Below are 144,179 nucleotides of genomic sequence, written 5' to 3'. Positions count from 1 at the left end.
AGTTTCGTTGCTGCTTTCTTCTTTGATGTGTTCCGAAGCCTAACATGGAAAAAAAGCAAAGAGAAAATTGTCATACGCTGTAAGAGCAGGAGGGATTTTGGCCTGTATAGTCTCCTCCTCTGAGTAATATACGTTTCCTCCAGATTTTGTTTCAAGTCTGGAGTCTGGACCGATACATCCAAGCACAGGGCACCCGCACACCAGGTATCAAGAACAGGGGATTCCTGGTGTCCACTGAGCCCTATGGCCGGGGACCGATCGGCTGAGCGGCTCCCTGCGGGAAGGCCACGCTCTCCAGCTGCTACTGCCGATCGAGTCACTCCTCTGCACCCGAATCCCAGATCTTGTGACCAGCATGAACCTGAGCTTGCGAGACAGACCGATATTCTCAGGCACTGGCTGAGCTTCTCCAACTCCCACGGCAGCACCCGCCATTCCTGAGCCATACATCTGTCGTCTTGGAACAAGTCTTTGTATATGTGGCAAACGGTCACAATGCTGTAATTTCCTTTCTGGGCCCGTGTAGTTATTGTTGTGCATGTCCTGTTTTTCATAATTATGTGGTAGCTGGGTCAGTGGGAACCCCAGTCATCAACAGCAAAGCGGAATATAGCAGGCTGGACACAAAAGGAATCCAGTAATGACATTTGTGCATTCAAGGTTTAATTGTTTAACATTCTTTGTCCAGTGCTCGTGTTATTTTCTTCTGTTACACAATGGTTATCTTCATAAAATAGATTAGATTTCTATCAGACAAAAATGACTTAGTCTATAATTAACCACTAAAATGTATATATTATCTCCATATACACATGTACACAGACACAACAAAGAGCTTGGAAAAAGGGACATGAAGTGCACTGTGTTTTCCATTACATGTGCCACTGAAAATACTACAGGAAAGTGTATTCCCATGGTACTGTGAGTGAAACGAAAGACAATGGCATAGAAAAGAAAAATGAACAAAAAAGGATTGCTGAGCTATGCTAAACCACAAAAAGTAAGGGACTGATACTGGCCAAAACAAAAATCTGAAAGTAAAAACTTACAGAAAAATTTAGACAAATTTTACCCCACTGGTATATTTGTAGCATGAAAACCTGAAAAAAATGCACCATGAAAAAAAAAGATTTTTTGTTGTGTAGCAAGGCTGACTAGGACCCCTGTTGCTATCGTAATTGCAGAGTAGTTATGTACAAAATGAAATAGAGAGGACACCCCTGTAATCCCATATGCTCCTATATTCAAACTATTTGCCTGCTTATAATTACAGTGCTTGGGAAAAAACCTCAAAAAATCTTGCAGAAGGAAAGAGGAAAAAAATCTGCTTGGATATTTTTCTCCTATTGTGCATGGCTCATTTGAATGATGGTGCATTGTGGTGCATAGCAGAGGATTTTGTGCCTGGAATAATGAATTGTCTCCTAGCTTAAAATACCTATGCTCACCTTCAGCATCCATTGAGAAAAAGATGTTAAGCACTGTAGTGATGATCTGCAGCAGCAGAGAATTTCATATTAATCATACCACGTGATGCCAAAGGCCCTGCTGGCATCATCTGTGATATTGCTGTAGAGCTACCAAGTTTTTCATTGTCAGTGTTGATAACTTTTTACTGGATTCAAATGTAAATACTATAAATAAATTCCAGATTAAAATATTCCAGGAAATCCTCTCTCCTTTAGAAAAAAAAAGCTGATATTTAAGTCTTAAACAAGCTGTTTTCTTCCTAAGATCTTTGCATACCGTACACAAACAGCTTACCACAGGCTAAGCTGAGATGTGAACAAACAGGATGCTGCTGGCTGCTTGGGGAGCCACCCATGGGGATGCTGTTACTCCAGGGCAGATGTACACCAGTGTCTCTCTCCCCCCTCAAGGAAAGAGTGGCTCCACATGCACCATGAGCAAGAGCATACTTACAGTCTGTAATCAAGAAACAGCTGACGTGGTCTATCTGCATGCCCAAAATTACTTCACGAGAACTTCATACTGGAACCATATTCCAGGCAGAGATTTACCCTGGCGCCACGGGGATTTAATTTCTCCTTTTGTTCCCAGTCTACTACCCCATTTTCCCTCCTCCCGCATCAGTGTTTCCAGTATGAGACTCTATCTTCCTTCTAATTCCCCAGTTTCAGACATGTGTGGAAGGTGAGTGCAGTACTGGCGGTACATGAGTCCTGTGCAGTTGCAGCGGAGGAAGAGATGGACAGTGAAGGTACTAACACTTCTTCCTGGCTGAAGATGTGTGCCACCAGCCTTTCCTGCACCTCAATCCATCATGCAAGGGCACCCCTAGTATATTGTTCAAAACAAGATGTGCCCGCACCAACCCGCGTGCCTTCACAATCCATTCATGTACATAGTTACATTAACCCCAGTGTATCAATAGGTATCTAATATACGCAATATAGATTTTTAAAAGCAGAGTTGAAGATAAGTCCCTTAGAGCAGTCACATCCTTCCCTGACATTGCAAAGCTGTTCCTTACAGTCTGGAGCTGAAAAGCACCAAATTATGGGCTTCACACACGTTCTTGGCATATTGTTCTACTTTCACAGGCAGGAAATATTTTTCTAATCTTCATCTAAATTTACTCAAGCTGCTGTTCCCACACTGCTGATAACAAATCTTTGGAGACGAGTACACTGCAATAACTGCTTCGCAGATTACCCCCTCCAAACTGCAGGCCTGGATTGTGGTGATGGAGAGATCCTGCCTTGGAAGCGTGCTGGCACCGCGGGTACGTTACTGTCGCAATCAGTGCTGAGACCGCCTGCTTGTGCAGACGTATGTGGGCAAGGCAGTTTGACAGTAGTTTGACCTGAGCATAGGCAGCAGGATGCTACAGCAACATGAAGCTCAACACAGGCAGAAAGCTTGACCAAGAGCGTGGGTAAAGGGTTCGCATGGTGAGGCTCACGGCTAACCTGGTTAGAGCTCCCAGTTGCTGCCATCACTCTACTTTTTTCATCCAATCTAATTTAAATTGGTCAAAGCCAGCACAGATCTATTCAAAGCTAGAGATGCAGTGAAGAAATGCCCTTAAGAATGAGGAGAGCCTGTTCCAAATTTGACAGTGATATTTTTCTGGTGAGAAGAAGGATGGTGCTGAGAAAAATAGAGAAAAAAGGTTTTGATTGCTTCAGTTTTAAAACAACAGTGAAACATTGTATTGTTTTGAAGTTTCATTCTTGTTTTCCCTCCTTTCCAATATATCACAGCTGATTTGAACTAGAAGGTAGAATACAGTTACAAATGGGAGAAAAAGTTTCGTTGTAACTTTTGCCTTTTTAAAAAAAAGATATTATCTGGTTTTGTTTTACAAGACACACCTTTTTATACACCTTGTTTTGACGTGTATTTGTTTAAAAAAATGCTTTTGAAAATGAAAGTAGACTTTTGGAGGATTGATATTAAGGATTCCCTGCCTAGTCTAACATTTCCATGGTTGCTGACCCTGACAGAATGACCTTCAAATTTTCATTAATGGCTGTCTTTCAGCAAGCTAAAATGCAGGTAAGATTCTGCTTAGCTTGAACTCTGCCAGTCTCTATCCATGTTGAAGGTACAAAGAAAGGATAGACCATATCTTCGTAGTTTTCCTTAAATAAGCTGGAATAACTTTAAAATTACTTTTTTTTCCCTCATGTTGAAGGTACAAAGAAAGGTTAGACCATATCTTCGTAGTTTTCCTTAAATAAGCTGGAATAACTTTAAAATTACTTTTTTTTCCCTCAAGCTTAAGATTATTCATCACCTGCAAAAAGGAACCCAATGTTGGGATGTTGTGAAACAACACTTTTGATTAGGAAACAAACTTTGGGGGTAGAGGGGTGAGATATTTTTCTGCACCTTTCTAGAGGACTTATGGGTCCTTTCTGGTTTTCTGTGGCTTTCTTGAAGGGTGCTGCTGTAGCTCTGTTCAGTCCCAGGCTGAGCTGCTCCAAGCCAGGACAACTGCCAGAGCCACTGAGGATACCACATTTTCCAAAAGGACCTGTTGTCTGCAGCTTTAGTGACAGAGCAGCTGGGAGCTCTCCAGAACTGGTCATGGGAGCTCTGGCCCAAATTCCTGGGACAACAATAGCCTTAGAGCCCTATGTTTAAAGGCAGAAGTATATGTTTTTCCAAAATCCCAAGCTGCTCCCTTCAGACCCCCTTCTCCCTCCATAATTTTCCAAACCCCCTTCCCACAGTTACAGCTCCTCAAACGAGATAATACTGCCCAGAACTCTTTCACTCCCAAACCCCAAAGGTGGAGGTCATACCTACTCTATAATGCCAAATCAGAATACAGTTTACAGACACAGCTTCTTCACCAAGCCACTTTGTGGCCAGTTCTTCATTTTGATGTGCCTCTTACAGGCATGGATGTAAAAGAAGGCATGATGGCTCTGCAGCCTGTGACAACATACAGATAACAGCCATGCTCTCTCGCAGTGGTAAGAAGTCAAAGGTTTGAGGAGGAGAGGCAAAATCATCCAGCCGTTCCCATCCAACTTTGTGGTTCTAGTAAAAACACAACCTGATCCAGATTTCTGAAGTGTTTTGAATAAAAAATATGTTGCTAATGGCTATACAGCCACAGTACTTTGGCTGTCTGTAAAGACTAAAGTAAAATTTTGTGGTTCATGTTCCATCACAACATCCCAAAACTCTGGGGGTTTGCACAAGGAGAACCTAGATACTCCAAAACACTTGAGACTTCAGATCACCAGAACCTGAGAAAAAACAGAACTTCATCAACCTGCCTCTTGTAGTTTTCCAATAAAAATAAAAGCGTGTATTGATTCTGCATGCCAGCAGATTGTGCAGGCTGAATATCTGAAAGGAAAGCCTTTCTTACAGACCTGGACTTCAGAGCTTTTTTGGAACTCAGTAGGGTAGTCAATAAGACTTGTAAATTCATTTACTGCATCTTTTAGATCAATTTCTTTCCAACTTCTTGTACAACATTTAAAACCTGCTGAAGCCCCAAGACATTCTTCTCCTGTGGTGCCTTTAGAATAAACCACTCAATCATCAGAAAACATTGCATATTTTCCTTCACAGCCACAAACTGTGACTGGTATTTTAAGCACTATTAAAGCTAAGGAGTTGAATGTTGGAAATACAGCAGTAAGCAGATCTTTCACAAGTTACTTCCTTTCTCTCCATACTGTTGGTTTTGGCTTACCTTCAAACAAATGACTGATTCAGTTTCTTGTTACTGTTCTTTCTCCCACTGTCAGGTCTTAATTGCAAGCCAGCAACACATTGCCTGTGTGGACAAAATTAAAAACGCAATCAAAAATCAATGAAAGCATGTGCAACTTGTTACTACAATTTATTCACCTGTGTTTGGCTTTACGACAAGTTATGGCTTGGCAAAACATCTTACCATGATCTAGTTTTTTTTAATTATAAATCCACTGTTATTCCCTATTGCCCTTCAGTAACTTTCCTAAGGTTTTGCCTTGCATCAAGTAGGAACGTTTCAAAAAAACCAGGGAAATTTGCTACAACAGCTATGAGCTTTAGCCCCTCTCCTCTAGATCATAACATGGGAAATAAAATTCCAGGAAGGTGTTGGCCATGAGCTATTTTTACCTCAGTGATTCAGGATTTTTTACCCATACGATTACTTTGATGGTACTGTAAGGGAAGAAAGAGTTATTGTTCTGCTCTATTTGAATATGTGCTACAGCTCAGAATAAAACAACCAAATGCATGCAAAGCTGTTACATCCCCAAGTTGATATAAATAAGTACCTATCTTGCCTGCAAGAATGGATTCAGATTATAACCTGTGCGTTGCCATTAATGCAAGGCTAAGCTACACACAAAGGTCTCAATGCATACGTAATGTTAAGTGGGGGAATAGGCTAGAGTCTGAGTACCCACAGCTCATCAGCCATGGCTGGGATCACCATGTGCTGCAAATCCCAAAGCAGTGCCACATGGGTGGTGCCCAGCACCACAGCTGGTTCTCAGCCGACCGTGGTCAGCTCTGGCGGAGTCAACATGGAAAATGAAAATTACTCAGAAGGTGACTTTGCAGTGAAGGTGTAGCCTCTGGGTGAAGCTTATGTACTCTGGCAACTGCTTCATCACTTTGAATGATACCTGCCAGCCACTACAGATTGCTGGACTTGGATTACTATTGCTAGCACACAGTAAATTCATGTTACATAGACCCACAGGTTTTCTGAACAGCTCCTGCTGTTCTTCACTAGAGCTGGGTCAGCTTCTCCTATTGAACAATGCATTTAATTTGGTCCCTCGTATTACATCTACGCACAGATTTCAGTGTTTTCATTATTTAGAATTATTCACTGAATAATGCATGGGAACATCTTGCAGACTGTGTGCTTACTTGTGAATGCTGTGCCATAGTTATTGCTTGCTCACTAGTTGGTCACTGAAGCCAAACAGTATTTTTTCTGCTCTCCCTGTAGCACCGCGCCCCCCCCCCCCCGCCCCCCAAGATCAAGAAGCATTTTCAAGTTGCATGTTTTAAAAATGAGAATAATCTGTCATACGCACTTTTTCACTAATACCTATACCATTTCCAATTCCTTTGCACGTTCCTAAGAGAATAAGTTTTGTGTGTTCACGCGTGCAGTCAATAAAATGTGAAACAAAGCTGCAAATGTAAATGAATAAATAAAGTCAGCTCTTAGCCTGGTGGGCAGAATACTTACCTAGGAAACGGGAAGTCTGTGTTCAGCTTCCTTCTCAGCCTGAAGGCATGCAGTCAGGTCCCCGCAGCTCCTGCAGGGCCATCCTTCCCCAGCTGAGTCCTCCAGGCAGGGACATCGCTCACCCTTCATTTTGAAATTTTCTCTTTCACCAGTTAAAATGATGAGTGTCCTGAAGCCAGAGGAGGAGGGAAAAAAAAAGGAAAAAAAAAAAAGAAAAAACAAAACCACATTCAAGAAAGTCTGATTTTGTAACCTCGTAGCCTGGCAGCCAGTGGGAGAAGGTAGCCCTGACCCGAGGCCCTTTTCTGGAGAAACCCTCTGAACCCTCTGCAGCATAGGCAATGGCAGAGAGTAGCACTGACATGGTGACAAACATCTTCCAAGCAGCAAAGCCTGCTCGCCCAGCACCAAGGCAGTCGCTACACTCTGGGTCCTGAGGGGATGAAGATCACCCAGGGTACAGCCCTGATTCAGGCACCGGGGAGGAGCAGGAACAGAGGAGGACATCTGGCTTCATGTCTCCTTCAGACTGGCTCCAGGTTTCTGCCTACGTGGTATGAGGAATTTGGGGGTTACCCTTTGGAGCGGTGTTACGCTTCCTATCGATTGCACAGGTCCTGTTTTGAGCTCTGAACCACCCTGCTCTTGTTGGACACCTGAATTTTTAGGCAGTGCAAGGTCTACAAGGGAAGCCCCGAGCAGATGCTCTGAATCTGGTCCCTATTTTCAGTTATTTCTCTCCTGCTAACCCTGGAAATTATTCTCACCAGCAGAGAGGAGGTGCAGTACATTGCAGGGCCTCCAGAAGAGCTGACAGAAACTTCGCTTCCCTCCAGCTCTCTGTGTGCCATGGCCCTGAGCGCGCCGAAGGCACGGGGACAGGGGAGGACCTCCGGGGCCAGGCCCAAGGGAAAGCATGAGATGGTCTTTCGCACTTCCAATTAAAAAGTTAACTTTTCAACAGGTATGTTTTCAAAGGAGGGGGAAGGTCTTCCAGAGCTGTCTTAGAAACAAAAATGCCAGAGGTGAGGAAAGGCCAGGGGGAAGCTGTGAAGGTAGAAATTTCATAGGGAGGAAGGAGTATAAACAATATTTGATAGGTACATTTTTAATATAAAAGCAATAAACCAGTGAAATGGGTCAAAAAACAAGCCCTGTGCAAGACTGTGTTTCTAATAAATGTTACTGATTTCGCAGGTGCCAGACCTTTAGCCTGAGAAAATGATGGTGGTTTCTGTACTATATCCGGTGATTTGTTACCCAAAACACCTAACTGTAAGAGACAGTAACAGAGAGAGATAGAGACTAAAAAACCAGTTTGCATATTTTCACCTGGTATGCTTGGCTCATTTGAAATAAGGTCTAACATGGTGTAACATTTTTCTGTCTTTAATAACTGAACTCACACCCACTTGCCATTACCTGCCTTCACATGGAGTGTCCATTGAACAAGAAATACTGACTATGAAGACAACACTGTGCAGCAGGAGATGGTGTCAGAGGAGTGGAGCTACACAGTGAACCACCCTTGCAGCAAATCCATCTCCCCAGAGATGCCTCGGTGTATTTCCCGCTGTCATTTGGTGGGTTTGTTTTCACAGTCGTGCCTTTGCTTTGCGGCAGTTAGTCCTTCTTTCTGCCACTGTGTCTTACTCCATCCTTTTCTCCTGCTTCCTCTTGGTTTACATGGTTCCCTCTGCACTTTAGGTTTCTCTTCTTTTATTGTCCTTCAGATGAAAGGGAAGTCTCAGGTAGAGAAAGGTTAATTTCCTCCTCAGAGGCAATGGGATGAGTAACTCATTGACCATGCTGCCCTCCAGCACTGAATCCTCCCTTATCTCCCAAGAGCCAGGGGAATAAGTTGGGGGTTTTTGGTTAAATACACACTTCACATCATTCAGATGCTGCAAGGGTTCACAGAATCACAGAATCACAGAATCACTATGGTTGGAAAAGACCTGTAAGATCATCAAGTCCAACCTTCAAGGGGAAAAAAAAAAAACAAAAACAAACCACACAAAAAAAAAAAAAAAAAAAAACCAAAAAAAACAACCAACCCACGCAAGCCAACCACCACACAACAACAACAAGGCACAACACACCAAAGATGAGCATAGTAATAACTGATCCTCTTCTCCATGCGTGCTGCTGAGCAGGGAGCCACAGGAGCAGCTGGCATGGATGAGGCCCCAGCCAAGGCAAGCACCCCAGCAAAACTGGGGAGAAAAGGGCAAAAGATGCATCCCCAAATGCTCCTCATCCTGCCACAGGGACAGTGGAAGGAGAGAAGGGCAAAAGATGCATCCCCAAATGCTCCTCATCCTGCCACAGAGACAGTGGAAGAAAACCCCTCTCCAGGGACTGAGAACAGTAGGACGGTCACAACTTCTGCTGGTGAAGCTACAGTGACTTTGCAACGCATTTCAAGCCCTTTTTTCACAGCACACAGCCTGGGTCCCCTTTTAGCTGGAGGAGTCCCTCCCAGCCACCTCCCACCCTCCTAGGATGCTCAAATGCATTAACTTGAGCACGATCCTCCTGCTTTGCTGGCAGCGAAACGTCTCGTGCGTCAGCCCATCAAGGCAATTAGACGGCCTAGATGCTCTCCTGCTCAGTGGGGGACGTCAGTGCTGAGGAGCTGCTCGAGCAGTGCGGTTTCCTGCCATGTCTACTTTGTTTCACATCACTTAGGAAAGTCCTTGAAGACAGCCCCTGTAAACAGAGGTACAGATGCTTTTGAACTGCCGCCTGCACTTGGTGGCACACCACAAGTGCACAATAATGTTCTCAAGTTCAGGCCCCTCAGGGCTTGCATTTGAAGACAGCTCCTTGTATGTGCCTATTTTCCATCTGTAGCACAAAACCCACCAGCTATTGAGAAACACAGCCAACAGCAATACACACTGAAAGTAATAAAACTTGGAAAGAAAAGCAGCAGGCTCGAGCCTAATCACTGAACGCGACGCACTGTTGAATGGCAGGCTTGGTTCAGATGAGCTACCTCAGGCCATTTGCTCCAAGAATTAGTGGGGTTGAGAGCACCACCAAGGTAATGATCATCACCTCCGGGGAAGAGCACTGTGCTCACGGTTCCCCTGCACCCAGGCAGAAAAAATGGAGGGTGCTGTGCTGGGCCATTTGGGGAGCCATGTAAAAAGGCACTCCGGTACTGTCATCCGCACCAGGGCTGTGCCTAAGGCCATCTCGTCACACTTCATGTCCCTACCACGCGAGGCTGGGTGCTTGAGGACGTCACCAACCTGTAGCTGACTCAAGTGTCCTCCCTTTCTGAGGACTGGCAAAGTCAAATGCAACATCTAGTTCATTTTCTAGACCTTGACTCAAAGCAGACCCTTCCCTTGAGCTGTGTGAATAATGGATTCATTCGGCTTGTTGGTGACACCAAGAACATGTGTTTTGTTAAGAGTCAACCTAAAGGAGTTTACCTGCTTTTTGGCAGGGGAGGATTAATTGTGGATTAAAATTCTTAATTTGACCTCAAAACAAGATATTTCATTTCATTCTTTGGATGGGGGAGGAGAACTGTGTCTTTTTCTCAAAATTAAGAAGAAATGTAGAGGGGGAGTTGAGAAAGCTTAGAATGGATGTCTTAACAAGAAACAAAGTTGCTTTACAAATCATTTTGTTTCCCAATTTTAATGCAGTTCCCTATTCAGCATGAGAAGGAAATGACTCTTTCTGTGATTCATTCTCATATGAAATTCATAGGGTTTAAAAATGTGCCTGATTTTGGAAAGTTTCCTATGTTGCTACCTATCTTCGTAGCTCAGGTAAGGTGTTCAATAAGAAAGCTCAGTTCTAGCAAAGACTTCTGACCATTGGCAAGGAGAGAAATCCCGGCACAGCACCGTTTGCAACCTCAGAATAGCACATGCAATGCTGGACAGGGGTGAGGAGGTGGAAGGAGAAGGAAAGAGAATGGGGAAGTCTGAAGAAACGCAGGATGTGCAAGAGGCATCAGCAGTGTGAATCAGTGTGATTTTCCGTTAACATGAAGTTATGGGGGGGCCAAGGGGAAACACCCACACACAACATCCAAACTCCTGAGACCTTCAGGCAGGGAAGGGGTAGTGGGATTAGGGTCACAGATTTGGTGTTGAGTTGTTCAATGGCAGGGTGGCCATTTGAAGAATCCATGAACTCTTTCCCTGCTTTGCTGTCACAAGCATCCTTATTTCTCCCCTTTAAGGAGACATGCTCAACCATATGTGTTTCTACACCTAATAAAAAGATGCGATTAGGCTAAAAAAAATCTAAACCTATTACAGCAAATGATTCACAATAATAAACCCACTACATTATTGCATTACTTTTAATGACATACATACAAGCAAGGAATGAGTATAGGATGCACCCTTGCTTGCCCCACTCCTGCTAAGAGCAGAAGCAGGGTTCACAGGCTTAGCCAAAACAACCAAGGTGCCCGAGACAGGCCTGAGGCTGGATGGTCACTGAGGAAGGTGCACCATGGCTGTCTAGACCATAAATGACACCACAAACACAAGAATTACATCATTGGCGTGTTAGAAATGTGAGCACTTGGACAAAATTTCAGCATGAGGTTAAATAGCTGTATGCATCTAAAGAGTGTTTCTATCTTCCAGTCCCTCAAAAGCTGCCTTAGCAGCATAACACAGTGGGAAAAGGACACCTGCTGACTAGGCAAGAAATTCCCTTTGAGCCTTGGGTAAGGATCTGGCCTCGTGTAGGACCTCAAGCAAATTACAGGCCAGAAACGGAGGATGGAGCTGCAACTGGGGCTACAAATGAATTGCAACACACTGCTGCTAGTCAGAGGTGTCTGGGGCTGGGAGACTGCAATTCAGGCTCGGGAAGACTCTTTCCCTGCTAGCACAAACCAGGAGGAGTACAGCAGGTAGGTGGCTGAAACGTGTTAACTCCTGTCCCTGGGCCTGCAGCAATATGAGCTATTCCTCCAAAAAGTGTTCCTAAATTCTGTCCTACCTCCTTGACCAAAGTAAAAGCTGGTTTCCCTAAGTCCTGTTTGCATAACCCTCGTTAAGAGATTCTGTGCATGTCATCATGTTCTTACCATGATACAGATCTATGGACTCAAGCGAAGACTAGAGCAGCTGCAGAATATTTGATCTTGCAGAGGAAGTATAAATTTTAGGTAATAAGAAATTACCTTTATGCTAGATGTTGACAATATTTCAGTAAAGTAAATAAGAAAACAGCCTGCAAACTAAAGATTAAAAGAAAACATGTCAAAAGCAAGTTCTCAAAAAATTGCCGTGTTAGTAAATTATCTTTCTTTCACAGCAATAACGGGAAAACAACATCATCCCTCTGCCATTGAGTACAAAGAGTCCCTGTTCGGGATCAATGAATAGGACTGTGCAGCCAACCTTCTTGCAATTGCCTGCAGGTTATGAATTTGGAAGTTGGTAGAAAATTTCAGATTGAGCCTGAACATTCACTCGCATCTGGACTTTAATGTAACAGCCTAAAGGAAGTGTTGCTCTAAATTTTAAATCATACTGAACTTGATGAAGGGCTTGACATGATCTACAGGAAAAGGTCAGAAAAGCTGTAAACGTTTATTTCAATGAGATTAAACCAGTGCTTTCCATCCTGTTTTTACACTTCCATCTATGTATTCACTTACAGCCTCTGCAGAACCCTTCTAGTGCTTTTCTGTCCTAGGAAGCCTTCAGCATATTTGCACTGAAAGGCAATGTATGTGGCATATAGCCCTGTAAGGCACTGTGGTAGTGGAATCTGTGGGCAACTGCATCGCAATTGCTAACTCTATCAGCTCATGGGTAGAAAAGCCAGCTGGGCAAGTAAGAGGAAGCTTTGGCTGATTTGGGAACATTAACTCCTTTCACAGGAAGGCTAAGGTCTGGCCTAGCTGACAGCAACGCATAATGAAAGGTGCCTTCATTGTTGAGAGACGATGGAGAATATAATAGATAACATAGCTTCACGTAGATCGTGTAAGAGACTGTCCAAAGGGGATGCGCAGCTGGGAAGTCATCACACTGCACTACAAGTACCTATCATTTGGGAAGGGGAAAAAAAAATCAAAGAAGAAAATGAGACTAGACAAGACAGGCCAAATCATTATACTATTCTTGAAGAAAAGAGCTGTCAGTACGTGCTGAGGTACTTGTGAAGGGTGCCGGAGACTTCAATGGCAACAGACAAAAGAGGAACATTTTATCAACTGTTTGGGCTAGTCAGCTGCACATATTGCAAAGCACAGATGTGCCTGCCCTGCAGCACACTTAGGAAAAACTCACTAGGCATTCCTCATCTTCAGCTGTGTCTACTCTGGGCTATAAGCAACATTGCCAAGCTGTGTTTGAACTCTGCTTAAATGGCTGACAACTTCTATGGCCAAACTACCAGAGCGTGAACACAGCACCATGCACTACGTAGGAATTTGGAACCATTATGTCTTAAGTCAGTTGAAGTTTGCACTTCCAGTCTTGAAGCTGGCTGCTAAAATTACCTGGTATAAGGGAAAAAACAGAAATAATGACAGGGGTGTGATGGTAAGGTCTAATATTATTAATGATACGTTCTAGCACATGCAAAAATGAGAAAATTAAAAAAAAAAGGAAAGGAACATGGTGTTTAAACTGCAAGTGTATTGTATGCCACTTCCACACACAAAAGCTGAGTTTAACCCTGGTCTGTTTGACACAACCATTTTATAACTGCATGGAGCTACTTGACACTGACATGTGGTTCCCATTCTCCTGCCTTAGGGTATCACTTACAGCACTATTCCATATTATTTGCTGTGTGCATTTTCTTGACGTTTGAATCACTGAACTTGCTCTTGCACTGGTAACTTACCAGCTTCGGATTTTTCCCCTGCTTACGGTGCAAAAAGTCTGATCCGCTGCCTTTTGTGTGTGCATTGCTGCTTATTTCCAAGACAAATTCACATTTGTGATCATTTAGAGGACAAGTACTGTCCAAGGACAAACCACAAGAATTTAGATGAAATCTGGAGTTGTTACATAACACACAGCTACAGACTACCTCTCCAGCACCACTTATTTTTGTTTGAGCCCAACTATTTACAGTGGCTTGAGTGCTATTTAAAAGACCATAGCAAGCATACTTAGAGAGCATGTGCTTTCTGGTGTTTGGACCCATGACAGGTGAATTCTTGATTTAGTTTTCTCTATATCCTCTTCCTCTAGTTTCCATCCATGCTCTAATGCATGGAATTCCTGGTCTACAAAGCAAAGCAAGTAACCTGCAATGCAGCAGCAGGAAGAAACCAGTGAGTGTTCATGCCACAAATGTCAGGTTGTGTAGGATCAAGTCTAGGCACGAATGCTGCATACATATCATTTCTTGAAGCAATGCTGCTTCTCAGGGGTATTTGCTGATTTCCAGTTTAGGAAGTTGCACTGCTACTCATTTAGGTTTGCATGCAGAAATGAAGTTTATAGGTAATATCTGGAAAACAGTTACTCAAATTGGCTCACTGCATTTCCATAATGACTACTGCATATATGTAATAACTATTTTTTAAGCCATGGAGAATTTTGTTCCATCTGGCCACTTTCTATGAAATGGTTCTCTTTGTACTGGCTACTGAAAGTAAATGAAGGCAATATTCTCCCAGGTCAAAAGCAAACTTCATACAATGCCCACTATGATCACTGTGAATTAAGAGGGCTCTCCTGCAGCAACAACAGGTCCACAAAGCTGAGGTGCTGTAGCTAATGCCATTCATCATCTGGGGCATCTCCAGTAAAAAAAGGATGGGTGTAGGGTGAAAGAGAGTAGAAGTCTCATCACAATGTCTTTTGTGTAAGTTTGAATGACTTTTAAATAAAGGTAGCAGTTCTTAGTATTATGATGCTGGACAAGACTAAAACCTCTTGACTTCAAAGAATGAATAGTTTCATATCTCAAGCATTTAATGCCAAATGTTTGCCAGGATTTTTATCTTAGTCCAACTATTTACAGTGCCTCCAATGCTATGTAAAAGACTGTAGCGAGACACCCCCAGGGGTTTATATTACTATTTGGCTTTATACTTCTTTCACGACTTCCAATAAATCATGAACTTCTTCAGATGTGTCAAAGGGCATTCCATTTCCTCAACTGCAAATGACAAATGATGAATAATACACATTGCTGACTTTTTTCCCCACCCCAAATTCCTATCTAGCTCTCCAGTGACTCCAACTGTTGCATTTCGTCTGTTTTTGCAAATGTGTCCTGCACAATGTCTGAGAATGTCTCAGATTTCATGTATGAAGATTATTCTCTTTCAGTGCTATACATATGTATGCATTGTATTCAGCTCATTTACTCTAACTGTGAATTTAGCAACTTTTACTTCCCACTTGAACATACAGAAATATGTGGAAATAATGGAAATATTATGTGGAAATAATTATTCTTTGTTTTTTTGAACTTAGGCACCAAAGTAATCATCCAAGCAAGCATGCAGCAAGCCTACTTTGTGTAGACTGTGCTGAAGAGTATGACTTCACTCTTGCTATCCAAGCTAACTAAAGTTAGTGCAAATACGCCTTTAAAAGCTGCAATCACACATCCCAAAAAGTTACAACCTATGTTTGGTTGGTAGCTATAAATGAAATATTTTTGCTCACTCTCCGTATTAAAAGAACATCAGTGGAGGAAGTGCTTGTATTTTGGGGAGGACTGGCTGGAATAACAGGAGACACATACGTCAATAGAGTCAAGGAGAGGAATTATTCATTCTCTTGCACTCAACAGTGGCTATGATGCAAAAAAGAGTTATGAAGCCAGTTAGGCTGTGCCAGTCCTAACACAAGTTTCAGCGTCCTGTGCTGGCTTTGGTCTTTCTGGGCACGGTTTCCATCATTTGTGAATTAGTTCAACAAAGCACACCTACATGTTCTTCCAGCCATGCAGCCCTGGGTGCCTTGGGAGCTGGCTTTGTCAACTTCCTGCTGTGGGAGAAATCTCTTGGGTGAAATCAGTCTCCTTTCCCTGCAAGGCCCTTGGCTGTTGCATCATGTATGGAGTGGGCATAACACCTCTGAGTGACAGAGACACCCCTCTATCCCATCCTGGAAACTCTCATGAGCTGAATGTCATGCTGATGGTTCTCTATTTTAAAATAGGTGCCCCTAAAATATCACCTAAGAACTGAACACACTTCAGCAAAAAAGGCATGAAATAACCCACAGGCATCCTCCAATCTGTCATGGCCTTGTTCAGTAGGTATCACTAAAGCCCACCTCTGCTTGCTGAGGAGACCCTTGTAGCACTACCCTCACAGTGCTCTCTGGAGAGGTGTAGAGGTGAGGATATCTGTTGGGAACAGTTTGTTCTGCACATGACTTTAACCAGAAAACTTTTGATAGGGAATGACGATATGTGTTTCAGGACAATAGACTTCAAAACATTTTTAACCAACAGACAAGGTTCCTCAGCTCCCCTTAGGTTTCTTGCTTACAATGTCATATTTAGTACTGAATATAACCAGCTTTACCTGTAAGAAATCTGCCAATAGAGCCTACGATGAAGGAAAATTTCCTTTCCAGCCATTCTCTTTAGGACCCATGTCATGGTTCTTGTCACAAATCTCTTGCCAACTGGAAGGCATGGCTGGGAAATTCCCAAAGCTGAAACCCAGACAGGTCACTGCCCTGCCTGGCTGCCTTCTGCCATGTCCTGTAGATTACAGAGGGATACTCTGGAAAAACAAAACAAAACACCTGATTACTTTTTGCTAATTAAAAAGTCCCTGCCAAGAAAACCATAGCATTTGATTACCATCATTTTCAGAAGAGGCTGCTCAATAGCAGTTAATTCCCACAGTCAGTTCTGGTAAGAGCTAACAGGAGCACGCAATTTGCCATAGTTTAGGAAGAAGAGATTAAACTTGGTCTTTCTGGAAAGGTACGTAGAAGAGGAAAGACTGGTTCAAGATCAAATGCAGAAATTGCCTCCACTAAGTAAGCCATATTTGAGGCAATTGATTTTAAAGTGATCCCATCAGGAACTGTTTAGAAGACCAGCTAGTCACACTATATGGCTTCATGTAAAGCATCACTTAGTTTTGTCAAGCCCAGACTGTGTTTAAACCGAATTCCCAAACTGTATTTTAACAACAGACCTCAGAGGGGCACAGTCTGGGAATGTGGTTACAGCACAGGTGGTTCCTATCTATATTACCCAAAGCCATGCTGTAAACATGATGGGATACCAATGTTTTGTAACAATATCCATCATTACAGCAGTTTCTACAGAGCAATTAAGATCAAAACAAAAGCTCGCTGACCCTCTGGCATTTAAGGATTCCATTATCTTTATTATAGAAATCCCTGAATGCAGCTTACTTCCCATTGCATATTTAAGTCCATGTTGTCTCTGACACTCTTCAATTCTCTCAAGATCTGCAAGCAGTCTTTCTCTATGCTTATTAATTTTACATGGTACTTTGAGACAAGTTAATAATAGGATGCAACTCATCCACTGTCCCACTATTGGGGAACCAAAAAGCATGGATGAGAAACCTAGTGCTAATGGCAGTGCTATTCAGATAAAGCTGGTTTTATCCAGCTGTGTCAGAAATCTAAACAGCCTGCTGCTTCTGATCCCTCCAATTTTGTTCTGCTCTGTGGAAGATAGTAAGCAATCCCACAAGCATTACCAACTTACAACTTAATTTTCCTTCCAATTACTACATAAATTATGTTATTGCAATTTATATCTGAGGTTGATACGCTACCACACTGATACTACCTGAGCAGTGGAGATGTAGATTGATTAGTCAGAATATACTGCACAGCAGCAGCCATTCTCCTTTCTCAGAAAGGTTCCAGGCTTGAGGAGGAAAGGAGTTGCCAGGGAAATGACGTATAGTTTTGAACGTAAGGATTCTGTCTGTGCTGATTTCTATGCCTACGCTGGAGGCACAGGCAAAGCAATGAGACACGGGCCCACGCTGGCGTCTTCAGATACTAGCACAATATAAACATTTAGCCTTGTCCGACAACTTCAATTCAGGAATTACTAATTATCATAGGAAACCATAAAGCAGCTTGCAATGAGTGATTTATTCAGGTAACATAGCCGCTGCTGTATTTGTGATTAATCTAATACAAACAGTAGGTTTCTCATCATTATTTGCAGTCTGAAGTTTACTGAAGTAAACTCCCACCATTCACAGAATTACAGACTTGTTTGAAGACTGTATTTGTTGCACAGGTTTTGCTTTTTGTTGCCACCTGAGTCACGTGCTGTGGGTCCCCCTTAGGCTAACATTTAACTTAAGAATAAGACCCTAACCTGAGAAAGCCATCTCTTTCTGGGACTGATGCAGAGGGAAAGCAGGTTAGAGGGAAAACTGAATCTTTGGAAGGAAAAACTGATAAATAAGCTCATGGAGCTTCAGGATATTGAATTAAATGTTCTGGTGTTCTTCTGCAGAAGAAACCACATTAGATGCCCGTGCATGAACCACAGAATTTCAGGAAGCTGGTGTCTTTGCGGCAGCTGGGTAGGTCACTTCACAGACTGCGTGCTGTCACCTAATGTACACACCAAAGAATTCCTCATGCACATACATGTGAAATCGTAACTGGAAATATTGCAGCTGAGCCCCTGCCTGGCTTGTTGAAAGGACAGAGCTGCCACCGTCATGAGCTGAGGGCACCTGTGTTTGTCCCACCTTGTGCTGTACAGTACTAGCCTGCAGCTCACCTCTCTGGCCTAAGGTCTTGAAAGCTGCTTTGCTCCGCACTCTGCTTGCTGACCGACATGGCACCTGCCTCCCCTAAGCCTTCTGGTGCACGCTGGAAATTAGGAAGCTTCTAGGAGGTTTGCAAGAGGAATTTGCTCAAGATACAAAAGGAATTGCACACCTCCAGCACAAGGGGAAAAGCAGTCAATCGCCTACTTGTATCACACTGCCTGTTTTCTGCTGCCCCCAGTTGTACTAACCACTGGCCACACCACAGCTCAGAAGACAGCAAGGACATCACCCCCATGAACAGTGCAAGCCACCTCATTTTCCCTATCATGGGGATTTTTCAGCATCTTCCCTGTCAGCACCCAGTTGAACGTTTCACCCCAAAGCAACCTGGCCGTCTTTGCACTTCCCTGTGAAAGTGTAGCCCCGGAGTCTGACCATGCAACACTCCCTGCCTTGTCTTTGAGCCTCCTCAGACATACTGCACAATTTTTCACCCTACGGTCAACATAGTTTCATCCCACATGGTTCACTCGGGGCAGCAGGCTTTTCTCCAGCTGCAGTGGGCTGCTGGCGTGCACCGGGAGACCCTGCGCCAGGGGACGTTTTGTTCTGTGGGGAACAACAAGGAAATGCAACAAGAAAACACAAACGCAGAAAAAATGTGCTGTCACTAAACCTCATGCAAGAGAAAGGGAAGACTGTGGTAGTGAGCCCCAGGAAAGGCTCCAGCAATGTCCAACAGAATAGCAGCACTCCCACATTTAACATCCCCATTCCCTGCTTGTGCTGTTTTCCACAGAGAGGATGTTGTCCCTGGGATCACAGCTCAAGTCCAAACCGTGTCACCACACTCAGGCTCACCAATCCACTTTGCTGTGTCAAGCATGGCAGGCAAGCTTCGCGCCCCTGAGCTACCGCATGATGCTGCACAGCTGTGCTGCACATCTGCCCTGCCCTGGCCCCGAGCTAGCTGTCTTTTGCTAGCGACAGGGAAGGATCCCCTCCAAAAGCACTCGCAAGAGCTTGGGTGAAAGGTTTCAGCTACAGCTAATGCTAAATGCTGCAGCGTGCTTCTGTCTACTGTTGTCTATAGGAAAGTCAGAAGCCAATTAAAATCTGTAAGAAAATAATTAAGAATAAAGTTAACCACAAGAAAGTAGGTTTCTCCTGGGTGGAATTTTAACAAAAGCAGGAGTTTGGTGATTGTAGCCAGTATATAAAAAACTAGAACAGTTGCTCCATATTGGGATTTATTTCAGGAAATAAAATATAGGGAAGAAGCTGGAACGCCTTTACGCATTATCACAGTGTGATAGGTAAAATTATGTGCTCTGAAACGGGCTGTGATTCCCAATATTGCAATTGGAAAATCTTTTCGATATCAAACACATTATTTTACTACATACTGGGACCATCTGAAGTGTTAGCTATAATCCAGGGCTTCTTAGATGCCACTGAAGATTCAAATGGTTTGAAGAACAGAAATGACAAGCTTCATTTCAGGCAGAAGCCAGTATATCCTCTTCCAGAACAACAGATAATATCTTTTAAAACCTCTATGGGATTTATTATGGTGGTGCCTATTAGCATCAACATATTTAAGGACATGTCAGTGTTTCCACTATAAACCCCGATTTTAAAGTGTTTTATAACTCAGCTGTAAACATATGGCACTTGACAGAGCCAGGCATAATTCATCTGTTGCTATACGAGGACTTTAAAAAGTGTGCATGCACACACGCACATATACAAGCAATTGCGGGATCTTAGTCTTTAATGCAGTTCTGTAGCCCAAAATGATCTAAATCAAAAGAATGATTTGCCTTCAGCCTCTGACATAGCTCTTTACTTTCACTTCTCTGCTGTTGTAGCCAGTTATAATTTGTTTTTCAAACCTTAAAAGCACCTGTTCTTATACCATACCCACTTCTCCTGAGGGTTATAATGTTACTGCCATGGGAATTTCACGTAGGGAGGGAGCCTTCCTCAACCTCCCCTTGCACATTTCTGCAGCAGACCTATAATGAGCTATTTGGTAAACAAGCAGCAGTCTGAAAACTTCCTTTAGCAGGTACTTACAAAGGCTACCTTTAAATATGAGAATTTTTTTAAACGCTAGGCTGCAGAGAGCTTTGATACACTTGGAAAACATGGGTAAGTGAAAGAGAGCTGCCAAGAAGCAATTTGTTTAAGTTTTAATTTTCACTCCTGTTCAGCTTTTTGTTTTAAGCTGTTAAAAAGCAGACAAAGGAAATTAAATGAAAAGCTTCTCCATTTAATAAAGTCTGGCTGTTCCCTCCCCAGCCTCCCTAGTGTACTCCCTCAGGTCCATTTCCGAATCTCTGAGGAGCGCTGTGTCTCCCTCACATGTCTCCAGGCAGAGCACGACAGGTTCCTCCCAGGACCCGTCGGTGGAGCTTTGCAGCGAGGGGTGCCAGTGGGGAGTCACCCCCAGCAGCTCTGGGCAGGTGCCCCCAAGGACGGTGGACTTTGCAGAGACGGTGCGGCTCCCACCAGCTGCTAGAAGAGCAGGCTGTGCTGCCCAGTGTGCTTCTAAGTCCTCTTTTTAGCAGAGTACTTTAAGGAAGTGAGAAGAACCATTGACCTCACAGGGACTATTCAAGCACAGAAGCTTAGTCGTCTGCTCCTGTATCTTGCTAATCCAGAGACGTAAATCAATAAGACTGTTCCAGACTTACATTTGGTCTTCATGTCAGGGATCCCTGAGGTCTGCCATGGGAACTGCTACTCGCCCAGTATATAGCATAAGAATTTGTGGAAAAAAAGAGAAGCCAGATGTATTTAGTCTTGTGGAATTACAGCTTCCAGAAACCTGTGTCTTGTATGTGCTTTCTGTAGCGTCAAGAGGGCTCTGCGGTTCTGCTGCCAACCGTGAAATAAACGCAGCAAGCTGAAAACCACCGCTGTATGGAAAAACCAGACACCAAGGACCCACTGAACAAGCCAAGGAATATTCTTTATAGCAGAATTCCAAAACTCTATCATTTCTGAATTTAAAGACAAATCCACAGTGCGGCAGTTCAATAAGCAGTTTAATCCTTCACAATTCTTACGTACAGAAAATCACCAGAATTGCTGGCAAGTTGAAACAGCTGCAGAAAGCCAAGAGCTTCACAAAAGAGTGTTCACTTCAAACAAAGGCACAGAGGCAGCAGTCACTCAGGCTCACAGATGGGATGGGATGACCCAACACAGGGAGGCTCTGAGGCAGATCTGTGATCTCTCTCAGTCACGTGCCCTGCACAGGGCTCACCCTGCTGCCTTAAGCCTCACCATCATTTGTCCAGTAGAGAAGCATTTAGTGCTAGGGAAAGAGGAAACAAGCAGTTTCTCCAGGGCTACCTATGCCCATGGTTTATCAAGCCATGTAGTTGTGGCCAGAAACAAACTGCCTGGTTGTTTTGCCCCCCTTGCTGTCCTTTGGCCCAGCCATAGCGTGTCTTTGCGGGATGTACATGCTGCTTGGAAAGACCGAAGCTATAGATGTCAGCTAGCGAGCCAGCCTGCTCCATGCATCAGTCCACAAATGTTTCACCCAACTGCAGCACCTGAAGAAAAGCTTGGGCCCTTGGATAATAGCCATGTTTAGGCTTGGACACCCGCCTTGTCCCCACACCACGAGGTCAGCCTTGTTGCCCCCAGTGAACACACTCACCTGTAAGCACACTCTTGAATAGCAGCAAAGACAAAACCCATGTGAAATTACTGGCAAATTCAGGCCCTGAACTCAGCAGTTGCTAAAGCTCAGGCTTCAGCTCAGAGCTATCAATGCAGCTGCACTTCTCAAGCACCAGTCCAAATGCTAGAAAAGTCTTTCATTTTATTTCCCGTCAGTAGAAAACGGAGACTTGGGATTGCTGCTGGTAACAGATAACCTATATGTATTGTAAGCAAAGTGGAGCGAGCAACAAGATAGCACAGGGAGGTTGCCAATGTGGCAAGTGTGCCAGAACTACATGTAATTCTCCAGTTCAGCAGGACAAACAGGTGCATAAACTAGCATTTTCACACTGGGCTAAATAGAGTCAGTACCATTTTAGTGCATCCAATTAGATCTCCCACACACCCCCCCAAACTAAACAGACCATCTGGGTACTAAACAACAGGCAACTAAAGGACCAAATCATCCTGTCTGGTTTGTCTAGACCTTTCTAGGAGTGGAGAACTTGTGCCTTGGCAGTGTATATGCTTAGTGATGCGCTCCAAATTCTTGTCAGTAATTACTGTTTTCCTGATTTGATTCTTTCCAGTGAAAGACCAAATGTTGGAAAATCTTCGGCTTTTACAAAAAAAATTCTTGTTAGCTTCTGGCTTTTATGGCCTGCATTTCCTGTGTAAGGAAGTCAATATGCTCACAAAATGAATGACATCAAACTCTGAATAGCATCATATCGTTTCCTCATGAGGAAACGATTTTCATACCTCATATCATTCTCATATTGTTTCCTCAACTGAGAACAGCATATAGAGTCCCTAATTATCTCTGAGAGGCAGGAACTGACCAGTGTAATGCTCAAGGTTTCCAGACAAAACCAAACCAAACCTGGCCAAACTCTATTTGCTACATTTGGTAATGGAGTCCAGCATGGGGAACATACTGTATACACCTTGTGAGTGGTGAAATGCAAAGCCAGAATTGCCGAGGTATGGAAAAAGTCCTGGATCATTCCAGATGGAGAATACACTGACAGTGGGGAAAAATGCAGGCTGTGAAACCAAAGCCGCTGTGCTAGTGCAATATTTAGTCTTTCTCATATGGAATAACCTTCCCTTAGTATACTGAGAGGTTCAGAGCAGGTTGAAAACTCTGCGAGTACAGTCTCCCTCTACAATCACCTCTCCATAAGGCAATGATGAAGTTTCTTTTTCAGTATTTAGGTATTATCTCACACTAAAATTTCCCAACATGCCTATCGGGCTTCTCAGTTACCCATCATTTAGACATAGTAGATGAAAGACCTCCTAAATGACTATGTAGCAACCAAGCAATACTGCTTACAACAGACTAGCAAAAGTCTTGTAGCGCTTAGTGTTTTTAGTTTAGACCCTGGATTCTTAAGAACGGTTGGAGAAGCTCAGCTTTCAAAACCGAAAGTCCTCAGACCTCACAGCAGACAGGAGCAGACAGCCTCCTCAAGGATGAAAAAAATCACAGTGCACTAGAGAACAAAGTATGCTTTGGGTCAGACATTTGTATTGACACAAAGGGGTGGTGGAGCAAAGACATCCCAAGTAACCGGACAGTCTTCCCATGGTTACCACTGCATCCACACCATACCTGGATACCAGCCATCAGATGGCTAGAGAAAAAAGGCTTTTAAACTCAGGAAATAAACAACTTCCAAAAACAACTCCTTACCCTCTCCCCCACCAAAACCAGCCATAGAGGGTGATGATTGTCACAGCGCTGTCAATAAGAACTGCCTTTCACTGTTCTGTCCTCAGGGTGAGGCAGGCAGACCACGACTGTGAAGAAATTCCTCTTCAAGTACATTTGTTCCTTTCACCAACAAGTTAGCAGGACAATCAAGTCTTCCACTTCGGTGGTTGTTTGGGATATTTTTAGCTGCCATACTGATCTACCAAACATGTTTAAAGTGCCAATTAGAGGCACAAAAGAAATAATGTTTTCTTCAGAAACTGTGATTTCCACTCAATTAAGTGAACAACTGCTGTTAAGCATTATATAAATAGGATCTTGCTGGGAAACCTTTTCATGCTATTTTCCCTGTTGTAACTTTAGCCTTCTGAATTGGTTTGGTTGTGCTGCTAAGGGTTCCTTAACATGTAGGCAAGATGGCCCAAGCAAGGCCAACCTTTGTCCCAGACCCCTCATTTTCAGAGGGGTTAGAGGGCTTCAGTGATACCATTTGTAATGCACCTGATAAGAGATAAGTTGCAGTCTGCCTGACTCATTCCCCCACGCATTGGAAAAGCTAGGTGATAAAAGAAAGCATTACAAATAGTCCTTTAATGAGATTCAGGTCATCTGAGATTGGAGGCCACAAACCCCAAATTATTTTTCCTGCCCACTGACCAGGCAGAATTTGGCACTACTTTTCTCACCACTGTTGTTCTTACAACTAACAGGCTTCCCAAAAGTGTCTGCCAAGATTAGCCTTGATGTAATTCCAGCAACTTCACCAGAGGAATATTTAGCTCTGTCCTTAATCACCCTCATCCATTTTTTGACTTTCCAGATTTCTTCTGTGAGCAGTGATTTGCCTTTGATTCCTGGGACACCAAACCAAGACTTGGTCAGGACAAGAGAGACTCAGTGTCTGTGGTCAGACAAGCAATTCCAAGGTCAGAGTGGTGGGAAGGCAGATGGTATTGTTTCTGCAGGCCAGCTGTGGCTGCTGCATTAGGTCTCAGCTCACCAGTCCTTACAGTAAGTGTGACTGAACAGCTCACTCTTTGCATTCACTGCTCCACAGATACTTCCAACATCACGGACCACGGTTACCAAGCAATAGTTCCATTGCTCATTTTACATCATCAGCCCACAAGCACATCATCTTCCAGGTAAGCATTTTTCCAAATACAAGGCTGTTGAAATTACATATACAAGACGACAAAGGCTAAAGAGGAAGAAAAGGGAAGTTATAACAATGAAATGCAGTTGGTACAAAACTCGGTAAAAGACTCACTGGCTGGCAGTTCATGATTGTGGTACTTTCTAGTCATAATCACTTTCTACAACAAGAGCTACAGAAATTTGTCAAGGCTGATTTTAGAAATAACTTGTGCTTTGTAGCCAATACATGTTAATCAAAATCTTTGATCCTATGATCTTGCAGATGTCTGCAAATGTAGCAGCTGATGTAATTTTCTTTTTAAGATAGGTTGTTTTTCTCAGATCATACAATGCCTCTATTTTACTAACTTTAGGGATACTGATACTACCTGAAAGGATGACATGTCAGCTGACAGCTAGGTGCTACTTGAATGCTGACAGCCCAGGCTGTTAGTGGAGGTAAGACTCTTGTCTTCCCGTGTGGAGTGTACACTTCTCCAGGGAAGGCAAATCCTAGCAACCTCTTCTCTCAAGTAAAGATATCCCTGACACTTTGTTGTGTCTCCAAGTAAGAATCTTACAAAGCTTTTCATCTCATATTCAGTGTAGTTTGTAACATGCTGTAATACCCCTAAATCTCTACTACCCATTGCATTGTCATGAGGCAAGGGTTGGACATAAAACTCTTTGTGGTTTGCGCTCCTTGCTTCCCCAATTATCCTTGCAAAAAGTATACTTTCAAGGGGACGAGCACTTAAAACAGTGAAAAATGTTTGTCTATGAACAGAGCAAGAATATCATACTTGCACGTATCATACTTTCCAATTCTGTAAAGGTATCAGCTGCATTGCTATTTTTCCAAATTATATCCTCCATTAATAGTAGATGAATTACCTGGACTTTTTCTAAAAGCAGAAATGGAAGGCTGGATGATTTGTCAGTAAAAATCTGTATTTTAATCAATTTGAAAGCATCTCAGTGAAATAAATTTACTTCTAGCACAAATCCACCCTATGGAACTACAGATCTAAATTGGCACAACTCAGAAAGCAAAATTTCCCCTCCATGTAAGCAGCACCCCAGTTTTGATGCACTTACATTACTTATACCCACTTATATGAACTTAATTGCTGCTAGACAAACCTGAAAGAAAATTGTAGCTCAAACTAATATGACAGAACACGAAAGCATTATTGAAAAGTTACTTTCAGAGATTTTAGAAAGCTTGAAGGAGGAAACTTTGTATGGATATACAAAGAAAATGATGGAATATGGGTTTTCCATAGAAGACAAATTTACTAATGCAAAGCACTCAGTATCTTCTACCCTTAAAACTACCAGATATCCAATATTACTTTTTGATAGTAAAAGAGCCCTCTGAAATGTCACCTGTACTGCAAGAATTATTGATTGGCCATGGAAAGCACTGATTGCACCTATTAGCAGATGCATTGTCTTGAAAGAGCTCCATCTGTTCTACTAGACAACCACAGTGAAATACAGTGCCAGTCTTCTCACTGCAGCTCAAAATATTACCTGCAATTTCTCTCAAACAATATAATAAATTCCTTGTCATGTATGTGCAGTCCAGGTTTAGCTCCACTACCATAGCATTAAAAACAAAAGATTTTGAGAATAAGACATGAACTACTCTAAGGGAAGCGGTCTTGGATTTCGGTTGCACCTTAAAGTCTGAGTGCCTTCCTTTCTCTTTTTTCACGCTGAAGAGTTGTGCGGTTTTCTCTGATGGGAAAACTGTATGTGGAAATGAAGTAAGTGTTGAAACACTAAAAAGCTAAATGAAGGTAGTATAATTTGAGTAAGGAAAATCTCTCTGGCTGCTGTTCTGACAGAATCAATAAAGGAAATTTGAAAACAAACTTACAGGCAAAAGTTTCTTGGGCTGCAAGACAGTCTCTTAATACAGAAATAATATCACATCTTTCAGGATTTCACTCAATTCACCAAAACAATGAAGACTCAAGGGTAGCTTATGATATGGAAGAATCATGCTCAGTTCCCTTCACTACTGAACAGCAACCCTGGATTTAAAAAAAGTTCTCATTTAAAGGAGTGTTGAAAAGCACTCAAACACTTGGAGACAATGATAGCAGTGGTGTTCAGTTCTCTCTGAAGTGGCTCTGAAGAGAAGATAAGGAATTTGAGACATCGTATTTTGACTAGGCTTCCTTATGCTTCAGAATCAATTGCAATATGTAGTTTTAGAAATTACAGAAATATTTGATCTGTTTTCACCAGAACAGGCCTCAGGCCTTTTTTTGTGGAATCCCATTCCTTGGTTCTTCCTACCTCCAAAAACCAAGAGCAGTACATATCCAGACATGTTTGCTAGAGAGAGGCCAACCCTCTGTTGGTCCTTGAGGGCTTTTAACATGGTGTGAACTGCACTGCGCAGCACCACTGCAGACAGAAGAGGTTTTACTCAGTCATGAAAACAAGCCAAGTAAACGTCTATCAGTTCTGAAAGAAGAATAAGCCATTGTGCTCGTCAAAAGCAGGTGGAAACCATCACAACTGCATTTAATTCTAAAGCCTGGTCTTCAAATAGGCTTCACAATTTTGCAATCTACATTACCCACAATATCCTTGATACTGAATTATTTGTACAAGGCAAAAAAACCAACAAATCCATGCAAACCCTATTACAGAATGGAGTATCCCTCTTGTTCCTTACTGCCTGTAGCAGAAAATTAATCTAGAACATAACAAAGCAAAAATATAATGAGGATTCCACACTCGGAACGGACAGAAGTCGCAGACACTACAGGTTAGTACTATTATGTCAGGTCAACTCAGCTGTTAGCAAGGCTTGGTAAAGACTCGTATTTTACATGACAAGTTGTACAAAGATTCAGACCTTTTCATCCTTAATCTTCCAGTGACACAAGCCTTATTGTCAGAACTCATGGATGCACTGGCATCTCTGATAGTCGCTTGCTGCATTCTAGTTCTCTTTTCAGCTGAAGACACTTAAAAAAAAAAAGTGAAGGTATTCAGATGATGTAGTCAAATACGACATCATGTAACATTCCTAAGATGAAGATGTTGGTAAAGCAGAAAGCTCCTCTTCAATTTTCAACACCACCGTATCCCATTCTTCACTGAGGGATGGAAAACTCACACAACTCCTACAGAGCAAGGGCTCCAAAAAAGCCAAAGCGTTGGCTGTCAGCTGGTGAGCAAGAACTCCATGATGGGTGGAGTGAGCAGCATGGCTCAAAATACAAAAAGTACTTCAGAAAAAGCCAATCTAAGAACAGCAAGAACTGTCCTTGTCTATAGTTGTAGCACCTCTCAACTCTCACGGTCACCCAAATAATCCACTGAGTGGGAACATATGCCCACGCACTCTACCATCCTACTAAGGCAATTATGTCAAGGATTACTGTTTGTTGTATAGCGCACCTATCTTCAATCACAGGCAGCATTTGGTCTCTCCTCTGATGCACCAGGTCTTCTTCCACCAGCAACTGTGAAAACTGCTGTTCCTCAGCAGTGTTTTGAGGAACAAAACATTTCTTTCCTGGGCTTGGTGGTCGTATTGCTTACCACCATAATGCACCGAAGTTGCAAGCTGGGCATTTAAGATCTATGAACTATCCGTACACAATTCAACTCCAGTAACAGACACCATAAAGGAGGCAGAATCAACTTTCAAAAAACTAATTTTAATCAAAACAAAAAAATTGTTGATCATTAACAAGTTTATAAAACAGTGATTTAGTTACATAAATAAATTGATATCAGTGTATCAAATTTTAATTACTTTCAACTTCATGAGCATGTTTACATGGGTGATGAAGTACAACCTTTTTACCTATTATAATAAATAAAATGGAGAGCATGAAATAGTTTTTCTAAACAAAAATACCTACAAACATACCTCTAGCATGTTCGCTAATGAAGGGAACAAGAGACACTGGACAACTTTTGCACCAAAACATAAAAATTGCTTTAAAAAGCACAAGGATACAGAACCATCAGCTAAAGTAAAGACACTATACTGTAACCAAAGTTGGTATTTAATAATATAATGAACAGTTTGGTAGTTAGATCTCCAGTTTGGTTATTTTAAAGCATTAAGACAAGGCAAGATAGAAGGCTGCTTTTGTTTGAGTAATTCTAGAGAAAATAAAATATATTAAAAAAACAAACTGAAAAGTAGAACAGTCATACCTACACAACTTTCTGTCCTGCACAAAGTCAAAATACCTATGCAGAATATATATATATAATATATATATGTTATTTGTGCACAAAGGTTAGCTTATTATTAGCTCACTGCAAAGGCGTAATGTATCATGTCAATCATTTTGGAAAACATTTTGCGTTTTGTGTCAAAAAGGATATTTCTTTAAGTCTTCTAGGCTAGGAGGCACAAACCCCAATTCTGGCATACTGTATTCTTAATGCTAAGGCTTGCTGCTCTGGCTGTGTATTTTTTGTTGTCCCTCTTTACTATAGTGCCTGTTACAAGCATGTGTGTATGTGTGTATACATGTATATGTATACACAGGTTGTATAAATATATATATATAAAATTTTCCCCAATAGGTATCAGTCCAACCATGCAATCCAAAAGGTGGCTCTGCATAGATGCCCAGCATATAGTTCACCACCTGAGCCAACCCTGAAGCAAGGCGCACTTTAGTCCTTCTGATAGGTTTTCTTTTTTGTTTAAAACCAAGCTACTGCAGCTTCAAGTATTTTGCATTACATAGATTTTTTTTTATAAATTAGTTAATGTTATATTTTTCAATATTCAGACATATACTATAATATATATACAGTACAATAAATGCTCTCATTCTTTTTTTTAATTTTTTTGATAAATCCCTGAGAATGTATGTTGACAGTCGCTAAGTTTCCACATGCACAAGCATTGTGTGCCATGCTTCTGGATGAACAGCACTGCAAAGCCACGTGGTCAGCCTTTTAACTATTAGTATTTCATTTGTTGGTTTGTTTAAATATGCTGAAATGTAAGGATGAGTTACAAAGGAGTAAAGCTGAATCCATTCGAGGTACTTATCACAGGATGGAGGTGTTTTGTTTGGTTTTTAAAGCCATTGCAATATATGTTCATTTTTGAGGCTGTGAACGTATACAGAAAGAACAGGAGAGCGATGTGGGCTTTTGCCACTTGACAACATATACTCAGTGTAAACCAAACCTTTTTTAACCTCTCTTATACAAAACAGAAAAAAGGAAAAAATTAAACACACAAACTTTCACAACATGACAGTTTAGTTTGCAAACTCAATATAACTATACACATATAATACCGGTGTGGCTCTGTTTCTTTAAGTTAAAAAGGATACAAAGGCAGGCTCAAGTAAAAACAAACCACCCCTCCCACCCCCCGACCCCCCATTCACACATTTTCATCAACCAAACCGCTCACGAACCAGCATCATCAGTTTCTTCTTGCCTTTGTAGATTTGTTTTAGGTTGTCAATAAACTGTGTAAACTGGATGTGACCATCATGAGCCATTAAGAAGGTCTCTCGGGCCTTGCTGAGGAACTCTATAAACTCACTATAGTGTCGCGGGCTGATGTGAGTGAGACGTGAATGCGTTGTATTAATGTAGGCTCCAATCGTGGCATCCAAGAGTTGCCGTAAAGGGGCTTTGTCCAGTGACATGAGCTTACCAGAGTTCCTCCTTCCATGAAGTCCCACCATGCCAGGAGTGGTCAAAGTACACCTACGCAAAATGTCTGACAGTACTGTTGCACATTTGACACTTTTGACCACCAGAGGTATTATAGCTGCTAGCTCATTTTTCCCAAGGGAGTGGCTGAGCGCACATGCCCACAGAACGTCATTAATGGCAGGGTGTGTGTCCTGATTGTAACTCAGGTTGAGATGCGTCATGGCCAAAGTGGCCAGCTTGTAGGCCCGCATGGGGTAACCACGGTGCTCCATGTATCGTGCTATAGTAAAAAGCTGCGAGTAGCTCATGCCAGTTGTAGCAGCATCTAGAACGATTTGGTAAGCGGTCTCAAAAGCTATGTGATCCTTTTCACATAAGGTCAGTGCAGAGAGGGCACAGTTTTGAGGATCCTTCATGGCACACTGTAGAGCAAGCGTCCTAGCACTGCCGGCCAACTTCTCCTGCTGATGGCAGTCCAGATGCAGACGGACGATGGTGCTGTTGGACATCACTGTTGTAGCAACAATACTAGTGGCTTCTGTTGGAGTGAAAAGTGTAAACCAGTTTTGCATGATACTATCCAGTGCATAAACACCTGGGGAGAGAAAGAAAGAATTAGCCACAACTGATAAAACCTAGCAGATGCAGATGTTCAGCAAGAGATTACATTTGCAGTAAAGTTTAAGAGGTTTGCAGTACATCCAAGGGTATGCACTTCAGCAAGAAGGGCTAAACCAGATAGTGTGGTTGGAAAAGGACATTAAAACAAAGGCTACTATGCAAACTCTGTAGCAATCACCAAAATGCAGAGAATAACAAAAAAGCCTCCAAGATAAGCTTTAATCTCCTGGTGTGACAACTGAGCTGTTTTACTTTTTATTTAAGACAATTTGGATAACAAGTTCTGGCTCATTTGGTCTTATCACACCACTCAAAAGCAGCCTTCACACTGAACACTTTTTAGAAGGCAATTTTAACTTTTCTCACTATGCATCTCAAGGCACAGCACAAGCACAAAAGAATATGAAAGTACACTAAGTGGCTTTCTTAATAAAACCCCATGGCACACCTTAACAGAACACACTAAGCACACCTTAAAAAAAAAAAGAAAAATCCTAACTGCCACCTCCTCCCAGCAGGCTTTTCAGATACATCTTGTATCAAATTCGTATGTGCCTGAACATCAAGATCCTTATTAGGGAGATACTCTGAGCAATATGAACTACTGTATATTATCTGAAATAGGTATTTTTGTTAGTATGACTTTATTCCTGGCATGTGTGTGTTTGGCAGGGGGAGGAAGAGGTAAACAGTGACTAATGGATTTAATAAATTGAACCTTATAGCCAACTAGAGTGCCTTATTATTGCTAGAGGGAGTTTACACACATCTGTGAGCCCACCTAAACCACACCCAGAGGTCCTCATTTTCTCTGTAGGACTCTGATGCTTTCTGTGCACCCTTTCATTCATGTGCAACAATTCAGCATAACCAGAGAATACCAGATCTTCATTTAAATAAACAGATTCCTTGCTTTACCAGCTTGATTAAGTCTCAAGAGTACTCTGCATGACATTATAGGTTCTTTATGGGATACTTCGATTAGAATATGTAAACTAATTTGAAGCAGTATTAAAACCAGCATTTTATTTGCCGATATGCAACTGCACAAAATAATACCCAAGCACTAATATCTGTAAGATAGCCTCAGCAATAATTATCTTAACAAAGATTTAAAAGCAATAAAACAAGAGCACTGCGTGAAAATCTGCAGACACAACCCACTTTCTGGCTGAGGGCATACAAAGACAAGCTGTATTTTCCCATGCTACTGACCGTATTAATTTCCCAGTTAAGCATAAAGCAGAGAATAAACTAATTCAGAGAATAAGCAGCAGCAATCCTCAAAGTTTTGAAACTCAAGAATCATCTATGCGATACAATCCAACTCAGATGTATGAAAAAAGAACTAAATACAATAGGGAAACATGCTTCCCGGAAACACCTTTAGTTAAAACTGCTCCCTTATCATAAGTACTTATATTGTCCCCACTACCACAGCTGCTGCTTTTTTTTTTTTTACAGCTACACAGTTTTTAATGCACTCATCTTCACTTTCAGATTCTGTATCCTCATCTTGCAGATGGTAAACTGGAATACAGAAGCTAAGGGACACCTCATCAAGACACAAAGGAAACCTACGGTAAAGCCCAGAAATGAACAGAATGTCCTGCGGAGTGCACTATTCTCCCACTGCTGTCCTGTAAGTATAAGGCTGGTTCTGCTCCCACCTTATTTTCACCTTATGTGGTTAACAATGGATGCATTGGTATTTGGTTTGCTTTCTAGTGCAGACAAGAGGCCTGCACAACATCATAGCCACATAACAAAGATGCATTGCACTCTAAGCTTGGATTTACCCAGGAGTTTAAAAAACCCTAACAATGAGAATCCCTTTATGCAATCCTGTCTGCCACATAGTAGGAGGTATCCTCAGCATTTCATTCACTGTTTTTTGGTTCCTCTTGCTACAGCTGACCAGATAGCTCTCTCACCTGCCTTTCAGAGCCTCACCTGGCCTTTCAGAGCAAGCAAAGTTGTAGCACAGTGCAATAGCCCATAACCACGAGCCTTTTCTCTACTACAGCCTCAAATCCAAACCCATCATGGAGGGAACAAGGGGAAATCTGGGGTATTTCCCATAGGTTATACACATCCCCACCTTGCCAGAGAAAGAAGTCACACTGCATTACTTAACTACTGTCTCATTTAGTCTGTGTCCTTAAAACACCACTTATCATTGCCATAATGTCTTCTCACCAAAGATATTTTATAGATGAACAGAAAGTAGAAGACATTTGCAGAATTGGGGTGTTGACAAGCAAGATCAAGCCCTCTAAGATTAGCTGACAAGGGAAGCATCTCAGAACATACCTACTTCTGTTGCACATGTTACCAACCACCTCACCATTTCCCGCCGTCGCCAATTCAGTGTTGACAGCGTCATCCGCATCACCTGTTAAAACAACAGAAACAAAATACAAATTAATCCTATTGCAAACCAAGGCAATATACAAAAAACTGGGTATTTTAAGTTACTTCACTAAGGTTCAAAATGGCAGCCTTTTGCCCACGCCACTGTTACCTCTTTTTTTTAGCTGGTATGTCAAAAGATTTGAAAAATACTGCTCAGCTATCTTAGAATAGCATGCAGAGAGTAATTCCAAGTACAGCTCCTTCAAGACTAGAGGAGAGAGACTGTTTTATCCGTGGGGGAACCCCCCCCCCACAACAACAAAAAATACCCAATCAATGACCGATTATTTATATTAAATTATATCATGTCTCCTCCTTCCATGCACAGTAGTCTTTAAAATGAAAGTGTGTCAACTCTTGGTGGGCAATTTGTCCCTCATGTGCATTTCTTCAAATTGACTTCAACAATACAGACAGGAGTTAGTGTACTGTGGTTTGACTGGCTGCTTATTCTGCAAAGATATATATACAATTCCAGATATATCCAGGTATATCCAGGTGAGAAGTCAACAGCAATGATTTCCCTCTCTAAACAAGGAGTTCCTGCAAAGAAGTTCCATCGTAAAACCATCAGAATCTTAGAAAAAGAACTTTAAGCTTTGATTGTAGTGCCCATATTTTACATCACTTGCAGTTACTGCCTATGTTGTTTCTCAAAACATGGGCAAGTATGTTTGTTCATTAAAACAAACACTGCATGGAAATTGCATGTAAGGAGGAAGCTCCTCCTTCCTTCAGGAGGAAGCAGTTAATGACCTGCTATGCCACCTGGACACTCACAAGTCTATGGGGCCTGATGGCATCCACCCAAGGGTGCTGAGGGAGCTGGCAGAGGAGCTTGCCAAGCCACTCTCCGTCATTTATCAACAGTCCTGGATGACTGGAGGCTTGCCAACGTGACGCCCATCTACAAGAAGGGCCGGAAGGAGGATCCGGGGAACTGCAGGCCTGTCAGCCTGACCTCGGTGCCAGGGAAGATTATGGAGAGGTTCATCCTGAGGGCGCTCACAGGGCACGTGCAGGACAACCAAGGGATCAGGCCCAGCCAGCACGGGTTCATGAAAGGCAGGTCCTGCTTGACCAACCTGATCTCCTTCTATGACCAGGTGACCCGCCAGGTGGATGAGGGAAAGGCTGTGGATGTTGTCTGTCTGGACTTCAGTAAAGCCTTCCACACTGTCCCCCACAGTATTCTCCTGGAGAAGCTGTCAGCTCATGGCTTAGACAGGTGCACTCTTTGCTGGGTAAAAAACTGGCTGGACAGCCGAGCCCAGAGAGTCGTGGTGAATGGAGTGAAATCCGGTTGGCGGCCGGTCACAAGCGGAGTCCCCCAGGGCTCAGTTTTGGGCCCGGTCTTGTTTCATATCTTTACTGATGATCTGGATGAGGGGATTGAGTGCTCCCTCAGCAAGTTTGCAGATGACACCAAGTTGGGAGGGAGTGTTGAACTCCTTGAGGGTCGGAAGGCTCTGCAGAGGGATCTGGACAGGCTGGATCGATGGGCTGAGGCCAATTGCATGAGGTTCAACAAGGCCAAGTGCCGGGTCCTACACTTGGGTCACAACAACGCCATGCAATGCTACAGGCTTGGGGAAGAGTTGCTGGAAAGCTCCCCCGCAGAAAAGGACCTGGGGGTGCTGGTTGACAGCCGGCTGAAGATGAGCCAGCGGTATGTGAAGGTGGCCAACAGCATCCTGGCCTGTATCAGAAATAGTGTGGCCAGCAGGACTAGGGAGGTGATTATACCCTTGTACTCAGCACTGGTGAGGCTGCACCTCAAATACTGTGTTCAGTTTTGGGCCCCTCACTACAAGAAGGACATTGAGGTGCTGGAGCGTGTCCAGAGAAAGGTGAAGAAGCTGGTGAGGGGTCTGGAGCACAAGCCTTATGAGCACAAGCTTTCAGCTACCTGGACAGACCCCACAGGTATCTAGATGAAGAATGCAAGTAGTTTTCCCCTTACAATATCAGTGATCATAGTATGGTATTGCTCTTCCAATATCCGTAATGAATTTTCAGCTTCCCCCAAGTAGAGTGAATCCAAGAGAAAATACAGGGTTTTGGACTGAATTCTGCTACTGGTGAGGGAGGGAAGGAGGTAAAAAAAAACCAGAACGGTGAGAATGACAACTTCTCTGAAAGTCTTCTCTTGATGACTTCCCTCACTGTGGTGGTCTGTAAAAGGATCAGCAGTCACAAGAGCCTTCAGCACATGCAGTGGGCATAATAGTTCCAGTGTAGACACTATTAAACACTCGAAAGCAAAGAACAATCTAGTTTCTTGACATGAAAAAATTCCTGATGAACTGTTCTGGAATTAGGTTCCTTTCACTTGATTGAACTGACAAGCTGAGAACAGCACAAGAGGGGCCCTTTACTGTTGATAAAAAACCCCAAGGATTTAAAATAAAGCATGTATTGATGTCCCGACCAAGGAAGAGCTGAAATTAATTTATACTGTAGCACATGGAGCCAAAGAACTATTTCACTTCTGCTCAACGCATTCTTGAGCTACCTCTTCCTAAAAGGGAGTTCAACATCTGTCCAAGATCTATCCAAGATCTGTGCTACCAATTGAAGAGAGCTTCTCAATGAGTCAGGAAGTCTGAAAATTACAAGAGGCCCCAGCGAATTACATAGCTTTTCTGAAAGCCAAGCTCTCTTCCACACAGAATAACCTTGACTTTGTCTTGATAGATCTTTATAAGAATTTCTTACAAAGGAACAGAGTATCTCACCACCCATAAGAAATACAAGAAACAGCCAACCAACCATTAGCTCCTGCATCAATGCAAAACCTCTTCATTACACATATTAGAGGGAGGTTTATTTATTTATTCATTCATTCACAGGTCTGGAAGGAAAGGACACCTCTTGCCAAATACACATCAAGTGATCACCTGCACTAACTTGCTCAGCAGTTCTGCCAACAGTACCTGTTTGCATGTGTGTGGTAATACTTCCTTGCACTGATGTAGCATACAACAGGCAAGCAGAGGAACACAAGCTCCTCCTGTACCTGCGGATCTCGTGGCATCTGTGCCAGTAAGGTTCTGAAGGACAGAATACACCTGAGGTGCTCCATGCCCATTTGGCCATGCTGATGACTTCTTTCCATAGCCAGTTTAAAAGCCTTCCCCCTGCTGAGTCACATAACATATGCTGCCATTGGAAATAAGGAGAAAGAACCCAGGAGTCTATATATTACTCCCAAATCTAGGACAATGTAAAAGGCTTTTCTGTCAAAGAAAAACCAGTGACAGAGTTGTGAAATGGTTGGTATCATCTCCTCAGCCCAATCAGGCCAACAACAGGAGTTTTCTAGGGCACATAAATGTCACAAGTAGTCAGATACTAGATAGTGAATACAAACAATCTAATTGCCATTAAATCAGGGGGAGCAGGGAAGGGGGAAGCATCTATAGGCCACTAGAGACACCAAGGTTTTTGCAGGAAAAGCAATACTGTAGAAATCTACACAGCTGGGAGTTACTACCAGAAAACTGCAATGCACCTTCCTTCTGTAAAGCAAACAACTTTTAAGATTCTTAAAACACCTTCATAAGCTTGGGACAGAACAGTGGACAAGTTCTACACCAGTTTGTTCCAAAACCTGGGACTGAGGAGAAAGTATGGGTTCATGATATTTCTTTCACTAGATCTCACTAAAGACATTCAGATGACACCATCAACCACAAAGGGGTAGCCATGAATACAGTGATATACAAAGTGTGCTGCTACCACTGAATGATACTTGGTTAATGCTTGTGGTGACACACTGGTCAATCATAAGGATCTTTCAAGTAAACAAACATATAAGGCAGAAACATACCAAGATGTGGAAAAAAGCAGATTTCCACAGCAACCTTGGAAATATGAAAGGCTAACAAAGCATACAGAATCTCAGCTTTCTGATTAAAGACTGGAGCTTCTAAACATCTAGAATAGGCAAATAGTACCTTTCTTTGGCACGAGAAGCAACTAGGATAATATCCTTTCCTCGAAAGTCTTTGGAGCTTTGTTTACTGAAGCAAAGTAATAAATGGTTTTCTGATCTTTGCATGGTTTGTTGTTTTGTTGTTTTTTTTTTTTAAGAACTCCCTGAAGAGGGATGAAGAGATTTATTTCTGTTGAAATGAACTATGTAAACTTTGAGATTCATTGTCAGGCAATATTACTTCAGATACCTAAAACTTAGCCGTTTCCTTTTAGCTTGCAAAGTCTCTCCCTTGGTCTGTGTTTACCAGTCCATTGAGCTTTCTATCAGAAAACAGAATCTAAAAACTCCAGACCAAATTACCCAAAAAGCCTATGACCCTCAAAGCTTAAAAGCTATACCCACCAGCACTGGGTCAAATTCCTTTCTTCTACTGTAATAATAATAATGAACAAGGTAAATACCTGAAGGCCCAACTCCAGAGAAACTTTCAGAAGAGTGATGTCTGGCAAGCTGTCCATGAGTGTTGCTATTTTAAATGCATCCTGGGCAAGTTTGAAGATGTGTGATGAGGAGTGGATATTTTTCTGGATGGATTCTAACACTGTCTCCAGCCTCCGAACATCACCTGCAAGGTGTAAACAGAACCACCAAAATGGAACAAACTACCAAAACATTCCAGAGATGCATTATAATTGAACTTGACATTCCTATGCAATAGTATCATGTTTCAGTTATACACACTTTGTTTTTAAAAACCTTCTGTAATTAAATCACATATGAATGAAAGATCCAAGACAGCATAACTCCTCTAGTGCCTGATGGCATTAGTGCAGTACATGGCCAAATGTCACCCTGATTTGTGAATTTTAGAAGTGATTTGTCCACTCCTGGGTCTCACAGTCTACATCATGTGTCAGAAGAACAAAAAGCTGTCTCATCAGCCTCAAATCAAGCTCATCTGGCTACCATCTAGCTAACTTAACTACTTTGCTAGAAAATTAAGTGACAGGCTTAAGCCACTTCAGTTTGTTGTACCCATTTCAAGCTCCTGTCAGACTGCAATTTGGATTCCTAAACACAAGTTTTATAATCTGTTTACTCCATGCAATATTAAAAGCATACATTTAGTTGAGTACATAACTGACAGCAATGTACCTTTGGCTGCTGTTAGCATGGTCGATGCCAGCTCACACTGCTGGGATTCAATGTGACTTAGGGTGAACCAGCGGGGATACCGGTTCGGAACAACTGATGCAATGTGGTGCGGGCGGGACATGTCTCCTGAAGGAGCTGTAGATTCCAATACTAGCAACCTGAAATAAGGAAGAAATCCTCTAACATTAGGTTACTCATGAGCAAAACTAAAGCTGCAAGAACACTTGACCTTGTTTATGATATATGACTTCTTGGCTATAAAAAAAAGATTGGAAAACCAGTTCTCTTGGGGAATCTTAGAAGTCCATTTGCCAAACTTGCCTACATCAGTGGGCATCTGCAGGAATTCACAGGACAATTAAGCTACCCATTAGCCAAGGCAGCAGAGACTTTCTGGATCATGCATAGAGCTGAAGCTTTTCTCCCTGCCTTGTTTCAGTCTTTGAACAACAGCCCTCAGGAAGGAAAGTGGAGTAGTTCTCCACTGTACTGAGAACATGTAAGTATTTTTCAATATTTGGAACATACTTTCTTTGCTTACAAATGCTCAAAATAAGGAAGAGGGATATTCAACAAGCCATTCGGATTTTGACCTTGCAATAACTTCAGACATGAATTTATGTCCAATAAGGACATTCTACTGTTCAACTATGACTACTTTTTAAAGTCCTTAAACTTTAGCCTACCAACATTTTATAATGTACCATAAGCTGATATTAGGGTCCCAAAGAGCAGTGACAGGGGACGTTTCCTTTACAATTACTTTTCAGATTCCATTTTCCAATCCTGAAGCAAAAATTTCTTTGAGTATGCATCAATCTACAACAGTCTTATTCACCAAGGAGAATTCATGCTTAGAAAATTAATGTGTTTGTTATTGACTGCTATGACAGCCCACAACAGAGACTCAACTGATGGCCCTGATAATACACTAGATATAACCAGTACACTAGAAACTATAATAAATGCTAATGCAAAAAGTAGGAGTGAACAAAAATAGGCATTTTTATTCAATACAATTAAGCATAGTTTCAGGACATGAATGGTTAATGAAACATCAAATGATAGTAATAAGGTAATGTCCAGAACAAAACTCTTTCTTGATCAGGGTTAACATCTGAGTCCTGTTTCTAGCAGCTTTCATATGCAAGTGATTTTCTAGCAGGAAGTCATCTGGGAGCACAAAGGAAATTGGATCTCTTTTGTCAATAAAATTGCGACGACTGAATATTGAAAATCCAATGCATTGTGATTTTCTGTGATAAAATATTTCTTATGGAATAAGCTCATTTAAACATAAGTTACAATTTCTTGCACTTAAATAAATACCTAAGTTCTTTAAGTAACTGGAGTGCATGTCTTTTTTTCGCAGTAAGATAGTTTTAAGTTTCATCAGTTTTCTGTAGGTTCCTGAAGCATATGAGAGTATCTTTAAGAATTCCCTGAGAAAGGTAATTTTGAATATATGGGAGGGTATCTAGCAGACACATAAATACAACACACCATGTAAGTAACTATCAGCAAGGTTATATTAACATTTTCAGACACACGTATATGCATGCTAATACGAAAAAAGAAACACTTCCCTTTTGATTGATATCAAGTCAAATCTCTTCCCTAGTAGTACTGAGACACCTCTTTATATAGCTTTATATACATAAAAATAAAATACATGTAAACTCTTCAGCTCATTTTTTTAAGCATAGAGAGAGGGCAAGGGGAGAGATGCATTATTAGATGGTTTCAATAAACAGTAAAAATCCCAACTACCTAATGCAAAAAGGGATTATTAGGTTACGAATAACAGTAAATAGACAAAGAGCATGAAAGAAAGAGGCTGTTTGGGGGAAATCTTTTGTCACTTTGAATTTCATTGCCAGCTTCTATGTTCTTTTGCTGTGAAAAGAAATGCTGTTGTGAATTGGTGGCTTTCATGCCATTTTGGCAAGATGAGGGAACATCAGAACAAGCACAAGCAGATTTAGCATTCTTCACTTTTTCCCCCCGCTTTCAAACATCAATTATTTAGCTAGGTTTTAGCACAGCTACCTTGTGATTAAACATCACCATTAAAGTCTGGCTCCCAAAGCCTGGGTGAAATTCAGGCTTAACAAGGGATCAGCCAAACTAAGCCAAACATTCAAGTTCATATTCCAAGTGAGCAGTCAACTAGGTCACTGCAGATCCACATTCTCAAAGGGTCTGCTCCATACATTTCAGTGCTGCAAGCAGAGAACTGCAGACAGAAGTGACCATCAAGGATAGAGTAACACTGCCCTTGCAGACCTGAGGTGTATGCTTGAAAGGCTTTATGGTCTCAGCTTCCATTGAATTCATAATGAGTGTTCCACACACTGAAACAGGACTCAAAAAATGAAACAGCAACAGATGATTTTGAATATAGAGACGTAAAATACTCCAGAGCTGCCATCATGGGTCACTGACCCATGTAGACTTGTGTGTAGACTGACACTAAACACTTATGTCTGGAGAGTAACCAGCTGGGGTCTTGGGAAGTTAATTTCTTTAATAAATGTTGAAGTGAAGAAATATGCTCCACTTCTAAAAGCATGAGCAACCACAGACTTCTATGCAGCACCTTTACTAATTTCTACATGAGATTTTTGTCCTTGTTACAGCCATTTCCTCCCTGCCATGGAAGAAAAGATGCTCAAGTTTTCCTCTTCTGATCCGTTCAACCTCACAACCATGAGACAGACATTCAATTATCATGTTTGCTTTCTTCCCCCCCTCAAGGCAGTATGAAGTTACTTTTTCATTTGGTTTGTATTGGGAGTCCTTTATACACTGAACTATCACTTTGGTGTGAATGGAAAGAGTAACCGGCCTTCTTCAGGAGAATTTTAGAAGTGCTGAGGAATGCAGACAGACATGGAATAGAAAGTGTCTAAATCTGCCATCACCACAGTTCAAGACAGCAGTCCACATTTCTGAAGAGTGACAAATATCAAAATACAGACAGACTGATTATTGTTTAGGGCTGAACTCTCATCTGCCTTATAAAGTGATGACAAAAGGGCTATGGAGAACAGCCCCGATTACACTGACGACTCCTGTGATTTTACCACATGGAAACGAACAGACAACTTTTTCTCATACTGGTCTGTTCCAAAAGTAACTTCTTTGGCTGAGATGACAGCTTCATACCAAAAAGATAGCTGGAGCTACCCATGACTAACTGGAGATTTCATCATTTGGATCTTTCAGTGTCTTGCTTGTTTTTCCAGTTGAGAAAGGAAATTTCCAGAAAAGAAGTTTTCAGTTATGACTGGTTTCTGGGGAAAGCCTTGTTCAAAAGGAATGGCATGCTGCCATCATGTTCACTGAAGTGTTCAGTGCACTGTGCAAAGCTGCTGATGGATGTCTATTCTAGTCTTTCAGCACAGTTTCAGTAGTTTAGTTTAAGGAGGAAAACTCCACACAAACAACCTATGAGAAACACTTTAAGGTAGTAACCGAAAATAAATACAGGGACACAAGTCTACTTTATAAAATCGACCTTTTTTTCCTAAAAAAAACCCAAACAACGAAACCAACAAAAAACCCACACCCCCAACCAAAAAACCAACCAACCAAAAAAACCCACCTGATAGGACCAGGGTTATTGATTCACTTGTGATAAAAGAAGAGGGGTGTACTATGATGGCACAGACAGCTCTCTGATCATATGTTTGAATTTTCTCAGTATTTCACCAGTAATGCAATTTTGTCTTCTCAATCTATCTCCTAAAATGCTAATCATAAGCAGCAAGTGTGCAAGGTCACTCTTCATATTTCTTAGACTCTTTCCTTAGCATCCATTACTAGGCACTCTTGGAGACAAAGAATACCCAGGCTAAGCAGACCTTTGGCCTGACCTGGTAGTAGCTATGTCTTGTTCTTGTGCATGCCCTCCCATTTAGTCCTTTGAACACAGAATTATTTTCTCCCCTTTTAGCTTTTTGGAGAAACTACCTCCAGAATACACACCTCCAAACCACTAGGATACAACCTGTCTGATGAAGCTAAATGCTATGTATGTGGATAGTGTGATTTTCAATCACTGTGCAATCATTCTTGATAATAATGACCAGGAAAACCCAACACTTTTTTTTTTTAAATCTGGGACTTGACTGCTGTTAGTATTAATTTGTGGCTATTCTTTGTCAACCATCAACTACAAGGTTCTTGACAGAAACCATACAATCCAGATGGGACCAGTTTCTTCCCTGCATTCTATGTGGACACCAGATTTACTGCTGATCATTTAGGCTCCTGAAACTTCTTTCAGAAGGCTTTTCTTAGCCACCACTACCAATCTGGCCTGCCTTGAGATAAAGCCAGCATGCACTGAGCATTCCCTGAGAAACATCTTTTTCCTGATTATTGAAGACAAATGGGATGCTAGTCAGACATTTTGTTGTCATATGACATACTCCATTTAAATCCCAACATTCACCCAGAAGTGGGCAAGACTGCTTCGTTAGGAAACACAAGGAAAAAGTACTGGCTCAGACCACACCATATGGTTTCAAATCTATCGAAAGTTAATGTATAAAAGCGGCCAGTAGAACAAATACTCCTACCATACATGCTAAGCAGCAGACTGAGACTGCTGGTAAGATGCCTCTGTCTTCATTTCCTTGCCAATACCATCACACCACACCCCCACCCCCACCCCCGACATGGGTGAGAGAACACACATGCTAAAGCTGTCATAGTTTAACACAAAACCACGTGCCCCAAGAGTGGGATTCTAGAAGGATATGTAACAGAGAATGCTGTTTTACAGTTGTAGATAAACACTTAATTGTACATTTATAAATTATTATACTGTAGTTACTACAGACACCAATTGCTTTTACAGATAGTTACTACAGACACCAATTGCTTTTACAGATGACAGAACCAAAATAATTTCTCCTTAAGGGGAAGATGCTTCTTTTAGGTCTTGATTACTAAGCTTTTTCCCCTTTTCCCAACCACTACTTGTGCTCTTTCTAGACAACTCATGAATACGTACCGCATGGCTCTCAGTGCAGTTTTGTATGCCAATTCAGCATCATGAGGTAGGAGAGAGGTGAAGAGATACTTGGCAAATGTGTGCATTGGAACGCTCTCTCGATGGATGACTTCACCTAAACCACTATATGGTCCAGCTGTGGGGAAGAGAAAAAGAATGTCAGTCTTTACATACTGCTAAAACCCAAGTTCTGGACCTTTAAAAACATTCACTCTACCTTCAGTTAGAATTGGTATTCAGAGACAGAGTTTGCTGTACAAAAGGTATATTGCTATTTTCTGTGAAAAATATTACACATATCACATATATACAACGTATTACAAGTATATTAAACACCACATATTCTTCAAGACAGGAAGACAGACAGCATATTGTATAGTACCAAGCACACTATCAGTGCGCATACAAATGACAGAATGGTTCTAGCACTCCATGGGGCTCGTTCAGGAAGCCTATGGTATGCAGAAGTAGAAAGTGATAATCCTAGCTTTGCCTCCATGTAGTTAAATTGTGCACATGAATCCCTATGCACCCTGTTGGTGTGTGACTGCTTTATCACAAATCCACCAGAAAAAAAAAAGAGTGGTTACAGTGGAAAACTGCGTAAGTTACATGACCAATCACCACAGCAGCACCTGATCCCTATTAATGTCTCACCTGACATTAGGCATTTAAATAACACTTTGGTCTGGACTTGGTCTCCAGAGAAGACTAGGTCAGATCTTGCACCAAAGCTGGTTTTGTTAGTCCATTATAGCACACGATCTTAAATTGTGTTTGTTGTGGGAAAACCATCCACACTGTTGGGCCAATGGATTTTTGCTCACACTCAGTGCAGACAGTATAGTATTTCAACTTTGTTACAGCAGTGTCAGGATTGACAATAACAAATCCCCTTGCTGAGTTCTGATCATTCACAGTGCATATAAATCCCGTTTTTACATTTTTTCCTGCAACCTTAAGACTGTTTTTTTGGTTAATAGGAAAACTGTGTGAAACAGTTTTTCACTTCAGCGACTAGAGGTTCAGGCATTAAATACTGCAAGACAGAGAATAAGAATCTTACATGAAGTATTATTGGACTATTATTGTACAGATAGTAGCCAGCAGTCCTAGAAGTTATTACTACTACTTCTACCAGAAACGCCAACCCACCACACTTGGATGGATGGACGAATGACCATGCGAGCACACTTCACTGCAGTCACATGTGTCATTTAAACTGCTTCCAGCAGCAGTTCAAACTAACATGGCCGACTCTACACTGAAGCAGACAAGGAGAAACAGCCAAGCTGTTTCAGCAATGTATTCCTGACTGCTGTCTTAGCACAACATGCAAAGATAAAAATCACTAGGAATGAAAAAACTCTGAGGTTCATAGATGGGTGTTTCTGAAAACTAGGGCTGATCACAAAGGAAATGTCAATGAAGATTTAGTAGGTGACAGTGTGTCTCAATCATTTAAAATGAAACTGAAAGCCATTCAAAACTAGTTGGCATTGCTTCAATGAAAGAAGCCATTTCATGTATGTTTGCCAGTTGGTGGTCCAGCCAGAAACTCAGTTAGGACAAGAATACATGACAAAGAATTTATGTGAAAATATATTCTGCCATTAAGTTAGCAGTCAAGCAAAAAATTAGAACAGTTCTTGCAAAACAGTCTTACGTTCGTTCTGCTTTCCCACACACTCAAATGGTAGCTACATACAGCATGCATTAATCTGCATTAACAGCACAGAAATCAGCTTAATATTGGATTAAGCTTTCTATATTATATCTACAGGACTAACTATAAAAACATAATTGATATGATTAGCATCTTAAATCACTGCACGGTTTTTCCTCCATGTGAGCTGGCAGTTTCTGCCTAACCTACAGTAAACTGAACCTATTGCAGGAAAGCCAGATTTCTCAGCACACAGTAATGCAAGACCATTGTCACACACTGCTCATCACAGCAATTTTGTAGGTAGTTATATTAGCAGATTTCCTGCTATGATCACTTGTTTACTACTCTAAGAAAACATTAAAAGAATTTCAGTGGTCAAAGTAGTAAACTAGAATTATCAGAGAACACTTTAGAGAAATCCTGCCTTTTCCTCATAAAGCGTCCTTATGAGTAAATACATGCAGCAGATTGATTTTATAATCCATCGGATCCCTGTATGGTGGTTAATAGCTGGATCCAACGAGCAGCTGTTCTTGTCCAAAAGCCATAAAGCAGCAGTACAGCCACACCATAATGGACTCTCCCCATGGTGCAGCTTCTCTGCAGTTTCAGATGGCACCATCAGTAGGTACCAAAGCCTTTATGGATCTGCGCAAAAATAGTAACTCAAAGATGCTAACCCTGAACAACATACTGTACCTCCTCCATTAAAAAGGAAGTTTTAAAAGACAAAGGTCTTCGAAACAAAGCAAAACCTGACTGCTGTGTAACAGTCTTCAAAACTTACCTAGAGCAGTACCACACTCCGCCCACCATCCCTTGAGCAAGCATTCAAAACTTGGACCATGCCTTTGGCTAATTGGTTCCTCTAAATTTTTTTTTCCATTTAAAAAAAACAGAAACCAGAAAGACAAACTCAGGACCCATGAGACTACCCTCTGAACATGAGGCTTAAGTGCTACATATTAAGCCTTTTTAAAAGCTAAGGCAGAAGTATGCACTTTTTTGTAAAGATTTTATTGCAACACAACAGTTAATTCCCAAACACAAATTGTTTGTCTTGGTCAAAATTTAGTCACAAGACCAGGCCTTAAGCCTCAATATTTTACCACATATTTCAATTTTCATGTATGATACAAACTTTAGAAGCAAGTAATTTTCTTGATTGCTACAAATAAAATGTTGCATCTCTTTCCCAGCAATTCTGAGTGAAATTTCTGAGCTTGGGAACAGTGAAGTATGAACAATCTTCATACATTTACAAAGCTGCCAGTTTCTTTTTCAAGAAACAAGGAACACTAGAATTTTGCTACCTGAGAACTTTTGATAACTGATGTCTATATTATTTAATTGTGAGCCTGGGTTGTATAATCAGGATACTGAGATTATGACAAGCAACACATCTAAAAAACCCAAAATATAATCAAAATTAAAACATATCTGATGTTTGATTTTTGTAAGAGATTGGAAACAAAATTTTGCTGGTGTTCTAAGTCAAAAAAACAATTGAAGTATGAAGGCAGTTTCTACAGGAATACTAGTTCTGTGTGCTTGTGTAAGTGAAGACAGGTTGAAGAAGCAGTTAGCATCATTGAGCTACCTTCTAATAGGAAGACTGCTTGTTTTCGAAAAATCTTCACCAGAGTATCATCCAATTCAATTTCCTGTAGCTTAGAAATGAGCTGCTCCTCATTTCGACAAACCTTCTCTTGTGCATACAAGCCATCTGGCATTATTCGTTGCTGTCCCAGCCCTATCAATGCTACTTCCACAGCCAGCGTTAAGTAAGACTCCCCTTCTTCTAAGAACTTGTGTGCAGGCAGGTGCTGGTACTCCAGAGATTTGCATTGCCCCATGTTCTCTGTAAGGGGTTACACAGAAAGAAAAATACATCAGCAAACCATTCTAAACCATAATCTCCCTATAATGCCACATATACAAATGCTTCCTCTGTTAGTATATTTTTTTAAAATTATTTATATTACTAGTGCAATCTCAAAATCCAATGATCCAATCTAAAATATCCCATCCAATTCCTCACAGCAGAAATATACAAAACAATTAGTTTTTAAATAACCCACTCAAGTAAAAATAAGTTTTCATTTTTAAACTGCATGACTTAAAGTGAGTTTCTCCAGCTTTGTGTTAATAAGGGCAAAATGGGAAGATCCATTTCAATTTTTTTTCTCCACCCACTTCTGTATCTCCTTAAAGCCTTGATGTGTAAGAGGAAGGGAAAGGTGCTTATACACTCGCATAGATTTCAGTTGAAGCTATTGGGATTGTGTAAATACAATAGGCCTGGGAACTCCACAACTTTAAAGCATCCTTTTTGCTAGCACTCTTTTCAGGCTTTTTTACTTGTTACAGTTTTATTTATGATAAAAACGTGTATTATTAATGCTAGGAGTCCTACTTTTAGTAAAGATTACATATAAATTCCACACAGACCAAGCCATACATTGCTTTAAAGAGTAGCACCAATTCATTTGGCACTTCACTGACACACCATAAACCAAAATGCTATTCTAACCTATAGCAGTTTACAGTCTAACCTGGGAACAAAAAGTTAGAATGGACAGATATAAGGAGATGGACAACTGCAGCAAATGGGAAGGCTGAATCCATTTGGTAGATTGCATATGCTATATAGGAGGAAGCTACTTTTCAACACACATTGTTTTTATTTCATGGGGTTGTTTTGGTTTTTTTATAATTGCAAAGAATCTGACTCCTGATGTCTTTTAAGAAGTTCTGCCAGAATTGGTGGATATGGGATTAGAAATTTATTGAAGAAAATCTAATTGAATAAACGGACTTTTGAGGCAAAGCCCCAAGATGATTGCGGATGTGCATATAAAAGAGCTGCTGGTACAGGAATGAATACAGTTTCTGTCCACACAGGTGGTGATAAGAAGCTACCGCAGAGGTGGAAAGAGACAAAGAATAAGGAATTAATCAGTTAAGCTCCTGGGAAGCAAATACTAAAATTAAAATGGTCGTACACATCCTATCCTAAATCATGTATCGATACTGCAACACTACTTTCCAATTTGTATAATTTATAGACCATGTATGTTATCAAGTTAAGTGTTTTGTCATCAATTTGAAGTATTACATACACTTGTAGCTAAGAAGTCCAATAACATCCTGGGCTGCATTAGGAGCGTTGCCAGCAGGTCAAGGGAGGTGATCCTTTCCCTCTGGCTCAGCACTGGTGACCCCACACCTGGAGTGCCATGTCTAGTTGTGGGCTCCCCAGTCATGGACATACTGGAACAGATCCAGTGCGGGGCCACAAAGGTGATTAAAGGACTGCAGCACCTCTCATATGAGAGTGAGACAGGTGGAATTATTTAGCCTGGAAAAGAGAAGGCTCAGGAGGATCTTGCCAAAATGTATTAATATGATGGGATAATGTAAAGAAGACAGTGCCAGACTCTTCTCAGTGGTATCCTGTAACAGGACAAGAGGCAATGGGCACAAACTGAAATATAGGAAATTCCATGTGAGCATAAGAAAACACTTTTTTACTGTGAACATGGTTAAACACTGCAAGAGGTTGCTCAGCAAGTTGTACAGTGTTCATTCTCTGAGTTATTCAAAACCCAACTGGACACAGTCCTGGGCAACCTGCTCTAGGTGACCCTCCTCTGAGCAGAGCAGGTGGACTAGATGATCCCCAGAGATGCCTTCCAACCTCAGCAATTCTGCAATCCTGTGATTTCCTGCAATTTCTCAGAAAGAGGACAGAGCAATGTATGGGGAGAGGGCTGCTGCTATGAAGTCTCATTCGGTTTTATTTTAAGTGTGAAGTATGTAATTGTCTTCAAGAATAAGTAACTGGTAATTTTTTAAGCACTTTCATATTTTACTTTAAACGCTTTTTCTCCCTTGTGTTTTCTTAAGGAATGCAAATGTGAGTTCTTATACTATAAAAAACACTGGCTTTGAAGCTGATTCAGGAAGGCAAGATAGAAAAAAGCCTCCGGTAAATGAAGACATATAGAAAATCGCTCCCTTTGCTTGACCTTACCTGTGAAGTCTGAGAATCCATGGAAGCTCTCATCATGCACTCTGCAGGCTTCCATCAGGCTACTGAAGAGGGTGCCAACAGGGTCCAAAGGGTGTCCCACCCAACCTTCAAGATTCGTTATCGAGGTTACTCCTCTGTGGACAAGTTCTGTGACAGAAAAGATAGAGGAAGGAGGGAGGGAAAGAGAGCGCAAGTCAGCCCCTCAAAACAATTATTGTCAAGTTAAAACTGATTAAAATGCTCTCAGCCCAGAATTCAAAGTATTTCCAGAAGCTTCTGCTTAGAAGGATAAAATAGTATCTTACAGAGTGAATTCATTGCCCTTTGTGAATATGTTAAAAGGGAAAAAAGAAAAAGAACGCAGGCCAAACAATCTGAGCATCAGCAAAGTGTATTATGGGTCAAAAGTTTCAACTGCAGTGTCTTTTGAAATCTCTTACTCAATGCCACAGTAACTCTTTGAAAATGTTTGCTAAAAATTATACAAAGACTTTTTTTGGTAAAATATTCACAACAGTTTCCTCACTTAAAAAGTCACAGTACCATTTTTCCATTTTAAGTTAGTCTGATGGCACTGAAATAAATGAAAATATTCTAAAATATGTTCCAATTTCATAACTAAAATATGAGCTTATCCTGCATCTAAATATTTACTGAATTAATAAACTGAGGATGACAGCTCCTTTAAAAAGAAAGAATAAAACGTTTAAACGAAGCGTGTAAGAAAAAATTGTCCTTTCAGTGGATCAAGTGCAGTTTTTGTCATTCTAAAATTTCAGTCAACAAATACCTTCATGGATACTTGTTTTGTAGCCCTCACCCACCATTCAATTAGAGCATGAAAAAATTGTTTAGCACAGTGAATTGAAGGAAGTGTGGCTCTGGTAACAGATGTTAGAGATTCCTCAAATCCCTTTTTTTACTAAGAGTCTTATGGCAACAGCTCCCCTTTGACTCCAACTCCCAACTTTTTTCCTCCTAGACACATACACACAACTGAACTATGAGAGATGAGACATACTATGGGTGATCATTTAAAAATGGTATACAAGCCATTATGGATGCTCCGTTTCTCTGCCTGTAACATGCTAACTTGTACCTGTCTCCACTCTCTCTTTCTGAGTAACCATATGTATTATCACAGAGTTTTTAAATCTTGCTTCTTGCCTATTTAAATGTGTGGGGCTACAAAATGAAACAGAGCCACACTGTCAGGAAGGTGGGGTCTTTTTAAAGAATCCACTGATATGTAATATGAAAAATCAAGAAAATAATTGTCTTACTAACAAATAGCATGTACTAAAGATGACAGGCAAGCAAGGAATATTACCAAAAAGTATTAATCACAGTGACTTCTTACTGACTCACTTACATTCTATTTATTCTATTGTGTCTACTTATGAGCCTCACTTGTGTCATGCCAAACAAAGGCTTCAGTCCTCCAGTCATATAGACATTTAACTTTAAATCATGCAAGTGGTTCCACAGACGTCAGATCAGTCACATGAATAACAGTTAAGTAGAAGCACGTGGTGTTCGCTGAACTAAAACCTAAAGCTGGGCTGTAGCTGCAGAATTTATCTGCTTATAAAGACCAGCGCATTTTGTGGTATTAAAAGAGTGTTTTTTAAAAATTCCACACAGAAGAGGAAAAAATAAAAAAGCAGCGAGTGACAACATAGAAATGACAAACTTCTTTGTTTCAGGGTAGGATGGATTGAAAAGGAGCAGTACTACGACCAACACACTTGCAGCAGACCCTTCACACCCACCAGTGGTATGTACACACATATACACACACATACACTGACAAGGACCCCTCCCTTCTAACTGCCCCCAAGTCAAAGAAGCTAGAAAATCTGCAAAGCTTTTAAGGGAACACTTGTTAAGGAGAGATACATTATATGATAAAAAGAGTTAGCAAATTCTCCAAAGTAATAATACAAAGCGCTTTTAAGTTTTGTTCAAATCTAGGATCCACAATAGTGCTCAAACCTTTTTACTTGGGTACTGTGCAAAAAGAAAAAAATGGAGGCACATAGGAACTGCCAGCTAATTTATTTTCAGTCAGGTGTCTACCTTGTCTTCTAAATGCTCATTTCTGGGAAAACATCTGCACACACACTTGAAAAATTTACACGTGACCTCACACTGGTATTTTTGCCTACAGTGCATGAGGACACACATAGTTAAGAGTAGCAATGAAGACCTAAAATAAAATTTGAATTAAGGGATTCTTGTAGCAGCTGAGAAAGTAATTCCAGTTTTTCCATGTTCATTCTTTAACCACCAAGCCATCCCCTTCTTCCACTACCTCTTCAAACTAACAAGTTGTTAAGTGCAGGATTATTTTGGGTAGCAAGGATCACATGGTATAGAAACTGTATCTGAAGGAGAACATTCCTTCAAAAAAAAAAAACAGGGGCAGTGCTCATCAGAGCAACATTACATAACATTTTACAAAAAACAGTGTTTGAAAAACAAAAAAGCAATCCACCTCTGTTCAGAAACACCAGAATTTTAAGGATTGTAAGAGAATCTTTTGGAACAAGCTGCCAAATTTGATGAATTTCTGTAGTGCAGACTTTGCCTCATTGTCACCCTCAATGTCAACTTTAGGCTTACACCTCAGAAACACATAGTTCAGCTAAATTACATGTCAGAGAAAAGAATTATTTTAAACACCTGACAGGCCAAATGCAAAGCTCTGTTTAATAGCCTGTAAATTGCACAGGGTGAGTATTTTCACTGTGTAACCAAAAGCCCTGACTGGGATAAAGGCCCCATCATGCCAGACACATTGCAGAAAGCCGAAAAGAGCCCTTGCCCTGCACAGCTCACAACCCAGCCTACAGAAAACCTCTGATGTCCAGAATGTGACATTACCATCACTATGATTGTTTGGCCCGAAGAGTCAAAGTCACCTCTTTCACTTTAATTTCAAAACTGGTTTTCTCATGCAAAGTTCCAGTCCACTGTTATCTTCACCTCAGCACATCCTTTGCCCTTCTCCCTTCCCCACATTTACCTTTCTTCTGAGCCCGGAACATCTCCAGCTGTTTCTGCTGCTGCCTTCTTAGTGTATTAACAATCGCTATTGCTAGCCTCAGTGCTTCTCGTGGGTATCCATGAGATCGTAGTGCGTCCACCCTTGCGCAGGCTGTAGGAACATGTTCTAAAATGGAGAAAATAATTGAGGAATAGCAGTGCTTCCATGTCTGCAATGGCCTGTTTTGCTAGGTTACTCAAAAGGGCTTTTTTGTTTGTTGTTTTTGTTTGTTTGTTTGTTTTGTTTTTAAAACTATGCAAGAGAGACTTAAAGGACTACTTCGAAGCCAGCATTTCAAGGGAGCCTCTGTTCTTTTTGCCAGGCTTTTCATTCATCACCCCACCATACCCCCAAAATAATGCCATAGAAAGTGAACAAAGCAGCAAGTCATGGAAACGTCTTTCCGGTTTAGCCACTTACCATGCCAGAGGGGCCACCCGTGAGAGTCAAAGAGCGAGTTTTCAGTGTCGTCATGGTAACAGTAGTTGGTGTATAGGTCACTGCTGATAATGTGCTGTAAGTGGCTGTCCTGCCAGTGCAGATCGCACGCCTCAATGGCTCGAGTGAACACCGTCCGATGTGGCCTGTTCGATGAATCTGTCATTTTCACAAGTTCAGAAAGCTGCATCAGCTTTTACTCATTCATATGTGAATCAGTCATTCACAGTATTCTTGTCTTCTCCCTATTCACCAGCCCCCGACTGACAGCGGCCTGCCTTGCCCCGTTCTGCACTGAGCAGCCTACAGATGACATTTCACATCCTATTATTATCCAACAGCTCAGACAAAGTGTGTGCCATTTGCTTTGCATTCACAGCGAGAGATCTACAAACCAGCATGGCTGATGCTAAACAGGACTTTGTAGGAGGAACAGCTAGAGATGAAGGACATTCAAAACCACACACAGAACTCCCCAAAAACAAACTATAAAGTATATGGCACACAGCTGCTCAAGCACCCCCAGCTTCTCTCCTCCTCAGACCTAGAGCTGCCAGGATGAGGGACGGATAAACATCGCATGAAAGATTTTTAGTTGTTCTCTTTGAGAAGTAACATCAATTTTGAGCACTTGTATAAATTTTTTTGTCATAAACATATACAAATACTGTAAAGAAAGTGAGGTACTGAGGCCATGGGACTGACATAATCCTTACTGGACATCTTTCTATGGCAAAATAGCTCTGTTGACATGGCACTATGTCTATGAACGTTGAGATGCCATGTCAGAGTTACCCTAGCCTGCCCGAGTTGGGCTGAACATCACAAGATACAGAAAGCAAAACACCTATGGAGGGAGTTATATGCTGAATGAACTTCTGTCCCCAGCCTGCTCCAAGATCTGAATGAACCAAGTCTATTTCTTTCAGACATAATCTTCCAAGTAAAAGAAACAAGGAAAAACCCATCTAAGTCCAAACCTGCCACCTCACAAGCATTTAATTTTATCATAATTATATGAAATACGTATCATGAAATACGTATCATAATACTGAGGGTTTTGAGGATTATGCGGGTTTTTTCCCCAGGTAAATATCTTGCACCTTCCCCAGTTATTCACAAAGTATGCATCTTTGCTTGAAGAGGACTAGACAAGCCTTCTGTCAGATTTGATAATCACATTTTAGATTAGAAAGCATGACAGAGCAAGAAGAGACACCTCCAAGATGGCAGTGTTGCCTCTGCACCCCACACACACCTGGCAATGCAGACTGCACATACAGAGCACATCCCACAGATAGCTGCTTTAGTTTCTCACACACCCAAGTTTAATGCAGTTGCAACAGATCTCTCTTTAAATAGGTATCAAAGGCTTTGTAACTGCAAACAAAATAAAAATCCCAACACCAGAAGGAATACAATATTATAGTCAAACAAAGAAACAACAGGCTTTTACATGACATACTTCAAGGACATCCAGTTTTCATGCAACACGTATTTAGAAGCACCAAGTGAAAAGTTAGAAGACCTAACTAAACACAAATACTTGCTTTGAGAACATTGCAGCCCCAGCACAAAAACACCACCTATTTATCCTTTCTGCAAGGATAGTATTAGTGAAAATAATTTTGGCTGGTCAATCCTCAACAAGAAAGTTACTTGTCCCAGGACACAGTGCTGAATTCTGCAAGGCTAGAGTATATAAGAGAGAGGTTATATTGTATGTTGCAGTCAGTGCATATGTTTAGGCTCACCTTGGTTAGCATTTGCACCCTGAGGCAAAGCATTGGTTAAATTGGGCAGCTCGTTTCCATGGTTTCCATCTTCCCAGGGACAAACATCCACACTGTTCCATTTTTTCAGCTGTTTTAGCCAACTGGCCTTCTGCTCCAACTTGCAGTGGGGATTTAAGACTATACACATCCACAGAGCACCTGATTTTAAAAAAATTGCTAAATTATGTTTTCTATTAAAAATGCAGCAGCCAATGACTAATTGCAAACTTCTATACTCTTAACAGTTTTTCTCCCCTCAAAGGCTACACTGCCTGCTTCCCAGCTATACCTAACACCAGGCAGACTGAATTCCCAATGCAGGACCTTGGAGATGGCGCGGCCCGTCTGAAGCAGCTGAAAGACGGTACCAAGCCAACCTTCTCAATTAAAAGGTATTAAGAGGTCTTTTGTATTAGAAAATCCAGAGTTCACAATGCATGGCTCATCAGACATGAACATCAGTGGAAAGCAAACAAGAATTCACATAAAGTTACAGCAGGAAATTACCCAAGTTTTTCTTGTAATTTTTGTACCAGAAGGAAACGTTTTCTATGAACTATATACCTTCCAGCTTCACATTTCAGGAACCAAAGAAGATCATCAGTAAGACATGAATTTTATAAACATGTATTTTCATACTCAGAACCCAGCAGAAGTACTGCTGATTGTATAACTCATTCCCAAACACATGTGGGTCTCAAAGATCCAGTAAACACTGGGTTTGTACAGTCTAATAGGAATAAGATATTTTTACTGCCATTTCTTCAGTAATTTGGTTACACTAGAAAATTTGTTTTACATTTTCTGTTTACGGAGCTAGAAGGGAAAACTAATTTGCACTGGCATTTCACACATACCATCACTTTGGAACCTGCTCCCTGAGACTATATAGCAGGGCAAGCATATATCAGGGTCTCAAGCAACAGTTTTCAAATGGAAATATTTTTCTCTAAATCAGCTGCCTCTTCATCAGCATGAACTTTGACAGAGGCATGAAGACATCTGAAAGTACAGTTTAGCAACAGCTCATTGGCTCATTAAAAGCATGCCTTATACACTACAAGAGATTTAGAGAATACGCTTAAACTATGCAATCTTCATGACAGGCTGAAAAAAAGGGTAAAAAATGCAGCTGGTTCTTCTAGGACAGTAAAATTCTCACATTCAAGTATTCTTTTGCTAACTAAGAATGCAAAATGGCAAAAAAAAAATGGCTCTGGCAAACCCAGAGCACAGGACATCACATTACATTCATTCCTAAAGTAACAGCATGTTGGTATGCCACAGCACAACAGCCAGTGGAAACACAGCTTGATCCTTAAGGCTGCGAGTCCCCTGCCATTCAGACCAACATGGAATGGGGAAGTAATATCAAAAGAAATAAATATCAAAGTAATATCAAACAAAATATGGTACAGCACAGAACACCAGAGAGACACTACACTACTGCAGATTATTACTGCATAGTAGTTAAATACAGTACAACAAGTGTTTTGGGTTTGTTTTTTTTAAGTGTCTGAAACTTGCCATTGGAGTCAATAAGGCCAATACTATTTTTAAAACTTTTTAAAATCAAATCATATGAATTTCTTTAAACACACTTGTCACTGTTCACTCTCCAAACAGAGTCAAATCATAACTGCTTCTTATTATTAAGCATCAATGCATTCAGCGCCGCCCAAGACAGAACAACTACATTTCTTGCAGTCTGCAAAACAAAACACAAGACAGGGCACACTGGAAAGCCTTGGAGGACAGTTAAAGTGGGCTTACTTATTTATTTTCAAAATCAAGTATCACTTGAGGGCACTAAGGAGATACTGTACCTCTCAGCATCTAACAAAAAACCCAATTCAGTACCTCGTAACCAGATTCCCAGTGTTTTCAGACTGAAAAAGCACGAAGTGGAACACCTTAACCACGTTCGGTAGTATTTCAATCATCCAGCAAGGCAGAACACACACTACTGCTTACACCATGCCCCTACAAAATGAGTGGCCTTTTCTTTTTCCAGAAACAACACTAGAGGCAAAGGAATTCACTCGCCTTCTTCAGAAGCTCCACTATGCATATAGTACATCTAAGAGGCAGGAAAGGGAAGAGATAACCTGAAGTATGAAAATCCCTTAAAAACTTCTTTGGTTTAAAGAGGGAAACTATGTCAAGCATAATTACATTGTTAGCAGATACTGTCTTAGAAACCCAGGCTATTTTTATGCAAATGAAGCACAAGGACAAGTGTATTTCTAACAAACCCCACACAAACCACTTAAAATTTCAACAGAACCCAACTGCACCCTGCTCCCAGTGACTTCAGGGTGAGCTGCATGCACATCTGAAATATTGCCCAGCTTTCATGGCTGCCCGATTTCCTGCAGGAAGAGGAGTGTGAGACAAAACACACCCCTACCCGAAGAGAAGGAAATAGAAAGAGCCTCAGGCTCAGCTCCTGTGGTGCTACAAAGGCTACCATCTGGGAGAAGGATGCATAATGTCAATGACCCCACACTCTTCAGCCTATTTGGGTTTCTAGGCTTTTTGGTTGGGGTTTTTTTGTGTGTGATTTTTTTTTTCCCCCTAGCATATGTGTGTGTGTTTGCTTGTATTCATATTTCTTCCTCCTCCTGCTCCCTAAGCGCCTTCCCCCTCCCCTGACATCTGCTCCATTCTGGCTCTTTCAATTCTCTGGTTCCTGTCCTGCTCCTAGTGCTGAAAAGTCTGAGGAAAATGTTCACTTGTGCCCAGATTTTTACAACATGTCAACTAGAAGGAGCCTGGAGGATATTCTTCCTATTTCACTCTGATGCTGCTTAGTGGAAGCCCCCCTGAGCTGGCCCTTAAATGTCACCACCAACCTGAAGGCTTACAGTGGCCTCAAACAAGAGATTCTCTGTTTTCTGCCTAATGGCTCCCATATGGGGAAACTGCTGATCACACTTACCCTTATTACAGATAAGGCTTACGGAAAAGCAAAGGGCAGCTACTTGTAATTTGTGGGAAGGATATCTAAATCCATTTCCAGTGACTTCAGCCTAGAAACTGCTGTTCTCAACAGCCCATACTCAAAAGTTTCCTAAAATACATTCCCGGCGTTCTCAAATTTACCTGCTTGAGTAGATTTAATGTTGTCACTAATGCCACCTGCAATATGAACAAATGTCTCATTAAATAAAAAAAAAATCAACACAGAGAATGTGTTTGTGTTTACATACTCTGTTTTTCTTTCTAACACAGCACACTTTTTCCTGTTTCCCTTTCCCCAGGCACCAGGTATCTTTTCATACTGGTTCTCAGTAGGCTGACACATCTTCACCCCCAAACTACATGCTACTCAAACAAAAGTAAAGTTCTGATTTGGATCCTTTGACTATGACCTACGTCTTTCCAGTACAACACACTTCACAGCACAGTGGCAAAATTATTACAACCCAATATACAAAAAGCTTTCCCACAGAAGATAACTGGAAAATAAGACATGCTGTGACTGCAATTTGATATTAATTTCACAAGGGAATGAATATTAGAACTATCATATTGCAGTAAGGAATCGCCTGGTTTGGTTCAACACTAATCCTCTTGACCTGGAAAAAAAACAGCCTTGCCAAAACAGACTTCTGGTTCAGACAGCCCTCCTTTTGAAAATGCACAGTTGTCAGTTATCTTTAGTGTGGCTCATAACACAAAAAAATAGGTTACATTACTACTTTGCACAATGCATGCCTTCCCTGTACATACAAGGGAACATCAGTACTTTTGTGTTTCTCAGTAGACATCCATACCTTGGAATTCATGGGAGAGAAAGGGACAGCATGCCTTTACACTGATTAGGATTTAAATATGCAAATTGAAAAACATTAAGAAGTATTCAGTCATTGTAAAAGTAGATGTTGTAATAATTACACATCCTGTGTATGCATGTATTCATGAAACCAAAGGAAGTGCAAGGAATGTAGACTCTCCTGAGAGATGAAGCATTGCTTGGTTTTCGTAAATCCCATTATATTTTACTCTTGCTCCAGTAAATGGGAAGGTGATGATGGAAACAGTTTTACTAGGAGGCTAGGACACTGACCATGACTGAAGATCCAGTGTACAATTCTGTTTGACTGTTTTATTACAGTCTTCTCAAGAAATCTGCTTTTCCTAGAAATATTATGCTACCTTGTCAGGGCTGCTGTGTAGCTAAGCTTCAGTCACCATTTCCTCATTTACAATACCTGTGTAATCAGTGGCTGAAACATAGCCTTTGCTTTGGAATCTTACATCTAATACACCTAAAAATCAATCCATTCATTTGCAAAATCAAAATATGCAAGAAACATATGCGTATCTACTGTGACATTTCTTTGCCCTTCCCATTAATGCACATCTCTTCCTTTAAAAATAAAAACCCATAAGCTACCAGGTTAGTAGCTCTTGATCATTTCAAAGGAAATGGAGCCAGGTCATCAAGATCATTCCCTCTGTGCAACAGACAAATCAGCTTTAGCACTTGCTGCACACTTGGCACTGTGTCCCATTTGAGCCTTATCAATTCTATTACAAAAGCTTCATTTTCCAGCATTGGAAGTGCCAGAACAGAAACAATACTAGGAGGCAGAACCTGTGACCCCTTTAAAGTAGAAGTGTCAGCAAAGGATTTTAAAGTGGTTTACATCTAGTTTTTAAAGACATACGCACTTTCACTGGGACAGCCACTTGGCAACCTCAAAGAAGGCAGTGTATGGTATTTATTGCTTCTCAACAAGAAGGACAAGTGCCTTCAGAATGACTGGCAAAGCCACCTCCCTCCTCCAGGCACAGAGAGATCTCCATTAGAAAAGAACATAATCAGAAGTCCCACTGGAGAATGCTCCAATTAAACAGTGGCTTTTATGGAATGGTGAAGATAGGCAAAGCACTTCAGTGCTGTTCTCTCCTCGATAAGAACCCCAAAGAAAAGTATTCTCAGCATTCAGTAGGATCCAAGTTGCAGTTTTATTCATAAAAACAATTCCTTAATGCATTCTGGTTTCTCTGAGCAGCGTTCAGAAAAAAATGCTTTCTATGGGTGCTGTGTTTCTTGGAGAACTGAATGTTTCATTTTGCTCTAATTCATTCTATTACTGAATTAAACTTTGATGTATTGGTCTTGACAAGTGCTTCATGCTGATTGTATTGTGTATGATAGTATAATCACTCCCATGCATTTCACACTAGCTGGCTGATTAATGCAATAGATTACCTGCAGCACTGATGGCAAGAGGGAACCATTTGCCTTCTGCACACTAAACTCTAAATGTGCATTAGAGGGAGGGGAGGTATGACCCAGGGACAAAAAAATGCCTAATTCCTTAAGTTTCCCTTTCTCTCTTGCTGCATACTGCTGCTCCAAGGGTAGAAGGCACACGTGTATTTGTCTGAAAGGAAATGGGTATTTACATATTGAGATTCTATTCTAAGATATCATCAACTACGTGCTCTGATCTCTGTGTTTCAAGTAATGAAAACACTCCTGCTCATCCTCCTACACTTTCAACTTCTAGCACAATGGAAAAAGGAACTAACCAAGCACTTCTGTCATTTTGCATGAGCCCGTTGTTCGGGGTTATGCTTTTCTAAGTTTGCTTTAAAAACTGCTGCATGTCTGCTGACAATTTGCCATTTGATCAAAGGATTTCATATAAGAACAGAAATTTGCTTGAAAGGTGCAGTTTACCATAGCATAGCCTAAGACTACAATCTCCCTAAGAGAGTACTTAGGATCTGTCACATGTCCATTAGATGCCCCTCTATGCACCTATACTACCCTATAGCCTAACCACTGTAGCAAGGCAGGGGCTTTTAGTCTACAGAGTCAGAGGAAACTATAAGCACCTGCAAATGAATCTCACCAATTAACTTAATATTCACAAGACTATTCATTCATTTGTTCACAATCAATCAATTGAAGGTAAAAACATTGCTAATACTAGCACAAATAGTACAAAAATACTCCTTTATGAGTATCTTAATATGATTCTTTACAATTTTAAGTAGTTGCCAATACTTACAGATAGGTGGTGAACACAAAGTGTGCTCCTGCCCAAAATAGAGAGCAGATATTTTCTGAAGTATTTTAACTGGTAATACACTCTCAGCAGTCACAGTCTATTTTCAGAGACTTTGACAATTTTAAGAAGAAAAGTTAAGGTAACTACTAACTATAAATACACTAACTTACCTCTATTTAAATTGATCATTGAGATGAATGAATTCTTCTCATAGTTAATTTTCTTAGGAATATGCAAAACAGGGAAGTTTGATAATTTCAAATAAAAGATATTCATAAAAGAAAGGGATGAAAATACCTCTCATTTTTTTTAAAAAGTGGAGCAAGCACCAACACTCCCTTGCATAGTGAGAGGTTCAGAAACAAGTATGATTGCCACAACTATGCTCACAGAATGTAAATAACCCACTGTAACTGGCCAGAAGAACACGTTCTGTTTGTCTAGTCTGAATTCCTTCCGACTCTAAGATTTCTCTTAGTAACTCTTAAGATGAGTTACTTTCATCTTCCAGCCCAAAAGTGATTGTTGAGTTTTTACAAAAACAGCATACTTCAATTAAGATTTCTAATACATGAATCTAGCACAGCTCCTGCTTAGCTCATCTACTGCCTGGCTACCACAACTCAAAATTCTAAGTTTATTTCTATTTTTCTAGTTAAATTTGTCCAGCTCCAAATACAATTTTCAGGTACCTTTTGTTTGCTTGGCAGAAGTGTCTTCCCTACGAATTTTTTAGTCTACATAGGTATCTTAAATTACAAAGGACTTCCTTTGCCTTGCTTTGACAGACCCGAGCAGATTGAGATTCTTGCACCTTCCAATTTTAGTTATTTTTCCAGCATACATTCAAGACATAAAACTGGAAATATCATAAGGCTAGATTGCTGGACCACAGTAAAGCTCAGAGAAATTAGTGAAGATTCAGTAAATCCTCTCCATAAATGTATTACTTCTCTCTAACTCTGGTATTTGCTAGAAGTGGTATGGGAAAATTAAATGGCAGCTTAACATTACTGAAGTATTAAAAATAGAGTGAGAAGAAGGAAAACAAATAATGCTAAGTACCAGCTTGGGCTCAGAGTAAAAATCTGCCCTTAATCCACAGGTAGGGTCACAATGAGTTTTGTGCCAGCTCCAATACAGAACAATTTTTTAGGACCTAAGTAAATCAGTTCAACAGCTTAGGAATAAAAACTTCAAAAACTTTTAATGTGGGTACTTCACGAAATTTGTCTCCTGTTGTAAAAGTACTTTCCATGCAACTGAACTAAATGGAAACGCAAACTTTCTGCATGGCATGAAAAATAAGCCCCTCAAGCTATGCTTATAGAATAAAGTTAATTACTTTCACCATTATTCCTCAAATCTGATCAATACCGCAGGAAAGAATACCCTCTCTGGAAATAGCTCCCACTTACTGTCATACTCTGGCCTCATATACCTTCATTTCAAATATCGTTATGGCACATGCCAATAATGAAGGAGGAAGGAAATCATCCTCAGAGAAGATGGACAGAAGCCATCTTCGCAGAACTGCAGCCTGGTTTCATTCACCAAGGAAATGGAAGGTGACAGCAACAACCAAGACACTCCAGGGCCATGACATCAGTTTCTTTAAGTTGTCATCCATAACTCAGGCCTTCGAGCAGCAACACTGTCCTGTGATGCTAACTCAGAAGTACTGTTAATTGAGTGCCTCCAATAGCACAAATCATTCAAATACACTGACACATACTAACAGCTTATTCTGGGAAAGAGCAGATGTAACCTTAAGTGCATGAACTGAAGGCACACTTGTTTTATAACTATGGCAACCACACCATGGCAGCTAAGACTAAACAAGAGAAGGATTATCAATTAAGCAAAGACAGCCTACTGGTTATGATACAGTTGAAGACACAAAAATGTGTAAGATATCACTCTACCTAGAAATTCCACAACAAAAGACTAAGGGAAATGGTGTGAAGCGTGGTGCATCCCACCTCCTTCGAAACACTGGTCTTCCTACAGTTTTCACTTCAAGGCCAGAAGTGTACTATATGCAACTGACTAATCTAAACTTAGAAATTCGAAGTTAACTATTTTCTACAGGTGCAGGGTATTGGTACTCTCCTTAGCTTTAAGGCAGAACATGATGCAATTAGAACTTGGGATACTCAGGTTATGAAAATATGGATATAAGCTTGGCACTCAAATTTGAAACTTAGAGCTTTGCTGTATCATTTTTTAAATACCATAAAATATGGGGAAAAGTCAATGTTTCTAGTGCATAGCTGATTATAAAAAGGGATTGCATGAAGTATGCAGCTCCAGGAAAAATGGTATTAGAGCACAAAAACTGTAATGAATGCTTAACTTTAGTGATTCTTTTTCATGGCAGCCCTGAAGTACTCATCAAATCTGGAATCAGGAAGGAATTTCTCTAGGAGCATACTGGCAACAGCCCTAGCTGCCTTTGTCCTTTTTTCCTATCCACTTAAACACTAAGCAGAGATAATTTGTTTAGAACAGCTGGCATGTCCCATTCATACAAGTTTGTCTCTCTAACTGCAAAGGGAAGGAATGCCTGAGATAGCTAAATGAAACTATTCTCCATCTATATTTCTAAGGTTAAAAGAATGTAGCTTCATATTTTCTAGAGATGAATATAAACTTTTATCAGAAAAATTCAGAGTGGTTTCCAAAATTAAAAACACTCAATCATTAGTTTGCTCATGGCAAAATGGTAATTAAGTCTCTCAATTAATCTATAATGATTCATTGCCTAAACTCAACATTTAGAATTAAGTTTTAGATGAAGTGCAAGGTGTTACTAATAAAAATTTAGGCATGATCCTTCAGGAAATACATTGTACTATTTGTCTACATGACATGATCTTGTAAAATATTTTAGTTCTAAGTTTTAACACAAAAATGTATCACTCTAATCCAGAAAGTGGCCAAAATATCAGCAAATGTGAACTCAAAGTAGACCACCAGGCTGTTCCAACATTTAAAAAGCAGTCCACAACAGGGCAAAGTGCCAATGAAAAACTGCTAAGACTAATAGACTACTAGAACTACTAAGGCAAAGACATGTTACTCCACTCAGGAAATACCTTTATGACAACAACCCATTTAAAATGCATAACAGAAAGGATTCTAAGGATGTCACCCAGGAAAGCTTTCTCCCATGAATGAGGCTCATGGTAATATCATGAGAAGTTCCTACACTTAAAAACTTTAGATACCAACAAGTGGTTGAGGTAGACAGGAGAAGCTTATGCATTAAAATGTGAGGACTACCCAGGTGGAAGTACATAATAACTTAAGTTTTCTTCAACATCACAAAATAAGAGGACCAACAGAGACCAGGATCAGCATGATGCAAACCCAGAACACATTTTCAATTTCATCCACTGCCTTGCCTTGCAAGAGCTCTTTGGACACACCCTCTTCCCCATGACACAGCCATCATATTTTTGTTCCACAAGAAACTAATCCTTGACTTAAAAAACCCAGCTCTCCTCCTCCTTAAACAGTTCTTAAATATAAAAATGGAAGAAATCTATTAGAAATGTTTGTTTTGAAACATGCAAATTATCTGAAGTTTCTTCACCAGAAAGGTAAGCAAGAGGTTAAAGACACTGAAAATGGTAGTTCACCAAAAAAATCTGATCCTGTAATCTACATGTTGACAAGCTGTTGGGCTCCATCACTCCACCAAGCAGTAGATACTTGTCTTAGATTCTTCTACTTGACTGCTTTCATCAGATTAAGCATCTGGGATTTAATTTAACAGTTTCAGCTTTATTAAGCTGTCACAAGAGCAGCCCCACTTTGATAACAGTAGCTGCTCCAATTATGGCTTGGTTTAGGGTTGACAAGTATAATGATTCATTCGTGGCATATGAGAAGCAATAAAAGGTTGTTTTGCATTACAGCTTTAAAAATGTGGGCACTTTTTTCATTTAATTTGTCACTTAGCTTTTGCTAAGAGGACATTTAAATTGCAGTAAAAGGCAAATGGGGCTTTTAGTTTAAATGTAATCCCCATATTTAAATGATCTGTAATGGTGCAGTGTTCGAGTGGGAACACTATTGTTTCACAGTGGGCCCTGATGGTGACATGTGACATTTGTATTCAGGTCCTGTATTATCCATGTGGCTAAAGGGCTTCCAATTTCATTTCACAGCCAGAAGCCTGCAGAAAACACCAATTAACTTGCAGATCCCATTTGCCGACAAAACTCAGCCTCTTCCCGATGTCTAGCATCTGGCAGTGCTCAACATTTAATTCCAAAGCAGAGCCTCACAGCCATCATGATCCCTGGGCTAGGGCACAAAGTCAAATTTTCCACTTTTTAAGGAAATCTTTTCATTTTTGTAGAGAACAAGCAACTTCTACTTAACTTTTTCATGGATGAATATTAACGAATTACTGCTGTAGTAAGATTGCATAGTCCATTTTTTCCCTCTAGACTACAAAGAAGGTTAACTGACCTTTTCTTCAAATCAGAGATCTCAGCTCAAAAGGCATCAGCAGATATTTACTGTGCATTTCCATATCCCCCATTTTACCAATGCAGTTTAATTAAAAAGGCAAACCAAGGGGCTTCAGATAATTAATCATTCTGATACACTGAAGTCTTCAACCATGGTCACCAACAGTTAAACAACTGAAGATCAGCATGTGAAATTCACCTATTGAGACACCATTTAAACAGCAACAACATGAAGAAGAATTCCAACTCCACTCTAAACTCTGGGAAGCGCATTCATGTGTTACTGTGACAAGTTGGAAGTGTTCACCAGTGCATCACTGAAGTTGCATCTAAATTATTCTAGTATGAAAAGTATACAAGCAAGCCTTAAATCTTTGACCGGTAATCTTTACCTTTCTAAAACTATACCTTTGGAGTTCCGTAAGGAGCGTTTAGCTGAAACCATTCTTTGATGTACAACAGAATACTGTACTGAGTCTAATTATATTCTTCCTCCTGATCTAAAGGCTTTAAAAACAGCTAGCTAATTATGTGTAAAGCTTTTTTGTTAACCTGAGGCTTTTGAATTGTAAATTGCTTACAGAATTAGGACTTTGTATTAGAAAATGGCCAGGTTCGTACTCAGATGTGAAGTACTTGTGGGTTTTGGGTGGGGGTTTTTTTGTTGTGTTTTTTTTTAATTATTAATCAGCACACCTTCAAACATTCAAACCCAATCTGACTTCTACTGAAGTCAACAATTCACCACAAACTTCAGCAGGCACTCTGATCAGAGCCCAGTGTGTCCTTCCAGTACCCTTGCCAATGCCAGGCAGGAAGGCATCAGTTAAGTTCTAATGAAAGGCTCAAGTGACCCAGTCAAGGACCAAAGCTGAAGTTATTTAAGTATGCTTAAAAACCTATGCCAAGATGGAACTGACAAAGTGGCCATATGCCTAGCAGTTGGCAGACAGCATACCAGAGCAAGCAAGCAAGCATTTATTAAGCAGAGTCTATATTTACATACTTTTTATGTCCTAAAATTCTCCATAACTACAATGTTAAATTGCTACCTACCTGTGAAATAAATGAGATCATAGATAAAACATTAATACATACATACATGCCACACCCAGATTACTCTGAACAGGTATACAAAAAGTTAAGTATGTAAAGGCCTGTCTCACTTCCTTTATTGATATTTTAGTTCTCTGACATCCTAGAAGATGACAAGACAGGAGGCCAACATTATTTTAGAACATAATGATAATATCACCCCCTTAAACCCAATGTCTGTGGTCTCTGCCACTACTGGCACAGATCATATGTTGCCAGGGCCACCCTGCTCTTCCTTCTGCAGCTTGCTATTGTAATTCTAGTCTCCCTTAAAATCTTCAACTTTTTCACATTCACATTTTTTTTGATATGCACACTTCACCTGGAAAAAGGTATATGTTTAATTTGAATGAAACTCAAGGCAAAATCCTAGCAAAAACATGGCAGCAGCTTGTAACTTTCAAAGAGTCAAGCTGGAGAGATTCAGCCAATTAACAGCAATTTTAAGGGAACTTGCTAAGCACCAGTGGAAGGAATCCTACTGATGTAGGGAAGAAATGGACAGTTTAGCAATGCAAATACAAGCTGGAGGAGGAAGAAAGAAGTTAAGTTCTACCCTTAGCCTACTGCACACCTGAAGTGATTGAAATGTATTTGCAATTGAAACCATGGTACATGATCAACGTATTTTGATACTGTTAGAGACAGCAGAGCAGTTCAGGACTGAAACAACACAGTCTGCCTCAGATTGCAAATACAGCAGCTGAGGTAATAGAGAGGCTGGTGGTTGCACTGCGGCTTTTTGGGAGTGGCACCTATAATTCTGATTAAACAGAGGTAATCTAATCTAAAGTATTGCTTATTCGATGCTGCAGGCAGAGAGACTCCACCTCCTCTACCTTTTCTTGACAGGTGCTATCAAGAAAATGACACTAATATGAAACTGATGAAACAAGAAGAGGAGCCACTAAGAAAATTTAACAAAACCCTTCGTGTTTATTGGCAGCATGCAGTAAGACTGCTACAGGTAACAGATGGAGAATACATTTCTGTCTCTCCCACCACCTACCAGCTCAACACACATAAGTAATGAAGCATGAGACCCTCCAGTTTTCAGTATGGTGGGATACAATTTTGCTGCATACGTGTCCAGCTAAGCATGTGCCCTGTTTGGCAAAAACTGTTATTCCCCAACTAGCCAAGGCATCATAGAAATGACATGCTAAAAGGGTTGCTACACTAGAAGACAAGTAGTTATAACTACACTCTCCCTGACACAGCTTTGCCTGCTCTGATATCAAGGCTTTCTACCACAGAAGTCTATAATCTCAACTAGATAACTAGTGCTTTATTAGCCTAATACTTCATTCAGAGTGAACATTTTTTATACTGAACAGCTTAGCCCCACCAGTCAACATGTAATCAATCATGGTCATCTTTAACCTTTAACAGCAGAAAAGTTAAGTTTTGCTTTTGACACTTCTTTTCTAAATTAAGCATATTATTCTTGCTTGGATTTAATTTTATTTAGCTTAATTTTTGACCTTTAAAATGTATCAAGAGCATTATGTCTTTGGCTCTCTCCTCTGCAGTTTTTACATAATTTCGCATAGGGCATCATCTGTAAGGTTTTTAATATTTATTTGTTTCTATGTTCCATGCCACATAAGTCATGCATAGCAATGTTGACCAGAACACATCTCAAGACAGACACCTGTAAGTCTAGACTTAGTGTCTTTCCAGATAGAGTGAGAGCACAGGTAACCACTCAAAGTTCCATGAACCACAAGGCAATTCGAGTTAGGCTGTGCGTCTTCAGTTTGCTTTGAGAAAGCCTCCAAGACAGCATCCAAAACCTTACTACAGCTAGGATATACACATGAATCCCTTCACTCATACACCCAGTGAATTATCTTTTAGAGAAACAGATTAGATTTACCACTGTATTTTAAATAATTCAGGTTGTCATTTATCACTTTTACCTTTTACACACTTATACACCAACTGGTTAGTAGTTTGTTCCAGCACCTTATACCTAGGAAAGCAGGAATACCTAATATTCTTTCCACCCACCTACCCACCTTTAAAATATCGGGGACATTTACATTTAAATTGTTTTGAACTTCCCCTCCCTACCACAAATTCCTATAGATTTTCAGAACTTCTGACACAGTAGTTCAAAACTGTATTAGAAAGTTTCTGGAACACTTTAGAGCAAGTGTCCTTAGACCTTACCAGTTAAAATATTCCTTTCCCATTTCAGCCTGCGTTCCTCTCTCCGTTGTACAACTAAGTCATGTATCTGGTCACCACTGACCTTTCCCGTAAAGCAGTGTTAATTATTTTAGCTCTCTGTTATATGATATCCTTGCCTGCTCAGTAACGGACTTTTCCTTTGCTGCTAACTTCTCACACTTTCAATGAATCTTCTTTTTTTGCCTTCTATTTCTCTCTATTTGTGAACCAATTTCTTCCTTAACCTTTCTAGTTTAGCACTAGTGGCTTATATACTTACCCTCAGTTGTGTAGCTATGTTCCTAATTTTTGCTTTATTCTTTTTAGATCCTCAGGTACTTACAACCTGTTGCAGGTGTACTTGTTTCATACCATGCTTCCTCTCCTCCAGCTGAAATTGTCTCACACTGTAGACCAGAAATTCAATTTCATCCAACCTTAACTGAGCAAGCAAAACTCTAACCTGCTTTACTTAGTACCACAATAAAGTTTCTCTCCACCCCAAATATGTAATTCTTTCATTATACATATGAACACCTAAATGATTTTGAAGTCTGTGCATTTACCCAGTTCATCCCAGAGCTGCCTATACTTGTCAGTCATTGCAGTTCCTTGTTGTCTCCAAAGCGACAGACGAGGGTCAGCCATGAACTGTTCTGTTATCAACGTCAACATGCGAGCTCCATTTGAATCTCTCATCTTTAGCATCTCTCGCACCTAGGAAACGAGTCTTTTAATAAAAGCTTGAAAAAACAAAGAAATCACAGTACAGACAACATGCTGCAGTTCCACCTCTGTTAAATAAGAGATGTAATTTATGTATGTGATGTGCAATTTTTAAGTAGAAAAAAGTCTGCCTTCCCAATTTAGTGATTTTTGGTTTCAGTATCCCATTGCAATTCTTCAAAGACACTTCTTCCACAAATAATCCACAGATGTATTACGCAAACTGCTGCAAGACTAATTTCTACAGGTTTCTCCAACATTTTTGGGGTGGGAAGGAAGAGAACAGCAAAGCTGCAGGCAGTTGAAATGTTACTTCAGATCCTTAAACTGATCTCAAGACAAATCAGATTGCGGTCCATTTATTAAGTTGCCATCGTGTTCCCAAGGCTTTGTCTTGTTTTAGAACAACAGGACTTTAAGTAAGATATGAACAAGTACAGACTATCTCAGGGAATGGGGGAGAGAAAAAAGGGAACGTTTAGAGTACTCAACACACCTTTGCAAAAAGCAAATTGAGCTGCTTCCCTGATCCATGGTATCCGCCCTGGGAGAGGAAGAGTTTAACCTGTTCTTGGACTTGTTCCTCATCCAAATGCCAGCAGTTTTCATCATCTATGCTAGCACCCGCTGTTGGGTCAGGAGCACCTGCAAACAGCAAGAGAAGAAATCATTATGTTCTATATAAAGAAGAGAGGTTCATGGGTCCAGGGGAGAGGACTACTGCAGAGTTTTTTGGATTTGTGTTTTGTCCTGTTTTGGATGTCTTGGCTTTAATCTATACATTCTTTAAAATATACTTAAATTTCTCCTTAGTAGTCTTAAGCACTTAGAAATTACAGCCTATTAAAAGGTATTTAAATAATTAACATAACAAAACATTAAAATCAAGGTGAGTTTGTTCCTCCCATCTCAGCAGCCATACTAGAATGCTTTTACAAGGAAAATTAGACTTTGCATAGCATTTCTACAACTGTGATGTGAAAACCACTCTCCCCAAAACACCTGTGTAATTCCTGTACCTTCAGCAATCTTGCTCTGGTTTAAGTGACTGCTAGTGAGCGCTGCTATTGATGAGCATGAGGAAAATCATCACCTCGGTGCCTCTGAGCTGTGACGGCTCTGCAAAGCTAAACAAAGAGTAAAAAAAATCCCCAAACAAATCCAAAGTCTTAAAGCACTAAAGGCATTTCCATCATAAATAAGTTATAGCTGTGTAAGACTGTGGTGGTTCCAAAGGAGCATTTTCACATAAGCAATGTCATCAGCAGAGTCAACTCAGAGCAATTCTACCTGAATTAGTCTAGTGTGAACTGAAGCGACTAGATTTACATCAGGCAGTGCTTTGGCCACAGGCTACTCTAACTCAAATTCTGCAGTTGAGATCAGTGATTTTCCACTGGTGGCCTCTTCTAAAGGCTGACAAAATTAACTAAAATAAGTTCTTGCACCATCTAGCAATTTATATTTTTCTGAAGAAGCCTGCACCTCCACTGGGTATTTTTTTAAAAGGTATTCAAACTGAAAAGCACTTATCTAGACTGTCAGGGAAACAACTCAAGGTAGTGCATCACCATACCAGATGTAAGGTATTTTAAGCATGCCCAAGACTCAAGTTAACTTGACATTTTGATTTTGGGCTTGTCACAACTGTGTAATCTCTAACTCCGTTAGGTTTTGAGAAAGTGTTAGAAATTGAATCATGTTACACAATCTATCACTTTTAAATCCAGGTCCATGTTACCTCTGTAGCAAAAAAACACATACTGGCAGGGAAGGAAAATTACATAGTCAGATTTGTAAAAACTTTTCAAAGAAGTCCTGAGAACCTGAAAAGCAAAGATAGCTACAACTTTTCAGATGTATAGGAATTAAACATTGATTCCATCGATTCAAACCTTCATTTCACAATTGCAGCTCTGCCATTTAGGTGAAGCCTTTAAGTGGTCGCAGGGAATGCTGGAATCTTCATTCAATGAAAATATAACCAGATGTAAAGGGTCAGAGGGATGTCTTGTCTAGTAGTTGCTGAGAGAGTACAAAAAGAATCTTCCAGCTCAGCAACTTCCTAAACCGCCTCCAACTTCAGAGCCTACAGGTAGGAAAGCTGCACTGCTGTGTGTGTATATATATATACACACACTCACACATACACACACACGCTTAGATTAATACGAAATTCTGTCTTTGAAGACGCAAATGAACTCTCTTGTCTTCCACAGGAACCATAACAGTGTCTCAGAAGATGGGAATGAGGCCCAAGACAGTATAAGAACCATGGAACGAAAACCTCTTCTTCTGCAAGTCCTTCCATCTTTGGTATGTTAGTTTTAAGGGGCCTTCAAGTCAGTCAGCTACACCAAACATATACTGATAAGTCTTCAGTTGTAAAGAACAAGATAAAAAGGGAAATCAAGCCACACAAGAACAAGCAGTGCAGCTGTTGCACAGACCCAGGTTTGCCATATCACCTTGCAAATAGTTTAAATATTTCATTGCTCTAAAACACAGAGAAAAGGAACTATATAAAAGCACCAATATACAAAATACACTTATAACTATCCCTCACTTCAATGAAGATTTATCTGTAAATAATCTTGGTATGGCTACTTTTAAATTGAATTAAAAATAGCCCAAGATTCCTCAGCTAAGCTTCCCTATTTAGGGAAAAAAACAAAATTCCTTCCATAACTGTTTACGTTTTATCAAAAGTTCAGTCAGTTTGTGCTAGAAGGTTAAGTTTCAACACAGCTACCGCAGATTCTTTAACAACAGGGTTCTTTTACAGGAACAAGGGTGCCCGCTGCCCTGGGCCAGCAGCACTGCCCCCACCACAGCCTCTTCTCCCAGCACCATTCCAAATATACTTTCCCCAGGGGCTCCACATAGCTGTACTTACAGCAGCATTATTTTCATGCCAGTAGGCTAGAAGACTGTAAAAGCTGAAGACACCAAGCCAAGGCTCCGAGCTCTACGATGCTGTTCAGCACAGTACTACAGATACATCTGACTCAGAGCAATTTTTCCTTACAAGATCTTACATAGGCTACACTCAGTATGATCTAATCTTTTAAATCAGGATGTATAAAGAAATCTAAGTATACATGCAACCGGCACCAGCTACAGTTGTAATTCACCATTGCAGTCTTCAGCAATAGACATGGGCCAACAAGGCACAGAGACAGCACGTCTGATCAGGCATGAGTCCAAACCACCTTCCCACCACGCAGCAGGCAGACGTCCTAGTGGTGCTGCTGGAGAAGCCTCAGCTTCCACTGCCCACAGCACTCTTCTTTTGGGGTCAAGACATGACTATCTCCACGTCTCTCAAGCAGGCACTTTTCAAGATCACGACATTCACTTACAGTCAGGTGAACACCAATTGATCTAGCCTGTTTCTTCTCCCACTCAAACATAGATCACTCTTGGACAACAGACAGGATTTCTACGCTGCCACTTTTCTTCTGAAGACATGGGACTGGGTGAGTAGACAAGAAGCTACCTGAACAAGCAACAGGAGGGAGCTGTCTTAGGAGCTGCGAGGTGAAGCCCTAGCAATAGCCAGCAGGAAGGCTCAGACCCAACACCAGGCAGAGCTGAAAGTTCAACCCAAAGGTGGTGGCTTCGCTTCGGGTGCAGCATGGCCCCAAAACAGGCACCGCGAATTAGCGGCAGACAGACAGTTTGGCTGCAGAGAGGAACATGGGCAGCCCTGAATTTAATCTCTACAGTGCAGTTTGGTACTAAGGCCAAATCCCATTCCCCGCTTGTAAACTGGTATTACTTACATGCTTTAGAGGGGTGTCATGAGGATAAATTAGTTCACATTTGAACTATGAAAGTGAAAAGCACCGTATAATTATACTAAATATTAAAACCTGTAATTAAACTGTGTCAGTTTATAGACACTAACATATTAATCTCCCTCCAACCTCTGGCTTTAACTTCTGTCTTGACCGGTCTTTGAAATAGGTTTTACGTCATGTACTTACAGTTAAATACAATAAAGTATTTATACTCAGTATGTAGATACAGCCATACATACTTACTCATGCTCTTTTACTAAAATTACTAAATTGCAATCTTAGCAAACAAAGTAGCAATATTGTGCACAACTTTAACACTGAACAAATATTTGTAAACAAGGTAACAGCCTTTTGTATTTATGGTCACAGTAGGTTACACGTTAAACATAATCAACTCCCAAGTTCTAAGAAGCAGAAGCATTTAAAAAAATAAACGCTTTGATCACTTACATAGCAATTTTAAGAGCAACTGCTTTCAAAATGAGCAACCACACTCAAGAACTGGTATTGTCCATGGAGAATTTAACCTTGAAAAGTAGAAGCAAAGCAAGGAGCATTGACTAAAATAGGCTAACAATTGCCTATCTTGCAAACTACTCAGGTGCAGATCAACAGCGAAATTTGGTTAAAACACCAGAAAGTAGTCTTTAAGGCAAACTGCTTCCCTGATTATTTTTTCTGAAGCATCACCAGAGTTGTCTTCAAATGAAACCATGCCAAATTACTCACTCATAGCCATACTGAAGATTTTTTTAACTTCATTTTATAAAAATCTTATTAAGTGTATAAATGAACTGTAGATCAGTTAAATTTTACTAAATGTCATGCCACGGCAGCATTAAGGAGAAGATACGGAAGAATGGTTAAAAATAAAAAGCATGACTTACTGAGTACTATGCCAAGATTGAATGGTCCCAGCTAGAAACCAATACTGCTGTACACTGACTCACAACAGAATAGTAATGTTATAAACTTAGTGTGCTCAGAATTATTCTAAACAATAATTACATAAACCCGAAGATCATAAAATTAATGATTCAAAAATATTATTATGCCTTTGATTCCCCAAATGATTCAAAGTTTAGACATAAGTCACTTCATCTTGTACTTAATTTCAGAACTCTTGGGTAGAACACCACCTGTTCAGCAGCACACAGCATCAAAGAAAAACAGCCACTGCTGTGAAGCAGCCAGTGCTAACCACAGAAAATATGAGAACAGGACAGGCTATAAGGACAGGACATGCTAAGTTGCTGCAGAAAGTTAATAAACCCCCAAACAAGTCTAACTTCCAAAAAATTCTCTCTCCCACCTGCACATACAGCAAAATGCATAAAATTATTTGCTGACAGTATCTAACCACTGCTGCTAAAATCCAGGTCTCACCAACATTATATAGCAATAAGTTTCAAAGTCTGCTTGTGTGTGGCAGATAAAGAACTTATCAGTACAGACTAGCATGCATTATTTTCATGTATTTTTACCTTCCATGTCTCAAAACAAAATCTCACTGTTTATTTTCTATGTAACAGATCTTAATGTTTATCTGAAAAAACTCTGCTAAAAATATGAATTTTTTCATGTTATTTTGCAGCTATCAATCTTTCATTTTATTTTACATTGTACTACTTATTTACTTCTACTTGGGTTTCTGACATTTCTCTAGTTTTGGCTAGTCTTGTTGTCACTTCCTTCCCAGATCTGGTTCACTAAACAATTCTCATAGTAAGCACTGGAGAACTTCACTTCAATCCTTCTTAAAAGGAAACTCACTTGCCATTTCCTACATTATTCTTTTGCAACTAGTCTTCCAATCAATTTTGCCAGTTTAAGCAAGGCCATATGAAAGATTCATCATTTTTTTAATAATGTATCTCCTTTAACATTAAACATTCCCTTTCCTAGTAGATTGGCAATACATACTATTATGTTGTTCAGCCCTATCCTAACCTACAATTTTCCACTAAAATCCCCATCATTTCAGTTAAATACACTAAGTTCATATTAACACATATTCACCTGTACCTCCAGATTGCCCTTTGGAACTTACAATACATAGGAACAGCACTAGATACTCTGAAATTCTCTTTTAAAGCAATTTTTTGGGTAGATGTTTCCTTGAATGTCTCCACTGGCACTCCTAATATATTTTGCAGATTAAAGTTTGCAGAGGATGTACCTAAATCTGCCTGGACAAATACAGAAACAACTACCCAGGTACCTCTGCTTTTAAGACAAACGTACTTAACTCGTTTTCTCCCATGTCCTCCCCTCTTAAACTTGAGTTCTTCTGCATGGGGTTTTGTACTGGCAAGTGACTCATTGTGAGTCAGACAATCAGAGAATGGGAGAAAGTCTGGAGAAATCCATATAGTTCTTCTAAGAGCAGATTGCAACAGCAGCACTAAACACTTGGGAAACAAACAGTACAGCTTAAAAGGGAAGAACTAAATTGGTTTGCTAGGCTGTCCTTATACCAATAGAAGGCAGACCCTTTTTCACTATGCACATAACCAATCAATGCTAATATGAGATTAATATGCAAACAGACCTTCCCCCTCCCCCCATCTTGCAGTTACTTTCCTATTTCCACTCAAATTCATAGGAACATATTTTGACCTTCCAACCCATTTATTTAAATGAAAGTTTCATACCCAAGAAAAGACAGATCCAAGATGACAAATGCAGCTGATGATCCATCATTCTGACTGTTCTCTTCCTAGCCTTACACACCTGCCAGCTTCCTCTGCTACAACAGTACAAACATTAACACTGAGAAAAAAGCCTCAGCTAAGCAGAATCCAAATCTACATCCAGCTTCCTGAGTCAGCATCCCCAAATTGAAACCCAATGTGAAGCCAACAGTTATGCAGTGCAGACGTCACGGTATCATTATGAATACCTACAGTTGTTTTCAGTACAGAAAATTAGACCCCACAGATCTCCAGTTTTGAAATCATTAGGAACATGTACAGCCGTAGCAGTGTCACATGAGAAAATGAGAACACAAAAAATCTTCTCAAACGTTAAGAGGTGCTTTTGCGCTCTAAAAACATGCAAAACCCTCTTGAATGTAATCACCACAAAGTGAAAATTAGCATGGCAAATACAGAAGAGGATTCCCAATAAATCACTTGGCTCTCCTGAAGAAGTTAGTGAACAGACAACACCTTCCTGCGCTTCTAACAGCACCCCCTTATTTTATCCTGCAGTGAGTCTCAGTCATGAGCAAGAAAGGATATTGCATCATTTGTATCCCACTAAGGAATTCCAAGGTATCTGCAATGTCAAAACCCGTGTCGGTGTAAGTCATTTCACTAGTTCCCCCTGTAACCTCCTTCACAAGGAAGGTGACCAAAGCCAGTCATAGAATGCTGCATAAGACAGAATTTTGAGCAAATGAACTATCCAATTCACCTTTTGTGAAAGGAAAAGTACTGCAGAGTTGTTCTGCCTCCCAAGCCAGCTCATAAGCAAGTCAACAAGACTGCTGTTGTCAGAGCTTGTCAAAGTCCTGCATCATTCTTATGTATGAATAAATAATATTCAAGAGCTGATTTCTTTTGCCTATTACTGGAAATATATGAAAACTAGAACAAGTACAGCCACCATGAGAGGAAAAAACACCATAAAAAATTTGAAGTTTTATATAAAACAACACTGAAATTAAAACACTGCTATGTAACATTGAAACGAATTTCCTCATCCAACTCCAGATTCAGAACTTCCCTTTGATCAAAGCTGTTTCTGGTGTTTCTGTGCCGGGTCTCCTCTTTCTTTTATAAGCAAGTTTTAGTAAGTTTTTCCTCTTACTTACTGTGCCTTCAAGCACTGTTCAATATAATTCCTCTTCAAACACTTGTTTAGTGAGTTTAAACTGTTCAAAGCAAGACAGGTCTACAAGACAGTTTTGTATTACAAACTGAGTATCTGCAGCACAGGGGATACAACATAGTGAATGGTGATCTTACGTTCAGCAATCTATGCTATTAGAACCAGAGATAGATTTCTTCTGGTTATTTTTCATAAATTAAAAGTAATAAAGTTAACCAAAAGAAGTCTAAGGAATTTGATTAAAGATCAAAATAACAGAATTACAGTATGAATCCCAGAAGAATGGTTACCTGCCATATAATCAGAGGAACTTTTTCCTTACAAGAATGCTGTAATTTTTTAACATTGTAAACAAAAAAAATCAGACCACAGTTTTATGGGAGTCTGAGCGGAAAAGCCGTTTATTTTCTTACGCTGCCTGGATTTTCTACTTCAGTTTTTGGTATTTTTAAGAAACACCAGCAGTCAATGAAGACATAGTGCAATCTCATTTACTAGGAAAACAGCAACATGTGGCAGAAACATTCTAGTTCTGTGTTTTAATATTAAACTACCCTACTCAAATTCACTGTGAAATTTCGTAGCTGATCATCAACTTATTTTTTTGTTTCCTATTATTTTTGCTATTTGGGCTGTGATATAAGCATCAAATATCTAAAAATACTTCAAATACTAATGAGTAATGACATATTTTGACAATAAGAAAATAACTGACAAAGACTAGCTTGCCTAATATAATTACAGACTTAATATTGATCAAGTTTAAGCACTCTCCACATCAGCTTGTCGTTTCTCTTACATTAGTCATAGTATAGCTAATACAGCCATATATAGCCATCATCTGCCCTTCCTTTTCTTTTCTACCCCTGCCTTCCTCTTTTCTAATCACCCTTGACTGTTTGAATCTTCTGTGCCACTTTCATACTCACCATAATTCTTCCTTCCCCTTAATTCCTTATGTTCAGGCTATTACCAACTCTCATGTGATACACGCCTTCAGCTTTCAACATCTGAGCATCTTCCTCTATTGCTTAATGCCCTGAATCCACTTTACCTTCCCTTTCTTTCCACCATCACCAGGCAGCTCTGCCAAACACCTTCTCATTACATTCCATAACAACTAGAGCAAGCCCCCCATAGCCCCCAAAGCCAAAAAAGAGTACTGCTCCTGAAATTCACCTCCTTGCAGCACCACGTGCCTGGGCCTGCCAGGGTCATGGGACCCTAAAGACAGGGGCTAGGCTGCAGATGAGTGCTGTTATTGGAAAAATTCCCATCTTTTGTCTTGCCTACACTGTATCTAAGACACATGATTTTCCTTCTCTAATATTAAGCAGCTTGGGTTTGTTTGTACTGCAAATTCTTTGGAACAGCGGTCATTCCTCTTAAACATCTAAGATACAAGAACTTTTCCTGTCAATGAACAAACAAAAAAGATATTTCTAGATATTTGGATAACTTACTCTTCCCCTTCAAGCTGCCCTTATGCTTACAGCTCTGGTCACCTTAGAGGACATTTCTATCAGGTGACCTTACAGGAACACAGGACTCTTAATAAACTAGCTGGATCACCTCAAACCCACAATTACCTGCTTTCAGTTCAGCAGGGTCCATAGAAAAGCCACCTCAGAAGCCAAGTCACACCCAGCACCCTTTAACAAACAAATGATGTTCGGTACAAGAAACAGAGCCATTAAAACCATGTACAGCAGAAAGAGCAGGAAAGATCAAGACCTTTGCTGATGCTGTAGGCTGCTGCAGCCCTAACAGGAAAAACGCATTGAAATACAGGTTTTATGTTTCTCCTGACTTCATATAGAAGCCAAATCCCAAAGGGTAATAAAAGTATATTTAATTAATGCCTTTATGCTTTGCCATTAAAACAATTACACAATGAATATGTGAGAAGATTAGTTCAAAAAGAACAAAATAACAGAAAGATGCCATTGGTAAATTGGTAAGATAGTTCCTTTAAGCAATGTGGCTATACAAAGAACACCACTACTCAGTTTTTCATAGCTGTAAAATACAAGTATGAAGCAGCTCAGGCCACTTACTAACAGCGCTGGAGACAAAGCTCATTGTTTATGAATTCTTTTCTCTTTTCCAGAAGTACTGTCTTCTAAACATCTTACAGCAAAGGTTCAATAATGGAACCCTCTTCAGTAAGCACCATAGAATCACAGAATAATTCAGGTTGCAAGGGACCTCAGCAGGTCACACTCCAGAATGCCACAAAAAAGCTCAAAACCAAAGAGGGAATGAAACAAAAGGAAGAACAAGTATCACACTCACCATGGACTTGATTGATTTCTGAATTCTGAGAAAGAATTTCATCTGCTAATTTTTGAGCAGTTGGCAAAACTTCGGTGTGGTGCACTGTGATCAAATACTGTACAAATTTTTGTAGTTGGTCTCTGTTCATTTGAAAGAGTGTCTCTGAAATGGGAAGATGCAGTTTGACCTGATCTGGCTTGCGGATCCGGTATAAAGAGAGTGCCACAACGTGGGCACAGTAAAATATGTCCTTGTTTCCACAGCTACAGGTCACTGAGGTAATCTTGCAACGATCAAAGCTGATAGCTACATTGCAAACAGTTTCTGGCTCCGATTGCATTGCAGGCTCTGTCACTGTGCCACTCAAGTGGAAACCTGTGGGGGGAAAAAGATTATAATAAGTAAAACACTATCTCATTATCCAGAACCGTTCCTTAATAAAGTAAAAGTCTTCATCTATTTCTGAGAAATGATGTATCTTAAAGAACTTGCTTTAATTACAAATATAATTAAACCCTTTTTCATACACACCTTTTTCATCACCAATAAAATCAAAGGGGGGTAAAAAGCTAGTTTAGTTTACAAGCCGTCTTTGCCATTCCATCACAACATTCATAAAAGTTTGACAGTAAGAAAAACATTTGATAGCTGCATCTGATTAAGACCAATATGAAACTCCCAGTACTTCAGCAAGTTGGCAGCAATTTTCCAAACCCCCCACCAGGGAGTCTGCAGCACCTACCAACAAATTTAACCATTCTCTCAGTAAGTAAGAGGGAAGTAGTGCACTCTAGTGGCACGAACCCAGGTTCTTGTCTCAACTCTGCCACTGACTCACTGACACAAGTCACTTAACCTCTTTACTTTCATCTGTCCCACCACTGAGCTCATGTTAAAGCTCACCTTCACCCAAGCGATCCAGTAGGACAACTACATTTGTGTAGCTCTTTGGAGATGGAAAATGCTGCAGTTACCAATACACAGGAGATCAGATTTACAATACTGAATGAGACATGCGTGCACTGTTTCAGAAGTCTGCATTATGGTCCTGTTTTCCATTCAGCATAATAAAGCACAGGCAAAAGAGCTAGGTTTTCTTGTATTGTAAGAAGGTATGGTATACCATAAGAAAGATGTTCACTTCAGCAAAGATGCCAGTAGTCAACACAGCACCCTGTTGAATCGGGTCTCAAACTCTGAAGATCAGACCTAAATCCACTTCTGTTTGCCCAACATGAAGACCCAGGCTTAGCTCTCAATACTGTATCACTGAATAGCAGAATCTGGGGGTTTCTTTTGTATTTTACATAAGCATGACATTGATTTTGGCTCAAGCATTAAGGCAGAGGCATAGATACAGGGCAATACTACTAAATTTCATATGCTGCACCAACTATTAAACTTAGACAGTGCATATAAAATCTGGGATGGACACTACGAGTAAGGTGTTACACATTAACTATTTATAATGGAAATAATAGAAACCCACACTTCTTTAAAGTCCAGAACTGATTTAGTATTCTTGAAATACCAGAAAGTGTATTATAGGAAGCAGTATCACATAAAAATTAAGTGGAAAATAGATACATAGCTCTAGTCCAAAAATGTTTTATCTCCAATTGTTTTAAAAAAGCTCTTCAAGTTACAGGAAACAAAGAGGAAAATACCGTTTTTTCCATTTGTTTACACTGTACATTTCAGAGCAGGTTGTGTACTCAGCATCACTATTTGGATTACACTCAACTGTCGTACTCTGATACTCTACCCTGAAGAAGGTCATATGCACACACTAACCTCAACTTTAACTGGTAAACATCCTCTTGCAAAGTAGTTAAGAGTTGAGGCTGAAGAGGCAATAAGCTGTAAAGTGCACAGAGAGGAAGGGGAGTGGACGAACATGCCCAGGCATACGTGGTATTCTTGCTCTTGTCTCCACTCAACACTTGCACAGAGAAGGTGAGTGGAATTGCCTCCTTGCATCATGAGCTCCTCCTCTGCCTTTCCCTTTGGTTTTTAAGTAGTCACGGCATGCTCCTCTTGTAAGTGCCTTCTCTGAAGAAGAGAGGCTTTGTTAAAGCTTAGCCAGCTCTATTTATTTCAGGTTAAATTCCCAGGAAGTGAAAGTTGGATTGGTGGTCCCACAGAAACTGCACAGGAGGAGATTTTTCTTTTTGATAACACTTTCTTATGAAGCATATACATAAAACTGTCTCATCTATGAGCTGAGGAAAAGCCTAACGCTTGAACACTGAAAGGGCCTGATGCCACTCCTTCCTATTCTAAGTACTTGAACTGCTATTAATTCCAACAGAAAAAGGCCAAATGAAAGATTTTCCATTAAACTGATTTAGAAAAGCCCAACCAGCTACTCCAACTACATTATCACTTTGAATTATATACTGACAGATTAAAACATTCAAAAAAGTTAAAATCTTCCTGGAAAGATGAATGTCTCCATAAGTATTTAGAATTAACAGCAGGCCTGCCTTTAAGTCCCTACACTGTTCAGACACAAACACAGCTCACAGCTCCCCCTCCCTCTCCACTGAGAGTTTTTGAGAATTCATGTTACAAAAGCAGCAACATTTATAAACAGAGAGTCTGATCTAAACAATGACAGCACTAATACAGTCAAGTTACCTAACCTATCCTTCTTACATTACAGAGGGTTTAAAGAAAAACATCAGCTCCCTTTGCAGGCTAAAATGTAGAAGCTCTATACTAACTATGCCACAATGATGTATTATGCCTGGTAATTATGAAACACTATTTTCCTCCTCTTTTTCTCTTTGTGTTTTTAAAGAAAAACATTGTTGTTAGTAAATACGACCTTTAAAGAGCTTTCAACACACCAGAGAAAAGAGATCAGGAAATTTCAGCTAGAAGCCCTGGTAGAGCTGTTATAATTTAACCTAGGAATTCAAATGCCACCTTCTCCACTGCCTCCAACACCGCAGAGTACTCAACAGGGAGGCAAAAGGAATCACCTGTGTGGGGACTCGAAGATAATGCCATTTCACTAAGATCCAAAGGAGCATAAAAAGTCTCTTCACCTAAAAGCTGCAAGCCCTCACTCCTAACAGTTACTTCCCTTCAAAGGGAAAATTCCTCTTTTACCCAAAGTTACAAACTTTTGCTGGAAATATTTATCCATTCCAAAAAACCCCAAGAACACTAATGTTTCACTTTTAAACTAAAAAGCTCATTCATTATTATCTGAAGACAACAAAAGGTTGCAGCCAGAAAAGCGTGTGTTTGCTACAGAAGCTATTCATAGAGCAGGCATGTTTCATCTTTTTCCCTTCAGCTGCCACAGTTCAAAATGTTTTGCTGTTTTCAAACCAGCACATGACCAGTAATTCAAGCGCTGCTGACATTTTCAATGTGCAGAAGCTTCGCATTCTGCAAAAATGCATTTAGAAATGCAGTTGGAGCATTAAGACAACGTATCAAATGAAGCTCTTTTACAAAGTGATTTTGCTTCTGTTGAACACTCACCTCAAACACACCGCAAAAATTATTTAACAGCCAAAAAACAGTGTTTTCAGCTGCCATACTTTTGGAAGGAGACTGTGCCAAGTGCCATCAGGAGGAAAGCATTAAGTCAGTGGATTTTATAAAGCAATTTTTGCCAAAAACTGTTTGACAGCGTCCGATCCATTAACTAAAAACATTCTGGGACTGTAAAGCTGCCTCATAAATAAAAATTCATATTACTACAACGTAGTATTTGCCAGCACAAGTATATATGCTTATCATAAAAAATAAATACTTTAGAATAAAACAAAAGAAACATCAAACTGTAAGGCACTAAAGAGGAGAAATGACAGTGTCATGCAGAGAAGCAGCAGGTCAGCTTTTAGTTATTCAAGTCAAAAACAAATTTTGAAGTAGTCAGTTCCACTAATCCAATGAGATAAGCAGCAAAGTTACTGCACTAAATAAGCATCAATGACATCTCACAAGCCTAATTCATTTCTACTGTCACCCAGTGTTACAAAGTATCTTCCTCAATATACCCAAGCCCAGAGGTGCATTTTAAAGAAACACAGACCAAAACGAACAAAAACTATCAGAACAACAAGCCATATAAAATGCTGGGGGGGATGGGGTGGGTGTCACAGACATCGAAATTATGCTGATATTATATGGTGTTGCAGTTCAAGGAGATAAAACAAGAGTACAATACAACTTTAAATTAACTATAAATAGTAATTCAATCTAAAATTTTAGACTGTTGGTTTCTTTTCTCTCAGTAATTTAAAATTCAAAACTCTAAGATGTTCCTATAGACACAGAAAAAAAGAAATTAAAGAAAAAATATCTCATTCAAGGGGAGAGTCATTAATTTGTGATTCAGTCAACAATACAGCAAGCTATTATGGAGTGAAATTTATATGAAAAAGTAATTCAATAAACTTTTTAGCTGCCTATTCAAAAATACCAATAACATGACATCAAAACAAACACATTACCAGTTTAAAAAATATCAGGCTATTCTTATGAGCATACAATAATAGTACTTTAACAAAATATATTACAAAATGCAAACCTGCATTGCATATATTAAAAATATATCTACACTGTCAAGAATTCCAATGGTTAAAGAAAATCACTTTTAGTTCACACTTGCAATTGAAAGCTTTGATTGAAATGCAACCATACATCACCACTGGGTATTGTTTATCCTTTACAGAAAACCTAAAAATGTCAAACTGGATTACTGAAATACCGAAAAGCTTAAAAACGGTGCTTTTGAATAGCTTTCTGCCAGGTAACTTGAGAACACCATACATGCTTCATCCACTGTGCACACAGTATCCTAAAATTAGGAAATATGCTACCAATTGTATTTGAAAGATGGGTGTGTTCCTTAACATTGATCCATTGACCCTTTTTCCAAGAAGTTTACAAGAACCATACATATACTCCTAGTCAGGAAAATGCATGAGCTGTTTTACATTCACAGAAGAGGCTAGCAAATGAGGTTGCTTACAGACAAAAAGGAAGAGCTTGTTCTGGGAGCTGTGGAGTCTTCAGTGTTCAACACCTATGCGGGTAGCCTCCCCCTACATTACTTTACATTGGTAATCAGAATCATACCCTCTATCTTTAACAGTCATTTAAATTAACTTGTAGGCCTACCAGCTAAGATTTATTTAGATTAATATATTACTTGGCAAACACATAATCACTGTGTGGAGTGAAAAACACCTCTGCTTAATCTTGCCTACCAAACAACAACAAGAAATGCTTATGGAAAGTAGTTTCCAACTATGCCCATAAGCTATTTTTTCATAACTTAGATCAGTGGTTGCATTTTTTTTCCCAAGACAAGCAAAAGTCTAAACCATGTTTACCTCATTCAAATTGCCTTTTAAGAAGTGGTTTTCCTTTAAGATGGCAAGGTAGTATCCTACATTCAATTCTGTGTGAACTTTGGAACACTCTAAAAACAGATAAACAACACACTTTGCAATTATTATGAAGTTAAAACTTTGCATGCCACCACTCAGCCTGAAGCTAACGTTAACAGCCTATTTATAAACCAGAGAAAACACTGATTTAAAATGGAAAATACTTACCCATAATACCTTAAACATGCCAGTACAAAGGTAATGAGGAGTGGAAAAAAGAAGATTAATTAACAAGAGTAGCACATAAGATGTTTACTGTGTGTAATGAATGCACAGGGTATAGAAGACCTTACGTTTTGAGAGCACTGCCACCTAGAAAAAATTGTCATTACCACTGTACCCAAACACAAAGACAATAGTCAGGATTTGATATTTTGGGACTTTTGCAAGCAAGAGTGAGTGGAAGTAGCATTACATAACTCCACACACACACTCCACTGAATTTGGAAGTTCACTACTGCTGGCGCACATCCAAGAATGTAACGGTGACAGCACTAGTGACTTGAACAGCAAGATTTATTTGCCCCAACACTGTGAATTCAACAGTTGCATTTTAAAAAAGTCTTCCAGGACTTCCTTCAGCAGCGCAAACCTTCAAGTCTGAGAACTGTTCAACTAATTACATTCATTAGACAAAGGCCTCCAGGAAGTCCTCAAGCCAAGCTTGGTCACATATCTGCTGCTCAAAAGCAGCCACTTACCACTGTGATCCAAGCAGAGGTCATGGATGACTGTGGATGGAATACATCCATCCAGACTACTCTTCCCTAAAGAGATGGAAAGATTGTTCAAACAGCGAATAACACAGCAAAATGCCTCCCCCTGCCCAACAGCCACATAAGATCTGGACTGTTAAGATAGATGCAGGCTGCAGCAGCTCATGCTGTCTGGAGGTGGAGGCATTGAATAAAACATGCACACCATAAGCATGGCCTCAAGGGTCTCTCAAGGTTTCACTGCTATCCCTGTGGTTAAACAACTTGCGACCCACTCCACAAGAACCCTATACAAACTACAGAATGACGTTCTCACCAGCATGGCTCACAGCCTTGGATCACATCTCTGCAAAACCTGAAAGTCATCTGCACTCCAACTCATTTAATACGGATATAATCAACCTCATTTTAGGTGTCTGTAGCATCAGCTTTGTGGGCAAAGCAAAAGCAGCAAAATCTTGGTGTAAATAAGAGATGTTAAAAAATGCCTTCTGGACAGCAGTAATATAGAGGTCTAACACAGTGATGCTCGAATTGTGATCTAGGATGCTGTGGCAAACAATGCTTATGGCTTACAAAGCAGAAGCAGAGCAGAAGCAGACAAGTGTCTTCAAATAAAGGGTTAACATAGTGCAAAGCATTCACTAGAAGTGTGAATGCTGACTGACTCCTGTCAGGTCAAGAAGGATAGCAATCCATGGCTGCAGGCCACCCTCTATCAGGTACAAAATCCAAGCCTTTCTGTTAGTTTTTTTGGTGTTTTTTTGGTGTTTTGGTGGGTTTGGGTTTGTTTGTTTTTTTTAAAGGGCATCAGTTCAAAACAAACTTTGCTTTTCTATACTACGAGTTTAACAGCTCCTCTCTCAGTACAACATATTGTAAGAGCACCAGTAAACAAAATTTAAAAGAAATCTCAATGTGAGCCTGGAAACCCTGAAGCTGATGGGCAGAACAGTATAGTTTACTGACAATTTTTCTAATATACCCTACAGATCATGTGACAGCTATTAAAAAACAAGAATGCCAAAGAAATTATAAGCTTTGCAGAATGTGGGCAAATTAACATTTTATGATTTATGACACATGGAACATAGTAAGCCTCAGACTTTCAAGGGAGACTTAATAGGCTATCTGAGCTGAGGGAAACTGGCTGTACCCATCATACAGCACCTCGCTGCAGCGAAAGTGTGAAGTGGGAGTCATCAAAACTACACTCATGCTGAAGAGAAACTGGAAGTAAATTCAAAATGAAGGGTAAGGAAAAAAAGGTAATTAATACTCAAGGAAGTTGCTAGAAATGGAGCTACTCCAAAATAATTGAGCTTTTAATAAACCACGCTGCCAAGACCATCCAGCTAATGTACACTAAAATGTTTACAGGTGAATTGTTATTGAATATAATGTAGGCCAGCATCAGGCTCAAGTTTACATTCAGCCATAACAAAGGCTGGAAACAAGAGATTAAGACATATTACTGATCCACATTCAAGTTTTGGTAAACAAACCTTCACTCTGCTGGTAAACTTCAGAGGCCCTTGTTTTTTGCAAAGGGAACAGACTGAGACAGCAGGATGTGCAAACAGTCTGCAGGGATCTGCATCCCGGGAACACACTGAGGGTACCCAAGAACAAGGGCTGATTACAATCAGTCTTCAGAGGATCAGTGCAAAGACATTTGTTGCTAGCTTTTAACGAGGAATTCGCTCTACTATGTTGAGCAGAAGCTGGCATCCCTCCTGAAGGAAGCAGGCAGCAGAGAGATTCACCTGATAGCCCAGGGTATCTATGTCCCAAGGTGATGCCATTTCAGCTTTTACTACTAAGTTTTCACATCACATTTGCAGGTTATGCTTGCTTACTACAGCACAAGTGTGAATATCACAAATGGGAAAGTGATTGTAAATGAGGAAGAGCAACAAAACCAACCAAACTCCTCCTGCTTTCATAAAAATATCCTTAAAGCAATACAACAAGAAATAGGCTGCTCTTATATTCATGAAAGTAAATATTTAGAGACTATCAGTTGTTTTAAGCAACTTAAAAGATGGCTTGCCTGTCAAACAGATATCATATGGTCATTTTTTAAAGTTACTATTTACATTCTTATTGCTAAGAGGAGAAATTTTCTATATTACATGCCTACAGTTGAAGGTTTACCTTCAACTAAGAATCATCTATCTCCACCAAAAGGAAGTTACAGGAACTGAATCACCTGAGACTGAAGAAAACCTCCAGCAAGACCTGCTCCTTTTTAAGGGAGGGGAAAAGGAAGAACAGTCTAAAAATTTTTTTGTTTCAAAATTTCCCTCCGCCAGTCCAACCACATCTCTGCTCTTTCCACACTCTTTATTGCTGCTACCACATGTCCTTTGCTTACGTCACACAGGCTGTATCAGCTTCACTTTATCATCTTCAACTTAATTTGTACAGTGCCTCTGTAAGGCTCCAACATTGCTCAGCTTTTACACATAAAGCATGATTAGCAGCAGTTGTCTACATGGCTTTTCAAAGACAAACTTGTATTGGGTTTGCATGGCAACGTTTTGGTAGCGGGGGGGGCTACAGGGGTGGCTTCTGTGAGAAGCTGCTAGAAGCTTCCCCTATGTCTGATAGAGCCAATGCCAGACAGCTCCAAGACAGACCTGCCACTGGCCAAGGCCGAGCCCATCAGCCACGGTGGTAGCACCTCTGGGATAACATATTTAAGAAAGGGGGAAAACAACTGCGCAACAGCAGATGGAGAAGAGAGGAGTGAGAATATGCAAGATAAACAACTCTGCAGACACCAAGGTCAGTGAAGAAGGAGGGGGAGGAGGTGCTCCAGGCGCCGGAGCAAAGATTCCCCTGCAGCCCGTGGCAAAGACCATGGTGAGGCAGGTTGTCCTCCTGCAATCCATGGAGGTCCACAGTGGAGCAGATATCCACCTGCAGCCCGTGGAGGACCCCATGATGGAGCAGGTGGATGCCCGAAGGAGGCTGTGACCCTGTGGGAAGCCCACGCTGGAGCAGGCTCCTGGCAGGACCTGTGGACCCGTGGAGAGAGGAGCCCACGCTGGAGCAGGTTTGCTGGCAGAACTTGTGACCCCGCGGGGGACCCACAATGGAGCAGTCTGTTCCTGAAGGACTGCACCCCGTGGAAAGGACCCATGCTGGAGCAGTTCATGGAGAACTGCAGCCCGTGGGAAGGACCCACGTTGGAGCAGTTCATGGAGAACTGTCTCCTGTGGGAGGGACCCCACGCTGGAGCAGGGGAAGAGTGTGAGGAGGAAGGAGTGGCAGAAACGATGTGTGATGAACTGACCGCAACCCCCATTCCCTGTCCCCCTGTGCCGCTCGGGGGGAGAGGTAGAGAAAATCAGGACTGAAGTTGAGCCTGGGAAGAAGGGAGGGGTGGGGGGAAGGTGTTTTTTTTAAGATTTGGGTTTATTTCTCTTTATCCTACTTTTCAAAGACAAACTGAATTCAGCTAACATAGGCCACAGAAGAGCACAGAGCTTCATCAGAAAATGGGTGAAAGCAAGAAGGTAAAACCTTTAAAAATTACATCCTGCTTGACTCATTGCTTTACCATCAGGAAAGACTACTTTCCCATCCTCTTGATCAAACTGCCACTATTTTTTAATGGTAAGTGGATAAAATCCTAAAAAGGAAGACAACAGCAATCACTGATACAAACTTGGGAAGATATTTTAAAAAAAGATTAGAAAATTACTACTTCCCAAAAAGAGCGTGTCTGGATTTCCACAGCCATACTTAGAGTTTGGGGAAAAGCCAGCACATGATGTCTGAAACACAGGCATCCTGCAGTAAAAGGTATTTAGGTCATTCCAACAACACAAAACATTTAACTGATTGAGTAATTTAAGATTGCACTCAAACAGTTCAAGTTCAAGCTATGCAAAAGTGCAAGCCAATATAAAATTTTGAAACTAAACTGACCTTCCAGCAGGAAATGTTACCCTTGGCCTAAAAGAGGAAACTGCCACTCCAATTTCCATTACCAGTTGTGGAATAAATCGTTTTCTTTTGTTTAAAAAGGGGAGGAAAAAAAGAAGAGATCAATGCTGCACTTATGCCAAATGAAAAATGACATTAAAACTCTCAGAAAGTAAGGGAGACCCTTTCTTTATGGCCATGATTCTATTCTTCCACTTGTATACTAAATAGTCACAAAGACTTAATTCTTAGCATTTACAAAATATTTTTGTTGCTTTAATTTTTTAACAAATGTTTGTGTATTACTGCAAAAGTGAGGATGTTCACTAAACTTTGAGAGGTGCTAAGTTCATTTCGTACAGTAAATTTTACAAGATAAATGTTTTCAGCAACTTCCTCTGGTCACCAGAGCGTTACAAGGGATTCCAGCAAAAATAATGAAGTATGATGTAGTATTCCCTGACAAAGCAGCAAAGAAAAAGCCACTAAAACCATAGTGTTGAAAAGGTTCCAGGATGAAAGTCTAAAAAACCACCAACATGACAAGTGAGTCACCCTGGCATGGCTGAAGCCACCATCAGGGGAAGCATCTTTTTTCTGGCTGTCCAGGGCCAACTGCAGTGGAGCCCCAAATGCAGACTGGAATCCCAAGAACTACTGTAATAACAATAAAAGTGTTTTTAAAAGGTCATGCAAAGGTCACATACATCAGAATATCCTTGATAACAGTGGCACACAGCCTAAACCCACACAAGTGGACATATTATATGAAATCAGGTTCTTGTGGTTCAGTTTTTCCATACTGTTGCTAGGCTAGATCCTCATTCACTTCTCGCTAATCCAATTATTCTGATGAAACCAAACCAATATACAGTAGTCATGGCTAGTGTATCCCATTGTCAAAACTGGCTGATGAGGCTTACCATACTAGTACTCCTCCATATAGACATGCACCACCTCTTTCCAGACATGGGATGCAGAATGAATAGGCTTCGTGTAAGAAAAAAATGGATTTCCAAAGGCCCAGGCAACTTCGAGTGTAAGTAGCTCACATCTTTTTATATTTATAGAATACAAATATCTGTTAGTTCAAACAAAAAAATTATGTATGTTCCCAGGCCCTAGTTTCCTGGCATCTCTGATTTCTAGGAGCTGCATGCACAGCAAGCACTGATAATAAGTAAGGGTAGTTGTGTGCAGGTGGGGGAGCCTGATGTACGTTCTTCTACAGACTAAGCCAATACTAGCACATTCAGAGCACACAGCTTTTCCTCAAACAATGCAGGTAAGATTAATATGCCATTTCCTTAAAGCAGTAATTTAGGAGCCCACCCCTTCCTCTAAAGCCACACAGTAATTCTGCTTGAATGAGCAAGGCATACCATTCTTCCTTGCCAGAGCCAAGAAATTCTTAGGAATATTTACCTCTCACCTGCGGCACCCAGAAGTTTAACAAGCTACAAGTTATTCTGACTGTTAAAATCAGATTCTGCACAGTATGTTAGTACATAACATGTTATCCAAGCTTCTATTAACATACATAGGATTGAACAATAAAATTCAACATGAGATTTTTTTTTTTAAATTCATGCCTCATACCCAGAAAATCATAACTTTCAAGACAACACCACAGACTGAGATAGTGAAAAGTTTCGAAAGGCAGGGGGAAGAAGGAAAAAAAAGAACTGCACAATCAAGGAAGCAAAACTTCCAGGACAAATTAAAGAAAACAAACAACCTAAGGAAGGAGGACAAATTATACAGCTAAACACAATCTAATTCGTCATTTAGATTTATTAAGCCAAGTTACCAGAATTCAGCATGCTGTGGTTTGGCCTCCAGGCCAGGTTTTACAGTACATAAGCTGTTAGACTGAGGACCTGAACAAAACCATCAGCTTCTGATAACTTATCTATACTACAACTATTAGCATTTGTGATAAGCTGGTAGGTGGTATACTTGTGGAAGTGTGGTTAATGCCTTGTTTTGTTAGCTTTGGTTGCCTACTAAAATAGTCAAGGGTTAGGCTTGCTCATGCACACAAAACCCAACCCACAAGACTAAGTACACTGCTGACTCATTTTGTGACTCAAGGTTGTTTATTAATTTGACTTATCTCAAACTAGACATTGGTCTTGTAGTGGTACTAAACCTCTTTTTTGATGCAGGTCTTATGCCTACAGGTCTATCTTTTGCAGTAAGAAAAGGTTCTCTGTGCTCTTAAAAGTTATCTTAACCTACATAAACATAATCAGGAGAAAAAAATGAAGACCATTCAAGACTCTTGAAGAAAAAAAACAGATGTTTATACAAACTCTGAAACAGATACAGGTAAAGAGAGAGGGTAACCTTTGCTGTCAGAAAAGTTGAACAGGAATCATGCCTCCAACATCAGTTGTTGATATTATTACTAATGGTTAAAGATTGTTTTCTGTCTTAGATTAAATTAAGATTAAATTCAGCGACATACTGGAGTACTACATCATACCATTGTCACCTGCCTAAGATTGTGTTGTCACAGTGCACTTACACAGCAAGACAGACAAGATTACATATCAATTAGTTTTTGGTGTTGCCCAGAATACTCAGATTGAAAGACCTGCTAGCATTTGAAGTAGTTCTCCATATCACAATAAGAAAGGCAGAACAGAACAGTTAAATTCTGTATCTAGCCTCTGTTATGATGACATAGAACTGTAAACTGAAAACTGTGCTTTTAACTTTCAACATTGTCAATATCCCAGGTCTCATCAAAATAAACTGAAATACCTCAAAGTCAAGCCCCTTACACATAAGATCACTGATTTATTTTCTTTATACTTTAAACAATTCAGAAGACATTTAAAGTATCTAGAAAGAATGCTCTCAGTCTTGCCCCCTGCAACAACAACCCCATCCCTTTCTGCAAATCTCCCCTGGTCTGAGTAATTTGAAGGAAGCAGCTGGGTACTGTAAGAGAGTTGTCTTCTTTTTAAAATTAAAAAGATGCCCCAAAAAATCCATCCATGCCCTCTTCAGTCAAATGGGATGGAAGAGAACTGTTTAACTAGCATCATGTTTCCAGAAGGCCGACTATGACTTACATTTTTTTTTTCTACTGAGAAATGGTTCAAATAGATCATTCACTAGACCAATGTAGATTAGACTACATAGCAAGGATTACTATTCCCTACATCTGGTTCTTCCTGTTTACTTAGTCAAACAGGAGGCTTATTCCTCTGATAAGGAGTGAGACAGATACCAGGAGCTGCAAACACTATCAGTTATTTCCTTAGAAATCTGCCTTTCCTCCCTGCAGTCTGAATCTCTGGATAAGAGTGTGACAGATGTCCATATACCTCCTGCCCTTCCTAAATTCTCCAGGCAAGACTTAGAAGTTAAGATTCACTGACCTAGCTTGGTCCTAACAAGCAATGATGATGATTTAGGGTTAAATGGGGTCACTTTCCTACATAAATATTTGAACATCAGGCCAACTATTTTCAAAATACTTTAAAAACACAGAATAATATCAGTAATGAACCTGGAATACCCAAAGCTTGTTGGCCCCTGCTTACTCAGCAAGAAAACCCTGTTTCTCAGCAAGAAAACTCCCAGTTCTCACTTCTCACAAGACAATGCCCATGAGATGTGCGAATGCCAGATTCAGTTGCTAGCTGAATCTTCCAATCTGTGAAATACATTAATTGGATCAACAAGCATCCTCACATGCTCTGAAAGAGGGATTAGATAAAACATTGCTCACCTTTTCAGTGCCAATTCTCACGCATGCTTTCGCTTGGTTTTATTTCATCTGTTGATTGCACCAAAAAAAAGTAAAAAACAAGACATCCACAACCTCAGAAAACGCACCAAAACCTATCACCATCTCATCCCTGCAAGGTGCACTTCACATGCCTGCTTGTCTGTTAGCAGCAGTAATTCCTCAGTTTGCATACAAAGTAACAGATGAGCATCCCTCTTTATGAATTTACCCCCAAGAGCTCAGAAATGTTGCTCCATTAAAAGCACATCCCAGCACATCCTGTGGTTTTGGTTGCTGGCACGGTCCACCCCTACCCTGATCCCCTCTGGTCTCTCATGGACTATAGAGCTGAGATTAGCTATTCATTACACGTTAAGAAGTCTCGCATAGAGCAGCACCCTGCTGTTAAAGACTGCTACTTTACATCGCAATTTCACAACTACAGCATCTGCTACCTTACTAATATGTATATTTAATGCCACTGCATAATGTGCAGAATTATATGCTGTTCATTGCCTGTTTGTTCAAATATTACGTACTCTTAAGTAGCATTATTCCCTCTGAAAAACAGTGTACTTTTTATTACGCTTTCTCCCCGGTGTTCTCTGTAACAGAGCCCCAAATGAGCATCTCGTAGACTATTCTAGACCAAAAAACCCCAGGACTCAGGGTGAAATAACCAAACATGACAATCTTCTGGGCTGCAACTACCAATATAATTTAATTTCCTGGGTCTCACTCCCCAGTCTATAGTTTTACATTGTTTAGATACAAAGGGAAGTGGAAAGGGACTCATATCTCAACAACTGGTGGGAAACCTACTCCAGGCTGTTCTTGCCACTGGAAATGTGAATACTTGTATCAATAGCAGTGGCCTTTGCAACAGATTTTATTCTTTCTACTAGAGGACACTTGAAGCAGTAATATTAAGTTCTATTACGTACAGTTATTAATCATTTTGTTCACAATAGCAAACTACCTCAGAGGAAAGAAATAAGAGTTTTAAACTAGAGAAACAAGGCTTTTGGAGTCAAGTGTTGGACCAGCATATGTAAGATGTTTGATGTCCTTCAGGAAAGACTTCAGTATGTTCCCATGCCAAATGTCTTCTTAAGACAGTGTCACCAATCCTCCCTACACCTAACTCAGGGGAAACTGATTATGAACATGGCTACTCCAGGTGACAAAATGACTGGCCACCTAGTCTAGAAGGCAGCAAGCAGTAGCATGTATGGTTCCAAGCTCAGATTTTGACTTGGATTACATACTTCCAAAGCAGCCCGATAAAGGTAATGAATCTACCCTGCATTACTGAAGTGATGCCCTCTGGGAAACACTACTATAATCTGCTCTCTGTTGGAGGGCAAATGTAATGCAAAGCAAAGGAGATTCCAACATCCTTATCTACAACAAGCTTCATCTCAACTAGATGCTCAGCATTATGCAGGCAGACATTTGCTCTAGAATTAGTTTTCAGATCATTTTGACATTAGGGAGATTTGGGGGCTATGACAACACTGAAGTACCCCCACAGACCGCTTTAGAATGTTAGGAACAAAATCCCAACTCGTCTGTTCTCCTTGTTTCAAGCTACAGATAGATCCACAGATGAGAAAGTGGCAGAGACAGCCCTTGTTGGCCAGACAGAACCTTAATTTAGTTTTTTCTTATCTGCTATGAGCACATGACAGTCAAATAGCCCACTGTTTGGATATGAAAAGATGCCCAAGGCTTTCCTATCCCTCCTCCCTTTATTTATGCAGTAGACAAGCCTCATTCCTAAGGACCAAAGGACTCCAGCAGACCGGGCCTTTCTGCTCACCCAACACATGTAGGTTCCTCTGATGTGCAACCCAAACACTGCCCTGAGAACTTTGTGAAGCAAAGCATCACCACATTGCCTGACAGCTTAGAGAAATCTGCAGGCTGAAGTAGGTTGCTGCCTGCTATGCATCACTAATCAGAGTATGCACTGCAAATGCTGAGAAGACTGTACCCGGGAGGAACGGCAGAAGGAAAGACCAACATCTCCCTCTCCCACCCCTTACACACATATGAGTTTGTGTGCAATCAGAACAACAGGAAAATTGTCAGTTAATCTTCCCATTTCGCATCTGTTTAAGACATTCTATAAAGCAACAAGGAGAATATTTTAATCCTTTTTTTGTGCTATTGTGGGAATATACAAAGTTTCTCTTTTTAAAGCAGTAAGCTATTCAAACGCATCAATACCTCTCGAGATAAGGCAATAGTGACCCTGTCAGTGAGGAAGGACCATCACAACTATTGAAATTTGTGACGCATGAGGGCGAGCAGAGTCATTTCTCAAACTAATTATGCCAGATTCAGAACAAACAAAAATCTATTTCTTCCACCACGGGCATATTTAACAAAGACAACCACCCTGTAAGTCCACATGAAGAGAAACAATCTGAATACCAAAATCATGAAGCAGATCTAAGACTCTTCTAAAAAAAGGCTAGTATATTTTTATTTTTTAATTCCTCTACATAAAATTCATGAAGTAGAAAATGGAACTGTTATATTCTGGTTTTGCAAATTTAATATGCTTTTAAAATATTCCTGCCAGAGATAAATCTGGTCAAAAAAAGAACTTATTTTCTTTTTAAGAGTATGTTAGTCCACGCATTGTTCTGAAGGTGATGTTTGCTTTTTGCATGAGAGCACAATGCAAATTCCAAGTCTTCTAGACCATGAAAAACAGAAAGACAGCTGAAGAAACCACCTTTTAAAGCAGGATAACACTTCATTTCTGGAAAAAACTAAACAGAAAAAAATTGTTCAGTTGTCCAGGATGTTACAAGAAGCAACCTCTGTATTTTCTCTTCAGTCTGTCTTCCAAATAAATGAACACCGGAAAAGCCACAAGCATTATTTCTATTTCAGGTGAGTTTCAGGGATTTTCTTTTTAATCTAGCTGTCCCTGCAACCTTACTGTTTACCACATTTGGACAGGGAATTTTTCTATGAACTCATTTTTATAGTCAAAGTGTTTGAGGACATCTGTAGGATCTATTGCTGCAATGAAATGGTGGTTTAGTAAGAGAAAGAATAATTACTTTAAAGATGTTCACAATCTGACCAGCCCAAAACAAATACTACTTGTAGTTATTCTTTCAGAGTTAATACTGAAATCAGGAGTAAAACTTATTGAAAACAAACTACTTAATTTTTTTCTTGCTTAATTACATGTTAAGCAAGAAAAAAGCCTTAATAAAAAGAGAACAACATTTGTTTGGATTCAGAGCTCCTGGCCTGGAGTTAGTTCTCCACTAAGAAAACCCCTTTCTTGAAAGCAGAGGAAACTTCCCTTCTTACTGTTCTTTAAGGATAATGAAGAGAGAAAATGAGTGTCATCTCACTAAAGTACCTGTGCTTCCAGTGACCTACTGAAGTTTGTTTTGCTTTGTTTTCCCCAGGACTCCAAAGGCCCTGCTGTAAGGAAGCCACTCACTCCAACACTTGGATGCTTGCACACCACTGACCCACTCCACCACCACTTCAAAGGGAAGAGAAAAAGCTTCCAACACAGAGGCAGTTTGCTAATGTTTGCAGCACTAGAGTATTACTTATATTTATAACCCACAAAAATCATCTGCACTGGTGTGTGTGTGTCTCCCTTTATTATGGATTGCACAGGGTCATGTCAAGGAAAGGCAGTGAAGGCTCAGCATGATGGCAGAGTGGGCTAAGCCACAGCAAGGCTGACGGCTATCCTGCAGGAAATGCCTGCACAACACCCGGCCTCTCCCAGATCCAGATGAGAGTCAGGCTGCAGCTGCCAAAAACTGCTTCCTATTTGCAGCACTCTGAAAAGCAGAAGTTTGTATGTAAAAAACTTGCAGGGTAAACTGACACCCTCAGGTGACAAGTATGTCTAACACCAGCAGAAGGTAAACTCCAAACGAAGAGAGGAAAAGAGGCCATTCTGCTCCTCACTGAGGAGCAAGCAGCAGCATAACCTGTGAGTAATAATGTCTGCTCCAAGGAAGAGCAGGACATGAGAAAGAGGCAGTCTAGACAGGATGGGGGGGGGGGGGGGATGTCCGGCTTGTTTGCTTCAACTGTTTCACAATGCAATTTTCCCACATCAAAAGCAGGGGGGAGAGAGGGGAAGAGGCAGGCAGCCTTGCAGGAAGACCTACCCCATTTTTTTAATAAAGAAAGAAAGAAGTCTGCCACCATTTATTGATGATACTTACTTCATGTCTTAGAAAAGGTTATTTTGCCACTTAAGAGCTCAAGGATCATATCTTCCCATAGCTGTGTCACCAAGAGCTGAATCCAATTCATTATCTCCCAGTAAATTTGACAGTGGCAAAGTTGATGCTAAGAATCTTCCAGCCTAGTTTATAGCCTACTTTTAGAAACTAGGCAAAACCACTAAGCTAACTATTTTAATGCACCATGGTAAACAATTACCCAACAGATTAAAATTATAGAAAGAAGAGCAGAGTACTCAGGCATCCATACCCTGCAAGAAAACTATTTTCCTTTTTCCCTTAACAGCAGTTCTCCAGTCATACAGCAGCTAGCCAAATGTACCAAGTTTGAACTTTTCAAGCAGGAGGATGGAATGGAGTATGGGTGAAGAAAAAGACCTATTATAAAAATTAAGCCTTCATGAAACCAGAAATTATTTGAAACATAGTATTTAACAGTTGTTTAAAATATGCATAACTAGGTTTGGAATAGTTCTCCTAATTTAGAGCGGGAGCACATCTGTTTATGGTAAGTAAATACAGTGTGACAGCAGTTTGTATCATCTATCAGAAAAAAATCAACTGCAAGTTTAATAAGCATTATTTGTTTTCTACATAATAGCCTATTTGTTCTTTCAAGCCACTGCAGTGATAACACATTTAAAGTCTTCCACTGTGTACTAAATCTAAGATACCTAGGCAAAGCACAGCATATTCCAGTTGGATGCTTCCCAAACCGTATCACTCAACTTTTTAAATATTACTGCCATCTGCTACTAGGCTTTGTTTACCAAAACAGTAGCTGTGCACACATTTCTACAGCAGCTGTAGTCAAAAGATTTAAGTAATGCCATTTGGTTAAGTTACAATTCACATCAAAAAAAATGGAAGACTCTGAAACTATTTTATCAAACCAGTTACCATTGTACCTAGAAAAATTAAATATATGTAGCTTTGTGTGTTGCTTTCTTTCCCGTTTCAGTGCTTTAATGTTCTTCAACTCACTTCCCATACGCACTGTTACTGGAATGAAGTAATAGTGACTGAAGAATGTATCAAGAACAAAATAAGTAGTCTTGCTTCTATTATCTGTAATGCTTTTCTGGATAAGCACTGGTGCTATAGAAGTACAACACAAATGCTGTTATGCTAGTACCTCAGGTCGTTCTTATGGCACGTATCAAATCACACATCCCTCTCAAAGAAACCCCAAAACCAAGCTGCTCAGAGGCTGGAAGGTCTGATAAATTCCAGGGACTCTTCCCAGTGTCTGAGCCACACTAAACAAAATAAATGTTTCAATTATGACTAATCTGAAACAATGCACAATGAAAACTGGGGAAGTCTTGGGAGCAGTGGGAATATTTAAATTGGAAAAGAGCCTGTGGGGTTTTTTCCTATTCCTAATTACAGTACATTGTATTAATCAGTCCTGGAAACCACAAACCCAAGGCTCTTTGTGACCAAGTTGTCATGGTAGCACGAAACACACTCAAGGCCAAACAGATGAAGCAGCATTTTCAGCAGCTTACTGTGTGGGTATCTGATAGGTGTATGGCATATAAAGGAATTCCAATCTTTAAAAAAAGGCTGCAGCCTCAGAGAGCAGATAAACCTTGCCTGGTTAAAGGCCAGTGATAGTGTAATTACAGCAGAGGTGGGTTTTTTTTAAAAAAAAAGTCCTGCTGTCCTTAAAATCTCACATGAAGATACATCCAGATACTTATTCATTTCAGTACTCAAATAACCAAATATAAAAGAATATAGCAGTTGCTTAAAATAAGTACAACTAGAATTGAAATAGTTGAACCAATTTAAAGCAAAAGCACATGTGTTTGTGTGCAAGAAAATACAGTCTGACAGCAATTTGGATCAACTACCAGAATCAACTCCAAACTTAATAAGCTACGGGATAATTAACAAGCATTGTTCATACTTATGTCAATATGTTGAGCTATGTACTGTTGGCCCAAGTTTTACACCAGCAACTCTGTACAAGTCTTGTACATGCATATGCATTCCTTGTGGCAGCCACAGCTCTTTCCTAGATCTGAATGAAGACTGCAAACTGATAAAGCGCTTTACAGTGCAGAACAGCTCTGCAGGCTGATTTTGCAGACAGTGTAGTAGAAAAGAAGGGTCTCTTCTCATCCAGAAAGAAGAATTTTGTGTTCTACAGTTTATAGACATGTTGATGTTTTAGAAATAATTCAGTATTTTTGGAAGCAGTAATTAGGCTTTCTATTTTTGTTTCTCCTCTCTTCGGAGTCAGATAACCCCAGTCCGTGTAAGAAGTGGTATGTTCTGGTCCACCACGACTGACACAGGTACAGCACCTGGCCAAGTTTTAGCCTGAGCCAATTTGAGTGCTTTATACAAGATTTCAGCCCATAAGAGCAGCTTCCTCTTGCTAGGGATCAAAACAAAAAGAAAATTAAAACCAAAATATATATACATTTGATCCATAAGCAATCAAAAAACCCAACGCCACACAATCATGTGAGAAAATCATGCAATACACATGGAAGCCAGGGAGTCTATCAAAATAAAATACCTTCATGAGTGGATCCTGAAATGTCAGAAACGTTACCATAGGGGTTATGTATGAACCACTTACTAAGTCAAAGACAGAAACCAAGAAGGTATTTATTTTATCTTCTTCCCATTTTATACAAAACAGCTTTGAGAATATCTAAAAAGAAAAGCTGAAGGAACCACATTAGCTTTCCTCAAATATTTTCATAACATACTGCATTTCTCATGTCTAAGATTAATCTTTTATGTTAGGGTTTAAGTAAGCAAATATTAATGAATAGTAATAACATGATCCTAAGATTTTAGGATACTGCTTAACTGTGAGTATTTGAAAATGACCAGTGCTGCCTCTTCCCATCTAGCTAGGAAACTTACAGCAGGATCGTGCCTTTAGATAAACAAAACCAATACACATTATACAGAACATGCCACGCAAATCTCTGAACAGGTAAGTAATGGGAAGAAATAGTGAATAATTAAAGGCCATCTTTCAATTTCTAAAGTTTGAACAAATTCAAGAATTAGATACTCCTTTTTTGGATGCAGATCAACAAGTGAGCAAAGAAAAAATATAGATACAACAAAAATAGACAAGACACAAGAACTGCAACACCAGATTACTACTCTAACTCTGCTTATCTCCTACAGAAAAAGTTTACTGCTGTGGTGCTTGCTTCAGAAACATGTCACTCAAGAGATATTTCAGATGCTACAAGCACAGCTGGCAGGTAAGAATGGTATTCAAGTACCAAATTTAGTTTAACTTCCTTTTTGAAAGAGGTAGAAAAAAGAATGCATTACCTTGTATGAAGACATATTCATTTTTTATATTGCCTTATCTTCCACCCTGACCTTTTATCTGCTAAATCTGATAATGACACAGTTGGCACTGATGCACTAAATGTTTTTCCTGTTTGTACAGCATATACTTAACACACAGTTCCAGTCTCAATGAAATCCCTAGGAGCTAGAATAAGGTTTATATTTAGTTTTTACATCTGACCTCCAAGGTGTATACAGCAATCTAAACACTTAAATGAAAGGTTTCAAGAAGCAGTGGTGGTTTTATTTCTCTCTTCCCCTTTTTCCACCCCCCCCACTCTTCAGTTTTATGACAAGAAGAAATCCCCTTTTAATCCTCCCCTCAGCTTCTGACCCACACCTAACTGCTTTTCCAGTGCTAAGTAATACCAGCTGGAGTAGCTATGGATGAAAGCATTATTCACTTGCCCTGGGCTTCAGGAGCTTAAGTCTATGGTTCAATTTGCACAGGTTGTCTAGATTCCATCACCAGCTCTCCAATGATGCATACACTTCTAAATTCAAATGCAGCACAGGCCAAAGTTTAATTTAATGTTGTTGAGAAGACGAAGGCAGAATTGTTTTGAAAGTCTCCCTGAAAAGCAGCCTGTTGCATTAGAACAAAGCAGCTTGTTTCTAACGTTCCTTTGTTTAACAAGTTTGGGCTGGTTAGAAAGGTCATTTATGCCTCAAAGCATCAAATTAACATTTGAGGACATGAATTTTAAAAATGGCTATTTGCTTCTGCTCTCTGAATTGCTAATGATTTTTTCTTTAAAAAAAGGAGAAAGAAAAAAGACATAGCCAGACCCCAAAAGGAAAAGAGAACCTCTTCCTCAGGCAAACTAGGCATTGATTTTATGTCACAAGCTGACTATATCTTAATTAAACCTCACAAATTAAGCAGGTAGTTGAAATGGTGTCAAATAAAGATATTGTTTAATTACTGATGAAATACTTTTTGGTGTATTATATACAACTTTCTCCTCCCCTCCACACAGACAAGCTCCAATACTCACAATATGAAACCCCCACTAACAGCAACAGCTTCCAAGCATGCTTCGCACTAACTTGCAATCATTAACACAATACTGCTCATCTTGCTAGTCCTGATTTTAAGAAACTACATCTCTACTATTAACATAAACACAATTATTTATAGGCATTGGTGTTTTAAAAAGAAATAAACAAAGCCTAAGTGCTTTTGAACTAGATAACCATAAATATTTGGAACCAGGTTGTCTAACATTAGGCCTTCCACTCCCCACCTCTGAAAGCACCTGTGGTTTTCATCAACCCTTCACGACTAGCATCAGCTAAACTAAGAATTGCATTTCTGTGCAAACCTTACAAGCTTACAAAACATTCACAAACCCACAGAAATTCTTTAAAAAAAAATCAAGCTGAACTCAAATTATTCCTAACAGGTACAGTTTAAGGAAAAGCTCATACCTTGTCATTTGCTTTCTCCAGCTCTATAAAATCCATTCAGCTGTGTTGCATTCGTTTCCCCCTCCCAGCAGACAGAAGCAGGAAGACAAACTGCAGATGATGTTCCCTGCCACATGGAGGTCTTGCTGGCTAAAGAGACTCTAATTTTAGACAGTAATTCCCAAACAATTGTACCACCAGCTCAACTCCAGCAGCCTGTGAACAGCAGCTGGCAAAGCCAATGCCAACTAAGTTGTTTCAAAGAGGTGGGGCAGCGGGAGGAGCCCAAGGTAGCGCACACACACACAAGATATTTATATTGGCAACCTCCCTGGGAAATGTCCCCACTTGTCAAAAAGAATCACTCAGAATTCACCAGGGACTGGTTTTCAATGCTCCATTCAATGGGAAATTTGTAATTACAGAGAACGAGCCACATTCATCATGAAAACTTTCAAGAATTGTCCAAACCTTTCAGCCAAGAAGAACCTCCTCTCTGCTCTTTCACAGTCAGAACCTTTCAGACTCAGATCACCAACAGCTCAAGTATCTATTACCAAATGTAACAATCCATTTCCAGCCAGGGCAAGACTCACAGAAACTCAGACACTTCACCATATCTTAAACTGACACTGCTCACCTAAAAATCAACTAGATAGTATACACTTTGTGACAGAGTAGTCTGTAGCAGCAAAAGCACTGCCTAGATGTAGCTAGGCACTCATTCACAGTAAATACAATTGTAAATTGCTAGTACAAAAACAGCTGTTGTTTTGAAGGTAGCAAAAAATTTCAAACAGATTCTTACACAGGCAAGTGAAGTCAATATTTTCTTCATGTTTCCGCCTGTCGATGTGAAAGTATCTCATTGCTTTATGCCAAAACAGGGAAAAGAGCAGTAAGCAAAGAAAAAACCCAACCTTCATAAATCTACTTGTAAAAATGCTGCTTTGTCACTTTCCTGTAATTGTTATTTGCGTTATTCATTGAAACATCAATGCACGGAAAAGAAAGAGTATTAGTACAAGAGTTATGCACAGAAGTTACTTCCGAACACAGAGGAATTATTCTTTCAGAGTGTGTCTTTATCAGCATGAAAAGCCAGATACTTTACTTTTACATTATCAATTTTGCAGCTAGTAGGTTTTTAATAAACTCTTACTGAAACCACCATGTAATTCCAAATAGGCAGGAACAACTATGTCAAAACTGTGAATACCCTTCCTTGTTATTTTTAATTTCAATTAGCTTTACAACATGTGGAGTATAAGGTTCTGTGCAGCAACTGTCACTTCAAAACACATACCTCAAAATAGCCTCAAGAGAAAAAGTTTTCAAAACTTCATGAAGTCTGCCAAATCCAAGCCTGTACTCTTCCAGTCTGCTCCTACAGATACAACAAATCTCAAAGCACTGGAGAAACGTGGACAACGCTGCATCTCAATGTACTATTGCAGCATCTCTGTGACATTAAGTACCACACTGTGTTACAAGAATTTTTCAGCTAGTACAGAAGAGCTCAGTCATACATTTCAAGGCTAGAACAAGGTTATGCCATGTTTCATGGAAAATAATTGTCCATACTTGAGCCATCAGAAGCAGTTAAGAGAAGCAGAATCCAGCTTTTCCTAACTCTGGGCCTCCTACTGGCACAGGCCAGCCACATCCAAACCGCACCAACTGGTGTCTTGCTTTCACTATGCAGACAAAAGATACACTGTGCCATTGACATCCTAGTTAATAAAATGCAGTTTATATTTTGCAGAATAAGGTAAAAGAGTGGAATATGGTCAAACCAAAATTCGTATTAAAAAATACAAGATTCAAATCAAGGTTTAAATCAAAAAGATACAAGAGTTCAAAGTTAACACAAAACTTTCTATAGGGAGTGAAAACAAATTTTAACAGAAGTTTAAGAAAAGGCTCCGTTAACTCATTTAGCTATAGTCCCCTGTGGACACAGTTATTTTACTGTTATTAGAAGCATTAAGAGAAAAATTTAAATAACTGTTACAACGGTCAAGGCAGCCACCCGCAGTCAAGTCTATACTGTGCAGAAGAGCTCTGAGCCATGCACTGCATTTAGTGTGTGGTTCCCAAAGACATTAACATTCAGTTCCTCCTTGCTGTTGCTCAGCTGAGACTCCTGCAGCCCCCCCAGGATCTCCTGGCAAAGGGCACCAATTACACTGTCACTATGGCTCACATCCTGGTGTAGGGACAATATGGGATGCTGGGCAAACAGACCTGAAGCGAAAGCTGCCAAGTGTCTGGGGAAGGAGAGATGGAAAAGGAAGTGATATGCAGCAAATGGGATGGGACAGGAAGGTTGTTTATTTGTCACCCCTACCATAACCAAATCCCATCAAGGCAAGCGTCAAGCAAGAGAGATTTTCATTCTCCTGATTCACCAAACCAGAGGGGGGAGAGCAAAAAAACCAACCAAACAGCAAAAAACCTCTGCCTTTTTAAAGCTAGAGGGACATTTCCATCCCCACCCCATGAAAATTAAGAAACAGCTGCAACAAAAAGCCATTTTTGTGCCATGGCACATTAAAAAAGTGTGGGGGGAAACACTTGGTAAACTTGCACATTCACTTTCTGCAAAGAGTTCTACCCAGAATCACTAGAAATGCCTTTCGCTGCACTTAAAAACAAAATTTTTTTGGCTACTCCTAAGACTCAGGAAACTAGTTCTGTTGAGTGTTATTTTGCTACCTAATCAAATAGCTGCCCAATTTGTTATTCCTAATTTATCCACCAGTTGTGAGAGTGGTCTGCTCTCAGGTCTCTGGCTGCAGGAATTCACCAGATGGGCAGTCCCCAAAGAAAGATAGACATAGTGGGGGAAATGAAGGGAAGAAAAACTGGTGTCTTAAATCACAGCCCTTGCTAAAGTAGTTTCTGTAGAAGCTGTACATGAAGTTGCCTTTCAGTTAATGCCTCTAGAAAAGAAGTGAGGCAAGGACATGCTGCGTTTCAAATTTGTTTAGTTATTAAAACTCAAGACAAAGACGCAAATTTAGCCCAAGTACCTCTTTGCCCAAATAGCTGATACAGGAAAAAAACAACATGGCACTTAATATCCTGTCAGGGAAAGGTGGATCACCCAGGGAAAAGCAGCTAGTACACATATGGCATTTATTAGGAGTTTGATCTCTTAGACCATTACTCTCTGCCCATTAACAGCAAGACACAACATCTGTAATTGCAAAGGGGTTGCTACTACATTCTTTTAGCTTTTAGAAGTATTTTGGTGTTTTGTTACTGAACACTTACACTGACACTTTACTGAATTGCTAATGCTGCATCAGTAGAGATGGACAAGACCCGTACAAGACAGGACCATCACCCAGTAGAGCACAAAGGAACAACATGCCATTTGGGTACCAGTACTGCAGCATTGCGCTATACTGCTGTTCTTTTCAAAATTACACTAAATGCTATGCTGAACAGGATTTCTTAGTGGATACGTTACTGGGCACATTTCTCCTTAGTTTACAGGGGAAGAGCATCTCTCTCTGAATTGCTTCTAGGTTTCTTTCATTATGAGTCATGATGGTGAGGGACTTCGAGGTACAAGAGCAAGGAGCACTGCACCTTGCAAAACCAGGCTCCAAAAAGGAGAAGTGAAAACAGCAAATACGAGGAACACTATCTACCATAACACGAATGAAAACCAACTACACAACCAAGATTGCTTCTGCCATGTTAATTAAGAGATTTAATCAAAAAGGAAAAAAATGCATGCTTATGCAGATATTTTAATAAAATCCACAGCCTTGAAGTTTAATTCATCTCCATGCATCAAATTAAACCTCTGACAGTGAATTTCAGCAGCAAGCAATATGTTAAGCTTATGTGGTCCCTATTCTTTGTGGAAATGCAGAACTTCAATGAGTCTCTCATGGCTCAACCCCAGTATACGCCATTTCTATTCAATACACAGCAATATTTAGGAAGCTTGAAAGTGCCAAACTCCTGTTTTATATGGTCTATGTGGCATTTAACTAGACTTAGTCATTTTATAGCTCAAGAGGAAATCCCAGATTGTGCTCACTGGAATGAGAGGTATAAAACTAGTCTGATTCACAGAGGCAACCCAGAGGCTTCCTCGTAGTCACACTACTATATTACTACTGCCTGGATGCCCCAGACAGAACTTGAGGCACCGCTGTGGTATGCACTGTCCAGCAGCAGTCATGAAATTTAATAATAATCTCCAACACACAAGACAGGAAAAGGACAGTGGAGAAAGCAACACACACAAGCAGAGTGACTCACCCAGAGTCATGCAGCACCTTAGTAGTACAGAAGAAATTCACTTCTGCCTCCTAAAGCCCCAACCACTGACTAGGTTATGCCTCAGACAAATTTTAAAAGGTGTTTTCCATACTAGTACATCTGGTCCTTTTTGGCTCAGCTTAAGACTTGGCCTCACTACCATCTGACAATGAATTTCATGAACTAGTCCTGCCTTGCACAAACAAGTTTTTCTTTTTAACTCTTTCAAAATTTGTTATCTCCAGTCTGCTGACTGTTCTCTCATTTGTCGTCTTTATTATTAGGAGCAGGTAACTATACTGATGCCACCTACATCTGCAATATCATTCACAGGATAGGAAGTGGGAGAGCAAAGAAATGGGCTTCTCTTGAGGGTTTTTTTTTTTTTTCTATCTCCCCTCTCCTTCACAGAACTATTAGTAAATCGGTTCCAACACATATTTATATTTAAACTCCGACTGGAGTCCTGCAACCTGTATCTCCAATTAAAAACAGGATTAGACTGTTTTATACAAGACTTAGTGACAAGTACACACTGACCAGAGACCTGTGATGAGAAACACTGCCCCAGAAGTTTTGCAGATTGACTAGAAGACAAGAAGCAACATGACTGATTATAGGAGGAAAGGTAGCCCCAAAAAAACTGAATTAGAAAAGCCAAGGGAGCAGCTTCAAAGAAGCTGCCTGGACTTGCTTAGCAAGTATCCAGGCAGCCCAGAAGCCTCTGCAATCAACAGTTCTCCCAAAATCCTTTAAAAAAAGAAACATTTACGTTTCTCGGTTTACCTACACTGCCAGTAAGGATGATAGTGAAACATGCTTTCTGTCACTCTTCTGCAGCCTGCGTATTTTCCAGATATGATCATTTTTTATATTTGTTTCATAATAATCCAGAACCATAGATCCACACTGAATCTGATTATGGAGCTGAAGAGAACATCACCCAGAAGGCACTCAAATCCAGAAACAGGCTAATTTTATTCACTCTTAACTGAAAGCTTAATACCTTGCCACCCTCAAAATACTTCTGTAGAGAAGTCTTCCCCTAATTTAGGAAAAAAGGGGCTGTGACGGCACCGTGGTGTCCTTACCGCTTATGGTGCCTCTATTACCTGACGGGACAGGCAGGGGAAGGAGCTCCAATGGTGGAAGGCACACACTGCCTCCCAAAATCCTCCAGCCCTGAAACACTGAAAGCTAAGGGTGACTTTTTTGCACCCTCTTCACGGGTTCATCCACAGCACTGAAAACAAAATACAGAAGCAGACCTTGCGCCATTGGGGGACACGCACTTACTTTCAGTTAAACAGCAACTTCGCCTTTATACGGTAGGCCCCGGTCTGACGGAGTGGGACGAAGAAGGGGATGGAAGCGGCGGGGAGGCCGCAGGACCTCGGCGGGGCAGGGGGCGCCGGGAGAAGCAGGCATTGCGGGGAGATGAAGAGGCCACTTCAGGGAGAAGCGGGCGTCCGGAGGCGCGGCGGGCAGGAGGCCCGCATCCCCCCCTCCGCGCCCGCCAGCGCGCCTGGCCCTCAGCTGAACCGCCCGCCCTGACGTCAGCTGGCGGCGGCGGCAGCATTCCTCAACAGTTCAGACAAACCCACTGGTGGGAAGCTTAGAAAGCCCTCAGCTGTAGTGAAGAAAGCAAAGGCTTGGCTGGGAGCCAGACTACTGAGCTCAGCATTTTGTCATGCACTTCCTTTTTACTTAACAGCTTGCATAATGCCTCGGCCCCTTCCACCTTTAACCCCTTACTCACCCGCGCCCCCCCACCCGCACCCTGAAATCGGGTTTACGGCTGCGGCGCTTTCTCGCCCGCCGGCAGCTCTGTCAGAACCACCGAAAGCAAGCGGGGAGGCTGCAGCGGCCAGGGAGCTACCGTCACATCCACCCAAAACTGCGTGCCGGAAAAAGAGGAACTCGCCCCCAGTACCGCAAAGCAGATGCAAACTGGGCAGTAACATTCACAGCCAGATCACCTTAATTTCCTCCGGTTCTACCCGAGTCCATACACAGAGACTGTATTTACGGCAGGTCTCATTTTTGTAAATGGCACTTACACATGAATCCTGAAAGTGCCACCGGTCACGCAGATGGACCCGTAGGCGCAGAGAAAGGGGCAGACCGCCACTGGCACTGCACTGGGGCTGGGTTTGGGGCCCAGGGTGAGCAGAGGAAGATGCAGCCCTTGCCACACTGAGCTGGCCAGCTGAGTTAAGAAAAGACTCAAACAGATCTAAACCCAGAGGTGGGGAGGAGGCTAAGAATAGCTGTGGTAACAGCCTGCTACACCTCCCATGCAAATGATTTCCAATCATCTCTAAAATCTGAAGAAAATGAAGGAAGCTTTCTCGAGGTCACGTAACCTCAGTTTCCACATTTCATTCACATAGCCCTGCTACTTTTGAGACCGCACCGTTCCTATTCTAAAGCTGTGAAGACAGCGCAGTGTAGTAAATTCCTGCACACCACCCCACCCACTCTGTTTTGTGACTCTCGGAAGAAGACAACCCGTTTTTAGTCTTCTGCACCCAGACCGTAGCTGTTACAACAGTAACAATTCCATGGCTCAAACTCTCCCACTCCAAACACGCCAGTTATTCTTGGTATTAGTTGCAAAACAACAACAGGCAAAAAAGAAAGCTTCGCTATCCCTGAACCCCTCTTCAAAAGTTAAGAGTAAAGTTAAACACAAGAGCTCAAACTAGTTTAACACTGTCAAGTGCAAGTGTCACCAACAGCATGCAAAAAATTCCCAGATAAAGCATACTCACAGTCTGCCATTTCGTAACATTCTCTCACCACAGATCCCTATTCTACACCATCAAGTTTAGCTCTGGTTTTCTGAGCCCATGCCATACAAAAATATTTTTCTACAACATATAGTTTTTGCCCTTTCAGGTGAACATCTACCCAGTACATGCTGCCTCACCCAGCAAGGGGCACTCATTTTAAAATAGTAATCACCCTAAGAAATATTTGTATAAAATACTTTGATTTTGACTGTCAACATCACCTCAGTACCACAGCATTACAGGTATTACAAACCTGAATCAAATAACCTGAGAAATACCATAGTAAAATTAGAGACCATTTTTAATGGAGCTATCAAGTAGATTGCTGGCAATGTGCAACTCTGTCACAGAAAATTCTTCACAAAAAGCAGGAAAGCATTTTTCAGACAATTAGTTTTGATCAGCTGTTTCCAGATCCCCACTACCATTTACAAGACAAGTAATCATATTTCTGTAACCGTGTCAGATGACCCAAGTCCAAAGGAAAAAAACACCTGCATAACTTCCTGAAGAGGGGCAAGTACAGTGTTGGCAAGGAATTAAAAGTTTACAGTTACCTTTTCTAAAATAACGAATTAATTTCCTAAAAATGGATGTTCCTGTTTTAATCATAAAAACAAGTTTTTATTTTTAAAGTTCCCCACTTAGAAAACAAAACAGAAAGATAGCCATCTCATCTAGCATTCCTCAGAACAGGACACTGCTCAGGGATGGTTAAAGCAAAACAAAAGCTTTGACTTCTGAATCATAATTTTGTTTCACACTACCTTTTAATTTGAAACAGAGATCATAGTATCAACATGTGCTCCTAAATTGAATGAGCAGGTAGGGTGGGAGAAAAGAAAGGGTGTCTCTTCCCTCACACTCTCTCCATGCCACCTATGCAGTCTAAAGCATGGTTTCAAGGGAAGTACCTTTTCCAGTCTCCTGTAACCGTTAGGAAGTATAGAAGCTCCAGTTGTCAAGACTCTCAAGAGCTGAAGCTTTACAATGTTGTAAGACTGCAACACATGTGGCACATACAATTTTAACTGATAGCATAAAGGATTTCAAATATTAACAAATACCTAACATTTCTACAACTCCTTTTATGTTAAGTCTTATAAATCTTGCACAGATTGCATTGTGGTGGCAAGCTGGACAAATTGAAGAGTTAACTATAAGTAAAGCATTTTATCTGAATGCATAACTGACACCAGTATCTAAACACATGGAATGAATCAGTTCAATGCCTTCAAAGCACCAGGGCGCTTATTTGAATAAAAGTTCCCCATAGCTACTATAACCGCCACAACATACATATTTTAAGGCAAGATTTTATCAGCATACACAGCAACACAAAAAACTCAAGCTCACTAGGGAATGACTTAATATTTGCTGTGGGGGCCATAACTTTGATTTTTCTTGATGTTTACAAATTTGGTCTCTGCTTTAAACATGCGAGCTCTGTATTTCTTTCACATTTAATAGATAATTGAGTCGGAAAGGATCTGTTGCTATATTTGATCTATTCTGTCATTGCAGTGTACGATTCACAGATTTATAAAGACATTAATCTTCCTGAAATACTCCTAACAATGCCAATTCCACAAACTGACTAAAATGTTCCACTGGGTAACTGACAGCAGCATTAAAGGGATTTCAGTTATTGAGCTTCCACCTTCCTAGTTTTAGGTTTTCATCTGTGGTACTTGCATGAACTATTAAAAATAGCTCCCATGAGCTTCCCCTGATTCTTCTGTTCCAGCAATGCCCCTAAATCACCTTTGCTGATAGAACACAAGTTGAGAAACATTTAGTGTATGTCCTTTTTTAGGCACTGCAGAGTGTTATAAAATTGAAATTAACAATTAATTTCAGATGTAATAGTGAACAGACATTTTTAAATTTCAATTTAACTTTCTGCCATGTTTATAACACTTCCTCAGGGCAATTCCAGGTAGCTCTCTCATTGAGAACTATGTCCTTTGGGTGGTTTTTACTGTATTACCAATGACAATTATCTCAGTAGTCCTCAAAAGAAAAAGGGTCATCAAGCACAGAAACCAGCCAAGAAGCCAACCACATCATGAACTGTTTCTGGCTCCTCTCAAGGATTTGAGAACAGGAAAATGACTGATGGTCTACAGACCGTTAGGATCCTAGCAGCATTTAGTATTACCACGTTTGTGTTTCACTACTAGCTTACCATTTGAAAAAGCTGAATATCAATACTAGCATGGGCAGCTGCTGCTACCTTCAAAAGTCTCCCTAAAATAATCCCATTCTTAGATTTCTCAGGGTTTTCTAGTTACCATTGGGCTTCTCATTTAAAACAGTAAAGTTTTATTTTGTCTACTTTTTGGCCTATTGATTGTTTTTAAGTTTCTCTTTTTAGCTGCAGAAGACAGTTTGAAAACTACAAACCCCTAAAGCATTACAAAAGGCAAATAACTATGGAATTTCAAAATTATCTCCTAGGGTTTATTATTGTTTAAGCCTTTTGATTTCAGAAGTTGTTAATCATGATTTTTGAACACTTCAGTTGACAATTATGCAACACTAATTATGTACCTATTTAGCCTGTGAAACCACACGTTCACATCTTTGTTCTCATTCACTCTTCCCCTTCCCTTTTTTTGCTACACCCTTTTGCATCATAATTTAAGAATAAACTTTTCAGAGCTAGGACTGACTGGTAACATGAATTTACACAGGATCTAGCACAAACACAACAAAATAATAAACACTGGGCAGTAGAGTACATGTGGGTAAGGGCAGAGGTGACAGGGAAGTATTGGAGTAGCAGTGTACACAAGCTCTGAAGAAATCCTTCAGTGATCTACAGATATCTCCTCTACCCAATCAACCAAAGATGACTTTATAAACTCTAAACAAATCATTCATTCTTTGTAACATAGATAAGTATGATTATAAAAAGCTTCTAAACATTAGTAGTATGAAAGAGAAAATAGAGAGGAAAAACTTCTCTAACACATGAACAAGGAAGTGAAAGGAAGCAAAAGGACAATTCAGCACAAAGATCATACAGTTAAAATTTCCATTTCAATAGAAAAGCTAAGGTGGCTCTTAAACAATAAGCATTTTTTTTGAAGTTAAATATAAATTCTAGCCTTGCAACTATTTTTAAAGAAAAATTCCAGTGCTAACCTGCACCCTTTTTAAAGTTGGCAACTCTTCACAAGTTCTATTTAAGAACAAACTGAACTCTTGCATTTCATTCATGCAGAATAAGACGTGGTTTTCTCCTGTGAGCTCAGCATTTTCAAAAGATCTCATTCTTGTTCATCTCTACAAACCCATATTTCATTCATAAGAGGCCTAAAAAAAGGGAGATTCAAATGACCTTAACTTGTCCCTTACCTACCTTTACAGTTTGTACTGCAATGGATACTTCAGTGCACAGATACCAAGCAATCTCAAGCAGCTGTCTACCTTGCATTGTGGTGTATCAATGAAGCTTTGAGCATCAGGCTATTTCATGAACTCTACAGCAAAGTCCAAAGGAATGACAGATTCTTAGAGGGAACAACTCTCCTTCCATTTTCTCAGCCAACCTGCATATATTTCAGGAAGCAGGGCAGCATATACTCCTTTTTCAAACAGCAAAGACAGGAATAGGAAGAAGCTTGCCCACTGAGGCTGTTACATGGTCTTTTTTACATGCAGAACTACATCAGATAAACCGAATCCTTCAAAGAGCCACATGGGGCACTATGAAAGGACACTCTGCTGTCAGGTATTCTTCCTCCTCTTAGTTTTTGGGTGGCAGGGGATGGTTATTGTTTCCTCCTTCCATCTTGTTTTTTAGAAAAACTTCTTCAGCAGCCAGGCCTAATTTAAGAGCTGTCTAGGAGAAACTAGATCAGCCAGATACAAGGGGACTCACGGCTCCTCCGTGGACAAAGATTTGCTGCCTTAGCAGAAGCACAGATTAGAAGAAAGAAGGTAATAAAGTATTCCATTAATAGTTTATTATTAGGATTGGGAAATCCACAGCACCTCAGGCTAACATACCTACAGGCATGACCTCACCTGTGTTACTTGCAGCATTAGGGAAGCAGCAGAAGCTGCAGAAGACTGCACCAGCCACTGACACTCATTTTTGCCCTCTACTCTGTCCTCTCAAGTTTCACCAAAATTCTGCAGTCTTACATCCTGAACTGAATCAAGGAATGGACCCAGCTAGGAGAAAAAAATAAGCCATCTTTCACTGGTTAAGTTCCCTGACCTGACACACCAGGTCACACACAAAAACCCCACTTCTGCTGGCATAAGTAAAGGAGTAGGGCAAAGACAGAAAGAAGCAGCTGAGAGTGACTCCAACTCATACTGACATTGCAAGAAATGTTTGTGAAACCAGTCTAAATCATATTTAAGTATGCATTGAGTTTCCCCCACTGGTCATGGCACATGGTAAAATCTACTTGCAAATTTTTAACCCATCTTAGGAATTATTTTAATAGGTTTTTACTAGTTTAAAGTGTACTTTTCGAAGTAAAACTGGCTAAACCAAAAATGGAACAGCTTCCACACAAAGACAGTAGATAAAAACACACATACCAGTAACATTTGTTCTCTCCCCATTGCACTTTCAAATTGTAAAAAACACAGAACCTACATATCAGTTAAGCTACTGACCTGATACAAAAACATCAGTCTGAACTTTTTTTATTCTCACCACTACTTTAGCTAACAAGCCACCACAGCATAAACACGAAGCAGCCTGAAACTTTCACAAGCACCGTGAAAACACAAAATTGTACTACATGCAATTTCAAGTAAAAGACACTAAGTTCCAACCTCTAAATTTCCTTACAACATGGTTCAGAGTATGTATTGCTAGTTACTCTTGGAACAGTTTTGCAAACCCTTAGCAAGGGCTAAACCTGTTTTCTTGAAATGTCAAGCCCCTACAAGAAGAGGCACGAACCCTGCTTATACAACATGCTGGAGTTTACCTATGGCATTTCCCAGCACGTGCAGCTGTTTGAGTTCAAACTACCAACTTTCTTGTATTTCCTGCCTACAATACAGTGTTCATAATAAAATGCCATAATCTGCAAGGAAGCTTCATCAGCTAATTAGAACTGCAACTCTAGCAACTGAAGGAGTGTCATCACATGGTTCAAACAAAACAAAAATACAATGGCAGTATATTAGGATGCTCCATCAATACAGTCCTTACAATTGTGTATGGGACAATAGAAATCATCATACAAAGGAACTTCAGATACTTAAAATAAACATAGTTCATAAGCTGCTAGCCAGTTATCTGTTCAAAACAGACTCTTCTGAGGAATCCCCCCTTCTTATTGACATTTTAATAGATCAGAACAAATTGGAAACATTCCTGCCTTACACCAACACAGAAAAGCCAGTTGTTAAAACTGTGGTATTGCTGAGACAAAACATAAAATAAAATGAACAAACAGGATTGCCAAGTGCATTGAAACATTGCAATGTAACTGCTATAGGGCAAAATTAAGAGGTATTAGTGACTCAAAGCTACCCCAACAAATGCCAAAAAAGTGGGTAACATCATATTTACTACCCAAGAAAAGCTACCATTGCAGGAAAAAAAATTGAGACACCAGTAAAACTTGCATGATGTTTAAACATCATAGAAACACCACCACCTACAGTGCTAATGTTCAGTCAGTAACAAAGCCTCCAGGCTCTAATTCTATTTAGAGAATGCTGGGGGGAGGGGAGGGGTGTCACTTGTATCATGATGCATTAGAAGATTTTTGTCCCCAAGTTAAGGATAGAACAGTCCTTCTGGCTTTTTACATCCTAGCTAACAACTACAGTTACTGAGGTCCCAGAGAGTTTGATCCAGATTGCCTTTGTAAAGGGCCAGCCTCTGAGAAGATGAGGGTGAAGGTCAAAGGACATTAGCAGCCACATAACCTCTTAGTAGCCCCTGGAAATGTCCCAACAAACAAAACGACAGAAACTGGCTTTGCAAAATTGAGATGTAGAAACCAACCCAACCCAGCATGAATTGTCTTCTCCAAAGATCTTTAGGGAAGAAAATCATCCCTAGGGAGTACCTGTTTCTTCAGAATGGCCAGCTTTGTTGGAGAAAAGTCTCCCAAGTTTTAATACAAAGAACTTGCAACAATGAAATACAAACAATATTCACACACATTTTCCTTCTTGTTGCTCCTAAACTACCGTATTTCTCAAGGACTAAGCCGTAATCAAAATTCTCTACTTCAAACCCTTTTATTTCATTACTGTTACTTCAGGGAATGCAACTTCTAAAAATTATCTTCATGAAGAGCAATCTTTCAAGTCTTTTAATTAGGTGGTGGTACCTCAGATTTTATCTGAAAACCTGATACGATACTGAGTCACCATGCAGGGGCATAAATTATAACATGTAAGCTGAAGCTATGCCAAAACCCCTACTGAGAATTCACTCCATGTCTTATGTTCCAAGAAAGCTGGCTTTTGATGGAAGGGACAACCTTACTAATTACTGTAGAAGGTGAAGACATGAATGGTTGACAGGTGAAACCATCGTATTCAACTAACTTCCATCACAGATTTGGTTGCAGCAACATCTACTTCTGAGCAAGAAAATACTACATTGTTCTTTTAATTAGTTTTAGTTTAGTTACATTATCTTCTCCCTCCAGGATGATGCTGGCCAGAACAAGAGTGTCACTTCCCTGTCTGTCAAATGAAAAGGGCTAGGTAGAATCTACTGATGTACTTGCGAGCCAGTTTCTCCCATTGCTTCACTGGCCCTGCACAGAATGAGAGAACTGGGAAGGAAATACGGCTTCATCCTAGCTGCCTCATGAGACATGGTCTAATCTCTGGACAAAATAACTTCTTAACCTAAAGACACTGAAGAAAAGGACAGGGCTTTTGCTCCAGCAAAACGGAACCACATCTGCTCACCAAAGCCTGAACCTCACAGAGCTCTATTTTGTGTTCCAAAAATTTTAGGAAAGGCGGAGGTTAGCCCAACCTGCCACTCTTCATTACTGACAAAAGGATCTGAAGCACAAACAGCCAGAGCCAATATACTGTGGTTTGCCTGCTTACATCCTCTGCTGATGAGAACTCTTCATCACTGTCATCTTGACAGATCAGAAAACTGAATAAAGTGTGCAGGACTTCTAAAGAAGATCCCAAACACACCAACATCATCTCAGTAATACAGCTCTCCAGTGACAGTGATAGTGAACTGTAGAAGCAGAGGATCCAAACAAAAGGGGCCAAGATGAGTTTTATTGTTGGCAATTTCCCTGTCAGGAAAAAACAACAAAACCCAAACCAAAACAAAAACCCTACCCACGTATTTGTATCAACAGCCCTGCAAAACCAAGTTGCTTAGACCCAAATAACTTTGTCTTTTGGACTGAAATCATCCATTTGCCTCATTTGGTTAGGTATTTAAATTCAAACCCATTAACACGCTTTTCAGTCCCTAAATTCCATTACTATGTCACTTCACTGTGGACTTGTAAAACTCTGAATTCTCCCTAATTAAGTCTTACTTGGAAGAGTCTAGTTTACTCTAGGCTCCCTTGTACTCAGAGACAGACATTTTCTTACCAATTTCAATGACTGGATTAAAATATTTTTAAACAAGATGCAAGGCAAAACGATTTTAAACAAGATGTAAGGCAAAATTTTAGGGGGGATGGGGTCAGTGAAATTAATGCTTTACTAAACATGTTCATGGCATGTAGGGAACATGAATGAGCAAAGCTCACTTGTCACTGAAGTAATAATTATGAGTCCTCTGGCATGATCCTAAACATTTTAAATTTTTCCCTAGTCACACATCTTCAGTGATCCATTACACAATACATGAACTTATCTTTAATCACCATGAAATATTCTGTATTACATTCAAGGTCAACTCCATGCCTTTTTCTTTAACTTAAATTTTTTAACATCCTCTTAAAAGCAAGAGTAGTATTTCTGGAATTTATTCCAAACAAAACACTGAGTCAGCTACGTATATAATCTCTACCATGACCTTCTCCTGCATGTTTATCTCCACCTCCTGCAAGATGTCCTCAAGAGTTTGTAGGAAGGCTACAGCTTTACAGATTCCAAGTTAGCTTAGGTCCACCTAAATGAATATACCCAAGAAGCAAGTATTTGACAACTAGGTTGTGGCTATGACTTCATCCTTACACATCCAGAGGTAGTGGCTGAAAATGCTTGAGGTTTTCCACCAGGTGTTCAAAGACATAAGCAGATCTTCACCATTGTGGGGAAAAAAGGGAAGGAGTAGGAAATTTTGCCTAAAATCCCTCAAAAGACCATTTTAAAACATGAGAGTTTGCAAAGGAAACTATGTTAGAATTCTACTGAAACAGGGTTAAGCACATAAACTGGAGTTAAAAGTCAAAGACACATTGCTTACTTGTTTCCAGAATATTTTCTTGCTTCCTTCTTTTTGTTTTATTTGGGAGGAATTATCTGCAAACATCTATAAACCTGTATCATTATTGTACGTCAAATTTTCCTCTGAGAATGAGGGCTAAAACTGCAAGGTGGTACCTGTATCTACATCTATTTTATCACCTACTTTCCAGTCTTCCAACCATACACCAGCCTTCTATCTAAACCACAGCCTGCCTGTGTTTCTCAAGTGTAATCAAAAACAAAGAGAACTTACGGTTCTTTCTTATAGTGACAACAAAAACAACAGCAGAGCCTATATGGAACCTGTTTAAAAATGTAGTAATCCTTTTCTTTCCAAGTCCCTCCTGTACTACTTCTGCAAATACAAATAACTTCTCAAACAATATGGAAGGGAGAGCAGAGTGGAGCATGGATCAGTTGTCTACCACTCTGAAAACTAGCTTCTGAGTTGAACTGCAAACAGAAAACCCAAGTTTTCTTTAGGGAAGGGGAAAAAGTCATCAGTACACACTTGCTATTTACTTACCCCTTCACCTGCATGAAAGTTTTTATTTTGTAAGTCTTGCTCTACATGGAAAAGTGATACACTGTAGAAACTCAGAGCCTCTTAGACCACTTACAGGAAAAGACTTGCTCTTAGAACAACATTAAATAATTTCACTTCTCAAATGTAATTTTGCAGCTGTTTTTCTTGCCCATCACTTTTTCTAACTGTGATAAACTGAACCTATAAAAATATGATGGTTATTAAGGACAAATAATCACTGTTTTGAAAACTACTTCGCTTTCACAGCATTCTCTGCTCTGCATTAAAACATTCTTTGCCATTTGACCAGAAAGTAGCCGCTCAGACATATTTTACAACTATAATTTTTGTTTTGAAGTATCATCTAGTTGTAGGAAATTCATCATAAGATTTATTTACATTCTGGAGGAGTCAGAAAGACCTATCTTGACATTTGTTGCTGGAAGGGAGACCGGGAGAGAAAGAAAGAGCAAGCAACAGATCCCGACAGATAGCCTTCTCTACCTACACCGTGTCCATTTCAGCTGAGGCTAGTAATAAAGCCAGAAGATTAAACTACTGTAGAGCTCTCTGATGACCTCCTATTAAAAGCACTTACTAAAAATTGCAGCAGTTTTCTACTGTATGCAGAACAGAAGATACAATAACCAAAATTTCTCCAAGGGATACCCTCAATTCCTCTTTACCCATGCTTTGCTCTATTCAAGATGATCTGGGGGAACTGGAAAAGGGGTGGGAGGGAAGAGTGGCAAACCAGTTAACCCTTACATTAGCACCCTCATGCCCCAAGGGACCTGTCTGTGAGAACCAAAGCAGCAGCTGGTCACCTGCAACCAAGTTCTATTAAGCAGAAATCCAGGCAAATCATAGAAATGACTATAACAAACTAACACTGGTTAGCAAACAGTATGCTAACAGAAGAAAATACACAATTCATGAAGTAATTCTGTAGCTCCTCCCAAATAAAAGCAGCACCAATTCCAATCCCCATCCACTAACAGATTGGTGCTAATGCTGGTGTTACAAATTCAAGCTTGAAAACTATTGCCTCTTAAAGTGAAGAATGAAATTGTTCTAATTACATAGGCAGGGCAAATGAAGAGTTGTGATTGCTTTTTAAGCAAGTGTTTTTATTTCACTGCTGTTTGGGGTTAAGGGTGGTCTGAAACGAGAAAAAGTTAAATTGCTGTCATTTGATTGTTAGTTGAAACATAACTAGAAACTTCAAAACGCTTAAACTGTTCACGTACATTAGGAAAAAAGTATCAATACAACAACAACAAAGAAACTCCCAACCTCACAAACAAGTGCAAGCGCTCATTCATTAACAAGCTTTTAAGGATACTCATAAGCAAGTAATTTGTATTCCACTTTCAGCCAGAATCACCATTAACTACTCTGAACTTCCAGACTGAAAAAAGAAAATTATTTCCACTGAGTCCTACTCCACCAAGAACTAGTTTGAAGAAAGCAAGTGGGACTTGCATTTCTAAACAGAGCAGAAATTTTTTTAAACCTTCAACGCATGACCACTGTTTACATCTATCACCATGTTTTCTGCACCTGGATTAAGAACATGGCTAGCCATTTTCCATAGCTTTTCTTCTTGCTCCAACAGTTATCCCCCTTCCCAAACAAAAGTTGAGTAAATTTGAGGAGTAAAGGGATTGCAGATGTTTGGGTTTTTTATACAGCCCTCCCACCCCACCTGCCCTAAAGTGATGCATACTGTGTTTGAAATAAAGACCCGAAATGTTTCTTAAGGTACACTGGGACTGACACGAGATTTCTCACCCCAACAGTCATTCGCTGTAAGCTAAACTGCACCTGCACAGTATGACTGAGCTTACTGAACGAGACCCAAACGCTAATGTGCCAGCACGTCCTACGGGCAGCAGAAAGGCAGCTACCGCAGGCTCAGATCCACAATCCGCTGTCTTAGTCAGAACTTCTTTGCATTAAGCCCCTCGTGCCCAAGAATAAATCAAGTTCTGATTCATTACCTGCTGTGCAAGCCTCTGGTCACTGACGTTCAGCTCTGCGGTAATGCAAGCTGTTATCTGTACTGCTGCACAGAAAATTTAACATTCTCTTCCATCAAAAGCCTATAAAGAAATTTTGTTTATGTGGCCAGGTATTTGTTTTATGCTATGTATTGTGCTGTAGGCCAATCAACTGGAAAGCAGCTTTGCAGTAAAGAACCTGGGGGGTTTTGTGGTCACCAAGTTCAACAGAAGCCCTTGCAGCAAAGGTGGCTAGTGGCATCCTGGGCTGCATGAGGAGGAGTGTTGCCAGCAGGTCAAGGGAGGTGATCCTCCCCCTCTGCTCAGCACTGCTGAGGCCACACCTGTAGTCCTGTGTTCAATGCTGGGTTCCCCAGTACAAGACAGACATGGACATACTGGAGAGTTCCTCAAAGGGCCACAAAGGCAATGCAGGGACTTGGGCACCTCACGTCGGAGAAAAGGCTGAGAGAGCTGGGACTGTTCAGCCTGGAGAAGAGAAGGCTCAGGGGGATCTCATCAATCTGTACAAGTCTCTGAAGTGAGTGTAAAGAAGACTGAATCAGGCTCTTGCCAGTGGTGCCCTGGGACAGGACAAAGTAAAACACAGGAGGTTCCTCCTGAACATAAGGAAACACGTTTTTTACTGTGAGAGTGACTTCCTCACCAGTCTTCCAGGCCATGGCTTTAAACTAGACAGAAAACTTGGGAAGGAGTCAGATAAAATAGTTGATTCCTAAAGAGCTTCCATGTATTATACTATCAGTTTGACAAGCATGCTCATCAGTATTTTTCAGTCTTGACTGAGAGGTCAACATCCCAGGAACAGAAGTAGTTTTCTCCCTAGATTAACTTTGCCAAAAATCCAGACTAAGAGTTTCAATTCTCAGCTAGTCACTTAAAAAACCACACTACCATAACCCAAGGAGACAATAGGCCTAAGCTATATTGATAACCATCCAAAAATTCTAAAGCTTAAATTCAGCTGCCAGCAAACACAATCAGAAGTGGTTAATGCCTGCTGAAAGATGTGAAAAGATCAAAAGAAAAGGTCCAGTGTTGTTTTTGTTTAAGAATCTCTTGTTAAAGCGCATTTTTCATGGAGCAGTTATTTCTTGAAAGAAACCAGCAAGGACCTGTTTTTGTTGGTTTTTTTAAAGACATTTTAGTGCCAACAAATACAAACATGCACCAAGTGATTAAATGCGTAACTACTGTTGAGCTATACACTTGTGCACAAACTTAGGTATAAAGTACTCTACAAATCTGACTCCAACCATTTCTGTTTTGGATGAAAATTAGGTTTAAGTTCTACAATCACTTAATCAGCTTTCAAGAGGTTCCACATTAACAGTATATGCCTCACAGCACATTTAATTCATGTGAACTCAATTTAAGACCCATCAGCACTGCAAGAGTGCACATTCTTCAACTGCGGGTATAGCCAAAGCTATGTTAGCACCAGGAATATCCAATGACATACTGTGCAGACACATGTCATACTATAATACAGCTCCATCTTTCCACAGAGGCAATCAGGTTCTGAAACAGCAAAGGAAAAGTAAACTATAACTTTTAATTAGCCTTACTGCATACAGCTCTTTACAGGATGAACTACGTTTCAAGAACCGCAGATGCCCCTTGAAAAAGGTTTAAGACTTTTTATAGAAAGTTTCAAAAACATAACCCATAATAAATTCAGTAAGAAAAAGAACTAAGTATCAAACTACAAAAGAACCCAACCAAGCTTTCAAGTTACATGAGATAAGAAAAAACTATATATAGCAATGAGGATTATGGACAAGATACTCATCCCACTATTCATTTGCAACAGATGAAGAACACAGTACAAAACAAGAATTTGGAGAGGGGGCCAGAAGAACAGGAAAGAGAACATGTTGATACCAGTATCTAGCCAAAGGGAACCCAAACTGACCTCTCGAGCTCCAGTAATGCTGCTCTCCATAACCCAAAACATGCCTTCAACAGCTGACAAAGAGCTTGCCACAAGTGAGATTAAAAAAAAGAGAGGGTCAAGTCTACAACAGAGGTAGGTCATTTTGGCTTGGTGGGGCGAACAGAGTGATTGCCATCCATGATCTTTCTATGACAGAGTCATCTCAGTTTTATCTCTAATATAGAACATTTTCAATAGTATAATTCACTGTATAGTTTAGAGCACGTTGTTTTGATAACCCTATACATAAGTCAGTGAACTGTTCTCAGTTTTCAAATATGCACTGTGCCCTTTAAGAAAAGAATCCTAATATCTGACAATATCTTGCTCTTTACAGACAATATAGTTGAATAATTGCAAAGCAGAGTCATTTAAAAACAGTGTAAAGAGCTTAGAAAAAAGGTGGCTGTATTCAATTTTAAATTGTTTTCTATTGTTCATTGAACACCTTGCATCTTATCCTCTGTAAAAGCAGCCTAAGCACTCAATTCTGCTGTAACTAATCTCAATGCCTAATACATGCAAGACATGGAACGTAGAACCACCATATTTTTAAGATTTTATGACTGGCACAGAACTGAACAAGATAAAATGTACTTCATCTAATATACTGTAATAGCTTATTCTAATTAGTGAATTTAAATATTTTAATTTTCAATACTCAGTATCAGTTAAAGCTCCCAACAAAATGTTAAACACTGAAATGTTATTTTGTTTGAGATCACATAACTCAGCTAGGTTTAAACCTCCTTTCCCCAGGAAGCCTCCCAAATTGTTCAATAGCGCACATTTTGAAGGAGGTAACATGTCATATTAGAAATGCTCTTCAAATTAAAGAAGTAGTTTCTGTTGCTGGTTTTAGGCTGGTAGATTTACAACAGTTTATAAACCAAAGCACAAAAACATCTGCTCACCAATTATGAAGGTTGTAATAAAACATTTTTTTGTTTTGCTCTTCAAGGCAAAGCAATTTACTCTCAGCAAATGAACAAGCTGAATTGCGCAACACTGCCTTGCTCCATTTGTGCAAGAGCTTACTTTCTATATGTCGTTTAGCCTGTACAGTGCAATTGGGCTGCTTTCTCATTATCATGCTGTTGCACTCAAGTTCTTCTTTATCCCTAGAGAACTTGATTTGATTTCTTCCAGCACAGCCCTCCCTCAACACAGTCACACAAGTCAGCAGCAGCTACCCTTCAAAGCTGAACATGCATTTGTCCTTAAGAAGGTTCTCTCCAAGCATTGCTGCCAAGTTATAGGGTTAAACAGCCGAATAAACAAACAACTCAAAAGTTAAAGCAGTCACAGAGCTAGATCAAGGGTTTGTAGTAATGGTTTAAATACAAAGAAAAAATAAGGGGGAGATGAGTAGCATTCCTTCAAGGTTATCTAAGTAATAAGACATATGCAAAATAAGAGGTACTATGGCTGTGGAAGGAGCATTACAAAAGCAAGCACATCAAGATACTGGTTTACAAACATCAGGGGTTACTTATTTTAAATTAGTATTTCCATAACACTCCCACATAATGCTGAATTCAGGAAAACCCAAGAGCTCCAAGACCTACAGGGTTTATTTATTTAATCTAGTTTAACCCCAGCGACCCCCCCCATCACTCACCACAAGACAAATCACACCACTTGCGCAAGCACTTCCTTCCCTCTATTTTAAGTTATTCTCTGTGCATTACAGCATTTTTTACAACCCAAAGAGCAGCACACAAAAGCATACAGTTTTATTTGCTAAATATTAACATCCTTAAAGACAGTAAGATAAAATAAATCCTTGCACTTCAGTAACACCACAATTGGGGGAATTAAGTTTCCAGATACATTTCCGATTTGCACTTATGCTGCCAGCTGCCTTTAGACTTGTGCTTGTGGAGAAAAAAGCCTTCCCCGTCCCGTGTCGTGTCCCGTCCCCCCCCACCCCCGCCCCTGCCTTTGTTCTCCCCAGAGGGCAGCTCACCTTACCCATGAAAGCCTGAGCTTTTGTCAGCTGTTCACAATAAACAGCTGTGGATGTATGGAAAGCCTATTACCACTGGCAGAAATGGAAGCTGGCAAGTAGTTTCTGTGTTTACAGTGAAAGAAAGTCTCCAAATGCATAAGTATTTCAGTATATTCCAAGAGATTTTTTTTTTCCTCTCACACCTATTTTGTATGAGCCTTCAAAATTAGTCTGTGTAAACAGCATGATAAACATAATTAACATCAGAGTGCCAAAAATAGGCTATCCCCCTGCAAAGTGCTACTATGAAATGCAAGGGCATTAGCAACACGAGCAGAGTCATCACTGGCACATAGGGTTAATGAAAGTTTTCCTTTAGGTCCTGTTCCTACTTTAAGTGAAACGCTAGGTGGGCTGACCTAAATCTAACAGCGGAGACATATATCAACTCTCAATGCTGGCAACAGACGAAAAAAGTTATTCTACCTTTCCAGGCATGTTAAAGAATTTCTTAACTTTCAGTGAACTGGTTAAAAGCCACAGATTCCCTTCACCTGCTATGTTTTTCTCTCTAAAATAACCTGCCAATTATGGTACAGTTCCCAGTCTGATATTTCATTTCAGGTATAAACTTCAAATTATGACCAAAATACAGCACACTCATACTTTATCCCATCTTCTGAGGAAATAAATTTTCTTACTAAGTGACCAGGTTGAGTGAAGCTATTCAACTTTCAGCTGAGGTTTCTCCTTTGTGTTCAGTTCAGTCTCTCCATATGCATCAAATTAAAGCGGGCTTAATCAAGATATGCCAAATTGTATTCAGAATACCCAGAATGCAAAAAAAGATTAAAAAGTTTGCAATCATCAGGAACATATAAGTTTTTAGCAACTAAGAGTTGAAGGATTTCAAAAGGTTCACAACCATTGCATCTAATGTCAGTGTCACATTCGGCTTACAAATAGGTGGTCTAAATTCCAGCTGTCTCTTCATAATAAACAGCATCATGTTCAGGTTTGCTTTTGTCTTTTCTTCTCATCACTACTACATGAAAGGAGGAAGGAGAGAAGAAAATGAACTGAAACCATCATGAAGCTTGATGAGAAGCACAGTGTGGACCTGTACATTCACCCTAATTCATCATTCAGTAGACTTTTTTCCTTCTTTTAAGGATGCCAGTATTTCCAAAACTGACACATTGCTTTTAATTTTTCTATTTACTAATAATTCACAATGGTCTAAGTCAAGAATAGCCACTCCTATCTAAAAGAAAGTTTCATACATGATTAGCATGAACAATGTTCTGAGGCCTTCCAATAGCCAAGTACATTATGTACATTATGTACAAAACATTTATTTGCTTTATTACCTGGCGCAGTGCTATTCTTGGGAAGATATTATTAAAGGGCACCTCTTAAGGACTCAGACTAGTCAATTTTGTGCCTGTTGTTTCTGCCCAAGTATTCTGAGCTAAAACAGATCCAGTACTTGCATCCTGAATCTGTAACAGATTCAACTTGATGGAAGCCTATCAAATCACTGTACACGCTCTAAGTTCTTCTGGGATGCATTCAGCAGGAATTGTGTGGTAAATGTAATTTCATGAGTCCCAGCTCCTAGTTTGCACACAACTTTATCTTTACAGATGGATACATTTAAAGAGACTACTAGATGAACTAAACTTGCTATCTGCACAGCATAACTGACAGGAACTCTGGCCTGAATTCAAATAGCACCAAAGTGGATAAAACTACATGAACAGTTTTAGTAGTAGTAATCTGAAGCCAGTGTGACGTCTTCCTCATATCTTCAAAATTTGAAATCCAAAAGTTGTCTTAGACTTCTCTACTAGGTGAAACAACCTTGTATAACTTCACACCTACTGCAGCAACAAGAACTATGCAAAGGCACAGCTGGTGGCACATTCATCACTCCACAGAAGTTGCCCTGTGAACAATCTCCCAATAGTGACTGGAAAGTAATCCACAGGACTTTACCCCTTGGTGGAAAGCAGTCAGCTGTCTTTCAGGAAGGTGCAAGATAAGGTCTGAAGAGAGGAAATTACAGCAAGCAGCTGACATGCAGCAGCTTCTGGCCATGTACCCACAGGCAGCATTCTCACCTCCAGCTGGTGTGAAGGTATTTACGTAATGCTTCTGGAGGGCTTTGGCAAGGATGGCAAGCGCAAGTCAGGATTCCTGAACTAGTTCTGCAAAATTCTGAACTAGTGAGCAAATCTGTATGCAAAGAGCTAGGTACGTTCTTTTGGGTTTTGGTGGTAGACTGTTTTTCACTCAATCCTGGATTTGTGATGAGAACATCCACTCTGAGCTGTCTGTTCCATTAAGAAACATCAATCCCAATAAGTTTTAAATTTGGCAGGTTTGAGGAGGCTCACTCAACTGTAGTGCACAAAAGTCCCAGTTTAACCTTCTTTTAAGTGCCTTTGCAATAAAATAATGCTTTTTCACTGAGGCAAAAAAGTTTTCCCCAGATTAAAGACAAAACATTCTCAGTTATGAATAAAATGTGACTTAAAAATGCTTTTTCTAGATTAACCTGAATCTTTCTCACAATCTTGGATTTGTGCAAATATGGTAATTAAGGTACACACATGCACCCATAGCAGATGAAGTAACTTAAGAATTTCATGAAGATAAAGGAAGCCTACAAGCACTGCTCCTCTCTTCTCCCACTCATCCTTCCTGGGATAGCACTACTTACACTGAATATAACTTACCTAAGCTTCAAAATCAAACACTTGTTTTATTTGACTGTGTTTAAGGAACCTCTTGCATTACTCATGGGGATTGTTCTTCTTCCTATTTGTTAGCTTCATGTGAGCAACAGCACTGTTTGTCTTCAAAACAGCAGAGGAAGTAGGGGTAGAGGTGGAGGGGTTAAAAGGAAGACAGCCATGAAACTACACTAATGAGTACAAAAATTGAAGGACTGATATACCTGACTGCTCTTCATTCTCCTAAGTGGAGAAGAGTTCAAACTGGTACTACTTTAACAAAGCTGGCTTGTGGAAATCATGGTCAGCTTACAGAAGTATCACATTAAACACCTGTGATCAGCCTAAAACATGATTTGACAGAAAAGAGCCGTCTAATTTTATGAGGCTGTTAGCAGTGCAGCAATGGAGCAGGAAAGATACCAGACTAAGTAACTTCACCTTCTCAAATAAGAAATATTTGGTTTAGGAGCCTGGATAAACATGTGCAATAAACACCACCTGCAAAGCTTAGGAAGGAACTAGACACTTCAACTAGCATTGGAGGTCATGCAGGCTCCCCTCCAGCAGGAGACAACCAAGAGAGGTAAAGTACCCTGCTTAAGATCTGTACATGCCTTAAAGAGTCTGACAGCCACAACTGGATAGGCAGCCCTGCTCTAGGAAGTGAGCAACACAGATGAATTGTTCTGCATGGAAGCAGGCTACTGCTGAAAGCGAGCCAGTAATAAGCTGCACTGCACTCATCTGCATTTCGAAGTGTGCAACAGGGCTTCCAATGTACTTCTTCCCTCCACCAGTACTTCTTCCCTCCACCAGTTATGGGTAAGCTTAGCTCTGCATTAGTTAGATCAATCTGGAATAGATCACACATCAGCTTTACCTGAGTCCCGAAAATAAATCATTTCAGTAGATATGCCTCACTTACCAGAGCAGCTGTCTGTCATTTAGCTTCCACACTAACCAAGTTATACAAAAGCACCAACATTCTGCACAATTGCTGTTGTACTTGGAAAGCAGTAATGACATTGGAACCCCACATAGCTATTTTAGACTCTCAGTGAGGTCCATATTGAAAGTACTCTGACAACAAGCAATAAGGGCTTTTTCCCCCCCGCTATGTGCTAGCCCTACAAACTCAGCTTGAGATCTCCAAGTCATGCTCCATCATTTCCTTCTCAGGCATTACTACCTAATAAAGACCATACAAGACAACTGAAGTCTCGGCTATACCACCATGACCCTGCAGCCTCCAGTAAGGCTGTTGACTGGCAAAAGACCAAAGTCCAAGAAGCAAAAAGGAAGGTCCAGCTCATTCTTAGCCATGTTGGCTCAGCAGACCCAACCAGACAAAAAGCTGTGAACGCTTACTTTGGCAACTGAAGTGAACAGCAATGAATTAAAATAAACATAGAACACATTATTTGGTCACTATAACACATAATAAGTAGAAACACTGCCTCGAAAGTCTGTGTTATATACATAAGTATGCCAAAGCTCAGCACCATCTCAAAAGAAGAGGAAAGATACGAATTTTGAAGGCAAAAAGCACCTTTTGCAACAGCTATGCAGATAGAAAGAAATAAACATGTATGACTGGAGTAAATAGGTACTTCCTTCCCCTTTTCTGTACTCTTGAAGTAAAGATTTGTCCAGCTTTCTTTTAACCACTGGTGGAGTATGGGAAGGGTACTCATCACTTAGCCAAGGTTGTGTAACACAGAAAAACACCATGGATGAAGAGATGTGGAAGACTGCTCACTCATACAGGCCCAACACACAACCTGGGCTCAGGAAAGGCCCGTGCTGCTGCCTCTAGAACAAATAGGCCACCTTTTGCCAGGGTGAATTCCCAAGCACAGCAGCCATCTCCTTTCCCCAGGCAGCAGTCAGGGCTTCATGATCACTTTAAGCCAGTCTAAGAGTGACTGACACAGAAAGGAGCCCTGCCCTCCGCAGTGCCCCCCTCTTGCAATCTCCTCTTCCTTGAATCAACAGTAGCATTTTCTTGGCCAGTAAACCAGGTAAAACTCACCCAGCAAGATCTGAATTCATAAGCAGGCCAGTTCTCTGGCTCACCACACAGCTCCACAAGCCCTGGCACAAGCTGCAACCTTGAGGAGAACTTCAGCGTCCCTTTGACAGCAGCCTGCACTTAAGCCAGCCTAAAGCAACCGCATAACTTTAGGGTGAATAACACACCAGTGGTCTTCACAGTGGGTGAAGTTTGCAAATGACAATCACAAAAAAACATTTCCAAAATACAAGTTTATAAGCACAGCAACGTGCGTTTTCTGTTCTAAGAGTTACACAATGAGGCACAGAGCAGTAAACGAGTCACAGCACAGCAAATGAGTCAGTTACTTCATTTACCATATTCATGACTAGAGTATTTCACAATGGAAAACATTTACTTCGATAGGCCTGTTTCATAGTCCATCCTTGGAGGAGTTCACTGAGTGACAAGAGGGAGCAAGTTTGCTGGAACAGGCTCTTGGAGAAGGACTCCTGTGCTCACAGCCACGCTGTGCTGCTGTATCAGCAGCTTTCCTTAAGACAGCAGGCTTGGTCTACCAGGAATGTGCCCCCTCCCTAGAAAGAGGGAGGGGCAAGAGTGATAACACTGCTAAGCTGTAACTGGAAATATAGTTTCAACTTCTCTCAGAGCAAAGGTTTATGGTCTTTGCCATTTGTAATCTTCATCAGGCAACCGAAGGTTACCAGCCTTAGAAAGAAGATAGACATCAGACTTGTATTTTAGCTTGAAACCTGTATTTACAAGAGACCATAGACTACTGGTCTCAGCCTTTGATCAGCACACCACCTTTATGACACAGCCTGGGTTTTGTAGGCCAGTACAAGAGTCTCTGAACAGTTGACATGCCCAGCTCAAGCTAATGGAGGCCCTTTATCAGTGCACCAGCATGCCTGTGTCACGGCTAACAAACTGTAACCACCACACTGGACATTGCTATTAGGCGCCTACAGCACATACTGCTAACAAACCTCACAACAGCCCTCTGCTCACAAATATATTCATTCCTGCAGGAAAGCAAACTGACCAAAGGCCCAGCATTGGTTTTGCCTGGGGAAGAGAAGCTGCTCGGTGATGAGAGCAGGGTGCGAGGGCACTGAGCTCTGCAGGGGACAAGCCCATCAAAGGTCCCTCCAGCCCATGCTGAACATGCTGCTGGTGACTTACACCACTTGTACCCAGCTATTGATGGAAGATTAAATTGCAGGCTGCTTCTGCAGCAGTCCCACTTCGAGCCCATCCTGAAAACACACCCTTCCCACTCTACTTCTGGCACCTCAAACCAGCATCAGCTGCAATACAGGTGGATCTGCTCTGACCTTGCCTTATTTGCTCACACCACACTCCCCCAATCCCCAAGCTCAGGACATTAATTTCCTCATCAAGGTTGAATGCAATGCTACCCCTTCCAGGCTGCCTGGCCTGAAACAGAGCTACAGATAACCCCCCTGCCTGCCAATCAAGCTACATGCATGCTAGGCTAATGTACAGACTTCTTTTTGCACTCTTATGCTGCTGACTCCCCCACCCCATTCACCCATTAACTTTTGCCTGAGGTGCTTATGTTATATCATACCACCACCTGGCCCACATCATCTTCTCATTCCCACGGCCAAGTCATTGAGTATGCCAAGGCCCTTGCCTGGAATGTGGTTCTGCCATTGGGCCTTTGCAGTGCATCACACTGGGATGCCTCTCACCAAGGTCCACAGTGGAGATCTTTTCTGGATATGTTTCAGGATTTGGATTCCTTTACCTTTCAGCACTTTATATAAATTGATGACTCCTCTCACAGAACTTTTGACCTTTATGGCTTTTGTGGTTCTCCTTTTACTTCCTAAAATCACAGCTTAGTGTCTTACTGCACAGTCATCCTCCTCTGCTTCCTCCTTTCAGCAGACATTTCTCAACACTTTATCTCTACTTCTTAACTACCTTTTGTTATCCAAGGAGGGAGGGGAAGATGGACCTCATAACAGGCAGGATCCACTGAAGTGCATGCCCATGATTCACATCACTTGCCATTCATCCAATCTAATATTTCACTAGCTATCATTTCACACTTTGAGTAATCAGGAAGTAGCAACCTTGATCCTTCTGCCATCTTGCTCCTTGCAAGCTTACTCTACATGCTGGGAGTATTCAGTTTTCTGACCACATCAGCACCCGTCCTTGTCCCCCTGTGCAAGTCCTTCCTTTTAAACCCAACAAAACTTTGGATCTCTTAATTACTGAGATTACAATGCTCACATTTGTTCTACGCTTCCAATCTTTACCATTTATGTCCTACTCCTACCAACGTCAGGTTTGTCTTCCACATGGCCTCTTATCCCCAGGAAAAACTCACCCAGTCCTTCTGTTCACCACTGTAGCAACTCAGTTCTCGTCCTCTTTCCCCTTCCTACCTTTGTCTAAAGAAGTGCCTAATAAAGCTGTGTATCACTTCACCAGATTCCTGTCTTTCCTCACTGCACCCCCATCCTTATTCCCAGGTCAGAGCAATATACAGCTCTGGGAAAAAAATTGTCTCTGTTGTTCACAAGATAAGAAAACACATGTCCTCTTTTTGCCATATACAGAGCTTTAAAATGAAGACATTTATTGCCTGTTGAAGAGAATTAAACCAGAATTTGACTATGGCTTATAGTAAAAGAAATTCAGTTATATTCTATGATCTTATCAATGCATATTTAACTCTACAAATAGATCTGTTTCAAACAGTCGTACAAAATGAAGTCAATGGTTTTGTTTTACCACTGTAATGGTGGAGCCTTTGCCATGACTCAGAAATAGCTTCTGCTTCTGATGAAGTACAATCTGACAAACACCATTCAAATAAATAGAAATTCAGCACTCTCTGAAAAACAGAGCATTTCCTTCATGCGTCAGATACATCTTATTTATAAAATTGAAATTGAGATGTAAGGCTGAAAAGAGAGTGAGAGAACATCCACTTCGTAACTTTAAACATATTTTACAGTTTCAAAAGCTACAGAATAGCTAAGTTACAGTTTGCCAACCTGCTTTCCATTTTGAAAGGTTTGTTTCATTTTATAGGAAAGAATCTGTTTCCATGCCTTCATTAATGCCCATTGAAAGCAGACCATATAGAGGGAGCAATCATTCAGACTATATCCTCCTTAAATACACCTCTTCAGGGACCTACTGAGGTCTTTGACCTCTACCTTATCTCAGGCATTGCCACTTCCCTACTTCTCTTCCTAGCCTCTCATAAAGGTCAACCCAGCATTTTACTACCGCTTTTCTCTTCAAGTACATCTTATTCAATGAGCCAAACTCTTGTTTACTCCTAAACACTTCTTCACTCCTGCCACCAAACAGCCACTTGCATTTAACATCTACATAACTACCTAGAAATCAAGTCTGTAAATTATTGCCAGGATACATGACAATGTAAAGTTTGATCACTGAAAACTGTCAGTAAAACTAAGTGGTATGCTGCTTCTAAAATTTTTAAGTAGCACTGATCAAGTTATTCTCAGCTTCCTTATCCCATCAGACTGCCACAGCATCTGTTACATCAAGTCCCATTCCTAGTCACTGCCTATCGTTCATGCATTAGTAGCACATTTAGCTGAAGTCACCTCTATTAATTCATGCATTTAGATTTGACCAGGAAAGCCGCATGATGGCTCTCTCACATATCATGGCTTCCAATAACAGAAAGCTGAAAAACAGCTATACATTTTACATCATCCTCATCTCTCTGCTCTAGAAGAAGCAAAATTGAAGTTTCATGCTTCTGTGTAATATAGCTACACTAAATCCAGACACAGATACAGAATATAATGGACTTGATATTTTATCCCCAGGACACTAATTGTAGTCAGTTTGTAAAGTTTCAGTTTACAACCTAAATCGATGGAGGAACTGAAACTCATTTTGCATGTATAATAGCAGCAGCACAGCCAGTTGTCCCAGCTGTCATTGGTCGTAACAGTGTTTCAGAATAAAAGTGTTCCAGGTTTCCTTCCTTTAGCTAATATATTAAACAATTCATTTAGACTATCGATTTTTCCCTGTTCTTGAACTTCTATAATCAGCAGACTCAGCAGAATTGTCTTGAAGAAGCACAAACCATGCTTAATGTGGTCACTGAGGCCAGCTTTGTAAATATGCAAACAAGTGTTTTACTAAGACTACTTTTCACTCTCCCAAAGCAGTGCATTGTATTCCACAAACAGGAGAAGCAAAGTGCTTCATTGAGGCAACTGCTGTGCAAGTAATCAATAGCTTACTCTGAGGTTCTCTGCTCAAATTCACTGATTTGCTCACATTTTCCAGAAGATTCCAGGAATATTTTCTGTAGACATATGTTTTAATGAATTCTTAACACAGACATTTTATCTGCGGTCCTTTCATAGGCAAAGCTGCGGGTAAGTGGCAAAAATTACCAACCACCAAGCATATGAAACCCTGAACACCATTCCACCTGCATTTATTTATACTTTCCATAAACATACCATCAATCCCATCATTAATCATTGAATATGGATTGGTGCTCTATGAACTTTAGGCCAGTCAAAATATCAAAGCTGAATGTAGAAATTAAGTACTAATAAAGCTCACCAGCTGCTCTTGACAAGGGTAAACTAGAAGATGATTTGCTGAAGAGAGTTTGTGCTGCCACTACTATGCCTTGCACACATAGCGGAACACTGCTATGCAGAGAGAAGACAGGTTACTAGTATAAAATAAGAAAGAGTCAAACTTTAAGCATAAGGGAACAAATCCGAGAGAGCCAGTGCTGGTAAAAGCCTTTAACCCAAAACATTGCTTTTAACACAAGTTTAAAAATATGAAAATAATTAGAATACATGCAAACTTGATCCTCTACTCTATTACAGATCGTAAATTTGTCTCACACTTTATAAAACAGTTTATCCAATTTTAAGTGCCTCAATGGTCAAATGTTCTTTATTTCATTAGTCAGTATAAATTAAACATTGTAGTCAGCTGCACAGTTCCTGCACTGTATTTGCATTACTACCGGCTGTCAGTAACCAGTTAGCAGTTAAACTTGGCACGCGTACAACCAAGTGTCTCGTTTCTTAGAAGTCATACAGCTATGCAACATTTGATTTTCCCAGCCTTTAAAACAATCATTTGGATGCAATCAACTTTTGTCCAAAAAAAAAGACGCAATGAAGATATATATTAACATCTACTTCTGTGAAATACCTTCCCATTATGCCATTTTCCCCCCACATGTTTTTCCAACAATCCCATAACATACTAAAGGTCTGACACCAATTAACAACGAAAGATGACTTATGTAAACAGGCAGATTGTTAAATAAAGCAGGACAAAAGGTAAGCCACCTGAATTTTTAGCACATTAATTCAGCAAATAAGCTTCCGATTTATCTGATGAGCTAGATCTACTAGTGTGAATTTAAACTTACTGACAGGTTTTACTGCATCCTTCCAATTAAAGTCAGACCTTCTCAGCCATTGCCCATGCATACCCAAAGCAAAAATTTCAAGATATTTCAAGACTGTCAGATGCATTCACTGGCAACAAGGAGTAGAGGGTTAGAGTAAAAAATAAGAAAAAAATAAGATTAAGCCCTCCTTTTTAAAGTGTGTGATGGTGCGCATCACAATTACCTTAGAATATACTTTAAATACTGCTGAAGATCCCCCTCTTTCACGAATTGTTTTTCATTTTTCAGAAGGGTTTAATAAAGTGTTGGTAAAAAGCCCGCACTGAGAGACACTTCAGTCTATACTGAATTGTGTCAAACAAGAAAAAGTCTTTTGTATGACCTCTCAGCTCCTACAGCAGGCCTTTTATCAGTTCTGACTTAACCACAAAGGAATTCTGTACACTGTAGTTAGTATTAGAAGGCTACACTCCTCTGGTCTGTTTGCACATTTGCAGAATCAAGTCAGAAAAAAATATTTTAAGATAGTGACTTACATCACAAGTTTTCTAGACATCCTGGTCTTCAATAGCAGGGCCAAGGCAACAAAGAGTGGATGCGTATTGCTACTTCGTCAGAGGATGGCAAGGTAATGCACCGCAAGGGCATCGCATAAATCATGATAATTGGCATGTAGCTAGAAGGAGAATGCAAACCAGCGTACAGTACCAGCCAACATCTCTAGTGATCCAGGTCACAGAAGGTTATGAAGCCATGTCAAGGGCTGATACATATCCAGCTGAGAGAAGCATTTTACACAGGTAGCCTTAGATAGTAAACCGAGAGGAAAAACTGGAAGTTCAAGGAGACAGATCTCCCTGAACAACAAGTGCAGCTGTTGGACAGTACTCAAGTATTCACACGCTGTCAGGCTGACTGCATTCCAGGCAATCAGAATTCGCATTAAATCCGTACCCTTGTTGCACATGAAAGCTTTTTAAAATTTCAAATTAGTTCCTGTCAGAGACAGCATATTCATAAATCAGGATAGCGTCTGTCAGTTAAAATATTGTGGTCCTTTTTTCCCTTCTCTTTTGTTGTTGTTTTGTTTTTTTAAAGATGCAGTGAATTCTCCCATCTAATCCCCAAAGAATACCAGCTAAAGAGAAAGCAAGTTAAGGGATGCCAGCTGCATTCCTATACTACCATAACTTTGCACTCATTCTTTGTTACACCACTACAAAACTTCACAATTTGTCTTGACGTAACTAGATTACCTAGACAGCAGGTGATATTAAAATTGAACCCATGCAGACACATCTTACAGCATGCCATCTAATATACTTTATCCTTCACCAGTAAAAACTGCTGTGCGTGGTAATATACTTCTTTTCACTTGAAGCAGTGTTTTTTTTTTTAAATTAGAACTTTACTGGAGTCTTATGTAAGGGTTCAATTTTAACAGGTTCATTAAAAAAGGAAATGATATGGCAAAACGCAGCAACCAGCTACTGATTTTTAAGGAAACCAGTCTGTCCAATGCTGACTTCTAAATTATTCCAGCCTACCCTCACACACAGATTTTGCTTTTAATTAATTGTTCCTCTCTGAAAGTTAAGAGCACAGGGAGAGAGAGAGCACAAGCAGGCATCAGTTGCTGGCATGACAACTGGCTCAAATTCAAGAATTGCTACATACCAAAACATCTGATCATATACAAAGATGGAATCACTTTCTAAAACAGAAAGCAAGCTTTGAAAATGAAAGCTGTTTTCTTGGAAGTGAGGAAAGCCTTGAAGGTAGGGGAAGAATGAAACAGAAGAAACATGAAAACTGACCCAAAATAAACAATGAAAAATTTTGTTAGGTCAACCCAACATAAAGCTTTTCTACAAAAGAATATTCCTTGTTTTAAAAACTGTGATAGGAAGTGATTTACAGTTAATTTTCTCCTTACAATCTAAACAAATTCTAGAGCAGTATTGCCACTGTCTTATTACATTTACCCTACTATTCATAATTACATAGAAAGATAGTATAAAGTTTTGTTTTCATATCTTGAAATCACTCTAAAATGCTTACTTTCTCTTGGAATCCAGATTAGATATTTTTTAGAAAGACTGAAAAAAGATAGGAGCCTATTTACAAAGTTTTCCACGTTTAGTGATCTAGTCTTGAAAGAAAGCTTTTTTTTTTTGCTTTTTCCTTCTTTTTTTAGGGTTTCCAAAGAAATTATTCAAGGTCAAGGATAGCATATCAGAGCACACACACTGAAAATAGCTTGCATGTTCTCTAATTAATGCATTGCATTCCAAATCTAACAAGGAGACTGGAATGCATTCAGACATCTCCCTTTCAGGAAGAAATATTTAAAAATTAGTTTACTTGTTTCTATTCCAGAACTTGGAAATATTGGTAGTTATTTCTTAAAGCAAACTGAAACTGGAATCAATGAAGGTTTTTTTCACAAGACTCTAGTAGTCTTGGAACTAAGTAAAAAAAAAGTCCAGCAAAAAGTCAGGCATCATTTGTTTACTCCCCTACCACAATATTGTATTAACAAATTCTGGATTACTTGTTTTAGTCATACATTCCTAACCAAACCCCAACATCAGGCTGACTGAAGAAGAAACCATGCTTGTTCCTTCAGCATGTCAGCAGATAAACTTCTCCTCAAACCAGCAGAGTTCAACACAACCTTTTCCCCTTGGAAAAAGGTCACTACACATACTAGGACAATTTGGTATCACAGGACACCAAGAAGTTAATGCAAAACACAGTGCTTGCATCTCCACAAATTACAGCCTTCATTTTGTCACACAACTTAGTGTTACTTGCATTAAATAATTTTTTTTTTTTTACTAAATCCATGTGTCCTACAGGTTTCATGAACAATTAGATCTATATTGCATGCATCAGTGAAGATCATCGTGTCTGCTAAAAGGCACGTTTCAACTCACAGCACAAAAATGTTTGTGCCAGATTTGCTAATAAAATACTTGGTATGGTTTTATCAACAGAAAGGTGTTTCACATTACACTGTTGGCACTCAAACAACTAAACCTTGAAAGAAGAGAAATTACATTTGTTTTACTTGCTCCACAATTTCATGTTATTTTGAGTAAAGACAGGTATAAAGAACAAAAAAATTAACGAGAATCATCATCCATTAAAAGGATCTGAAATTTACTGACTACAATACACATCCCACCAGAATTACATGTAGCAGTTACCAACATGGTCTTGTAAAGCTTTCTCTTCTTTCTAGTGAAAGAAATGGCTTCTCCTGGTTTTGAAAGCAATCACCAACTTCTAGCTCATATTTAAAAAGAAAAAAGTAAAAGGGGGGAATAATCAGCTGTAACAATAGATGATAAAAGCACATCTGAGTCAGAAGATAAATACTCATTAAAAGAAAATTGGAAAAAAACTGCAAGTCTTTAACTTCATTTAAGAATCAACGAAAGAAACATCCAGGGAGCTCCAACCATTATTTCACACTTGAGAAATTTTACTTTGCTTTTCTCTAAAAAGTATTTTGGTTACATCCCCCTGATCACCTATCACCAAGGGGCTTCAGAAAAACAAGTCTGCAGCTCCACACTGATGATGCTGTTGGGCTGAACCCTCTTTCACAGACAAGGCAGTTTACTAGCTCACAATATTAACATTAAATTCTAGAGCTGTGGTAAGGGCCAGTCAATTAATTCTTTACATTATTTTCCTTCCCTAGGAGTCTCTTCCCTCCAACTCACTCCCTTGCCATTCATACCTAAGAGGCATGACTACCATGATTACAAAGCCTCATGCTGCTGTGGAAAGGACTGTAAAGCCTTAAAGGAAGACCTGTATGAGCAAACAGGGTCTATGCAACAAAGACAAATCAGCCTCAAATTACAGACAGACAAGAATACTCTAGGAGTACTTACATGGCATATCAAAAAACCACTTCAAGTACTTCCAATGTGGATGCAGCTATGGCAGTAAAGCCAAGTTTTACAGCACTACAGCAAAGGCAGTCTCCGTCTTTCCCTAAGCAAGAACAGTCATACCAGCAGAGGCACAGGGGTTTTTTTTTCTACTCCTAGAATAGCCACATTAAGCACTCTCGCCAGGTCAGCTGTGCTATTGAGGGATCACACCTCTTCCTAACCTTGACAGCCACAGCTGTGACAACAATACAGTACTGTATAGTAATTCAGGACTAACCTCAGAAACCAAATATACACTTCGCCATCTAAAAACTGTCTGCTCACTCCTGGCACCTTCACAAATTTGGCCAAATGAAACAGTCAATTTCTAATTTTCCTTCCAGATTGTTGTATTTACTCACAAAGTGCTTTCAAGTTTAGACTGTAATTTTTACTGAAAATACTTGGTTCGAAATAAATAAAAACACTTGGTAGTGTTTTGGTCGAAAAGCTCTGTTATAGTAGAAAAGCTCTGGTTTTATGTAGTTGAAAAGGTTTGCTTTAGGAGCCCACATTCTGTAATTTTTTTAAATTAACTAAAAAAGAAAATACTTCATGTCTAATTGAAACATATCAAAAAGCTATTAAAACATCAACAAATTAGATGCAAATTGAATTTTGAAGCCAACTTATTTGGAGAAAAATATTTCAAAATTAATGATGGTAATTATGCTAGGACAGTATCATTCAACTTCAAAATAGGCTAGCAGACAACTTTATGCTTGATTATTAAGAACATTATTTGTACGTATCACTAATGTGTCATCTTCCTTTTATTTAGGATTTTGTTTTCATCGCACACCGGAGATGAAGGGGGGGGGGGGGGGGGGGGGCATGAAGCAGGATGACATGAAGATTTTCAAAGCACAGACACAAGGTTTTTGAAATTCTCCCCCTTGAAATGAGTTGCCATGATAAAATTGTCTGAATGTTTATTCAGGGCTGGACTGAAAAAATGTAAAATTCAGAAGCAAATGGTTCCATTTCACTACAACTGAACCGAAAATTATGCATGTCCCTCAAAAATCAAATCCTGCATTCCCTGTTTATAGTAATACTTAGTGCTACAAGTAAGGCTGTTAGAACTGATATGTAATAAAACGTACTTTGTCCAATAAGTACACTTTTCCATAGTACAATAGTAAACATTTACAGAGTTTCCATTACTCATACTGCAAAGAAACATAAGTTCACATTTATATGGTCACTAAACATGCACTTAAACTTGAAGTTAAGTTTTCCTCAATGCTACATATTCAGCTGTATTATATGGAACCAATTCCATTCTCCGCCCAACATAACTCACTCCAGTTGAATTGGCTTTAACAGTTGCACCTTTCTGCTTCACAAGGAGTATCTTGCCAGCAAGAGCCAGCCCTAATGACACAGCTACCTACCCAAGTTACACAAGAACTTTCCTACAGCAGGACCCAGCCTACCCAAGTGCTCCACAACTCCTTCACCAGGCAAAGCCAAAGGCCTCAGTCAGAACAACTGACATATTTCATATCACCAGTTTCCACTGCTATTTTTGTGCAGCTTTCCAAAGGAGGCCCACATAAGGTTGGGGAAAAAAAAAAAATCAACAGCAAAGCAAATGTATTTTCAGCAGTAGGTATATAGCATTTGTTTGGAATGCATTTAAGGGCTCCAGAAGCAGTCAACACTTCAGTTGTATTTATGCATATTTTCTTCCTTCACATTGACTCTTGCCAACATTACTTAATGCCCCCCTCCCCTTTTGAAGCCATACAAAAAGTTACTTTTTTTCTTTCACAACTACTCACTGAGGCCTATTCCACTGCTGAAAGCAAGTGAAGCAAAGCCCACGCTGGGTGTCTGTCTCCTGGAGAAGATTGCATCTTTTATTTATTGCCCCTTGGCTTTATTTTCACAGTGAATTCCTGGCTTAAATGCAATCAGCCAAGAAACCCTCCCTATGTGCACTCCTGTCATTCCTCATCGCTTGCAAACAGAATCAAGTGCAAGCAAAAGGAAAAAATCTCAGCACTGCCAACCAAACTAGAAAACCCCTAGTTCTGGTTTTGCCACTCCTGAGGAACCACAGATGCGGCTCAGACCTTTGGAAAGACAAAGCCAAAAGACAAAACTTACAAGAAAGTTAATTAGATAAAAAAAAAATTAAACTCCCCCTAGGCAGAAGGGAAGGGCACTGAGCCTAGGAGCAGGGACAAGGCTTCCCTTCGGGGAAAAAAATTTGACGGCACGTTTGCAAGCAGCCTGCCAAGTCAAACCCGCAGCGGGCAGGACCGAGGTTTTGGGGGGGAAGGGGGGGAATCCCGGAATGCCCCCCACCCCGAGCCGCCGCCGCTAACAAAAGGCGAGCAGCAGCCTCTTTTGTGTGGCTTCCCCTTTTCGGGGGTGGAGAACAGGAGCGACAGAAAACTGAGAAAAATTAAAAAGGGACACAAATAAACATGAAAATGAGAACAAAGTGGCCGGGTCGCACAAAGAGCATCACCCACCGGAGGGGAGGGCTGTCTGCCGGGGGCGGCTCCCCCTCCAATGGGGGGGAGCCGCCCCCGGCAGACAGCCCCCCCAAAAGTTGGGAGGTACCCACCTCTGCAGCCCTTTAAACACAGGCAGGGAGGAGTTAACCAGGGGCGCCCGCAGCGGGTGAAGAGCAGCGGCAGGCGGCGGGGCTGATGGGGGGAGGAAGAGGAGGGCGGGTATTGTTCCAGGAGGAGGAAAAGCAGCGCTTCCCCCCCCCCGCCTTGTCACGAAGCGGCTCATCCCAAAGCAAACCTCCCCCCCCGCCCCCCCCAGCTCCCCCAGGCGGGGTGGATCGCGCCCCCTCCCTCCGGCTCGCCGTCGCCGCCGCTGCCCTAGAAATGCCTTTGTTCGCGGATCCCCCCCCCCGCACACCCGCTGCCGGGGTCTCGCACCGCTTTTATGTCTTTATTTTGGACGGCGGCGCATCCCGCCCCCTCCCCCCCGTCCCCGCTCCTTCCCCCGCCGGCCGCCCTTCTGCTGATTCATTTCCACCGGCGGTCCCCCCCGGGATGGGGGGGCGGCATCTCCTCGCTATTGTGGCTCGGGGTAAGGCGATGACCCGGATTACCGGGGGTGGGCGCTGGGAGGGGGCAGAGCCAAGCGGGATTACACAGGCTAGATTACCGGGAGCGGTAGTGGGGCGGGGGGGGGGGAGTTAAAGGGACAGGCGGGGGGCGGCCCGCCCGGCAGCGGGGGCCGTGGCCGTGTCACGGAGCGAGGGAGTTACTCCGTGTTCTGGGTGCGAGGAGGAGGAGACCGGCGGAGGAAGTTGCCCGGGCCGCATTACAGCCGGGGAGCGAAGGGCTCGTACGGGCCGGGCCGCGGGGGGCAGCTCCCCGCCCGCGCTGTCGGAACCCCCAGGGGCTGCCGGGGGAGGCTCCGGCCGCCGCGGCCGCGGAGGGAGGGCAGGCGGGAGGCGGCTCCCCGGATGGCAGGCGGGTGACACGCAGGGGGAGACCCGCGGCGGGGGAGGCCGGCGGCGCCCTGCCCGGCTGGCGGCGGCCGGGCTCCGGAGCGCGGCCCCGGCCGGTGACTCACCGACTTGCAGGACGTTATCGACGCAGCCGCCGTCGAGCAGAGCGATGCCCCTGCGGAAGGGCAGGCGGTTCTCGTCGGCGGCAGCGGCGGCGTCCACGGCCCCGCCGGGCGCCGTGGCGGCCCCCCCGGGGGCGGCGGCGGGGTCCTCGGCGCCGGTGTTGAAGGAGGAGTACATGCAGATCTCCCTCTCGCTGCGGGGGAAGGACCAATAGACGATCCTGCGCTGCACCGGCTCCGGAATCCGCTCGAACCGCTCTTCCACCCGCTGGAAGGGCCACTTCTCCGCCACCTTGCGAGCCGCGATGTCCAGCAGGGACTCGGGGCTCTGAGTCTTGCCGAGTGGCAGCAGCCCCAGGGCGGCGGCGGCAGCTGCGGAGGAGGGTCCGGCGCATAGCGCCCCGCTGCCGGGTCCGGCGCCGCCCGCCCGCTGGCCCGGCCTGCACCCCGAGCCATAGCCGGGTCTGCAGCAGAGGCGCTTGGCGGGGGCAGGGAGCTGACCGCGCTCCGCCATGATCGCGCCGCTTCTAAGCCGACAGCGGAAGTGGCTGTACCCTATAAACGGCTCCAGGAAGGCAGCGAACGGCCGCGAGCCCCCCCGGGACACGCCCTCACTGCCCTTATATGGCGGCGGAGGGGCGGTGCCGGACGCCTCGCCAACGGCTAGGGGCGGTGCGTTATGCAAATCAGCAACACAAACGTAAATAGAACGGCCCGAGGAAGGCTCGTTCCGGGCGCTGGCGGGGAGGGGGGTGGTGCGCGCTCCTGCCCACCCGCCCTCCGGCCCCCGCTGATGTCACGCGCGCAAGCCCGGGCGCGCCTCCCGCGCGTGGTGGGAAAAGGGGGCGTGGCCGGCGGCGCCCCTCTCTGCCACCATATAGGGAATGGAATGCGGGGGCGGGGCCGCCGCGGCCTCAACCCGGTCACCTCTGCTGGGAAAGCCGGCGGGCGGAGGGAGCCGCGCCTCGCAGCCGGGAAACACGGCGAAAAGGCCTGGGCTCCTGCCCCAGAGGCGGGCTGAAACGGGCTTCGCCCGTTTCAGCCCGCCTCTGGGGCAGGAGCCAGGGTGGGTGCCCCCACGCGTGCCCGCAACAAGCCCGTGAGGTACCTCCGTCGGGCGCGCCCCAACGCTTTCCCCTCTATTAGAGGCACTACGGTAGCCGCGGCCGCGGGTGCCCGGCGCGTGCGGGCCCGGCGGGCGGCGCGCGCGCCGCGGGCGGGTTGGCAGCCCGCCGCCAGCTGCCGGCGGCCGGTTCGCTCCGCAGACCGTCCGGCCGGGAAGCGCTGCGGCAGCCCGAGGTGAAGGGTCTGGGGGCCACGGACCCGCCCGCGGTGAGTCAACTGAGGGCAGTTCAGGCGTTGCGTTTGCCTTGGTGTCGGGAGGGCTCGGGGCGGGGGCCGGGGCCGGCCTTGGCCGTCCGTCCCGGTGAGTTTCGAGCAAAGCGGTGCGGCGCGGTTGCAGCAGAGCGTGAAGTGGGAAGGGTTCTTTTTATTTTCCGGTGTCCGCTAAAAAAAAAACCACACCGTTCGGCGTGGCAGCGACTCCTCACGTTAAACGGCCTTCCTGAAAAAAACACGGAGAGCCCTGAGGAAGTGGGGGACAGTGGCAGGCCGCGTCCCAAGGCAGCGGGTGAGCACCGAGTGCTGCCTCTGCTTGGAGCGGGGGCTCTGGCCCCGATTACAGCCGCGCTGCTGATGCGGAACGTTAGGAAAGCACCACACAGCGCGGATCGGGGCCAGCGAATGAAGCCGATACCGTCGTTCCTATGGAGAGAGGCTTTGACGCATCCTTTCAGAGCAACCAACGCCTTCTATTAATTAGATACGTCGGAACTTCAGCTTGGAAGTGGCGCGCCTGGCGACTCCCCGTGGAAAACCACGCTTCGCCTGCCGTGGAGCTGACAGAGGAACAGCACACTGGGCCGCAGCCGTCGTTGCCGTGCCTCGCGGCGCCCCGGGCGCGGGCCGGTTCACCCAGCCCGACTGCGTTTTCCATGGTGCAGTGCGAGTCCCCAGCTGGGAGGCGGGAGGTGGCTTCATCCATCAGGGAATGCAGCGGAAGAGTGTCAGGTGTGCCGGGCTGAGAGCTGGGAAGTGCAAACAACGTCACGCTGACTGCAAACTTGACATCTCCTTTCCGTTTCCACCGAAAGCCCAGGCTAGAACAGTAGCTTATTTTCTGAACAGAGAGGATCGAAGAGCTTTGCGGAAACTGCCTTTGCCATTAAAAATGGCTGGGAAAGCGAATGAACCGTATCGGACCTGCTGGCTTTGATTTTTAAAGAAAGATCAGCAGAAACCTGAAGATCCTTTAGCACATGCGAGTATTGGCTTTTTTTACATGCTAGTAAGCTCTTAGACAGTAGCGCCGATTTGAAATTTCACAGAGAATTTTTTTACCTCTACGCATAAATTTTTTTTTTCCTTTTGCTGCTGTCAGTTGCTCATACTAAGCAAAAGACTGGTGTTTTTCAAGCACAGAGTTTAAACTGTGGACTACAGACAGGGCCTAAACTATGTTCTGCATAGTTTGTATATACTACAACTTATTTTTTCTTTGGGATCACGAGAGGGTAAGAAATTAGTATAAACTGATGCTTGTGCTTCTGAGTATGGACTGC

At 40.9% G+C, this 144,179-nt stretch overlaps 1 protein-coding gene across 2 annotated transcripts; it reads right to left on the bottom strand.

The window, feature by feature from the left end:
- Nucleotides 1-30,340: 30,340 nt before the first annotated feature.
- ZSWIM6 (zinc finger SWIM-type containing 6) lies at nucleotides 30,341-142,072 on the bottom strand. Of its 2 annotated transcripts, XM_059833613.1 has the most exons (14): nucleotides 141,562-142,072; nucleotides 79,178-79,534; nucleotides 69,742-69,890; nucleotides 69,086-69,236; nucleotides 54,713-54,892; nucleotides 52,941-53,117; nucleotides 52,500-52,646; nucleotides 49,472-49,618; nucleotides 47,036-47,296; nucleotides 43,767-43,902; nucleotides 38,744-38,901; nucleotides 38,050-38,213; nucleotides 33,547-33,628; nucleotides 30,341-31,207 (listed from the first exon to the last, which is right to left on the bottom strand). In XM_059833613.1, the coding sequence occupies exons 1-14, from the start codon at nucleotides 142,070-142,072 to the stop codon at nucleotides 30,345-30,347; spliced, it is 3,483 nt and encodes a 1,160-aa protein (XP_059689596.1). In that variant the 3' UTR covers nucleotides 30,341-30,344. The 2 variants fall into 2 exon arrangements, with proteins under 2 accessions (XP_059689596.1, XP_059689597.1); XM_059833614.1 differs by lacking the exons at nucleotides 52,500-52,646; nucleotides 52,941-53,117 and having other exon boundaries at nucleotides 47,036-47,272; nucleotides 49,454-49,618; nucleotides 54,731-54,892.
- Between the last annotated feature and the right edge of the window lie 2,107 nt (nucleotides 142,073-144,179).

This window comes from Gavia stellata, chromosome Z (genome assembly GCF_030936135.1).
Source record: "Gavia stellata isolate bGavSte3 chromosome Z, bGavSte3.hap2, whole genome shotgun sequence".
NCBI classification, from domain to species: Eukaryota; Metazoa; Chordata; class Aves; order Gaviiformes; family Gaviidae; genus Gavia; species Gavia stellata.
Note: the sequence above shows the minus strand (reverse complement) of the source record. Positions and strands in the feature narration are given on the sequence as shown.

Bases quoted from the DNA above. Each gene is read 5' to 3' on its own strand.
- ZSWIM6 (XM_059833613.1), bottom strand. From the start codon at position 142,072: ATGGCGGAGCGCGGTCAGCTCCCTGCCCCCGCCAAGCGCCTCTGCTGC. The intron at 69,891-79,177 runs GTGAGTGTGATA...TGCTGTTTGCAG, and splicing joins AGAAATCAATCAAGTCCATG to GTGCTCCTGACCCAACAGCG. The intron at 47,297-49,471 runs GTAAGGTCAAGC...AACCCCTTACAG, and splicing joins TGGATTCTCAGACTTCACAG to AGAACATGGGGCAATGCAAA.